The sequence below is a fragment of the Amblyomma americanum genome, chromosome 6 (genome assembly GCF_052857255.1).
Source record: "Amblyomma americanum isolate KBUSLIRL-KWMA chromosome 6, ASM5285725v1, whole genome shotgun sequence".
NCBI classification, from domain to species: Eukaryota; Metazoa; Arthropoda; class Arachnida; order Ixodida; family Ixodidae; genus Amblyomma; species Amblyomma americanum.
The window spans coordinates 41,096,632-41,212,427 of record NC_135502.1 but is presented as its reverse complement, the minus strand read 5'-3'; the positions used below and the strand labels follow the sequence as shown (position 1 = coordinate 41,212,427).

At 45.9% G+C, this 115,796-nt stretch overlaps 5 protein-coding genes and 1 long non-coding RNA gene across 7 annotated transcripts; 4 read left to right on the top strand and 2 right to left on the bottom strand.

Annotated features, from left to right (window-relative positions):
* Window positions 1–3,929: 3,929 nt before the first annotated feature.
* On the bottom strand, window positions 3,930–12,784 carry LOC144095225 (uncharacterized). The gene is made up of 5 exons (XM_077629011.1): window positions 12,629–12,784; window positions 11,178–11,282; window positions 5,376–5,533; window positions 5,115–5,188; window positions 3,930–4,069 (listed from the first exon to the last, which is right to left on the bottom strand). Exons 1-5 carry the CDS (start codon window positions 12,782–12,784, stop codon window positions 3,930–3,932), a joined length of 633 nt encoding a protein of 210 aa, XP_077485137.1.
* An 11,708-nt stretch (window positions 12,785–24,492) lies between these two features.
* LOC144094670 (uncharacterized) lies at window positions 24,493–27,007 on the top strand. Its single transcript, XM_077628593.1, has 4 exons — window positions 24,493–25,794; window positions 26,065–26,219; window positions 26,399–26,524; window positions 26,649–27,007. Coding segments are annotated over exons 1-4 (384 nt in total). The 5' UTR covers window positions 24,493–25,692; the 3' UTR covers window positions 26,650–27,007.
* Window positions 27,008–29,335: 2,328 nt separating this feature from the next.
* Window positions 29,336–32,639, top strand: LOC144094671 (uncharacterized). The gene is made up of 5 exons (XR_013306539.1): window positions 29,336–29,458; window positions 29,690–29,776; window positions 30,281–30,930; window positions 31,169–31,255; window positions 32,089–32,639. It is a non-coding gene; the product is annotated as an uncharacterized LOC144094671 (long non-coding RNA).
* Window positions 32,640–39,471: 6,832 nt separating this feature from the next.
* LOC144136671 (signal peptide peptidase-like 2B) lies at window positions 39,472–57,581 on the top strand. Of its 2 annotated transcripts, none has more exons than XM_077669194.1 (14): window positions 39,472–39,715; window positions 39,816–40,037; window positions 40,226–40,339; window positions 40,468–40,650; window positions 40,738–40,824; window positions 42,111–42,259; window positions 42,744–42,937; window positions 44,548–44,644; window positions 45,892–46,087; window positions 46,386–46,460; window positions 48,645–48,798; window positions 49,202–49,279; window positions 51,251–51,405; window positions 54,130–57,581. In XM_077669194.1, exons 2-14 carry the CDS (start codon window positions 39,948–39,950, stop codon window positions 54,589–54,591), a joined length of 2,034 nt encoding a protein of 677 aa, XP_077525320.1. In that variant the 5' UTR covers window positions 39,472–39,715; window positions 39,816–39,947; the 3' UTR covers window positions 54,592–57,581. The 2 variants fall into 2 exon arrangements, with proteins under 2 accessions (XP_077525320.1, XP_077525321.1); XM_077669195.1 differs by having other exon boundaries at window positions 39,481–39,682.
* A 4,504-nt stretch (window positions 57,582–62,085) lies between these two features.
* On the top strand, window positions 62,086–84,519 carry LOC144136670 (prenylated Rab acceptor protein 1). The gene is made up of 7 exons (XM_077669193.1): window positions 62,086–62,171; window positions 62,554–62,696; window positions 70,792–71,004; window positions 75,582–75,679; window positions 77,477–77,578; window positions 81,514–81,640; window positions 84,153–84,519. Exons 2-6 carry the CDS (start codon window positions 62,602–62,604, stop codon window positions 81,609–81,611), a joined length of 606 nt encoding a protein of 201 aa, XP_077525319.1. The 5' UTR covers window positions 62,086–62,171; window positions 62,554–62,601; the 3' UTR covers window positions 81,612–81,640; window positions 84,153–84,519.
* On the bottom strand, window positions 84,506–107,631 carry LOC144136669 (solute carrier family 22 member 15-like). Its single transcript, XM_077669191.1, has 7 exons — window positions 106,730–107,631; window positions 105,709–106,136; window positions 94,952–95,170; window positions 93,567–93,781; window positions 91,463–91,577; window positions 90,495–90,567; window positions 84,506–88,210 (listed from the first exon to the last, which is right to left on the bottom strand). Exons 1-7 carry the CDS (start codon window positions 106,973–106,975, stop codon window positions 87,932–87,934), a joined length of 1,575 nt encoding a protein of 524 aa, XP_077525317.1. The 5' UTR covers window positions 106,976–107,631; the 3' UTR covers window positions 84,506–87,931.
* Window positions 107,632–115,796: the final 8,165 nt, after the last annotated feature.

The following is a 115,796-nucleotide window of genomic DNA, read 5'->3' as shown; positions in this document are numbered from 1 at the left end:
ACTGTTGAGGGACTTTGCCTTGTCTTTGCTGAATCAGTGTTTGCTTAGTCATTCATAGCCGTTATTAGTTATTATCAGTTGTACAAAGTATTTTTTTGTGTGTGTGTGATTTCTTCTCGTGGTAGCCACCTTCAGGGCTTCTCATCTACAAGTGGAGAGAGAAATTTCCTCTCCTCTCTTTGCCACGTGCTAACCGTGGCAGGTAGCTTTTCCGTGTACCAGCCCTTGCAGGTGGCAGTTGGTGCCAGGTGGCAAGCGCACAGAACACTACGCCGCCGGACGCGGCGTAGTGTTGTGTACACTTTACGGTGGCACTTCTAAGGCTAACGCATAAATAGTAGTAGTAGTAGTTGTTCTAGTGCAAGTAGTAGTAGTGGCGTTAGGATAGGGGTAGTAGTAGATCGTAGCGGAATAGTAAGAGCTGCAACGATGGTAGCATTGGTGGTTCCAGTGGTAGGAGTAGTGGTGCTCGTGGCAGTTGTGTTAGCAGTAGTAATGGTAGAGGTATTATTCGGAGTAGTAGTAGTAGTAGTAGTAGTAGTAGTAGTAGTAGTAGCAGCAGCAGCAGTAGTAGTTGTAGTAGTAGTAGTAATGTTGATGATGATGATGATGATGGTGGTGGAGGTGGTGGAGATAGCGGTGGTTGGACTGCCTGCTATTGCTGCGTCCTTGGCGACCATAGCTCAGCGCAGATATTGGCTGGTGTGGCTCAGCGTCTTTAACAACCGCAGGCGCTCTTCCACTATTAGGAACCGACAGAGAACTACAGAGACTAAATATGTACGCATCGGGGAATTACACACATGTGAAAAATGGGCAGAGATGGCAAGAAAGGAGAACTTTCACAGCACAGGAAGCCCTCTGCGTGAAGGAGGTTCGGCCCGCGGCGGGCATTGTACCCATTCTTAGTCATCTGGACAAGAATGTAACACGAAACAGCAAGGGATATTACAGTTTAACGGTCCTCATTCTCGCTGCTAGAGTAAAAAATTGGCGGTGGTTTAGCTCTGGTTAAACCTGGAGTTACACGATAGCTACAGCTGGCCGAGTGGAACTTGGTCACGTGACCAACCACGTGATCAGCCACGGCGCCACGCCACTGGCAGCTGCTCCGCACCACGTGACAAACCACGTGACAGAGTGGCGGCGCAGCCACAGGGTGGCGCGCCGCCACGCTGAAGACACGAAATGCTACCGTAATATATCTATCGCTACAAAATCAAAGCCCTCTTGTATTTCAGAAAGATCAATCCGGTAGTACCTTGCCATGGCGCGCAAATCAAGGTTTGCGTTTCTTATAGCTTTTAGGGGGTTTTATTCTATGTAATACACTTATACAAGTAAATGGTCAAGTTTGCTTATCCCTTATCGCTTCGTGGCTTACAAGCCACACACGTGAAGATGACGTACACCGGGTGCGACCTCTGGATAATTATCCCTACTGCCTCCAAGCTTTATAACGGTTAATCCTAGAGAAACCGGTCGTGTGTTTGATACGTGGCCGACGTGCTGATGTTCACATTGTGTATAAACTTATTCCCGACCTTTTTCTCGTGATGCCTGCCTCCGCGCCGCCAATACGTGCATTCGTAACCTGTACAGTCGAAACGATCCGTCGACGTAATGGTCGCGCGCGACAGGCCTACACTTTTGCAGAAATTTAGACACAAAAACAGGGGACGTGACAGCAGGCTTTTTAGATTTGTATGGTGTGTGCGCCGTCCTCTATCTCGGGCTCTGTACTTTGTTTATTAGCCCGTTTTTTTTCCATGCAGGAGTTTTGTCCTTGAGAAACTCGGTGGAACCCGTATCTGGTTGAGCAGCCCGTACCTTAAGGTGGTAGTACCTATGCTTTGAAATCGCGTGTTCGCAGCAAGCAGCGAAATCTCGGAGCCCAGGATGTGCTCACATGCAAAAGAGATAAATGTTTTCAATGAAGGTGGAAGCAAAGAACAGAAAAACAACAAATCTCAAAAGTAAAGTTAGATTTAGTGGAACGAAAATTTTGGTAGTGGAATAGCGAAAATAGAATATGATAACAATAGAATATGATAACAATGAAAATAGAATATGATAACAAAATATGCAGGGCCAAAAAGAGTCTATCCGCCTTAGTGGAACTGAACATTGTCATTGTTAAAGGCTCGCAGCATTTCTTAAATGAAGGGATGAAGATGCCGGCAAGTATAATAATAAGAACTGATTTCTGGTTTTAAAAAATTGAGGCATTTACCGGAACGCCACTAACACTGCCCAAAAAAAGCTGGGTTCCTTGACGTGCCTTACGTTTCAATCAATGGTTCGTACTTTTTTATTTTTTTATCTTCAGGACTTCAGCCTCACTGATACACTCTGCAGAGTGACAGTCTATCCTGCAGAGTGTGTCAGGATAAAGTCCCTCGGTGCTATTCTGGCCAAACACGTGGCGCCGGCCCCTCCAACTTTGACCACGCCCTCATCTTACAACACCGAGGCACAAACCAGCATCGCATTCTGTCCGTTTCTTGTATACTGGCACCAGCCAATCTGATGGACAGTCTTCGCCCCTAACGACCCGATTTTTCCTAGTCCGCGCCGCACTCCGAAGCTGCCACGTACAGTCTAGTGCAATTTGAAGGGTATCACGTCTGTGTCGGTTAAAACGCTCACTTATTGCGCAACAAACTTTACAAGGCAGGATGGAGGAATCCTTCAGCTACCTAAGCTCATGCATTCATTGCAGCCTTCGTGCGAAAATAAACCATGTTGAGCAGTTTAATCCGCGTAGTTGAACCCTTCAAATCCCGTTAGACTGTACGCCGTCAGCTCGCTTGCTCGCTCGCTACACAGAAACAGTCGCAGCAAAGACATCATCGCGAAACCTGCGTGGCCTGTTCACCCTATCCTCCATAATCCCTTGTGTGGCTCCGGATGCGTGCCGCGGCTCCCGGCCTTTCACGGGAGCTGCATATGGTTGGTATAATGGTGTCTACCGGTTCCTTCAGCAAACGTCTCCTGTGAATTGTATGGTTGAGCCGTCGCGCCCTGTACGGCTTTACCTCGCCGTGGCCCCGAAACCACCCGCGAGAACAGTTTGAAGCCCTACTGTGATCCCTGAGTTCTTATGTCCCTATAGGTCGCCAGGATGGCTCCTTTTCTGCCGGGGATAACGTCTGTGGGACAACAGTAACCGCTGCCGGCATGCGCCGATCCGACGCTGCTCCCGAAGGAGTTCGTCTCTCTCTTGGTGCTGGTTACGCCTCTCGCTATGCTGCAAGATCCGTCCCGGAGGCTAGGTCTCCATGTGCAAACCGAATGAACGCATCCCTACATAAGCATTGACTTGTGCAACAGCACACAATATAACAAGCGAGAGCACAAAAAAATTAAGTCATAGGATGACTGCTTCACAGCGAGCGCCCAACGCAAAGTATATAGGACTTTGCATTTCATGTTTAATCGTATTCTTTTCGAGCCGATTCAATTCAATATTTTTGTTCGCTGAAAGCCAACCTTTCAATGGATGAGCGTTCTTGAGGATTCAATACAAGTGTGATATTAGGGCTGCTGAAAAGGACACTTTCAAAAGTTTGCACATGCGATAGTTTTACTTATTAAAATTTTGTTTTATTCACTTTGGAGCAAAGCTACTTATGCACTCGCTAATCCCTCAGAGGCGTTACATCTTCGAAGCCGAGGTAAGAAGACAGACACCAGGCGACGTAAAATTGTATGCACCCTAATCGCCATGAGATTGGCTCAGAACATTTCTTATTCAAGCAAGTCACGGAGCCCCAACTGTTGCGGGCACAAATTATTTCAAATGTTTTCAATAAAAATTAGGCTTTATTAACATTTCCTCATCATGCGGTTACAAACTACAATCATGTCGATGGCTTCAAGGTGAGCCCTTGAAGTAGCGACGATAGGTTCTGCGAAAGAAAACAGCTCTACAGTGATTGCTTCTGGCAGGACTGGTCGTATATTTGATACTTTGGTGACGAGCCGCAGTTCTCATCGTAGATGAACTCACAGCCCCGGTGTTCCTGTCCCACTGCACTTGAATGAAGCCAGTACGTGCAGCCGTAACCTGCTCGTTGGGAACAACAAACAGGTGGAACAACCCGGATGAACTCAGTGGTCCCGTGCTGTCACTTTCCGTCATTTTCACTTTCTGTTACTTTCTAAACCTTTTTTTGAAACATCACCAATACGGGGCAAAAAAAAAAACGCTTAAGCTTAAGTTATAAATTTTATAGCTTGGTTTAATCAAAAATTAGTTGAAATAGAGAAAGAAGGGCGTTATTCAGCTTTCTCGCAGTAAAAATCATCATTCAATGCTAGAACAAAATGTGGTGTTCTTACCGTTTGCTGCATAGATATGGCGAATAATGAGACAAGTTCCGCACCTTGCGTATATTATGCGGCCCACAGCTGCAGGCCCTGTGCCTGGAATAAGTTAGGATGCCTGTTAAGCTACTATTGCTAGGTAAGAAGAAAAAATGAAATATTCAGTCACGGCCTACTACAACCCTAGTAAGCAATCGGAAGTTCAGAAAAGTAGGTTAACGGCTCCGTGTTATTCGAAGCTTAATTTATCCTCTCAGTCACCAACGTCATGGTGGCGTGATGGTGGTGGCGTTGGTATAGAGGCAGAATTAGCCTGCCTTAATCGTCATATCAACAATGATATTCCTTTTTTTGCTGTACGTTTAATTGTAGTCTGTAATCTTGCCTCCACCCAGCTCCATAAATACTCATAAGTACTCATAAATTTATTGCTTTATGAGACCATGTTTTTTGCTTCATGTGCCTGCTGATTCTATTAATGTATCGCTGTTTATATTAATTACGACAATGCAGTTACCAGAACCGTGCAAGAAGGAAACCTACAGTGACTGAAACCAAGCAGCATAGGATATTGCTCCCCGGGTCCACTTTACTGGACCTCAGGGCCCTTACCAGCACCACCATACTACTGAACAACCGTCTGATGTGTTTCTCTTCAATGTGCTGCTTCAAGAGATCGTTGTTTCAGCGACTGCTTAAAATCATGAAGTCATCCGCAAGAAGAAAAGGAGCTAGTGCTATTCAACTGGTTGTACCCTCATCTGCAAGCATCTTTGCAAACTTACCGTTGCGAGGAGTGAAGATCAACACGTTTTTAGCCCAGTAGCACTTTGTTGAACTCAGAGATATCCGCCCGCTCCTGAAATGGACAAGCGTAGCGTTTCCGCTACTGCATTTACCTTAAAGTAGGATGAACTATGAACTTTGGACATGAGGTTTGAAATCAGTCAGGGCCACTCATTGTTTTGACCATGTACTGTGGAAAGTCTCTCAATTGACTCTCATTCAAAGCATTTCATGGTAGCAGTTTTTTTACAGTTTCTTACCCAACTCCGTTTGTGCCGAAAGTGGCAATGGCCGCTTTGCTGAAGTTCTGGTAATCTCCGTAAGTTGAGAACTTGACGCACTTCTCCGCTTTTCCAAAATATGGGTCCTCGTAGTAGTTTCTGTACACTACATACCAATCGCCGACGTCCGGATAGCACTGGCCAAACAGAAGAAGGCGTTGTTTTATGCAATACACAACAACAATAAGCCCAACAAAAGCAACAATAAAACAGGGCTGCTTTGGAGTCAGTGGTTTATTTCTGTCGGCGCTTTATTAGTGGAGTTGTTTTCCCTTTTATTTTTTGGTAGATTTTTTATTCGTGTTGTACAAAAAAAAAAGTCTGTACAAGAGAAGAAAAACTTTCGGAGCTGCTCAATCTTATTATAATGACACAATGAATGGAGCTTGAAAAAAATACATAATTTCGAGTATTTTGAAAAGCTAGTTCCTATCATCCGACCAGGTGCTAAAAACCTCGCAATTGATATTTTTTTCTCGTAATTCAGTTCTTGCAGTTCTTTCTGTTCTCGCTTACGAAGCTGAAAAATCTTGAGCGCTGGTGCCCACTAAGCCTTCAAGGTTCTTGAACTACGCATATAGAAAAAAGGTGACGTATAACCAGAAGAGGGCGTGATCTTTTTACGCTCTTTGAGGGACAGTGAGGAGAAATTTAAGTTGGAAAAATAAGCTTTTAGAAGTCAGAGAATGCTAAAAACAAATTAAACACAGATACCGCCATCACGGATCGGTATGGCAGAAAGCTGCGGAGCGTCAGCATAGGTTTTTGCGCGCGGATCCCTTAGGCCAGGCTACGCCGCTATTCACTCCAAAATGGGGATCATTCAGTTTTCGGTTTAGGTGTCACGAGCTTTAATCGAAGGGCGGAAAAATTTTTAATGCAGTTTTCTCAGCAATACATGCGTGTTTTTCTACCGTACTGAAATGAACCCTTACGAAAGTTTTGTTAGACAGTCTATAGACTGTGCATGGTATGTATACTCTCCATCGACTTTTGCGAATGAACTCTACAGACTTTCTATAGAAGAGTCCTATAAACTAGTCTATAAAGAATACGAATCCTACAGACAGTCAATAGACAATCTATAGATTTATTGTCACACACTTTTAGCAGAGTTTTATCTGTAGACAAGATCTATATACTGCGAATAAACACAAGTAAATATCTTAGGAAGGAAATACAGTATATAATAAGTCTATAGAATGTCTATGGGCCATTTTTATAAGGAAACATACTCAGAAAGAGCCACGTAGTTGTATAGTAATGCGAATGAAAATTGGAAGGAGTTAGGTTAGGGGTGAAGCGACAGGAAATTTATGTGAGCTGATATACAGAGACTGGCAAATTGTGAACAAAATAAAATCCTGGTTAACGAGGGCGATAATCGACACCTCCCACATTGCATAGCACCATTTTCCACTCGTCATTGATCCGTTAGTTTCTTTAACAAGAAAATAAATTGAATACTTATCAGATAGATAGTAAATCACTCGCTTTCATGCCACATGGTGACCATATTGTGTGCTTCCGTACCATGATTTGGTTTGATTTGGTCATGCTGTGACCTTTGCACAAATTGACGATTTCTCGAATAAATTCATGAGTTGATAGTCAGCGCCAGAGATGGGCATCCTCACGAGGGCGAGACCTCATGAGGGCGTCCTCACCCTCAGCTCGTGAGGATTTCACTCGGTGAGGGTGAGAGAGGATGGGCGCATAAAAATTCGTGAGGACGAGGGTGAGGGAGGAAAGATATGGTGAGGTGAGGGCGAGGGAGGGAAGACATGAGGTGAGGGTGAGGGAGGGCAAGACGCACTGTCTGAGGGCGAGGGTGGTGGCCCGAACCGTACTCCGTGCTAAAAATTTTGTGTGTGCAGCCCGTTATAAATTGCCATTTTAGAGCGCCAGTTTCTAGGGTGAATTATCCCGGGGAAGACGTAGTTTCTGCAGACTGGAGGTACACGAGGCGAACACGAAAGGCGGGGAGCCGCACGCCTGCTCCGTCACCGCCATGTACTGCACCGTTGACAATGCTATGCCGGAAAAAGTGCTCTTCTAACTCAAAAAGCAGTTTTTTAATAATTGTTAAAAGCATTGGGTTAAATACCCTGTATAGTGCGCTGACAAGGAGGCACTGGTCGGGCGCTGCGGGTGGCTGCCGGTCCAACAGGAACCGTAGTACCGCAGTCAACATTTTCATTATCAACCCCGAGTCTGCCAGATCATCAGAGTGTAGAGTAAACCATGTAGAAATTATACCTGGTGTGCGTATATATATATATATATATATATATATATATATATATATATATATATATATATATATATATATATATATATATATATATATATATATATATATATATATATATATATATATATATATATATATATATATATATATATATATATATATACAACTGGCTGCAGCACGAAAAATACTTGTACGAAATTCCACTGTCAAATCAAAGCCCGTTGGCGGCACTACTGTCGAATTTTTCCATTCATACTTTGAGGAGTTCAGTACAGTCGTATCTTTCTATTGTTGCTGGAACTGCGGTATCAGAAAGCGGTGTCGCAATGTGGTGGCCAAAGACAACAACTGTAGTTTTACTATGGAAATAAAGCACCAGCTTAACCACCTTGGTCTGAATCATCGCTAGCTCCGCCTAACATTTTATAATGTGCTAAAAAAGAAAAACTTGTCCTTCTCTCCAAATAACAGGAACATCTCTAGGTTTATTTCTGTCCCTGGTGAGACGTGTGACCACGTAATCGTACGCCTTATTTTATGAACCAAATTTCTTACAGACATGGTAGAGAATTGACACTCAGCGTTTGGGTAATGCGTAGACATGCAAGAAAAAAATCCCAGGTGGTTTAGCTTGGGGTTAACCACGAATTACCGTGCGCTAGCAGCATTAGCCCTGGTTTTGCATGGTTTATCTTAACTTTCTATGCGTTTGCTTGACCTGAACTGGCTTACTCCGGTTGATATATCATATGATGTAAGTTTGCGTGATATTATTTAGACTCGTACTGCGGTAGAATAGGTCTATTCTCTACATTAATAGATCCATGGGAGTCCTGACTCCACTCCTGGCGCAGAGGTGCAGCAGTTAAGCTGCACGCCACTGCCCTGCGATGGCAGGTGCTGCCATAGGTGGGGCTTTTGAGACCTATGCTGTCCCTGAGGAATATCTCGCGACTAATCATTAATTGAATTGCCACGCTGGTCAGTTTGCTCACAATCCGATGGGCAGCTTGTGGTGACGTCACAATGTCGCGTGACCAAGGTAGCTCACATGCCAGAAGCAGGCTTCGGACAGACAGACAGCCGCTTTTCGGCGGAAAGGAAGCGCTAGGGCACTAAAATAGCAACCACAGGAATCATTCACTCCAGACTGGGGAGATAATGATTACCATTATTCAGCCCAAATGCTGCATTTTAGCTACCCGTTTGATTTTCAAGTGGCCTGAGTAATGTTTTATTTTAAGCGGCAGCATAAGAGCCTCACTGCAGCGCAAAGCCGGCATCGCACTGATGGAAGACACTAAACAAAAAGAAAACATAGCTGGGTGAGGGGGGTCTGGACCCGCGGCGGCGCTAAAAATCAGTTCCGCTAGCCGCTGCTTCAGCCCACTACGCCATCGCCCGTTCTTTTTTGAGCATGATATTTTATTACATTGAAAATATGTTCTATTCACATTAACTAAATCATTTACAAAGCTTTTAGGAAACGCCACGAAACAAATCGCAAAAAGACAAAGCAACGGAGCACTAGACGCGAGGTAATGCTGAGCACTTCACCAAGAGTGAATTCCACTCCGATTTCAAGTCGGTCGGTTCATACACTTTTCGCAGATGAACAATCAGTTGGGAGAAATCTGAACATCCTCACTGTACGAACTGCCAAGCAATTCCTCGTATTCATCACGTACCCGCGTTCACGCGTGTTAAACTGCCAGTCTCTCACGCTGTAGTTTGAAAGTGTGGTCTTCATATTCCATCCGTGGTGCGTGGAAGCGTCATCAGACGAGCATGCAAGAAACCTCAAGAAATGGCGGGAGATTAGAAGCAGTGAAATTCAGAAGACCTAGTGTTATTGCAATGTCACCGGGTAATGATAATTAAGCGACCAACAAACTTTCCTTGTTCTGTGTCTATTCTTTGCTTAGCACTTATTGTAATTGTTGGGGTAAGCACTACTGCATTGTTTTCTAAATAGTCTTGGCATACATTAATTTTTGTTCACAGACACAACAACGTGCTGACTCATTTCAGAAGTGCGTATAGATAACAATGAAATGTTATAAGTGCAGGGACATGTATGCAGGCAGTGCGTGCCGGAAGTAAAGACAGAGTGATACTTAGGGGCTCAACTTGCAGCTGTCTTGGTTTTGTCTCACGTATAAGCTCAAACAAAACACACACACACACACGTACATGCACACGCACAATATAAGCATCCAGCCCCTCGTCGAGTAGTGCCTTCAGGGCTTGTCTTATATGTTTATTACTCAGTAATCTCGCCAGAAGTTGCCGATTACAAAAAGTAACTCCAGTTTTGAAATGACTGTTAGTGAGGGTGAGGAAGGACCGACGATGCGAGGGTGAAGGCGAGGGAGGACCGAATAACTTTTGTTAGTGAGGGCGAGGGTGAGGGAAGGTCATGGATTCAAAAATGAGGGTGAGGGAGGAAAAGTGAAAATGAGGGCATTTGCCCACCTCTGGACTCAGCGCTGTGCGCGCTCGGTTCCCGTGTTCGTCCCGCCCTGTTCACGCCGACACCTACCGTAATATGAACAACCAACTCTCGCGAATACCTACCCTTGTGCGCATGTCAGTGCACGTTCAAAAACTCCTGCGTGGTCGAAATTAATTAGCAGCCCTACTCTACTTCGTCCCTACTGTATTATACCGTACCATACCATAACCATGCCTCACCATATCATGCAATACCACATGATGCCATGCGGTGCCATACCACCCCATCCCATGAATGCCACACCGTGCTATGCCATGCCACACCGCACCACACCGCACCACACCGTACCATACGATGTCATGCCATACATTCACACGGTTCATTTCAATACTGCGTGTGCTGGCGTTGTTATTTTTCGGAGCCGAATCAAAAAGAAGTTTCAACTTCATTTTTGTGAAAGTTTCGATCATTTAGCAGCTGGTGATTACTGTGGTGGTGCTATTGGGATTCAGGCGCAATTATCTTCACAATAATTATGATCTAAATTCCTCCACCTGTGCCTCAGAGTCGAGAAGTACTTGCATCGGTCACCACTGCCCCGGAAGGCCGGCGTTTCCTAAAAACTTCACGAGTAGCTTAGGTGTAGCTACAACGGGCCTATCAGTTCGAGATCTCTAACAAAATAACCTGAGAAACGCTTTCCCATGGCATATACCGCATATTCAGATTTTGCAGCAATTTCTAACGGTAGTCACAAAATTATGGGAACACCAGGAACAAATGCTGGGCACCAGGCCCAGCACCACTATATTAGCAACCGGCACACTACAGATTAGAGCATTCGCAAGATTTCATGGTCTTCGTTCATCTGTTTCACTACAACGGACGAAGCAGGCGCTCGTTATTTAGCTCTAACTCATTGGTTAACTGCAGCCATTGCTTTTTTAGGACCTTGGGATCAGATTTAAAGTGCTAGTGAATTTTTTTTTTCTCCATGACGTCGATGTTCAGTTCTATTCCATTGGCAAAATGCTCTTCATCGAAAAAATCGTTGCAATGCGAATGCACTTACCGAGCCAACGTCTTGGTATTTTTGCAGGTCGCTACGCAATTCTGGGTAAAACAGGTTCCCTTGCACTACATGAAGAACCAGCACCCCCAGGGATGCTACAGTAACCTGCAGCATAACAGCTTTTCCAGTCATCATGAAGTGTAACTCAGTGAGTGGCACGCAGGCATAACAAAGCATTTTGTCGAAGCTTTGGGGCATTCTTATTGGTCGTTCCGAAATAAATAACTTGCACTTGCGTTTCCTGTCCTGTCTCGTATTTCAGCAAGCACGCGATGTCATTCACCTCAGAGTACTGGTATGCCATGCAGCCTTTTATGCCATTTCAGTTAGTCTCAAGTCCATTCTTCATAGGGACGCTATTATCTACCGCTAACTTCCGGCTAACAGAGAGATTTAGCATAGCGTGCCTCGCTTCCGCGAGGAGATGGTTCCAAGTGGCGCATACCTACCACTGCGCAAGTGCAGCTGGTTCCTTGCCTGAGCAGATAACGGTAGCGGAATGCTGATCGCCCTATTCTAAATCTCTCTAATAGGCTTGGCGGAGCTCGGAGCTCTTGTCGGAGTACGAGAACAAGTGGAAAGTATAGGAAAAACTTCGCCAAGTGAACAAATGCACATCGCAAACATAATAAAGGAAGAAAAGGTCTGCTGATACCACGGATACAACGAACTGGGTTGATAGTCAAAGGCAAATCGTCACAGACTGACGAAAGCTTGCACCGCATGCTTCACGTCGCGATAGCTGTTTGTGCACAGATTTCGCCTGTTAGGCTTCTCTTGTGACTTCCCGTGAGTTTGTGACGACCCGAGCACTTAGTTTCGCGGCAATTGCACCACGAACCGCACAGGCTACCATCAGGTGACACAGCAAGAGTGCACTTGTAGAAAGCGATTACATAACAACATTTTAACTGAGGTTTACGATGTGGCGGAGTAAGCCTTATAAGCAAAGCTTCGATCAATAGATTTACCCAGAGCGCAAAAATTATATTCATCCTACTGCGCGAGCAGTATATTCTCTTTAGCGAAAAAGCAGTGCTGCGTGCGTGCGTGCGTGCGTGCGTGCGTTCGTGCGTGCCTGTGCTCATGCGTGTGTGTGCGTGAGGGGGATGGTAATTGTTGTAAAAATCGACAATTTCAACCGTCACTGTTTGCTGGTCCCTTTGAAACTCGCCACTTTTGAAAGGGTTCTTGACTGCTGACACCCGTACGGAAGCAATATATCAACCACGAACGACCTCTCCACGTGTGCCGGAAGGTTCGAGCAGAAAATCTCAGTGATTTATAACATGTGCCCGCCGCGGAGAACAGTTAAGCGATGTGTCTCTGGCCTGCCAAGGCAGGTGCTGCCACCGGTGGGGCCTGCTCGACTCAGGTTGGTGTTTCCGAGCGACCACTCTCGGCCAATCATCAATGTAACTCCCACCCGCCATGGTGGTGCGTTTGCTTACAATCCGGTGGGCAAGTTGTGATGATGCCACAAGGTTGCGTGTCCTAGGTTGATCACCTAGTTTGCCAGCGTGGCCGGTTGCTGCAGCCGCTTTGGCTGCGTGGATTCGAACGGTCGCCAACGCCGCCGGCGACTCCGCACAGTTTTTTTCCGACATGGCGGTACTAACGTGTTAAAATTCATGTAAAATCATTTCTATGACGGTGCGATTTTCAGCAAGCGCTAACTTCATCGCTGCTTCGCGAGCTCATAACTCGGGGTCTTGACTCCGTTGCCCCGCACGCTGAGAATCACAACCTCCCTTGCGTTCGCCTGGATCTTCGACTAGCGTTGTCTCTTTTGCTGCATCGGCTTCGCGAGCCTCCGCCTCGAGTCTGGACGCCTAAAATGGTTTGCATTCATTATCATGTTCAAGGCGACTTTCCCATGCTTCTTACGAGCCCACCAACCTTGGTCGGCCCATCTTTCCAGGTGCCCTTGTCGCACTGAAAAAGTACAAATGTGCTCTGGAAGGACACCTAGTGGAGACAGAGTGTGCCATCGTGTAAACGCTCTAAAAGGACAATGTAAAACATACCTTATGAACCTTAAAAAAGAAACAGTTCATCATTTTTGAACAAGAACCAGGTGATTTCAGCCCTCCTTCCTACATACAGATAACAGCATGAAATCATAATCATTTTCTGCAGCAGCCTGACAGCATCGACTTCATGAGAAACCGCTCTCCGATATCTCTTCAATTAACCCAGTCATTTGCCAGCTGCGGCCACCTTATCCCCGCAAACTTCTTAATCTCATCCGCCCACCTAAGTTTCTGCCGCCCCCTGCTACGCTTCCCTTCCCTTTGAATCCAGTCCGTTATCCTTAACGACCATCGGTTATCTTACCTTCGCGTTATGTACTCGTCCTAAGCTCATTTATTCTGCTTGATTTCGAATAGGATGTCATTAACCAGCGTTCGTTCCCTCGCCGATTCTCCCCTCTTCCTGTCTCTTAACGCTACACCTATCATTTATATTGCCATACCTCGCTGCGTTGTCCTCAACTTAAGATTAACTCTTTTCCTTAGCCTCCACGATACCGAGAACCGGTAAGATACAGATCTCATATGCTTTTCCCCTGAGGGATATTAGTAAATTGCCATTCATGATCTTAAAGAACCTGCCAAGTGCGCTCCGCCCCATGCTTATTCTCCTAGTTATTCCACTTTCGTGATCTGGATAGGCTGTCACTACCTGCCCTAAGTAGACGTATTTCCTTACCACTTACAGCGCCTCGCTACCAATAATAAACAGGTGTTCCCGTCCGAGACTGTCGAAAATTAATTTAGCTCTATGCATATATATTAATTCTTAGACCCAGCCTTCTGCTCTGCCTGTCTAAGTCGTTGATCATGCTTTGTAGCTCATCCCCTGAGCGACTTAGCCAGGGAAGGCAATGCCATAAGTGAATCGCAGATTACTGGGGTATTTTCTATTAACTCTTATGCTCAACTGTTCCCAGTACAGGTCTCTGATTACCTGCTTTAAACAGGCGGTGAATTGCATTGGCGAGATTGTGTCTAACTGCCGGACACCCTTCTTCGTTGGAACTTGATTGCTGACTTCATGGAGGACTACGGTGACTCTGCAGCCGTTATACATATCTTGAAGTATTTTTACATCAGGCTCATTTACACCCTAATTCAATAATGCCTACATGACTCCTGTGGTTTCAACTGAGCGAAATGTTTTGTCGTATATTCTATGAAGGCTACATACAGGGGTTGGATATATTTCGTACATTTCTCTATCACCTGATTGGCAGTGTGAATATGGTGTATTGTGGAGTAGGCTTTACGAAAGCCTTGCCTGATAATTTGGTTTATTGAAGTATAATGTTTTCCTGACTGTATTAGTAATTTCCTTAGCAAATAATTTGTAGGCAACAGAGAGTAAGCCGATCTGTCTACAATTTTTCAAGTCTCTTACAGCACCTTTCTTATGAACTAATATGATGTTAGCGTCCTTCCAAGCTTCCGGTACGCTTGAGGTCATAAGGAATTGCGTGTACAAGATGGCTAGTTTTTCTTGCACAATCTCCCCGCCATCCTTCAGCAGATCTGCTGTAACCTGATCCTCACCAGCCAGCTGTTTTGCCCCTGCGCATTCATCCTAACGCTTTCTTTACTTTCTCTTCCATTAATGGCGTGGTGTCCCATTGCAGTGCACTACGGCCCGTCTCATTAACTTCCTGATTACATTGGATACTGCAAACGTTTCTGTAGAACTCTTCGGCTACTTTAACTATCTTGTCCATATTGCTATACAGACATTCCCTTTTCTTTTTATCTTAATTTCGGCACACATTTGGTTTTTGCTTATGCCTAGTTTCCCCTTCATCGCTTTTAGGCTAACTCTGTTCTTTAGAGCATGCTCGATTATCTCCATATTAAACTTATGCTACCTTGCGCTTATTGATTAGCTTTGATGGCTCTGCCAGTTCTATTCTGTCTGCGGGGTTTAGAGGCTTTCATGCATTGGCATTTCTTAATCATATCTTTCGTCTTCTCAGATAGCATGCCGGTATCCTCTCCAACAATCCTACCGCCTACTTCTACTGCGCACTCCGTAATGATGGCTTTGGGATTATCGCTTGAACATTAATGTCGTCGCCCTCAGTTAAAGCCGAACATCCGTTCTGCGCCGCGATCGTGAATTCCTCTACCGCTCACTCGCTGATGAGCTTCCGTTTCACTAATTTCTTCCGTTCCCTCCTCAAGTCTAGACCAATTCGAGACCTTAGCATCCTGTGGTCGCTGAAACGCGACTTTTCGAGGGCCTCCACATCCTGCATGATGCCATGGTGAGCACACAGTATGAGGTCACGTTTTTAGTCTCACCATTGAGACTCTTGCTTGTCCACTTCCTGTTCACCCGTTTGCGGAGTAAAATATTCGTGGTGTATGGATACCTCCTACAACGTAACATCACCTGCCATGTTGGTGGACCAGGATGGATGCCAGAAGGTGCGCGTTTCTACACCGCGCTTGTCAAAACCTGTTCCGGGCTGCCCTGCCGAAGCTATGTGTGGTTCCTATTATGCAGCTCGATACGTCGAGCGAAAGCTATCTATGTACACAGGTGGCTCACCTGAGCTCGTACCCCGCACTTTATATGAAAATTTGATGCGTGGCCGCAGGACATCGTTGAAAGACAACCCCGATTTTCTATTTAAGGTGCGTTTTCTCGCTTTGAAAGTACGTTTTTGGCAGCTATCAATTTGAATAGTTGCAAGTAAAACTGGGCTTCATTAGCTTCCAAGTTTTATTAGCGGCGTGCATAGAAGCAACGGAATGGAAAAGACGCTGTGCCAGGCGACCCGTCGGTTGAAAGCCCTCGTCAACACAGCACGCATTTCCACAGCTACTGGTTTCCGCACGATTGGTCGTACATGTGCCGTACATGTGATACTTGGGCGACGTTCCACAGTTTTCGGCGTAGATGTATTCACAGGCGTAGCTACGTTGGTGCAGCACGCTAGAGTGAAGCCAGTAAGAGCATCCGTAACCTGTAAAAATGGAAACAATTGACAATTGCAATAACTGGTACAAGGTAGACATCACAAACACTCTAATCACACATAAATAACTTTTAAAAAGTAGGGTGAATGGCATAAAGTTAAAAGCATTTTTTTCTGTTCCTATTTTAAATAAAATTAAGCCGATAGCGACTTAACGACGCATCTTGACGCTTTTTATGCTGGTTACATGCGCCTACACTCGTGACGTCATTGTCAAAATGTTGCGACGGTATTGCAATCTACGCGTATACAAAATGCTCATGTGATGGGATAGGCCTAACTAAGTCGTAGTAAGAACAGTAAGGCGTGACCGATGCGATAAATGTATCTCTGAATACATTTAGTTTCTGTTTGGTAGTTTTTGAGACCAAAAAAAAAGAATCTAGTACACATAGCGATATACTTGTTACACACCTTTATGCGCGATGTTTTCCTTACGTTCGAGACTGCCGCATATAAGAGCATAGAAGAAAGTTGAAGGTAAGTGGGTGAGGGGAGGGATAACGGATGGGTATGTAGAAGCGGGAGAGGAAGAGCACATACCAGAGGCCCTTCTCACGCGGCCGCTCTACGCATGTGCGCATTTCCTCATCGGGTTTCAGTGGTGGAAAACAAACCGCAAGCTTCTACTGCCCATACCACGGCCGCCCCGATCACTCGCGCGCGGCGGGGCTTGCTTGCCGCGCGCGCCGATCCAAGTGGCCGTGCCCATACACAGTTAGAGACAAGCGCAGGCGACAGATGGCAGCAGCTGTCAAGCACACGCATGCCACTTCACAGGCGCAATTGACAAGCGCATGCGACAGATGGCAGCAGCTGTCAAGCAGCATGCCACTTCACAGGCGCAGTTGACAAGCGCATGCGACAGATGGCAGCAGCTGTCAAGCATACGCATGTCACTGCACAGGTGCAGTTGACAAGAGCAGGCGAAAGATAGCAACAGCTGTCAAGCACGCGCATGACACTTCGCAGGCGCAGTTGGTGCCTCGTGTAACCGGATCGTGTCTGTGTCACCCACATGAGCTTTTTTGCAACCAGTTTTTTTTTAGTAGCAGACGAATTATCTCGCACTTCTCACTCTCACTTTGCCTGTATGCCTTTAGCGGAAATCGAAAATTTAAAATGGGTTTTTGGGGGAAAATGAAATTGCGCAGTATCTTCCTCTCATATCGGCCGACACCTGAATCGCGCCGTAAGGGTACGGATAAAGAAGGGGAGTGAAAGAAGAAAGGAAGAAAGAGGTGCCGTAGTGGATGGCTCCGGAATAATTTCAACCACCTGGGGATCTTTAACACGCACTGACATCGCACGTACAGCACACGGGCGGCTTAGCGTTTCGCCTCCATCGAAACGCAGCCGCCGCGGTCGGGTTCGAACCCGGGCGCTTTCGGGGCCGAACGCGAAATTGTGTGTAATCGTCCTGACAACACAGCGGTCAGCATTCGTGCGGAACGACTATCTGGGACGGGCTATTTTTCATTCGTTAAGGAAATTTGTCTCAAAAATATTTAAGCGTTCACATCGGGAAAGGGAGAAGCGGTACTCGGCTGCCTCATTTGACCGTGCACTCTAGAAATAGAGCGAATTTCGGTATAGAGGCTTTGCGAGAGTGCGAAGTTGGCGAAAGTGTACTTCCAGAGTGCGCATGCGTAGAATAGTATTGCGCAGGTTGCGCACTGTTGTATTCAACGCAGAGAATAGAATACCTGCTCTTCCAGCACAAAGTTTGATTAGCCGAAAATTAATCACGCAAGTTTTTTCTCAAGTCAGCACATTTATCAGACAGTAGAAATGTGTCGCATAGGTCGTGTATTTCTCATATTGAGAATCACCGAACGACATATCATCACCCACATCATCATCATGATAATTATGTCACACTTCTATATTTTCCACACCTCTACCACACGCATAGACAAGGCGGATGATGATACGAGCGTAATTAAAACAGAAACGCGTGTAAGATCGGTTTCATGCTTACTGTGGACGTACAGCCTTTGTAGAAAATTTTGCAGCCTTGGCGGTTTTCTTTGAAGCCGTGTAGTGGGGCTCTTGCACCACCCGTGGGAAGCCAACCCACGGAGGGAGAAGGACCAGAGCTCATAGCACCTTTATAAGAGGCTGGGTGCGCTCTTGGAATGCGTAATGAGCCACATGGTTTGGTCCAGACGCAAATTAGCTCTTAAACTTTCGACAAAGGGCTATTTTATTGAAAAAATAAAATAAAGTATTTGTTACCAGTTCAGAAATTTAAATCAGAGTACATCAGTTCCGTTCGGTTGCAGTTCAGCGCCTAGCTACAGCCGAGATAACCCCTGAAGCGAACTTAGAGGATCCCTGAAAATTGTATTTTAGGTTGCCTATAATACGCTTGCATTATGCAGAGTATAGGTCACCGAGGGTTCATTATGTGTACAAGACCTCGAAAGCGAGGCAATTCTTTACAATATATATTTTTTTTTCTAAATTCGCGCGAATCCGCGCGCAAAGCGACATGCAGCCCCCGCTACGTCAGCAGCGGGGGGCTATCCCTGGTTCGCCTCGCCAACTCTCTGACGTCACGCAGCTATCATGGCCGCGGCCGGAAGCTCCGCCCCCCGCATAACTCCCGCGCGCGTCGGCAGCCGGCCGAGGAGGCGAGTAGGTAAGGCCACGTTACAGTGTACTAGATCTAGTACACTATAGCCACGTGAGGCCGGCTGAGGAGCGCCGACATTTCAGCGTGGAAATGTGACGAGAGTAGAAAGAACGGCGCCAAAATTCAAATTTTAACTACAAATAACTCATCTTCCGCGAAAAACATCTAAAAAATATTTGCTAGAGGATATTTGCGAAGCGGCGTGCGTTAACATCCTAGGCATACCACAACATTATTGAGAGCCCCTTTCAGAGCCCCTTTAAAGTCCTGCAGCCATCTAAGGCCTCCAGGCTTCATTACAGAAATCCGAAAAACTTCCCCGCAGCGTCATCTCCACAGGACACGACGTACTTTTTCAATGGCTGCCGGGTCTCTTCGGCGTCGCCGGGAATAACAGCATGAACGAAGCCGCTTGGTCTTCTCCCAACGAAGTTGTTCACGTAAACATTTCTATCTCCAGAGTTGACACAGAGAATAGTCTTCGAATGCTTGCGCAGGAGCTCACACTGCGGCACGGAGCTGAGGCCAGATTTTCAACCACCGCATCAATTCGCTGGACCCGTTACTGCAGATCCGACAAGTGTTGCCGCATTGGCCAGTTGGTTTCTCCCAGTCGTCGGCTAAAATTTTCCCACTTTTTCCCACAAATATATTTTTTTCAAAGGATAGTAATCTTAGAGTGAATACAGCCAAGGTAATATATATAAGAATGAGTGAAATAAAATAAATACAAAGCCCATTAATAATTAACATCAGGACTGGATTGTTCTTGATCACATCATCGTCAATCACCACTTTGTTTTTATGTTTTTATTAGTTTTTGCATTGGGACGGTTACCAGCTCGGCTACTTCCATTTCCTTTGTATAGCCTCTCCTGTATAGACCGTAGAAATTTTCTGGACTTCCTTTACAACAACATGCGTACATGGGGGATTGTGTGACTATAGAGCTGGGAGCAGCTGGAAGCAATTAATGGAAGGGTCACTGCCACTATAGCTGGAAGAAATCTAAGGACGCAGCACTCGGAGCCTGAATGAACCTGAATGGGCCAGGGCTCTGTATCCAAGGCTAGGCAGCAAATTCAAGGGAAACATCAAGCGAAATTTCTTCTCGCGACACTAGTCAGGCCGCCATGATAACAGCATTTTACCGAGAAAGCACATTTAGAACATCGGTTTTAGAGAAACCAAAATTTCCCACGCTTTCAACGGGTTATTAAACAAAATTCCCTTCTTCCCTCAGTGGCTTGATTTTCCCACGATATGGGAAATTTCCCACGCTTCGGCAACACTGGATCCGTCTTCCACCTCGTGTACTGCGACGCGAGGAAACTCGCTTGCCTTTGGCTTGATCGGTGCTGCGTTCACAGACCGCTTCTAGTTCATTCCTCAATGATCTGGCGACAGTCTTGCCCGTGGGCAAGACAGTGACAGGAGGAGGGCTGGGCAGAGCCCCGCACGGGGTGACATCCCGTGACAACCCTGTGTATATAGTGCGATACAATACGGGGTACACAATACGCAGGCCACGCCGAAAATCCGAAGCCCACAAACTGAGCAGTAGGAGGCTGTGGTGTCCAGCTCAAGCCTGGAAGACCAGGCAGCTGGTTCAGCGGACGCAGCAAAGAGCTGAGGCCGTATGAGCCCCGATGTAAGGGCCTCTCATGAGGTTCAGGGGGCGCGGAGCTTTTTACTGAATAAAGCTTACCAGCACCACCTCTGCATGTAGCTCGTGCCTTGGGCATCGCACTATAATTCATCAAAAAAGAAAAGAAGAAAGCAGAGCGAAGGTTCCCGGGTAAGACATGTTTGTGCTTGTAGCCATTTTGTGTCCGAGCAGCCGAGCATGACCGGGAGAAGGGAGGCAGGAACCTTGCAAGGGCCTCCCACACGGGCTGCATCTTTCTCTATACATAATCATTAGCGCATGCCAGCTGGTGCTGGTTTTGCGCATTGCCAGTTGTGCAATCGCCATTCAATTTTTTTAATATCTGCTCATTTATTTCCTCCCCTTAATTAATCCCTTCCTTAATGGTGTGGTCGAACCGCTCACGCTCACCCATGCAGCGTAAGATCGCTACCGCGCATTACTGCTTAACTACAAATAACCCTTACATAGACTCGCACAGAGCATCCGAGAGGCGTTGCGATCTGTTTGACAGCGTCTAGCGACAGCGCGTGCCACCTGATGGCAATGAGGGTCGGCCGACGCGCGAAGCACGGCGCATCCATTGGGTGGTCGTCGATCTGCACATGCGTTATCAGAAGCAGTCAGGCAATAAAATAAGATGAACGCGCGAAGGTCTACCGGCACGGCCAGTCTACAGCCGCTGAAGAAGAAATCGGAAAAAAATCGAACGTAGAGACGTACAGTGTCTCGCCGTTTGAACGCATAATTCACAACTTCCTCATTTTGTCCTTGAAGACGTTTCATTCACTCTGTGGAAGTTAGAAACCATTAAGTTTTTGAAATAACACGTAGGGACGCGCAAATGATCCCCATGCTTTCAGTCGGCTTGTTAGAAGTGCAGGAAATAAGAAAGAAAAACGTCGCCCAAGCTCTAGCACACGCATGCACGGCGAAACCTACGCGTCTAAATCAAGATCTCAGAGGCAGACAACGAAAACATAACAAAAAATGTCTGGCCGCAGGAAACGCCACGACGGCCGTCTGCCCAAGGAAGCAGCGGCGCGGTGAAGTGCTCTGTCACCCAGCGTCAGCTCCCGAGGGAAATTTTCTAACAAGCCCGACATCGCAGAACGCCTTAGAAAAGCCCTGTCGGCGAAAATAACGCGCATGCGCAAGCGGCCGAAAGTGATGACATAGGTGACGATTCCAGTCATGCCCCAGTGTCTATTCATCCTTCAGCGCGTGTGGCCGCACTGTTCTTGCGCTTCGCAAACCGCACGCCTCGCGATACGGTCGTTCTCCTCCGAGCCTTCGTGAGATGAGCACGTGAGTGTGCCTGCTCTCCTGCGCTATTCCCCGTTACAAGGCCGCCGGTCGCGCCCCTGTCCGAGACGCTGGCGGCTCGAGATTTTTCGCCTGGCGGGATTTAACCTCACTGATATCGCCTGTCTGGCTCATTGCCCGCCTCCCCATGGACTGTCCTGTCACTCAGATCTGTTCGTACCACGTCCCTGCAAGTTATTCGCCTCCTATCGGAGCTGCTGCAGCCGCTGTCGTCGTGCCCCTACCAAGAGCCGCCCTGGACGGCATTGACTGCGGAGAGTCTGCTCTTGGATTGCGTGGTTCCTGCGACTACGTTTGTCTCCTCAGGCTGTTCTATCGTGGCGGGCTGTTGGAGGCGGCCAGCTGCGTTCACTTAAACAGTGGAGCTTCGTGACAGCGGGGACCGACGAACTCCCCTCCTGGTGCTTGTGCTCCGTGGTCACAGCCGCATATGGTGGGCGTGGTACTTGGGCTGTTTGCTGCAACCGTCACGTTGGATTACTGTTGGATTACCGTACCAAGCTTCGTCGCCCCTGTGCACGCTGGGGCGTTCTTGCCCGCGGCTTTACTTGGCTCAGTCAACTCCTCGCACCACCCCTCCTCAACAACCAAATCGCCAGTCCAGTCAGGCCCCGCTGCTCCTGGTTGGTTGAGTTGGGCGACAAGTCACGAGAACTTACTTTCGCCGTACTAGCGGCAGTGCTTCTGGACGTGACTTCGTGCCCGTTTCCAGTGGGTTGTGTGACGGTGTCAGTGGGTTGTGTGACAGTGTCAGTGGGTTGTGTGACAGTGTCAGTGGGTTGTGTGACAGTGTCAGTGGGTTGTGTGACGGTGCCAGTGAGTTGTCGTCGCCTTCACCGTTGCACTCCTAGACTGCCAGGGAATAACCTCCGAGCCAGGCCGTCGGCATCGAAGGTGAGTGCGAGGCAAAGCCTCGCGGCGAGGGCGACGTGTCCGTGAAACCTGCTGTATGCTGTTAGAGCAAATTTAAGCTTCACTTGCGCTGTTTCCGCAAGCATTGAATAATGACAAGCAACACGCAGCATTTCAGGGGTTTCATGTTCCGTCGCCATCGGGTTTTTTTGTCTGTGACGGAAGCGTAGTGAGCTAGGACTCGCGGTGCGTACAGCTTTAGGCTTAGCTTTAGGTAAGGGGATTTAGATATGCGAGCCCACTGCCGTTTGCGTCACTGAACAAAAACCCGTTCCGAACGGCGTTGCGACCAAGCCACTATGTCGGGCCACCGAACACTCGGGCGTGGTTGCGCACTTGAGCGACATGTGGTTTGTGGCCGTACACGGCGCTCGGAAATTCTCGCCAGCCTCGTCCAGCAACTCCGAAGAACGGACGCTGCCTGCGGTCTGCGGCACATCGTGTTTCCGCTGCAGCCAAGGTAGATAAGATGGTTCGTTTTCCATATACTTTTTTTTCAGCGCCGCGTCTTCAGGAATCAGTCGCGCTCACTTTACTGTCACGGTGAGTATGCTAGCTATGCGCTATGCTTGCGTGTCTGTCACCTTTTCTTTTTATCGTTGCAGATATGCCCACTTACGGTATTCTTTGCACACGGAAAGCGCGGAGCCGATTCAGCAAGTGCAAACTCGGATCTCTGGTCTTGGTTCGGCATCCATGCACCGCGGAAGATATTCCCTTCTTGCCTTGCACATGCTGCTGCCTCCCGCCAAAAACGCTGTACTGTCGGAAGCTTCTACTATACTGCATCGCAGCGTAAGGTTTTCTGCGTTTTCGATAAGCAGGACAGCGACTTATTGAAACGAGAAAACTAGCATGGCTGCCGATGAAAGCGGTACCCCTGAGGCTGTGTCGACACCAAGTGCCGATGCAAGGGGATGGAGGATGCAGCTTTCGAAGTTAACGTGGTATAAGCCACGCTTGCTCTCGACAGTACAGCCAGTGTGCAGCGTCACCCTCGGACGCCTCCGAATGTTCCCGACATCCACGGTTGCCTTTGGTGAAGCTTCTTTTTATCTTTGCAGATAGGCCCACTTAGGGTCTCCCTTGCACACGGAAAGCGCGGAGCCGACTCAGCAAGTGCAAGCTCGGATCTCTGGTCTTGAGCGGTGCATGGATGCCGAACCAAGATATTCCCTTCTTGCCTTGCACATGCTGCTGCCTCCCGCCAATAACGCTGTACTGTCGGAAGATTCTACTACACTGCATCGCAGCGTAAGGTTTTCTGCGTTTTCGATAAGCAGGACAGCGACTTATTGAAACGAAAAAACTAGCATGGCTGCCGATGAAAGCGGTACCCCCTGAGGCTGCGTCGACACCAAGTGCTGATGTAAGGGGACAGAGGATGCAGCTTTCGAAGTTAACGTGGTATAAGCCACGCTTGCTCTCGACTGTACAGCCAGTGTGCAGCGTCAACCTCGGACGCCTCCGAATGTTCCCGACTTTGGTGAAGCTTCTTTTTATCGTTGCAGATAGACCCACTTAGGGTCTCCCTTGCACACGGAAAGCGCGGAGCCGACTCAGCAAGTGCAAGCTCGGATCTCTGGTCTTGAGCGGTGCATGGATGCCGAACCAAGATATTCCCTTCTTGCCTTGCACATGCTGCTGCCTCCCGCCAAAAACGCTGTACTGTCGGAAGCTTCTACTACACTGCATCGCAGCGTAAGGTTTTCTGCGTTTTTCGATAAGCAGAACAGCGACTTATTGAAACGAGAAAACTAGCATGGCTGCCGATGAAAGCAGTACCCCCTGAGGCTGTGTCGACACCAAGTGCCGATGCAAGAGGACGGAGGATGCAGCATTCGAAGTTAACGTGGTATAAGCCACGCTTGCTCTCGACAGTACAGCCAGTGTGCAGCGTCACCCTCGGACGCCTCCGAATGTTCCCGACATCCACGGTTGCCTTTGGTGAAGATTCTTTTTATCTTTGCAGATAGGCCCACTTAGGGTCCCCCTTGCACACGGAAAGCACGGAGCCGACTCAGCATGTGCAAGCTCGGATCTCTGGTCTTGAGCGGTGCATGGATGCCGAACCAAGATATTCCCTTCTTGCCTTGCACATGCTGCTGCCTCCCGCCAAAAACGCTGTACTGTCGGAAGCTTCTACTACACTGCATCGCAGCGTAAGGTTTTCTGCGTTTTCGATAAGCAGAACAGCGACTTATTGAAACGAGAAAACTAGCATGGCTGCCGATGAAAGCAGTACCCCCTGAGGCTGTGTCGACACCAAGTGCCGATGCAAGAGGACGGAGGATGCAGCATTCGAAGTTAACGTGGTATAAGCCACGCTTGCTCTCGACAGTACAGCCAGTGTGCAGCGTCACCCTCGGACGCCTCCGAATGTTCCCGACATCCACGGTTGCCTTTGGTGAAGATTCTTTTTATCTTTGCAGATAGGCCCACTTAGGGTCCCCCTTGCACACGGAAAGCACGGAGCCGACTCAGCATGTGCAAGCTCGGATCTCTGGTCTTGAGCGGTGCATGGATGCCGAACCAAGATATTCCCTTCTTGCCTTGCACATGCTGCTGCCTCCCGCCAAAAACGCTGTACTGTCGGAAGCTTCTACTACACTGCATCGCAGCGTAAGGTTTTCTGCGTTTTCGATAAGCAGAACAGCGACTTATTGAAACGAGAAAACTAGCATGGCTGCCGATGAAAGCAGTACCCCCTGAGGCTGTGTCGACACCAAGTGCCGATGCAAGAGGACGGAGGATGCAGCATTCGAAGTTAACGTGGTATAAGCCACGCTTGCTCTCGACAGTACAGCCAGTGTGCAGCGTCACCCTCGGACGCCTCCGAATGTTCCCGACATCCACGGTTGCCTTTGGTGAAGATTCTTTTTATCTTTGCAGATAGGCCCACTTAGGGTCCCCCTTGCACACGGAAAGCACGGAGCCGACTCAGCATGTGCAAGCTCGGATCTCTGGTCTTGAGCGGTGCATGGATGCCGAACCAAGATATTCCCTTCTTGCCTTGCACATGCTGCTGCCTCCCGCCAAAAACGCTGAACTGTCGGAAGCTTCTACTACACGGCATCGCAACGTAAGGTTTTCTGCGTTTTCGATAAGCAGGACAGCGACTTATTGAAACGAGAAAACTAGCATGGCTGCCGATGAAAGCGGTACCCCCTGAGGCTGTGTCGACACCAAGTGCTGATGTAAGGGGACAGAGGATGCAGCTTTCGAAGTTAGCGTGGTATAAGCCACGCTTGCTCTCGACAGTACAGCCAGTGTGCAGCGTCACCCTCGCCCGGCTCCGAATGTTCACGACATCCACGGTTGCCTTTGGTGAAGCTTCTTTTTATCTTTGCAGATGTGCACACGGAAACCACGGAGCCGACTCAGCAAGTGCAAGCTGGGATCTCTGGTCTTGAGCGGTGCATGGATGCCGAACCAAGACATTCCCTTCTTGCCTTGCACATGCTGCTGCCTCCCGCCAAAAACGCTGAACTTCCGGGAACTTCTAATGTAAGTTTTATGCGTTCTCTATAAGGAGAACTGTGACGTACAAAAACAGGAAAAATCCGCCGAGGTGGCTCAGTGGTTTTGGCGTTCAGCCGCTGACCCCAAGGTCGCTGGTTCGATCCCGACCGCAGCGCCCGTATTTAGATGGAGATGAAATACAAAACTGCCTATGTTCTGTGCAGTGTCATCACAAGTGTCATCGCTACCCTAGCCCTCCACTACGGCGTCCAATGTGACATGGCTCCAGATGAAAACGCCGCCCTCACCACTTCCCCCCCACAGAGCTGTCTTGACACAGAAATGTGGTGGTGAGTCCAAGCTCGCATGGCATGCGTCACTTTCACTCCCGACAGTACAGGAAGTGTACAGCGTGTCTGTCGAACGCATCTATAGCACGCGCACGACATCCATTCTTTCCACTCGTCTTTGCAGATACGCCGGCTTGGGTTCTCGGAGCTCGGTCATTAAGTACGAGCACGGATCTCGGGCCCTGTCCGGCATCCGTGCACCATGCAAGATATTCCCTACTTGCCTCACGTATTATGCAGTCTCAATCCACAAGAGCTTCATCTAACAATACAAATCTGTGTTATGAGTCTACAACAGGAGGGCCCACATAACGCTTGTACTGTTCACACTTCATTCAGATATAAATTAGTTGTTTCGCACTGGTCTCTGTGTCTTGCTTAGTCATGTTGCTACCAGCTACCTAAGTTTACACTAATTTCGCCCAATTCAGCTGTAGCTAGCGCATTTATTTATGGCCACACACTCAGTTTTACACCTCACCAAATTCGTACACGTCTTGCATATATGGTGCACCAGCATTGCGGTCAGTTATGTTCGCCTAATTTTGACACCAAGCACTATTTTTGTCTGCATAATATTTTTGATGCCCGCAAATACTTTCCTTCCAGTAAACCTGTCGTTAGCACCTTTACAGGTTAAAGGTGGTTCTCTTTTTTTCTAGATTTTGCCTTTCATCGTAATTTGTGCACATATAATGAAATGCGCAGACGTTTGTCGTTACTTTAAAAACTGCTCATGGATTTTATCCAAATTGCCCATTATCAGTCATTTATTGCAAATTGTTTTACCGGTGCCTGCAATTCAAAAACAAACGAGCGTTGGCACTGGTGGAGTCATTCATAAACACCTGTGTTTGCTAATTAGCTACCTTTGCATACCTTCAAGGGGGCCTCTTGGCCAGGCAAGGTGGATGCCAGTCCGGCTCTTTTGCGGTGTGCAAGGTTACTCCTTCTTTAAAATACTTGTCTCTATATGTACACTTCACATCTTCTTTCCCTGCCTTTCTTCTTTCCTTCTGCATTTCACCAGTACATTTACAATTTAACCTTTCAATTTTTATACTGAAGTGTATCGAGATGGTCATTGTGCTTCTTTGTGTCATGAGTTAGTGCACAGTTAAGGTCGGATGAAATAGGAAAGACTAGAAAACGAAACCAAGGATTCTTGTGGTGAGCACAGAAGAGAAAGACGAAATGATTGTAAAAGCAAAAATCCGACATTTTCCACTCCTCTTCACTCCTCCGGTATAATAATTCTTTTCAACCTGCAGTCTTTTTTAACGCTGCCTGGTCTCGTTTGAATACTCCGCAGATGTGCTTCGTGCAGTCTCTCCCTGATCCCTTGAACATTCCTTTCACAGACACCTGCCTAATGTATAACAACTCCTTCTGTCCAGATTACATTTGATGACATTTTCCCATCGAATTCAAAGCTGCAGCACTTTCATCTCCTTCACGGTTTGTTGCAGGACCATCTAAAGTCCTTTCCCTCTCATATTCTTATTGCTACTAAGTCCTCGCAGGATCGGGAATAGGCAGGTGTGGGCATTTTTTCACCTTCGCTGGGTTGGTCTTTTTCTGTCTTCCTGACTTCACACAAATTTATCTGGTCGAACTATTAGCAGTAATCTTAGCCTTACGTAAAATAGAAACTACAGTTCCCCAAGTCATGGTTATGACTGTCTGTCCATCTGCTCCTCATTATCCTCACCCACTGAGTCTCGGACATTAAACCTCTAAGTTCCTGATCCCCTCAATATAAATTCGGTAAGGCTGCTTTGGGTACCGGGGCACATGGGCTTTCACTTAAATGAGGTTGCTGATTCCTTAGCAAGGGCCTGTGTCTGCAGCCCAGTTGCTACTGTTCTGCCAACCTGTGCATACACAGCTGCGGTGAGGTCTCGCAGCTACACAATATTCCAAGAATTTGCTGCCTCGGCTCTCACATCATCTCCCGAAAATCAGCATCTTCTGCATCCTTGGAGTAGAAAAGACTGGTGCTCGCAAAAACTGGAGCTCTCTTTCATGCGTTTGCGTTGCTGGGTTCCTCTGCTAAATTTATACCTTCACGGATCTGGTCTGGCGTTTTCCCCACAGCGCCTTTTTTGTGCCGAACTTGAGACAATACCTCACTTCCTGCTGTTCTGCCGTGGCTTCTCTTCTTTGAGGAGGCGTCATTACAAATTCTGTCACCAGTTGGGCCTGCCTGTGTCCTCTGTGGTTCTTTCCGTTAGTGCTTCGTTGCTTGGACGAAACAGGAGTCTGCACTCTGCTGTGCAAAATTTCCTTCTCTAAAAACGCAGTGACACCCATTCTGAGTTTTTTTTTTTTGCTTCCCGCTCTCAGTCAGTGCAGAATCGAAACTTGACATGAGTTGTATATGAATATGCACGTAAAGCCATTGTCCAGTCTTCGGTCTCCCAGTTAACAGGACCCCTGTCGTTGCGTCATCCAATCTGTCAGCCTATACCCTATTACTACTCATTTCCCCTCTCTAAACGCGGCTGTTTCACTCCCGTTTCCAACATACCACCACCCGTGTCTTGACCACTCCCCCGTGTGGCGGGTATGTGCCATCTTTATTTGAGGCCAACCAACCAACCCGGATTGACACAACTACTTGGCATATGTGCACAACGTTCCAATCGTCGGCATTGCAACGCAGCAAGTGAGATTCGTCGTCTCCTTCCCGAGCCTCACCGGCTGGACGTGGCCACCAACGGCCTGCATGCTGCTCCTTTACGTCTACACGGGGACACCCCACTCAGGGCCTCTGGGACATCAGCTGCTCCCGGACCATAGTCTCCGCCGCGAGGGCTCCAGTGTGCCAGCTCCGAGCTTCTGCTGACGTGGCGTATGGAGCTGCCGCCATCAACTGCTCTCGGCCATCAGCGACGACAGGCTGCGCGTCGAGCACTTGAGTGTCTGCCTCAAGTGAGCAAACAGCTTTCGGTTTTCTGTGTTAGGCCAAACTGATTAGCTATTGATAGCACTCATCCTCTGTTCTATTTGCATGAATGGTTCATGAATTCTGCGTTGTATAAAATGTTTTCAACCGCCTTTGTGGCATTTCTACGCCTTTTATATTTTGATTAGTTTTCATTGTGTTGTTCAATTTTGTTAGTCTTGCTTGTTTTATTGTTTTTGTTCCGTCTATTTTTTCAGACTGCTGCCGTGCTTTCGTCTCCTCGAGGCTGTCTCCACCACGAAGCTGGCTTGTCAGGATCGAGGCCTCAACTTTCCCATTCTTGAGTGCGTTTTTTCACACATTATCTCTCGCTTTTGTTTTGCTCTCCTAAAAATTACTTTTGACCTATTGCTTGATTTCATTACCTGATATTTATTTTATTGCAGAGTAAGCCATACAGCCGTGTAATACGAGCCTTCACAGCCGCCACACTGAACCAAAAGGTCAAGCTGAGACGCAACATGCACTTGTGCTATAAACGCCCATCACCCCCCCCCCCCACATGCACACGCACACACAGGCACGCACACACAAGCCACAAGCACACATATTCCGTCGTGCCCCTATCCTATAGCATCACAGTAAACGTCCGCTCACTTGTCGACCGCGCACGCCAGCTAGATGCAATTCACTTTGCCACAAGGATAAACGTCCGGGGACTTTCTTTGCAATGTTTTGCGGCCAAATAAGTTTTCTGGGACCTAGCAATGTCGGTTGGATGCTGTCAGAGTGGGCGCGCGAGTTTCATGTTTGTTGCATTTTGTGTACATCACCCTTTGTGTCTGCAGGTGTGCTGGCTCTGGCTTTACCGCACTAGACCCACTTGGACGTGTTATTTCATTCACGGTGGCATGGCAGCAGCACACACCACGACACCGGGTGTGGAGAAGCCCCAAGCCGTGGAGCTTGCAAACACCAACAATACTGGAGCTACGAGGGGACCAAAAGAACAGGAAAGGGTTTACCCGATGATGGAGACTCCGTGACAAGTGTTGAAAGTGGAGCGGAGAGTCCACTAGGACAGGAAAGCCACCGGTCAGGCGGACACACCTTGCGAGGCAAACAAATCTCCAGCGAGAACGAGCGAACAGCAACAGCAGACGTTGAACGACTTGGCATATATGCACAACGTTCCAGTCGTCGGCACTGCAACGCAGCAAGCGAGCTTCGTTCTCTCCTTCCCGAGACCCACCGACTGGACGTAGACACCAAGGGTTTCCCCGCTGCTCCTTTGTGTCACCACGAGAGCCCCCAGACAGCGTGTCTGGTATGTCAACTCGGTAACCTGCTGCCCCCCGGGTCGTCGTCGCCGCTGCGAGGACTCCAGTGTGCCAGCTGCAAGATTCTGCCGACGTGGCGTATGGAGCTGCCGCCATCAACTGTTCTCGGCCATCAGCGACGACAGGCTGCGCGTCGAGGACTTGAGTGTCTGCCTCAAGTGAGCAAACAGCTTTAGGACTTCGGTTTTCTATGTTAGGCCAAACTGATTTGCTATTGATAGGACTCATCCTCTGTTCTGTTTGCGTAAATGTTTCATGAATTCTGCATTGCATGAAATGTTTGCAACCGCCTTTGTGGCACTTCTACAGCTTTCATATTTTCATTAGTTTTCATTGTGTTGTTAAATTTTGTCAGTCTTGCTTGTTTTATTGTTTTTGTACCGTCTATTTTTGCAGACTGCTGCTGTGCTTTCGTCTCCTCGAGGCTGTCTCCCCCATGAAGCTGGCTCGTCGGGATCGAGGCCAGGACTTTCCCGCTCTTGAGTGCGTTTTTTCGCACATTATCTCTCCCTTTTGTTTTGCTCTCCTAAAATTTACTTTTGACCTATTCCTTCCCCTCTACACATTTATTATTGTGTAAATAGTTTTTGTGTATATTACCTCTCCCCCATCCTCTCTTCGTGTCTCCCCCAGTCACCATTTCATTTCATTTCTCCATTCTGCCTGCTATTCTTTATTTCCGCTGCCCCAGCTGAGGTGCTTCAGTATCGATGGCAGATGCCGGGGCTAGCAAAAATCTTTTCCTTACTTTTTATTACTATTTTAATAAACCACTTGCTATAGTACTGTTGTTTCATTTGATTATCTCATATTTTATTGCGGAGTAAGCCCACTACAGCCGACTTTTACTTATGCATGTTATCATTCACATTTTACAGAGACAGGGTCTATAGGTGTCGTTCTGTGAGGTCGTGCCATCCTCTGTGCATGCCCCTACAGCCCTGTTATGAGCCTCCACAGCCACCGCACTGAACTGAAAGGTCAAGATGAGGTGCAACATGCACTTATGCACCATAAAACACCCACCCTAGGCTAGACGCCTATCACCACCCCCCACTTACGCACGCGCATGCACACATTCCGTCACACCACTACGTTTAGCATCACGGTAAACGTCCAGTCACTTGTCGACAGCGCACGCCAGCTATAGATGAAATTTGCCTTTCCACTAGGGCAAACGTCCGGGGATTTTCTTTTCAATGTTTTGCTGCCGAATGAATTTTTCGGGCCTAGCAACGTCGGTTGGATGCTGTCAGAGTGGGCGCGCGAATTTCATGTTTGTGCCATTTTGTTTACATTGCCCTTTGTGTCTGCAGGTGCACTGGCTCTGGCTTTACCGCACTGCGCCCATTTGGGCGTGTTATTTCGTGCACGACGGCATGGCAGCAGCACCATAGGCAGTAGACACCACAACCCCGGGCATGGAGAAGTCCCGAGCAGTGGAGCGTGCAAACACCAACAATACTGGAGCTACGAGGGGACCGCAAGAACAGGCAACGGTTTACCTGATGATGGAGACTCCGTGGCAAGTGTTGAAAGTGGAGCACGGAGTCCAGTAGGACAGGAAAGCCACCGGTCAGCTGAACGCACCTTGTGAGGCAAACGAATTTCCAGCGATAACGAGCGAATAGCAGCAGCAGAGAACTGAGACACCGAGACCGAATCCCATGCTTCTGTCGACGACACCGGCTTCCGCTCCAAACAAATAATAATCGAAGAGCCTTGTTAGGAAGAGGCGAGATTTTTTACAGCTATCGAAGGGAGGATACAAAATCATATTCCGACCTATGAGCCACGGCTTCAGCGTGGGATATTTCAAGCCCTGCAACTACATACAAGCACTGGTGAAGGAATACAACGGCGTACATCGGCGACATGCTCATCGAGGTGAATGCTCTAACATAATAGTCCGCACACCAGATGAAGCGAAGGCGGAAGCGCTACAAAAGGAGAGGAAGCTGTTCTTCAGAGACACAGTTCGATTTCAGTGCCTACTGATCGACAGCCCAATGAACTGTCAGGGGAGTGGTGCACGAAGTCGCTGCCAGCACACCGCAAGACACCCTAATGAACCACATCCAAGTGGCAACGCCGGAAATTTGTGCGGGTCTACGCATGAATGCTCGGGAAGTCGGAGTCATCGCAGTTGACAGTACAAGGCAGTGATGGCAGGACTGTATAGAGTATACCTTTACCAGCCAAAGAAACAGGTGTGCTTCTGGTGCCTCTGCAAGGACACCGGTCAGACGTCTGCCTGGAGCTACAACCCATTCTGCAGTACCCGGTGCACAAACGTGCAAATGTCCATGGTCACGAGGGCGGTGAGCCAAGGTGCGAATGGTACGGTGAAGCTCACGCCACGGTCTAAATAGGATCTAACAGATGTCTCAACAAGACGTGTCAGATACATGAAAAGTCAAGAAAAGAAGACACCAAAGCAGCAATAGCAATAACAGACAAGACAGGTATTACCACAGGATGCCGCGGTGGTACAACAGCGAGGAAGCTGAAACAAGAGAATGGATCGGATTTCCGGGACCGCCGCTCTTCAAGGAAGCAGACTTTCCGGCTCTACCAGGTACGAGCTATGCCGGCCACGGTGGGGACAATGCCTGAAACCGAGGGAACACTCCTGATGCCTTCGAGACCAACTATAAGAAAGAGAAGTCTAAGAAGGTGAGTCGGTCTAGGAGCTAGTCTCCCTGCTAACACACTGCTCTAGACTATTCGATACAGGCTAAATTTGAAGCACTAGAAAAAACGAACAGGAAACTTAGAGAGGAGAACGAAGAACTCAAAAGGAGGCTATCGTTTTTTTTAGAAACGAAACAGCAAAGAGAAGCAAACAATAGCCACTGTACAAACACAGGAGAATCACATTGGTTAGAATGATCCACGTGAAGGCCAAACACTGAGATGAAAGTAGCCGGATAACCGCAGGTTATGGAAGCTAGAGGTACACAGCAACCTATAACAAACACAGGAGTAGCAGAACATGGTGATGGCAGCTCTGCAACATCATGAACAGGCTGAACGCGACAGATCTGAGAATAGAAGAACTGTTGAGAAGACAAAACAAAGTAAGACGAACAGGCCACCCTAAATGGGAGTGCGAAGATCTTCACGGCGCAGGACTAGACACAGGAAAACAATACAATTTCAACAAAGATAAAACAGAATAAAAAACTACAGTATAGCAATGCAATTGCAGGGAATTTCGAATAAAGACCGATTTCAATATACGCGTAACGCCGTATAAACACCCATCCACGGCAATAGCGCTGCAAGAAACTAACACTTCACCGAAGACGACACCGTAGCAGGCCATCCTATGTCAGATGGGGGTCACTACGCATAATTGTAAATGCCGGAAGAAGACATAGAACACGTTTTAATGAAGGTCATACCTAAGAAGCACGGATTGAAGAGCATATTCGTAATTAACGTATATTCGTCACTAGGGAAGAAGACAGTTCACCGAATTCATTAGAGCAGTTGTCGGCCTGGAATCGGACAACTACCTCGTGATTGCACGAGATTTCAATGCTCCGCACAAGGAGTGAAGTTACAAGCTCAATACGAAAAAAGGAAAAACAATCTTACACGGTGAAGACACACATGGGCTGGAAATCATCTCCGATATTGTAACGTGACGACAAGCAAGTGAAGACAGGACTACATGACAGATGGCGATGGAATGATTTAATGGCGGTGGGCCTAGCGCGAGCGCTCCGTGCCGCGACACTGCCCACTTTGTCGTCTTCTAGTCCGTTACAATATCAGATGTCCCTCGCCCCCTCATTAAAATAAAAAGGGGGGGGGGGGGGGGGGGGCGTGTCAAGAGACAGCCCTGTTTTGATCTTCATAGGAAACATCACCGATTACTAACGGTCCAACAACGGGGAAAACTTCGGAAGTGACCACTACATGATTCAAACACAAGTAACACTCATAATGTTTAGCCGAATCCAGAGAAAGGCGACAATCACAGATTGGGAAAAATTACGAGAAAAAAGCGTAGGAACCGTGATAGCGGACCTAGAAAGGTGGGTCAAATGCCTAAGACCACAGGGGCAACACAAAAAAACTAGAGGTTAACGGCAAGTTTCCAGTGGTGAATAAGCACTTGTTACACCTATGGGAAGCTCGTAGAGGGCTGACCAAAAGATGGAAGAAGCAAAAACATATCAGGAATTTCACTCAGAATATCTGATAGAAGACCACGCAGCACGCTTACTTAGGGATAACTTGAACCAAATCTGGGATGGACTTGACGGCAAGTTGGGAAGCGCCAAAACATGGTATTGCTCAAGCACCTCATAGGCTCGACAAAATCTGAAAGAATACAGCAATATGCTACATCGTATCATGCACAACTTTCAGGGACCGAACGTCTAGATTACAAATTCAAGTATATGGGGAACGCGCAAGTGGCGCCCTGCACCACGGTACACGCTCAGGGTTAAGGAACTCGAATCTGGATGAACCTATGACAGGAGCTATACATGGCTGCCAGGTCATTCACGAGGAGCTTGGCACGGAGCAAAGATCAAGTACTTGATCTTTGTTCCGTGCCAAGCTCCTCGTGAATGACCTGGCAGCCTGGTATTTCTCACGTGACAAATATCATGATCAGAAACCTCAGTGACAACCGGATAGCGTGACCAGACTAATAAACGAGCACTGGGCAGGGTTACAGCAGAGTGGAAATATGCTGAGATTATCGTGATACGTGAACCAGGGAATACCCCGAGCTTAAAAAATCTCAAGCCCATCTCATAACCTCGTGTCTGGAAAAAAAACTATGGGAAAGTGATGAAGACTCGATTGAGCAACTACACGGAGGAGAACGGTGTTTTTACGGACACAACGTTCCGGTTCAGAACGGGGCTCTCCAAACAAGACATGATGCTTCAGTTGAGATACACTGTTCTAAGGAAAATACCAAGAACTCGAGAAGGCGTAATCTTGGCTGCAGACTTCAAAAGGGCATTTGACAACATTGGCCACAACGCCAATCTCAGCAACGAACCGCAGGGACAGGATCTTTGCGCACGTAAAGTCTTTCCTATCCATCAGAGCTGCCACGATTGGGATCAACAACCTAAGTTTGTAAAAGACTGCATCAAGCAAAAGTACAACGCTAGGATCCATGATCTTACCTTTGCTCTTTAAAAAGGAATAATGATTAGAGTAACTAGGAGACTAAATAAGATCAGATATCGAAAACTCAAATTACGCAGCCGACATTAGTCTGGACGACATGCAAAAGTATCGGCCGGAAACAAGCAAGAAAAACTGCAGAGAGTAGCGGATGAGATCGGCGAATTCGCTTTTTATAACTGGATTCAGGGCTCACCAAAGAAACCGGAATTTGTTAGACTACAAAAACAAACAGGACAAGGGAACGATAGAATTGGAAATCGGACAATCTTTGAAGAGGACAAATAACCCCTCATCTTGGTAATGTGGCTGCAGGAGAAAGGCAAACGGGACCATATACGATCCAACTCCTGGAACACTCAACGAAACATATGCAGGATGCGCAATAGGGTTACGGAAAAGATAAAAGGGGCGAAAGATCTGGAGTCAATGCGGATCACTTCGGCTCGGATCATACCGAGGATGACGTACGCGCTTCGTACTACATCACGCCCAACAAAGGGGAAAAGAACAAGATGGAAACGTGTCAAAAAGGTGCATAAGCAAGTCTTCGGCGTTATGAACTGGGCCTCGACCGAGCAGCTGATGAACATAGAGGCGTATGGCACCTATGAGGAGCACAGCGAGACATGCATGCTCAGATTTCAGTTGCAAAGACTGAAGATAACGCCCGCTGGTGGAGCACCTCTTGTAAAGCTGGGATATCCGGTGGAAGACACAGGTGAAGTCAAGATAGGCATTGACAGCAAGATGAGGTGCACTTTCGTCGTAAGGCCGATGCCCAAGAACATGGACCCGAAGAACAGCGAGGGAAGAAGTGTGGCGAGATCGTCGGAGTTGCAGATTCCTCAAGAAGAAACAGCTAGTTCTGTATATAGACGCGTCCATGTACAGAAAAGAGGAAGACGTGAGGGTCGTAGCGGTAAAGAATGTCACAAGATACAATTATCGGTACATCAGTACGCACAATGACCACACAGGTAGCGAAAGAGGACGCCGTAGCCCTGGCTCTGAAGGAGGCCAACCGGCGGAGACTGAGCTATTCGATAGCGACTCATCCTCAGGTTGCAATGAGGGCATTCAGAGACAAAGACCTGCCGCAAAGCCGCGAGGTTCCTCTCCAAACAAAAACAGACACAGAACTAACATCGCCAACATTCAACACACAATCATATAGGTCCCCGACACTGTGGGGTTGAGAAAAATGTCCCTGTACACACCTTTTGTTCGAGGATTTACAAACCAGAGGGTGAGTTTGCTGTTCGAACCTTTCAGCAAGCCAGAACCTTACCGGAAGGCAATGAAGACGTTATTGAGAGCGCTTAAAAAGAAGGCAACTCTAGCGGAAAACCTCAATAGAGAGCAGGCCACGTACCTCACTTAAATAATAGCAAACACACATATACAAGCACTCATGTATCATAAAATGTGGCCATCTAGAAGCATGAAAGAATGGGTGCGATTACCACGTTACCTGCGGCGGCAAAAAGAGCCCTTTATTATCCAATGTTAACAGCCCTAGTCTAGAGCAGTGGGAGGCCCTCCTGACCGACTCCGAACCTCGTGACGAGGACCAAGGCGTAAAACCGACCACCTCCCCCCCCCAATCTCTCCCCCAAGCCCTATGCCAAAGTTCCTTTTACTGAAACGTTTTACTGCTGCTGCTACTGTACATACCCTTTGCTGTGGAGTTCAGTGTGTTCGTCAAAAAATGTGCTCCACCGTCTCCATCTCCTCATGGTGCCTGACTCTCGAACAAAAGTTTTCATGTGCCTTCTAGCGGGCTCTCTCTCCCAAGAACTGCCAATAAACTATTTGTGCCGCAGCCTCTTCTGCCGCAGCTTCTTGTCGCCATTGTGTGCTCGCCGGCGCCTGCCGGTTCGAGCGCATTGTGGTTGACGTGACTGTTGCGCCTTTCAGTTCTTCCTGGCGCAACAGCCACATTAGTTAAGACGCCCTCTCATCTTCGTAGCAAATCCATTCCACAATTCCGACTTCCAGAAGATATATGCCCAAAAAGAACGTCCTTCGAAACGTCAGTGGATTGATCGGCTTTCGATTTCACTATGTTTTGCCACGAAACTAAGTGTATATTAGTTAGCGTTGTTATATTTTAATTGATCTCTACCTCAACGTTCTCTTTGCCGTACAGTTCACATGCAGACTTTACCAACTTATCTTAAACTATTTTCAAGAGGAAAATCGGTCGAATAATGTGAAACACCCAGTATTGTGCGAGTCAAGTACGCAAAAAGACACTCCTCACGTAGTTTAGCTAGTAACGAATCTTATCATGACATCAAAACCTAGAACAGGCTGGTTGCCGGTGTAAACTGCAGGGTTTGTTGCTGTTCACCAAACAGATGGCACATACCCACATAGGGGATCTGCCAAGAATCTGGAGACATACAAAGCTATTCACGTTGCCCTGCCTACCCCCCCCCCCCCCCCCCCAAAAAAAATATCAGATAATGCAGGTTGAATAGTAATTCAAGTAGGGCATGCACTGAAAGGGGAAAAATAATTATAATAAAAGAAAAGATATAAAGGGTAATAGTGCAAAATTTCGCAAGCAGTAGATCGGATCCTGGCAAGGAATTTTGAACGGCGCAACAGACAAGTGGCTGCACCCAAGTGTGGTGGCGCTAAGTGATAGCGAATAATTTCGACCACCTGGGGATCTTTAACGTGCACTGACATCGCGCAGCACACGGGTGCCTTTGCGTTTCGGAGCTGGGATCGAACCCGGGAACTCCAGCTCAGTAGCCGAGCGCGCGCGCTAACCACTGAGCTACAGCGGCGAGTCAACTTAATCCTCAGCTCTCCAATACGTCCCAACTCCCTTGCACAGTTATAGTTTAAATTCGGACTGTGCGAAGGCCAACAAGCCACATGTGATATTCCGGGAATCGAACAGTAGCCATTATAAATCTCGAGGCTGCTTTAAGGCGTTATCGAATACTCTAAGTAGAAAGCTTCTCACATGTATTAGGCCAACCTTGTGCTGCCAAGATAAGCCCGAGGACAGTGACAAAAATTTACGTAAAAGTCCACGACATAAGTACGTAGTCAAGCGAGGACAAATGGCAGCTCTCTGGTACATCACAACGCGTGACGCAAGGAAAATACTAAACACAAAAGTAGAATGGTGGCGAACGTCCTTTGCTAAGTTTACAGTAAAGTATAACTGTATATAATACCTTTGCCGGTGCGAGAGAAACTAGCGCGTCTATGAAACTAGAATCAGTGGTATGAAATTAAAAAGACCGCTATGCGATGTTATTAAAACGCTGGCTGTTCGACCTTGTTGGTAGTCCGTTTGCGTTTGTTAACGTGCGCCCTCTCAAAAACAAAGCAAGTTCTATGTTATGTTGCGATGTGTTCGCCAAACGCACAAATTCTCTCGCACAATATTCATTTTCACATTAAGAAAGAAAATGCACTCTCATAAGTGGTCTTTTGGCAGAAGCCTTATTAAAGGGTGATTCTAATGAGATAAATGCGGAATTTGGTAACCTGGGGGCGCGACGAGCGCCAGCTGAGCCAAAGCCCCGAAGCTGTAGTGTACCAAGATGGGGACCTGACATTTATTGGCCGCTCAGCGATCTTTTCTTTTCTTTGTCATGTGATGCTTCGGAGCACTGTTTGTAAAATTGCGTTCAAAGTGACGGTGCCAGAGGAGCAGCTAGCTGCTAGCATTCGTGCCAACGGCAGCTTGGTCACAGCGCTCAAGACAGGCCCGATGAGGTGTGGATCCACCTACTCGCCTTGAAGCCTGCGGTGCGCGAACCGTGTTCTTTTGTTTTTCCGTATTCATTTGTGGCTGTGCAAGACGAGTACACCATTCTCATCGGTATATTTCCCATGTGTCTCCTTGCAGAGTTGTCTGAACAGAGGCATCTCTCTCCGGTCCTCTCAGTCGGAAGTGGCGGCAAAATGTTTACTCGGAGCCACCGTCATCGATGTTCCCCCGTCTTTGAGTACTCTTAGCAGTTGACCGTGTAACAGCACCATGACGTTGCTTTGGTTGCGTCGTTTGTGTGGGGTGGACGCCGTCCCCGTGATGAGACTGGTTTTAACTTTGGTACTCATGGCTTCACAGGTGCGGATGCTTTGTATGCAATTACATGTGCTATATTTGACGTGTGTTAGTGCTTTCTCATAGAATTCTTGTGGGTTGTAGTACTAGTGAAGCAGGTATGTGTGATTTTGATAAGGGTAACAAGGTCGTCCTACGGTGCTTAATCAGCAGGCTTTAACTGCGTGGAACTTTCCCCTTTTTATCCGCAGGCCTCAGCCGGAGAGTATTCAGTGATAATGGCCGAAGCGGACAATACGATACATCAGTTCTGTATGGTGTATTTCTCGGAGTTCAAAGAGTTGCCTGAGACCCCAGAACGAATGGTATGTTTCATTAGGTTATGAAATGTACTCCTACTTTTCGCATGCAAGCAGTTAAATTTAATCCCTGTTGGTCTGAGCCAGTTGTCAGGCAGCGCATTTTTCTTATTCACGCTTATTTTACAATGCAGCCTTACGTCCAAATGGTCAACCTGACGTCTCAAGATGGCTGCAAGAAGCTACAGTCGATTAACTTGCATGGTAAAGTAGCCTTGATAAGGGACAGTGGAAACTGCACGCTGGACAAGGTTGTTCTACACTACAAGGCTGCACAAGCGTATGGTGTCGTCATTTCAACACAGAAAAATAGAGTGGTGAGCGCTTGCTTGGTGGCATCTAGCTGTTATAATTTTGTGCAGCCTCTGACATCACATTTACTGATGCTTTTCCTCTTTGCATAGGACAACATCATTATCAACAGAAATGACACACGGCATCTGGATCTTGTCGTGGGCTTCGTCACTGACGTCACTGGCAACAGTTTATTGGTGGGTTTCTAATGTGGGCAAGCCTGTGACGCTCTGCTGAATTTCGATATGTTTGCTCTCAGTAGTGCACTTCCATGAGTATATCAGGCATGATGTCTTGCCTCAGTAAGTAGCTCTTGGTGATGGCTGTTTCTGGGAGTGTGTTCTGTCCAATACATTTTGCCTAGAGTACCCAGCAGTACTGTCTAATCTTGATTAACGGGGACATGAAAGTACATGCCGTCACATGCCATCATCACATTCCAACTGGGTCCCTAGGAATTAGTATATGCATAATATGCACACTGCATCTTTATCATGGAAAGACTTTTCGATTAGAGGACAGAGCCTTCATAAGTTTGTTTGCCCCGTAGCTTGCGAGGTCTTCCCTAATCTCGTATACGAAAACTTATTGCTGCTGCGCCGAAGACAATGCCTTGCTTGTACGGCTTTTCCCAATGTTTCAGGTGTATTTTTTTCTGCACTCATTCTGAATGTCGAATCCTGTGGTGTATATTTGGCGTTAATTTTACACTGAAACCCACCTGTTCCTCCACATCCTGGAGCATAAAGAACTTGGTTGAAGAATTTCTCAGTATTGAATTAGAGCCTGAGTGAATTCGTTGGCAAAATCCAAAAATGCTATACCGTTGCAGTGGCCCCACACACAGTTTCATAGTTGAAGGAATCGACATCAATTTACGTCGCTTTCTTTTCCCTGCTGTTAATTGCCTATGGGACTGATAACTCTGGAACAGGAGGTATTATCCACCAGTACACCTTGAGTATCTGATGTCAAACTTCTATGTTGTAGTTTTTGTTTCGGTTTCTGAGATTTAGGCCTGGGTAACACGTCAAAACTGGAGAAAACAAACAATGGCACCTTTTACAGTGCACACCACCTCATGTGCCACGCATGTGCAGGCCAGGATCGCATGTTTTTGAATCCTGTGTCATGCATCACACTGATGCTACTCACGATAGGCTCTGAGAGTCAGTTAAGATCGGTCAAGCATACAGTAAAATAAAAACAAAGCGTTCCCTGCATCGCCTGCCTTGACGCTTGTACAGCTCCATGTGTGTGCTGAAAGCCTTGGGAAAGCTTTTTATACCCTTAAAATTTGTATATGTCTGCTCCTTTAATCCGCTCTTGGTTAAATGGGGGACTGGTGCCTTTTATTTTATTGCCTCTGCACTGTTGCTCATTTATCCCACAATAAATTCTATGTACCCTTAGCTGTCTTTTGATTCCTAATAATGCATACAGTGCCTGTGCTCTGTGTTGAAGGCTTGGTCTGTGCTTGCAGAGCTTGATGAAGCCCAAGGAGCCCTTGATGACGAAGCTATTTACCAAGAGGAGCCTGGCATTCGACTACAGCCTGATTATCATCTGGCTAGTAGCCGTGTTCACACTCGGTGTGGGCTCCTACTGGTCGGGGTTGGTCAAACATGAGATGTAAGCATCCTGTCGTTTTGCTCTTCTCATCACTGCTAATGACGAATGTGCTTCATTGCTGTAGATATTGAAAGCACAAAGTGCTTTTTGCTCTTTGGAACCAATTTTAACCAACAGAATGTTCAAGTGCTGACAGAACTTCTATCTTGTCGCCAGTTTTGAGTAGAATACGAAAAGATTATACTATAAACTAGCTTGCTACTTTTCTTTTGGGCAAGCCTTCCTGGCTGCTTCACAAAATGTAGTGTTAGATCGCCAAATAAACATGATTACTCACAAATGAATGCAGGCTGCTGCATAGCTTGCATATGAGTGAATGAATTATTGAAATCCTCAAACAAACAACGTTTTTTGAGTGCGGTAGGTGGACGAATCAATGGCTTCATGACCGAGCTCTGTAGGCTATGGAATGCAGATTACAGTTTGCCTGAACTTGAACAATCTTGTTTTAACAACATACTTTCTCACAAAAACTATGCTGCAGCTACCAGCATGAGATTGGCAAGTGCTCCCATGCCAGCCATGTGGCGAGTGATGGTGAGGAGAGCTCGTTCCCGAAGTCTGAAAACGTGCTGGAAGAGGAGAGCTCGCTGGATGTTTCTCCCGTACTGGTCACCCTGTTCGTCATTTGCATGGGAGTCATGCTTTTGCTGCTTTACTTCTTCTTCCAGTACCTTGGTGAGTCTAGGCTGCTTTTAGTGCTGTATTTATGTGTGCATGAATATTTTAGTGCGCTAGCACTACAACCCTCATTCTCAGATTTCGCCTATATTTTTTTGTCCCAAACCTCTGGCAGGCGATGCACCTACCCACCAGGTTGTGGGTAACCTGCCAGGAGGCTTTATAGCAAACTATGCAAAACTTTTCACGGCAGAACACTGTGGCTGCGAATGGGTTTCGAACCTGCGGCAGCGCGAACAGATTAGCTTCGCTGGCCGCTTGCCACTATGTCATGGCCACAGCCAAACATCCCACATGTATAACTGTCAGTCTCCCGTGCTGTGCTTTGCATGTCATTGTCTTCATTACCTTCCATTCATGCAAAATGTATCCAGAGCATACCACTATCACATTGCCCTTTTAAACTCTAGCCGAAACCGAAGTGAAAGCTGAAATGTGAGCACACTTCATTCACATTCGGCCTAACCACACTATATCATCTCTTTTTTTTTTTTCAAGTCTGGGAATTGAAAGTGGGGAGTTGGATTGCAATCGGGCGAATTTTCCGAACTCCAGTCGCCTCATGCTTATAGTGCTCAACTATCACAAGCAGTTCTATGCTTCTTATCTGGACCTGCAGTCACGGAACTTATACTCTAGTAGATAATTAAGACGCAATTTCAAGAAGTAACCAATGAGCCACATCAAAGCTTGTCTCTTTCCAAGAGGCATGATAGGCCATTAGGCATTAAAAGCAGTGCCATGTGGACCTTTGGGATAGTGATTCTGCAAGAATGGGCCTTTTGTGTCTTTCCTTTATGATACAGTCACCGACCGATTTTTCCAACTTGGCAGGATCCTAAATCTCGAGAGCAGTTTTCCATCCATCTTGCTAAACATATAAAGCAATCAAGCATATAAAGGGAATCATTTATTACCTGCAATTTTTCTCCTGTATTTTATGGCTGTACTTTGCTAGCACTGTTTTATTGATTCTACTGTATTGATGGCATCTTGTTCCTGCTGGTCTGCTTATGCCACAAGTTTGATGTTGTGTCCGCTCCTATGTTGGTCCAGGTTGGACTGATAGTATGTACAAATAAAGTAGTCCAAATAATTGAATAAGTCCATAAAATTTGTGAACTTAAAAAAAAAATGAGTTTGTTAGAAAAATGGTAAATTCCTCCTTTTCTCATGTTCCGCTTGTAAGCAATAATACTTATACTTACGTTTGAGCTAGAGTCATGTTTTTATGATGTTTTGCAACAGATTAAATGTCAAGTTCAAACAAGACTCCCGTTGATGCAAGCTGCTCTCAACAATAATTTGCAGCAGAACAATGTCAGTGCAGGTTAAAGATCCCCAGGTGGCCAAAATTATTCTGGAGGCCTTTACTACAGCACCTCTTTCTTCCTTTCTTCTTTCACTCCCTCCTTTATCCCTTGCCTTAGGGTGTGGTTCAGGTGTTGGCCAATATGTGAGACAGATACTGTGCCATTTCCTTTCCCCCAAAAACCAATTTCCACTTTAAAAGCTGTTTTGGAATTTTACAAACTGCTGTGTGATGATTCTAGGTGTGTATGCAGCAAATTTTATTCATATTTAAATTGAACTTTGTTCTCTTGCAGTGTTCTTCATTATTGGCATGTTTGCCTTGGCATCTGTGGTGTCTGTTATTGGTGTGCTGGAGCCTCTGATATACAAGATTCCAATAGGGACAACAAGGTTTGTGCGCAGACCTACTGTGTTTAATATCTGTATTAATGACATAATCAGCCGCCGCAGTGTCTCAGTGGTTATGGCGCTCAGCTGCTGACCAGAAAGACGTGGGTTCGATCCCGGCCGCAGCGGTTGAATTTCGATGGAAACGAAATTCTAGAGGCTTGTGTACTGTGCGGTCAGTGCACGTTAAAGAACCCCAAGTGGTCGAAATTTTTCACAATGGTGTCCCTCATAGCCTGAGTCGCTTTGGGACATTAAACCCCCATAAACCATAAGCCACCGTGTCATATATATTCAGGTGCATGTACTGTTCAGGCTTTTGATGTCGTCAACAATCGAGTTCGTTGCTCTAACAGAAGTCTGTATGACTGGCTGTTGCAAATTAAATTTTGAGTCTAAATGAGTCCAATACATTTTGAGCTATGTGAGCATATGTACAGACCAACACTGATCTATGTCGAAAGCAAGATGTGGTGGCGCTGCGAGAGCTGCTCTCGCCGGCTAGGGATAAAAGCTGGGGTTACTCCCCTATGAATGCACATAAAATGTTTTGAAACCAGTTAGCTGATTGCATAGTGCACCTGTGATGTCGTCCCTTCATGACGAAAAGCCAAGCATACCCTAGAACAGATTTCAAGAGCGTGAAATGTCATTTCAAAGGCAGTGTGCTATTTTTAAAGCACTGTGGTATTATGTGCGCATGGGAGTCTCCTCCGGTTTAGGGTACTGGGTGGGAGCGCGGCTCATAGAAACACAGGTAAAGAAAACTTTTCGAAATATTTTTCTCGTTTCACAGTGTACCTATGCTGGTAGCTGTCTGTTAACAGTTGGTGAGTGCTTTGATTAAGACTGCAGCAAAGCATGCAACGTCATTTTGAAGCTATCTTTTTAAAATGTCACATTAAAGGTGTGCTGTGAAGGTGGACATGACCCTCCAATGGGTGCTCTATAAGCTGGATGTTTCTCTGAATTGCATAAGCTTCTTGTGTAGTCTCACACGTGGCCGTATGCACTGCATTTGCTAACTAATAAATTTTTCAAACTGGACAGCCTAGACAGCTCTACATAAAAAGGAGTTCTCAACTGACACGATAAGGGAATGTAGCAGACAATGGTGCTTATGATCATGGCCACCTCTGGCGTCCTTGAGTGCCCCCATGCTTGTATACGCAGTGTTGGTCTATACAAGTCGTAGCATGAAGTATTGCTGCAGCCTCCTCTTCTCATCATCCTGTCCTGTCGTCATGCAGGATCCCACGCAACCTGTGCCCATGCTTCCACGGCCCGTTGGAGGTGCGGCAGTTGGCACTGATCATATTTGCCATCTCGGTATCGGTCACCTGGGTGGTACTGCGGCACCACCCGCAGTCGTGGATCCTCCAGGACCTGCTGGGAGTCGCCTTTAGCATCAACATGCTCAAGACCTTGCGCCTGCCCAACCTCATGGTACAGTTTTCTGGGTCTGCTGATCTGAACGAATTTTTGGCGCATTTCGTGTTAAAATGATCAAAAGTTGACTGCACATGTATCTTCAGCTGAAAAAAATGATGCCACAGGTGAAGTTTTCCTTCAAAATTGTACCAAATTGACCAGTAGACTTCTCATACTTAGCCTTGTGACTGCAATGTGAATGTGGCTATAAAGTGCTGTTAAAAGAACATCTGTCAATCAGGTGAACTGTGGGTTTAGCTTGATGGGATAGTGCTGCTGCTGTTTTGTAATTCTTCTCTGCTCTCTTTTGCAGATTTGCAGTGTCCTCTTAGTGTTGCTGTTCTTCTATGACATTTTCTTTGTTTTCGTCACTCCATTCTTGACCATGGTAAGTGAGCATTATCCTTCGAAGCTTTTGAAGAAAAAACTAGTTTGTGATAATCTTGAATATTTTCTACCTTATTGCAAATCTTATCATTCCTCTTTGTCATTGTGTTTGATTAGGTGAACGCAGCTAGTGCCATGGGCATAACCTGCATGAACAGTATAAAATTGGCATTCTGAGATTAACTGTTGTTCACATCTTGGCTGTGCTATTCTAAGAGTGGGAAATCGAAGACTAAATCCGAGACAGGAGTTGAGGCATCTGAAATACAGGGAAAAACGAAATAAAGCACCTGTTCTTTAGCTGAATGTAAATTTCACTAGCTTCCCCCTCCCTCTTGCTCCTTGCTTGTTTTGTGCAATTACTGTGAATTGCATTTAGCCTGATCTAGCAAGGCAATGCCAACTGTCATATTGTATACGGAGATTCCAGCCTTTCGGGCATGGCACCTGCCAGTAAAAATGCATCTCTCACCTACGAGCACCTACCCACCCACCTTCACTGTCCAGAAGCTCCACCCACCCTTTCCACCCTCCAGTACTGTCCACCCACTGCAAGCCCACACTACAGTGGAATGAAAAAGCAACAATGAAATCATATTCAAAGGTTCAGTAGGAAGGCAACCAATGTAAAGGTGAAATGCACAACCATTACTGCTGATGCAGATTTGTCGCATCGCGTTGTGCATTTCATGTACTACAGTCAAACCCGGATATATCAAATTCTGATACATATTTTGAATTATTGGCTATATTGAACACACAGATTGCCCCTTGAAAATCCCATGCAAAAGTATAGGAAAGCCACGAACTACTATATTGAACTCTAATTTTGCCGGTCATTTGATATATCCGACGGCATGCCGCTCCGCTGCAAGTAACGTTTCTCCTAATAGTGATTCTCGATCACTTTTCGCTCACGGAGGCGGGTCCGCTGCGCGGCCTTTGGGCACCTGTAGGGAGAGGCTTTTGCCCTGCAGTGGGTGTAGCCAGGCTGGTGGTGGTGATGATGATGATGATGATGGCGCCACTGGTGCTAAAAAAACAGTTTGATGAGGTTAACAAGGGTAGGGCTTGAGGGTGACCTTCGATCTCATATACTCATTTTCCACGCCACATCGCTGTTATGCGGAGCAGCCAACCTAACTAAAGCCTAGCGGCGGCCCTCGCCTGGGATGCTTCTCTCGCTTTGTTGCCAAAAGCTTTGCGGAAACCAATTGAGCTTTGTAATGAGCGATTCCTTTTATAGTGTACTGGTAACAGGATTAGACATCTTATGTTTGGCAGCAGCTAGTTCCAAACAACCATTCGCTGTGGCCTTAATGTGAAGCAGTTTAGCTACGACGACAATTCTAGCGAGTGATGTGCTGCCAGCATGGTGGTAGGTGGCATGTTGCGGCAAGAAGCGCGCCACTAGAGTGAGTGCAACGTATTTTTGCTTCCAGATTACAGATAAGCTTCTTGATTGCAATTTTGTGTATATCAAATTGTGGATATATCGAACTATTCCATTATCCCTTTCAAGTTCGATATATAACCGGGTTCAACTGTATTGTGCTCTGTACAGGAGCGTAATATACACTCAAATCTGGTGCTATTCAAAGCCCACAAAGAAACGCCACCTGTGTAAAAAAACTGGAGGCCAAGCTAGCCAGTTTTTCAAGCCAGAAGAGTGTTTGTGCCTGTCTCCATTAGCCGTGCAACACGCTGTACTTGTTGCTGTAGCTTGTCGAGCTTTTTACTGATTCCCTCTGCCTGTTGGCTCTGTGTGTGTCCTGGCAGAAAGGCGAGAGCATCATGGTGGAGGTGTCCAAAGGCGGCAACACTCAGGAACAACTGCCCATGGTGCTGAGGGTGCCCCACTTCAACAATGAGTGTCTTTCAGTCTGCTTCGGTCAACCGAAATGCACAACCATTAGTCACTGCTAATGCATATGTGTCGCATCATGTCTTATGATCGCCTGTGCATTTCATTTATTGTGCATTGAACTGGAGCGTAACGCAGTCAAATCTGGTTTTATCCAAAGCCCACAAAAAAAACGCCCCCCTGTGTGTAAACCTGTGTAAAGCCGGTTCATGCCGGTGGTGTGTTTGTGCCTTTTATCATTAGCTGTGCAACATGCTGTACTTGTTGCTGTAGCTTGTCTAGCTTTTTACTGATTCCTATTGGCTTTGCGTGTCTTGGCAGAAAGGCGAGAGCATCATGGTGGAAGTGGCCAAAGGCGGCAACACTCAGGAACAGCTGCCCATGGTGCTGAGGGTGCCCCACTTCAACAACGAGTCTCTTTCAGTCTGCTTCGGTCAGTTCTCACTGCTCGGCTTTGGTGACATCCTGGTCCCAGGTACGCCAGCTTTCTTTCGTGAATGCAGTGCCACCCCTAGCTGGTCCAGTCTTGAGTAACCGTTTCCATTTTTTGACATCCAAAAGCAAACACATTGGTTATGTCAGGTATATGTACTATACTCGGGGACAACTTTTTTTGCCGATACTATAGTAGAGGCTAGGCAGGAAAGAAAACGAGGCGGGATTTTTCCCCATGTGGTGTTGTTCATTGTTCGGGACCATAGCTTCCCCCTTTCACCTCTCCTCTCCGCACCTTTAGCACGAACAGTGGACAACCCACTCCCCACAGCATGGGGCTTTTCTGCCTAGCCTCTACCGCATTGCCAAGAAAAGTTGTTCCCGAGTGTAATGCTTCAGGCTTTTTTTCCCAAAAGTAAAGATAAATAATTGTACGGTTGCAGGTCTCCTGGTTGCCTACTGCCATGGTTTTGACCTGCTGACAACTAGGAGTCGCCTTTATTTTTTCACTGGGACACTGTGTATGTATCCTTTGGCTGTTACTCCTCGTGCCTTTTAATATTTAAACTGAAACTGTGTTCTTGTCGCTTGCTTTGTCCTTGTTTTGGTACATGGTGCTACGTCAGTTTATGGTTTTGTTGTAAAGTAAAAGCTCTTTAATTCGAGCCTCAGGGGACTGCAAAAAATGTTCGAATTACATTATGACTTTGAAAAAGCATTCAAGAACTGCTTTCACCAAATTTATTTGATGAAAGACTGCGAAATGGTTGCTTTCTGAGATGAGAACAGTGCAGCAGTGACTATTTTTCACATTTCCATCACTTCTTTATTGCTTGCATACTGTCGTGAGTGTTGGAAGCAGAGGTGCTGTAATATTGTATGGGCCTTCGTAGCATCATTCTTGATGCAATGCAGTGGAGCGCCATCGTCCTGACAAGCAGCTCTGTCGCATGTGTAGAGGCCTTCTCTCTCAAGCGGCGAACAGTACATGACAAGCACGCAGTTTCAGCACAATGGAAAAACGGAAATTCATGAATAGAAATAAAGGAAGCGACGAGAAAAAGAGATTGGGGGAAGTAAATACAAGCCACTCCAATTAGTGTCTGAAGCCACTGTCATTGCTGGCTGATGTGACACTCGGAAAAGTGAAACCGAAACTAAGCGGTTGGACTGTTTTTGGAGATGGGGCCATCCGCTCGTCGTCACACCTGCCGTAGCGTGCGACTCAGAAATGTGGGCGACTAAGCAGCATGAAATTCGGGTTTTGAGTGGGGCTATTTCGACGATCTCATTCTGTGCCGGTCAAACCTGGACGCAGCCTTCCTTCGGTAGCCCGTTCAAACTAACCAGTGCAAGACCCATAGTGTCCAAATTATTAGCAAGTGTGCGACGCCATACACATACATGGCTGCCGACAGAGACCAAGCAGGCAGTTTGAATTATCCAGATTTCTGAATTAATGGGGGTCCAATTAAAGGACACCAGAAAGGGGCTCTCAATAAAGTTGCATTACATCTGGGATGTTAAAAGACGCCGCTTCATAATTATCCGCTCCATAATTATCCTCCAGCAAGAATTATTTTAATGCGGTTTGTGGAAGCTGAGTTATATGCTGACAAAGTTTGAACTTCCACGTCTTCGCGCCTTTCCCTCTCCTCTCGCACGTCAAAATGGCGGCACTCCTCCGCCGGCCCCATTCATTCGGCCGCTCCCCTATTTCCGCCGGCTGGCGCGCACGCAAAGTGGTTGCGGCCGCGGTAGCGCGTGGCGTCTGAAAGAATTTGACACTGTGAACCCCAGGCTGCTGACGTCACTTGCACTACGTGACGTCGTATGCGAGGTTTTGCGCGAAAGCCCGCCACCGTGTGTCGCCGCGAGGTGCGAAAGCGGGAATTTTTAACACTGTATTGTAAATTTTCCACTTGCTTTCGAGGTCTCATACGCGGCATGGACGCTCGGTGGCCTGTACTCTAGATAGTGCAAGCATTTTAGAGCTAAGCTCAAACACTCCTTTCTGTGGCCCTTTAACTAGCTTTTACTGTATTATTTTTCCTTGACTTTGGTGCAGTTTTTTGTTTAATCATGGTTATCTCAAATTTTAAGAATTCGGTCAGTGCTTGATGCCTCTGTCTCAGGACTGTTCCCGTCTCACTCTCTAACCTCTTCCAGTAATATGTATTGATGTGCTTTAATAATTTTTGCTGTTTCTGGTAAATCAGTTTGAAAACAGTTTTCTACTTCTCTGCATGGCTACTTTAAATCAGAAAGAATTCTTAGAGAATGCTATCATCAGGTAACCTTGTCTTCACGGCCAGGAAAAAAAAGAAGCATATTCTGCAATTTCGCTCATGTTAAGCAGTGAAGCTGCAGTTTTAGCTTGCCACTGAAAATGAATTAATGTAGCATTAAATAAATCGGATAGTATGTGTGGTTTTCACTGACATTCCAAACAAGCATGCAAACAGCCTGCCACTACTGTGCCTGTTTTGCAGTCTACGGTGTTGGGCTGGTGCTGACGTTCATAGCACTGTACCTGATGAAGACTCCCCAGCCTGCCCTGCTGTATCTTGTGCCAGCCACCCTCCTGCCTACGATCTGCATAGCATGGTGTAGAGGGCAGCTGGCCGACATCTGGCACGGTGTCAAGGTGGGATTCAACCCTGAAATTTAACTTCTTCATGGTGCACTTTAATGCTTGTGATACCATCATAATTAGGCTGTACAGGGCACAGGCCTCATATGAGGTTGTCCGATTGTTTCTCTCCTGTGCCAGTGGGGGCATGCTATCTCTGTGTATCTCCCGCCTTTCTCATTGCTACTGATTCTCTGCTGCTCCTTGCTATGCTTTCATCAGTGTCCAACTTCTCACTTCATAGCTAAGGAGGGGTAGAGTGCATCGTTTGTGTTCTTTTCTTTGGAAGGATATTGGATTACTACTTGCTCTTCATTTGCTTAAATGTGTTTGCCAGGCATATGGGTGGCACAGCACTTGGGTTAATTGGAATTTGAACGGAGGTCTGTTCTGGAGATATTTGTCCTGCAATAGTGACTGTGGCATGCCTTTTAAAGTGCGTTGGCTTTGCTGCTGTTGTCTCCACACTAAACCATAGCATAATATATAAATGCTACATACCATCCAGTGTTTCTATCAGTTCCACATTTTGTAATGCGCTGATGCCTGTGGGCAAATGTTCACTCCCGAATAGTTGGACTCTAGAACAATGACAATACCAGTTCATTCAGGCCAAGTAAAAGGCAGACTGCAGCGAAAATTTTCTCCCCGTAAAACACCAGCGGCAGGAACGACTGCATGGGTTTGTTGAGACGGAAGGACTGACAGAGGTACATGAAATTTCGACCCTTCCAAAAAAAATCTCTTGAAACTTTTCCCGCGTTATGAACCCTTCCCCCAAACTGATGTTAACTATTCTGGAAAAAAATTGGGTTCATTACACGAGTATATACGGTATTCTCATTAAGTTAGTGAGCTAGTGTTGTCTTATATGAGCAGTTCTTTATTCTTCATGTGTACAGCAGAGTCTCATTGATGCGTTCTCTAGGAAATTTGAGGGAATGACATCTTATGTTTAGCAAATATGTACAGTGTTTTCAGGACTATTAAAGTTTCCCCTGTGTATAAGTTTCACCCCCCCCCCCCCCCCCCCTGCAAATGACAGTTTAAAAAAAAAATCACTAAGTCTCACCAGTGTATAAGACTCACCTGTTCATTCAGCGTGCGCTATAGAAACACAGTGAGGATCTCTTCGGCAGAGCGTGCCTTCTGCCTGTGGCCTGCCTTTTTTTTTTTTTTGCTTCAGCAACTAGAGCACTCTGGGGGTTTGCACCATTCCCGGACAATTTTTGCTTTCACAGTAAACTGTCTCCCTGCAGCCCAGTTCCCATCCTCCACCATATATTCCATGGCACGCTATTTGAATTGTGCATCATGGCTTCTTCGTATCACACACACAAAGCGATATGTATGCAGTGTCGGAATCGAAACTTTCGAGAATATGGCTTGACTCGATGCGCCCTATGCCGCCACCAAACTCAGTCTGGTTTTTGTGAGATTGTAGAATTGTACCCATTGGGTAACAATTGCAATATACAGTTTTAGCATAGCACGATTGGCTACTGTGAGCTGCTTCCTCAAGGTGCTATCTGCGCATACACACAGGACTCGAATGGGCACACATCTGACACTGCACTGGTGCAGATTTGTACCCATGGAAGCAGATCATGATAGCCGATTGCCCTGCACTAACGCAGTCTTATATGTAACTCGTTTTTTATTTTGCCTTGTACACATTAATTTTCTTTTCAGACATAGTTACTGGGAACAGCAAAAGATGGCACTTGGTGGTGTGTCATTTTTCGTGTAAGACATGTAGACCAAAAATCCAAAGAAAAACTGTTACTTACACGCCAAAAAAATGTGGTAATCCAAAACCTCTGAGATTTTAAATGTGCGGCTCTGCAATGAAGTACTAAATCATTTATTGGTATTTTCACTTCCTGAAGAGGTCTGTCAGAGCTTTCTGGTGCAAGGTGTGAGGAAACCTTTTTGTTGTGCTTGCAGATCCTCATTGGCATTGTCTTTCACACAAAAAACTTTTCAGTGCACCCAATCTGACAATGGCAAGACTGGAAGTAGCGAGGGTGCCTTCGTTTTTGTCATCGTTGTTTTTGGATTTTTTGCACTTTGTGCCTATGCACTGTGGAGAAGCCGCCACTGCGGTCCTCCTCTTCATGTCATGTGCCCTCAGGCTCGGCCAGCTTGTTTATAGTGCATCGCCATTGATTTCAAATACTTCCCTTCATTGAACGTATGTTTTGCAAAGAAACCACTGTGTGCCTGCTCTTTATGGCACGTTGCCCCGGGCACAGCTCTCTCATACATTGTCACATTGTCTATTGGTAGTTAAACATGGCATATGGAGAGATTTTAGTGACATTATGGGTGTTCTTACTGGGAAATGGCATTATCCAGGAATGTGTAATAAATACAAGGAATACTCTTACTCTATGTGGGAGGGGGGCATTTTTATTGCTCACAATTTTGACTGTATAAAGCAGGGATGTGTCACCTTCTGCTGTACAATGCACGGTCATCTGTAGGCTTCTGCACTTGATGGTAGTGCAGTAAAATTTAGGTAATTCAGAGTTGAATGGGAGTGAAAATTTGTTCTGCCTAATTGTGCAGAGTTCAAAGTAGGGGAGTCCAATCAGGCTTCTCTTAATCCATGCAGTGTTGACTGGACCAAAGCTTTAGTTTGGATAAAGCATAAGTTTTAACCAAGCAAGTTCGAATTACCAACATTCCACTGTAATAGCACTTGTGTCATATGCTTCGTGCTTGATTTTCATGCAGCCCGTGCCATTGGCACTGGCAGGGGGCCAGCCCGCACTCACTCAAGCCACAGTCGTCCCATCCAGAGGGGCAGTGGGCAGTGCAAGCACCTCCTCTCGGCCACCGTCGCCATCTGCTTTCCAAGGACCGATCAACTCAAGCCCTCCAGGAACGCCACGATCGGCAAGTCCAGCACGTCCTCCAAGCAGCAGTGCCACATCACAGCAGCCGGGGGCTGCCACCTACTACACCCAGCCAAGGACTTCGCCGCCGCCAAGCCCGGGTTTTACAAGCAGGAGTTCCCCCGGAGCCCGGGCTGCGAATGCCCAATCAAATGCCCGTGTTGTCGCCGCCGCCGGTGTGCCTCAGGCCAACACTCCTCTGCTGAGCGCTGCTCAATACCCTCAGCCAGGAAGTCAGGGCCAGTATTGGGCGGGGGCCCAGGACCACTTTGTCAATGCTCCAGCGGAGGTAGACAGGTAGCAGCCAGGAAGTGGTGGCGGTAGTCTGACGTGGTCTCCCCTAGGGTGAGAACTAGGTCTGGGAGAGCCCTGTGGCATGCTTGTTTTTTATTTTATCTCTGTTGTGATTAATTGGCTGCTGTGACTAATTGAGGAAGCTCACAAAGTAAAATTAAAAAAAGCTGGTGCTCCCAATTTTTTTTAATGTGCACGCTTACATTTTGATATGGAGCTACTCAGGCCTAGCAGTGAAATTCTTCATACTTTTCTGATTGACTGCATCATTGTAAAATCATGAAGGGCTGCCTGTTAAGAAACAAAGCAGTCAGTTTATTTCTTGGTTCAAGGTAAACAGCTGGTTGCATTAAGCGAGCGAGCCATCCCTGCTCTCTTCCTAGTTTGGGGGTGAGGGGCAAGACAAGGTTTTGACATTTGTTTTGACCAGGGTCACTGGGTGCCAATGGTGCCTTTGGTGTGCTCCGTCCTTGCAACTCTGTCTTTAGGGGCTGCGTGTTTAACAGCGGAGCTTCACCCAAGTGGGTTGTGCTGCTCGTTTATGCGAATTTCACAGCTGCGATGCTGCGTGATATCCTCATGGCGACAGCCCGATTGTCACTGTAGACGTTCCTAAATAGCTTTTGCTTTATACTTTCTTTTTCCAATGTCTTTTATGGACGAATTCTACTGGCCTGATAAGAGGCAAAGAAGAAAACCTCTCGACTAAGTGCAGAGTCTGCACAAACTTTACAAATCTGGACCCAGTTGCGAAATATGTTTCTGTGCCAATCCAGTTTACAGCAAAAGGCAGATGGTTGTGAGTAGAGAGACACGATTTACTACAGGCATTCACCTCAAATGAAGTGGCAGTGTGCTCCTACGGCCGCTAGACTTTTTCTTTGGCAGGGGGAATGTGTTGAATAATGTAGTGTCACTAGTCAGAACTAGTACTTTTGTTGAGTGGCATCGGAGTTCTGTTGTTTTTTTTTCGCTGTGTTTACCGAGGTCTGCACTGGCGGTTAATGCAATACTTCTCCCGCTCAAGTAGATTTTGTCAATAAAAGTGAGGCAAAATTATGAGCACACATTACTGCCATTCATTATTTGAATGCAACCATTGGAGGAAGCGTGAGCTGAATTAGTTGTTTTGAATTAACAACCAAAACGTGCAACTTTACACCTAATTAGCCAGTAGAATTCTGAATTTTTTTTCTTACCTTGAAGCATTGTTTTCATAAGCTTTGTGGTAGGATGAACACATTTTGCAATGGTGCGCATGTAGTTCTGAGTCATTTGAGTTGTTGTTTGAGTGCACATACTCTATATATATATATATACACCTAAATGTATGATTTGGCTTCACCGTAAATGCCAAGAAAATGCAGTGTTCCTTAACTGCAGGTTAACCACGTGATTTTGTGCTTATTATTGCAATTTTCTGGCAGACTTTACGCAGTGATAAACCAATAAATCTTGTTGCTTAAAACATATTACAAGGCTGTTTAGTATATTTACTTGTGATAGAAGTGTGGCCTGTGTTATTGCTAATTATGTATGCATATATTTAAGCTGCACTGAAGAGGAGTACCTTAAATATTTGCTTGCTTTGAGTTTTCTCACTGAGATGATAGCAGAGCAGTGTTGCATCTTGAAGTGGTGTGACCACAGTGTTCGTGCCAAGTTGTAGTGTTCAAATTTCATGAAGCTAATGTGGTTCAGTAACTATCAGACACATACAGATCAGCTGTATGTAAAATGTGTAAAACTCACACTTTGTATGGAAACATGCCATTGTAGCACAGCACTGGTTAAGAATTTCTAGGTGTGCAGTTGAACCCTGCCTTTAGATATTCATGTTATAGTATGCCACAGTGAATTCACTACTACACTTGCGAGGACGTAATACTGATTGATTTTGTTATCTTGACTGTACTTTGCATTTTTCTACTGGCAGCAAGTCCTTTTCACTAAACTTTGGATGAGTGATTACTAAAGAGAGCATTAGGTGAGCTTGGTTTAACGCCTTGTGTGTGCAGGTGCAGATAAAACCTTTGAAATGTTTGAAATAGCAAAAGAAAGTTGCTTGCCTTTTATTAACTCTCTGACTTTTACAACCCTCACACTCGCAAGACTCGATGAGACGCATTTATAAGGTTTGTAGCGGGAGTTGCTTACTTACACATTGATAGTGTGCACAGTGCTATATAAAGTATGAGCCTACTCAGTTAGCTGTCACCAGAACTGCTACATTGGCTCCTAAAAATGAATTATGTTATATCCTAAACTATGCGGCTGTTGCATAAGTTGTTTTACTGAGCAGCGCAGGCAGTTATAATCATGGCTAAATTTATTTTAACTGCTCAGTTGCGTTCTTTGTCTTGTTCAGTTCGAAAACTGTATAAGTTGTCCACCATCATGTTGTAGCATTTTTATGCTTTGTTTTCTTGTTGAGTTTCATTCCTGTTGATCTAATTACACAGGACCTCTCCGGCTATGGGACATAGGTGTTTTTCTGTTCTACTGTACTGTAACATAGAAATGCTTTATATTGCCTTTAGTTGAACAAACCTACAACACTCACTTAGGGCAATTGTCACCCTTAACGCCAGTGTTTCTGCTTTTGCCTGCTCTTTTATACATGGCCACATGAAGCTAGATCAGGTCGTAGTGACAATGCTTACTGGAGATCATGTAAAACTTCGGTGTTTTTTGACTGAACAAGACTGTCCATTTCAAGGGAGGCTGTGGTTTGGTGTATGGACTGAATGAGTGAAGCAGACATTCAAGTCTGTAGTCACAATAAACCCACAATTCTCAGGACATGAGTAGTCCATGCATACTTTGTTTCCGTTTTGAATGGAGTAACTGTTTTTGCAGCTTGTTCACGGCTACAGCATGAATGATTCTCAATTTTTTTCCTGGTTCCTAAATATGTATTAATTTTCATGCCTTCATCTTATCAAATCAATGCAAAATGCCATTTTCATTGAGAAATAATAAAGTGAGGTGGCTTTACGTTGTTGTGTTTTTGCACGTCTGCTTTTGCTGCACTTGTCATGAAAATAGAGGTGGCATGCCCGTGGTGATGAAATGGCACGTGTAGAGCAGGTCTCGCTTTTGGCAACTGTCGTGCATGATTCGGATAACAAATGGGTTTCTGAAAAGATCATGGCCATGTTGATTATTTAGTCAGTGTCATTGTCGCAGTCTGGGAATATTTCACGGGCACCAAGTTAAGTGGCACAGCCCTTGGGTGGTCCTTTCCTTCCCAAAGGTGTGCAAGCTTTCATATGCTGCGAAGGGTTTTTTTACCAGCCATGGCAGGAATTATGCACTAGATGTTGAGAAAACACACTGATGGCTGTTGCTTTTACAAGGGCAGTGGAATAAAGGTGGACCTGAAAGCATGCATGCCCATTCAAGTGACAGTGTAATATGAGCTTGTAAGGCACAAAGACACTTAAAACAGATGCACTTTTCAGGTGTTGTGCAAAGATCTCTCAAATATACTCGAGTAAGTGTAAATTCTGTATTGGTGTTCATATGCATCAGATACATTGCTGATAGGAATTTGCTGATCTGTGAGGCACATTTTTATGGGGTTATAAACTGATATGGCTAAGCTGAGCTCTTGCACAGCTGTGGCAGTACACAAGAATGCGAATTGAATTTGCGAGTGCATGCTTCAGGCAAAGAAGTGTTTATCAGGTGGGGATTTCTGGATCTCTCCAGAGTGATAATAAAAAAACATGCAATAGCAGGGATGCTTCGAAGCTGGGTAATTCGATATTTAACAGCATTATTTAATAGCCTGGTGGGCTTGATAAACCTGTTTAGTTACAACTGCTTTTATAAACAAAAATATTGCTTTGAACTTTCGTTCCCATTTGAATGACATGACATATCATAGGTATATCTTAACATGCACCTTTATTACACACCGAATCTTAACACGTCTTTACACTTGACTCCTTTGCAACTTTGGTCTTGTAGTCCATGTCTGTCTCCCAGTATTTATGACACTATATTTTGGAGGTGTCTCGCACACAACCGTTTGAACAAAATAATGGCATCTGGCACGCATGCACCGCTCTGCGATCTCCACCCCTCTTGGTGGTGGTGGTAAAACTTTATTTCCCACAGTAGGGGTCCTGAACGATACTCTGCTAGGTGCCACGTGTAGAGGGCAGCTCCCACGTCTGCACAGAGAGCCTCAAGCTCTCCGCCGCTGCACGGGCTTCCTGGACAGCCCGAAGCTGGTCATGTAGGAAAGCACTTTTTAGCACTTTGTCCCAGTGTTCCTTGTTCTTGGCGTAGGCATCACTCGATGCACAACCACACAGCATATGGTTCAAGTCGACATGTTCACTGCACTGTTCACACACATGTTGTCCGTCGTAGTCTGGGTTGATGTGCTTCATGCGCCAGGGGTTGGGGTATGATTTTGTTTGGAGCAAGCGCAACATGACCGACTGGCTGCGGTTTAATTTCTTATCCTGGGGGCGGAAACTCTTGTCTGCGTAGATAAAAGTGCTTAGTGAGCTCGTTGTACGTGAATAATTGATCCCTGTACTCGATATGTGGGGTAGCGGGGGAAACCAGAGGGACGCGGTTGATGAGTCCGCGCGCCGCCTCGTGTACGATCTTGTTGAGATTCCGCAGGCCGCCCCCTACTAAGCTACCCATGTGTGCCTGGAACCATACGATGGAGTGATCAGTGATGTGACTTCCGCTTAAGATTCGTAGCGTCGTCTCGTCTATCCCGCCCTTGGCGAAAGCTCAAGTGGCTGCTCTAGAGTCACTGTATAAAGTTGTGAAGCTCGAGTCTTTGAGAGCTAGTGCTATCGCTGCTTGTTCAGCTACCTCTGGCTTCTTGGTATAAATCGTGAGTGAGGTGCGCGTTTGCCCGTGTTCGTCGATTACTGTTACCGAGTAGGCATGCATTCCTGGTATGTATGCTGCATCCACGAAAGCTGTCTGGTCGGGAAACCTTGCCACGTCTGCAGCGAGGGCTTTGGCGCGGGCAAGTCTTCTTCCTTGATTGTGGATCGGGTGTACGTTTCTTGGGAAGGGGAGCACTGCAGTTGCTTCTCTTATGACTTTAGGTAACTGCAGGACGTTGTCCCTTTCTGCTATGGCGTTCAGGTTGAGCTTGACGAGAATCTCTCTGCCCGCTTTGATGCTTGATAGGCGTGCGATCTGTGCCATGTGCTGAGCCTCGATGATTTCGGCAAGGGTATTATGCACTCCTAGCTGTAAGAGTAGATCAGTGGAGGCATTATTGAGGAGCCCCAACGCTGTCTTGAAAGCTCGGCGTATGTGTACTTCGAGCCTTCTTTGATGTTCTTTTTTCCAGTTGAGCATCGCAGCCACTTATGTGACGTGACAGAGTACAAAAGCGTGGACCATTCTAATGGCGTTGTCCTCGCTCAGTCCCCTGTGCCCTGTGCCTATTCATGATGTGCCGAAACATTCGGATCGTCTTCGCAATCTTGATCGTGATGCTGTCCAGCATCACCCAGTTGGAGCCGTTACTTTGGATGATTAGTCCTAGAATTCATATTTTGTCAAACGTAGGTATGCGATTTCCGTTCCTGTCGTGTAACTCTATGCATGGAGTGTGGTGTTTGCACCAGTCGTTGGACGAGCGCCCTGGTCTTGGGGGATGGTAGATGAGCAGCGAAGTACCATTGGGGTGAGATGGGCCTCGGTAACACAGATGGCTTCTTGCATGCGAGCTTCCAATTCCGCATCGCTGCCACCGGTGCTCCAGATGGTGACATCGTCTGCGTATATGGTGTGCTCCGCATCGGTAATTTCACCCAGTGCGCGAGAGAGCTTTGTCATCACCAAGTTAAATAAGATCAAAGCTCTCCGAGACGTGCTTGCCTATCCAAAGAGTGGCCGTTCGATCCTCCAGAAACGCCTTGACGTAGCGGTAGAAGCGTGTTTCGAGATTGGGGTCAGATATGGCCTTGAGAATGGCTTGATGTTGGATTTTGTCAAAAGCTTGCTCCACGTCGAGTTCCATTAGCGCCTTGGTGTCTCATGTGGGGCGATCCAGCAGACTTTTCTTGATTCGTAGCATAGCGTCTTGCGTTGAGAGACCCAGCCTATAGCCGATCATATTGTAGGGGAAGTACTCCTTTTCTTCTACGTATTCCGACAGTCTATTCAGGATGACGTGTTTGGCTAGCTTTCCTAAGCAAGACGTTAGTGAGATCGGCCCTAAGTTTGGTAGCCTCAGCAGCTTGCCCGATTTTGGGATGAGGACCGTGTTGGCATGTTTCCACTCTGCAGGTAGATGGCCAGTTTTCCAGGCTTCGTTGACTTGTTGCGTTAGAAGCGTGACCGAGTTGTCCTCTAAATTTTGGAGAGCCCGATTTGCGATACCATCGGGGCCTGCTGCAGAGTTACTGTTGAGTTCGTGAATTGCGAAGCGTACTTCGCTTTCTGTGAAGTCCGTATCTAGCTTTGAGTTTGGGGCACTGTCATAGTTCTTCCTTTGTAAGGTACTGGAATTGCCCCGATTTAAGCGGTAAGTACCGTTTGGCAAGGTCATGCACAAGTGCTTCGGCAGTACTGGCTTGCTTCGCGCGGGGTACTAATTTGCTTAGCCTTCCGTTGCATAGTTTTGGACTTTATTCCGTTTTCGTTGAGGAGGTGTTTTATGAGCACCCACCCACTCGCTCTGCTGGCAAAACACGTTTCTGCCTGTCAATGCACTCCTAACCTTGGACGGAGCCAGATTTTGAGGCGGTATAATCATCAGCACAAGCGCGAGCTTTATGAAGCATTCATCATAGACAGGACGCGCGTCATGCGTTAGCACACCATCGATGGCATTGACAAGAAATTGCATATCTTGAATGACCATGACGACATGATGTGACAGAAGGAACTCTTCCTCGCCTTCTTTTGTTTGTTGTTTTCCTTTCCGGTATTGATTGCGAGGAACGCAATAAACCTGCAGTTGCAAGTCAGCGCTGCGTGTGTGCGTGCCTTAATTCTTTCTCTATCCCGTGTAAGCGCGCTGTTTTTCGGTGATATTATGTACCAACTGGCCCGGCAACTATCCTTAATGCTGTTTTCTCGAACCATTGGGTTGAATTAGAATAGGACAATCGAATTTGGATGTCCATTTATTGGGATCCCATGACCGAGTTAGCCATGGACCTTTGGGTGTCGTTGTTAAAGTACCTGCCTAGCCATATTTAGGTCGCGCAAGACCGCGAGAAAGAAAATCATGGAGGAAGGAAAACTCCTCCATGAAGAAAATGAAGCCTGATATAATGCGCAGCATATCTGGCGCACGTCCGTACGACGACGAATCCTCATTTCTTTGCTTTGTTTTGCTTTTCTAAACGAAGTGTACTACATGGCAATAGAGACCCGCACCACAGACGATTATCACTAACGTTTTATATCAACACTTATTTTTACTTCTTTTTTTTCTATCTGCAGTAATCTTCCAAAGCCTCTATCGCCTCTATTTCCGTGTGGCACCTAATAGCAGTAGACATCAGCGAACCTCTCTCCCTCTATCTCTCTTTTTTCCATATATCGTTGCTGCGCGCATCACTGCGTGGGCGTCTGTGCATAAAGGTGCGTGTACAGTCACTGCGCTTTCGTCTAAAATTCCCACTGTTTTGTACTCAACATCTGTTTATATTATTTTTCCTTTTTACTTGACGCAGCTCTAAGCTATGAAACTGCCAATACCAGCTGTATGGGTTTTCTCCTTCCATCGTAGCTGATCTAACGCTCCGATCGAGAAAAAACGTCAACGCGCGAAACCACCGTCGAAACCACACAACTGCGCACCTGCGAGCTTTCTTGAGCTGAAATAAATTTTGTGCGTGTGTGTGTTTTCTTTTTATATCAGCTTTGCATAGGCGTACAGTGGCATGTAACAATTTTCTCTACCATGAAATGAAACCAACGCGACCGACCTTTTTTTTCTTTTGTTCACTTGCCTCGTTTCTAGGCGCAGCCTTCGAAAAACAGGACAGTCCCTTGACAAATCTGCAGAAAAATGAACAGCATGGATGCCAAAGGAGACTCGGTTAACTTGGATTTAGCCCAACTTACTGGAGAAATTGTTGCCGCAGTGGACGAAGAACAGACGAGGTACGTAATATGGGTTCTTAAATCGGCGTTAAATTGCCGCACTTCGGCATTTTTACATTACCTGTTTTCTCCTTAAACTTTTAAAGCAATCCAATGTATTTTAAGAAGTATGACAGTATCTTCAATATAGCCAGCGTTCGACGCTCTATCTTCTCATGCATTCAATCTCTTGAGCACCACTTAAAATGTTTTTGCCACGTCACTATGGCCTTGAATAAAGGCATTTCACAGTGATCGTGGCATACTAATACGGCTCATGCAAGCTCTGACGGCTGCCTGAGGCGCACACCAGCCGCTTAATTTATTATTATTAAGCCGAACTGTTTCCTTTATCTATCGCGACTTTCCTTGTTTTATGCCTATAGTGCCATATATTTGTGCGTGTAGAACATGTACAGCTTAATTGTATCTGAGTATAGGAAAGAACCAAGGTGCAGAGTTATACTGGCGTACTCAAACGCAGAGACCAAAAACTTGTGAGCTTGTATTAGATCTACAGGAACATTGTGCACATTTAAGGCGACATCTGAGGTGTATTTTGGGCTCTACAGTAACTTAATATTTAATAAAGGGAAAAGTTTATTTATACTCTATAGCTGATATATACATGCATCCATTTCAGTGAATGTTTATTTCATTGTTTTATGTGCTTAGGGTTTTGACAGTGCTTACAACAATAAATCAGTCGTTATTAGTACAGTATCATCTTATAAATGCCTAGGAGCACACATTACATCATCACTACCATGGACAACACAGATTTGCACTATCTGCTCCAAGGCGAGGCAGGGATTGTGAATCGTGCTGCCTGTTTCATTACTTCACAATACTAAAAAAATACCACTGTCACTTTACTAAAACGATTCCTCGACCTTCCAACGCTTGCAGCCCATTGCACATTTTCACGCCTATGCATTGTTCACTTTTCTATTATTGTTTTCCAAGACATTCCTTGCTGAAGCCACTCTCGGGAATGTAATCCCACTTACGTTACCCTATTGCGCGCATTGAAGCCCACATCTCTGCCATGAGCAGTTCCTGATGCCATAGTGCTTTGGAGTGGCCATCCTGACAACATAATCACATGCTCTGACCACCGTCTATTCCGCAACAAACTGGCTAGTCAGTTTTCATAACCTCAGCGACCTGTTCTTCCTCGTCACACATTGCCGAACACTGCAGACCTGTTCAAACCATACTGCGATGTTGAAGTGCCAACTGTATCTTGATTTAAATTGTTTGAAAGCCTGTTTTTGCATAGTTCCTTACTTTTTATAGTTTTTATAATTTTAAAGTTAGTCTTTATTTTCGACAGCATTTTGGATGTATGTTACTGTGTTCTTTTCTTTCCCTGTGTCTTTTCCATTTGTTCTGCCACTACTCCCAACCTATATGCGCATCCCCCCTTATGTAATGTCTCTGGGCATTTAAAGGACAAGGAAATGAAATGAAAAGAAGTGAAACTTTATTTAAGTAGTGTGGAAAGCTGGGTGAGTTGGATAGGAGTCATCTTCAAAGAAGTGCGAAAAACAAGTGCACAGGAGGAGGGACAACACTTCACCAGTGCTTTCTAACAACTGAACCTTAATTTCAAGAGCACAGGTATATAAACCCACCACAAGAAACGCATACCAAAAAGCTAAAAAGTAGAGGAAACAGAAATGGGCTCAAGCAAAAGGGGCATCGCGTGGCAGTTTATCTTGGTGTCTTATTTAGATGGCTGTTGTTCAAAAATAGGACTAGTCACATTTGCAATAATGTACTATGATATGTAATGGCCCTTATTCCAATAGCAATGTCTGCTGTTCTTAAAGATGCACATTCACACAATCTCCAGTCTGACCTATGTTGTCCGACAAGACATTGCAAATTCATACACAATGACTTTCTTTTAGGGGTGTGCGAATAGTGAAATTTATGAATACGAATCGAATATCTGTTCAGTGCAAAAAAAATAATATTTCAGAAAATGATAAACAAGCAAATGTTGTTGCCCTTATTTTTTCAAATAGTGTATGGCCTTTGGAACTGAAATAAACAAAACAAGACTGCCTAAGCATGTATGAAAAAATATGTGCACAGAAATGTTTACTACTTGACTAGACAGCATAACAGTATCCAACCTGTAATAAAGCCATGCAAAATGAAATCCATAAAATGACAAGACTGGCAACAAAAAATAATGTGATGCCTAGTAAAATTGCTTTAATTCTTCATTCAAGGGACAGAAAGAAATGCCTGGGTTATCCAACAAAAGTCTATTTGTAAAATGCCCCACGGCCCTCGAAAAAAAAAAAGGACGTGCCGAAAATGTGAAAATGTGGTAAAGCCTTATGTGGCTTGTATTTATTGAACCAACATCCTGTACTTATGTGCTCTTAGTTCTTTTTAGGGGCTTCTAAGATCAAGAATAATATTGTTACGGGGATGTTACGGCGGTAAGTCTATATTGGCGGCTGCTCTGAGATGGCCAGCACTCAGCTCAGAACCGAGCGCCCAGCTACCAACTGTCAACATCGTCGTCGTTCAGCGCACCGCCACTTCTTCGTTCATGATTCGTCCACTTGTAACACTATCCCCCTCGGCTGAAGGCAACGTCCCGGTGCGTGTTAGGCGTGCGATGTCGATGGTGGGTGATAGGGCTTGAGGCGAGCTACATGAACGACTTCGGACTTCAGTGGAGCGAACGTCGACTTTGGGTGCAGCGGCGTGATTTCATACGTTACGTCGGTCACTGCCCGTAATACACGATAAGGACCTGTGTAGCGCGGCAGAAGTTTTTCACATAACCCCACACGACGGGATGGGAGCCACAGCAAGACGAGAGATCCGGCAGGGTATCGCACATCACGGTGCAGGCCATCGTAGCGGTGTTTTTGAGCCTCTTGGGAGGCGGAGAACTTGTGTCGAGCAACCTGGCGGGCAGCGTCTGCTCGGGCGATAGCGTCACGCGCATATGTAGTGACAGGGCCAGCTGTGGGCAGCAGAGGGTCGAAGGGCAGTAAGGGGTCTCGTCCAAAGAGAAGATAGAAGGGCGAGTAACCAGCGGTATCATGGCGCGAAGAGTTGTAGGCGAAGGTGACAAAAGGCAAGCTTATGTCCCAGTCCCGGTGGTCGTCGGATACGTACATGGCGAGCATGTCTGTCAGCGTGCGGTTGAGACGCTCCGTAAGGCCGTTCGTCTGAGGATGATAAGCAGTGGTGAACTTGTGACGAACGGAGCACGAACGAAGGATTTCGTCAACAACTCGGGAAAGGAAGCAGCGGCCACGGTCGGTAAGGAGTTGACGGGGAGCGCCATGGTGTAATATGACGTCGTGCAGAAGGAAGTCAGCGACGTCAGTGGCGCAGCTGGTTGGAATGGCGCGAGTGATCACGTACCGCGTGGCATAATTGGTGGCGACAGCAATCCACTTGTTCCCCGTGGAGGACTCCGGGAAGGGCCCAAGTAAATCTAGCCCAACACGAGAAAACGGGGCGGTCGGGATGGGGATCGGCTGCAGGTGTCCAGACGGCAGGACAGCGGGCTTCTTTCGGCGCTGACAGATGTCGCAAGCGGCGACGTAGCGTTGGACGGAGCGGTACAGACCAGGCCAGAAGAAACGCCGGCGCACGCGGTCGTACGTACGGGAGACACCAAGATGACCAGCCGTAGGTGCGTCATGCAGTTGTTCGAGGATAGTGGACCGTAGGTGGCGGGGAACAACGAGCAAGTGCTCAGCGCCATCAGGTCGCATGTTGCGGCGGTACAGCGTGTTCCCGTCCAGCAAAAACCGGGCCAGAGAAGTGTCGCGGCGGTCGGTGCTGAGGCGGTCGATGAGAGAGGTGAGGGTGGGATCCAAACGCTGTTCGTCGGCAATGTGGGAGAGGTCGGATATGGAGAGGACACAGGCATCTTACTCACAGTCTGTAGAAGGAGGATCGACGGGATAGCGGGACAGGCAGTCTGCATCTTGATGGAGGCGACCGGACTTGTGAACCACGGAAAAGGTGTATTCTTGCAATCGCAATGCCCACCGGCCAAGACGGCCAGTAGGGTCCTTTAGAGATGAGAGCCAACACAGGGCGTGGTGGTCGGTTATAACAGTGAATGGGCGGCCGAACAAGTATGTGCGGAATTTTCCAATGGCCCAAACAAGAGCCAGGCACTCGCGTTCTGTGATGGAGTAATTCTTCTCGGCGGAAGAAAGAAGACGGCTGGCGTACGCAATGACGCAGTGCTGGCCGCGTTGTCGCTGAGCAAGGATGGCGCCAATTCCGTGACCACTGGCATCGGTGCGAAGTTCAGTCGGGGCAGACGGGTTGAAATGGGCCAATACAGGAGGGTTGGTGAGGACGGCGATAAGGCTAGAGAATGCAGTAGCCTGCTCTGGTCCCCAGGAAAAAGGAACGCCTTTCTGCAACAGATTGGTGAGAGGGCGAGCGACGGCTGCGAAGTTCGGGACGAACCGGCGAAAGTAGGAACAGAGACCGATGAAGCTGCGGACATCACTGGGCGAGCGGGGACAGGGAAAAGCACTGACGGCACGAACTTTATCAGGGTCAGGTTGTATGCCACTCGCATTCACCAAATGGCCGAGGATTTTGAGTTCGCAGCGGCCGAAAGTACATTTTTTTTAGTTGAGTTGAAGACCTGCGCGGCGGAAAAGTGCCAAGATGGACGAAAGGCGAAGCAGGTGGGTTTCAAAAGAGGGCGAGAAAACAATTACATCATCTAAGTAACAAAGGCAGGTCGTCCACTTGAAGCCCCGGAGTAACGAGTCCATCATCCGTTCAAATGTGGCAGGGGCGTTACAAAGGCCGAAGGGCATGACCTTATAATGGTAAAGGCCATCAGGGGTGACGAAAGCTGTTTTCTCGCGGTCTCTTGCGTCAACAGAGATTTGCCAATACCCGCTACGAAGGTCGATGGAAGAAAAGTAGCGGGCGCCATGTAAACAGTCCAGGGCATCATCTATGCGCGGAAGGGGATAGACGTCTTTCTTCGTGACCTTGTTGAGATGACGATAGTCGACGCAAAACCGCCAAGTTTGGTCTTTCTTTTTCACGAGCACGACAGGAGATGCCCAAGGGCTGTTTGAAGGCTCGATGATATCGTTGGCCAACATCTTGTCCACCTCCCGCTGGATGATCTGGCGCTCTGGTAGCGACACACGACAAGGCCTCCGGTGTATAGGTCTGGCATCGCCGGTGTCAATGCGGTGAGTCACTACCGATGTTTGACCCAGAGGAGCAGAAGCGAAGTCAAAAATGTCGGAGTAGGACACTAAAAGGTTATGAAGATCCTGTGCATGCTCGGGGCTCAGGTCAGAAGCAATCATCGCAGAAATGGATTGCGGAACGTTGGCCGGATGTCGGCCGCTTGAGAGACAGTAGAAGGCGGTCCAGGTGAGAGAGCAGTGACGGTACAGTCGGTGAGAGAAGACAAAGTAGCAAGCGATATGCCTGCAGGAAGAACTTGTGGTGAGAAGCTGAAGTTGAGGACAGGAAGGGAGGTGCTATTCTTGGTGACGGTCACGATGAGGTGCGGAAGAACAACATTGCGGGAGAGAACGACATCGGCGAGTGGACAGGCAAGATAATCCCCATCAGGAACGGCAGGAAATGGGGACATAGGCAGATAAACGGCAGAGTCGGGGGGGCAGGCGAGCGTATTCGGTGGAGCGAAGGCGGGGCGTGGAGCTTGAGGGTGTGTCGGCTGAGCTGAGAGGTAGGTCCAATCGTAGAAGGCCGCTGGAGCAGTCGATAAGGGCAGAGTGAGCGGTTAGATAGTCTAGACCAAGGATCACATTGTGAGGGCAGTGTTCGAGGACGGTGAACAAAACTGGGATGTGACGATTGGCAAGAGTGACGCGGGCAGTGCACAGGCCAGTGACGGCAGCAGTGCTGCCATCGGCAACGCGAACGGTGGGCGAAGCGGCAGGGGTCTGAACTTTTTTGAGGCGATGGCAAAAGGATGAGCTAAGAACCGAGACTTGGGCACCAGTGTCAATGAGGGCAGAAACAGGAACACTGTCCACAAAAACGTCGAGCAGATTACAGGGCGAAGGCTGGGTCAGTAGAGGATTTTCAGGTCGGGGCACCAATGCAGCATCACCTCCGGAAGCTGCACTGGCTAGTTTCCCACGAAGCGGCCTGCAGAGGACGGTGAGTAACTGCGGTGCGGAAGAGGTGAGCGGGAACGGTGGGCTGTCGGGGAGGGAGAGCGGCTGGTTCTACGAGGAGGCGGTGTGGACTCGGCGCTGGGTGGGTCATTCCGAGGCGTGAAGCGACGGGGTCCATAGTCATAACGGCGGTCGACGTAGGGCAAAGGTCGGGGAGGTGCGGACCAACAGCTGCGGCAGTGGCGGGAGATGTGGCCTACGCGCGAGCACGTAAAGCAGATCGGCCGGTCGTCAGGGGTACGCCACTCATCCGGATTGCGATACCTTGTGTAACTTGGGACGAAGGTGTTGCGGGCCGTAGCAGTAGCGACCACGGGAGAGATGGGGCTCGCACTCCGAGGTTCGACGGGACGATGGCTGGAGGGCATGCCCAAGTTGGCGACCTCCTGGCGGACGACAGCTTGAATAAGGGATATTGTGGCCAGGGTGTTGTCCGACAAGGGCGCGTTGGGCGTAACAGGAACCAGCGCCTCCAGTTCACGGCGCACGATGCGAGTCACGTTGTCGGGGTTGGAAGGCTGCCTTAGTGTCGGCAGATCCTCGCACGTGGAACTGGCAGCTGTGTTAGGCAGGCAGTCGAAGCGGTGTGCAATGCGCCGGTGCTTGGCCTGCTCGAAGCGTCGACACACCTGCAGAACGGAGTCAACCGTAGAGCAGTCCCGGCATAGAAGAAGGTGGAAGGCATCGTCGGCAATGCCTTTAAGAATGTGGCCTACCTTATCGTCTTCGGTCATGTTGGGATCGACCTTTCGGCACAGTGCCAAGACGTCTTGAATGTATGTAATATATGATTCAGTGGCCGTTTGGGCGCGAGCTGCAAGTTCTTTTTTGGCAGCAAGCTGACGGCCAACTGGTTTCCCAAACAGGCCGCGGAGCTTTTGCTTGCAGGCATCCCACGTGGCAATCTCTTCTTCGTGGGTTTCGAACCAGACGCGTGCGGTGCCGGCGAGATAAAATATTACATTGGCCAGCATCAGCGTGGCGTCCCACCTGTTGTGCTGGCTAACACGCTCATAAAGCGAGAGCCAGTCCTCGACGTCCACGCCATCTGTACCGCAGAATGTGCCCGGGTCGCGAGGGTGGGCTACGACGACAGTTGGCGTGGCAGGCGCAGACGGAGGGGCCGGGTCGGTAGTCATCTCGCCGGTTCGTCTCGTCGGCTCGTCGGGTCGTCGGCATGTCGGCTCGAACCCGCGACCTCCACCAAAAGATGTTACGGGGATGTTACAGCGGTAAGTCTATATTGGCGGCTGCTCTGAGATGGCCAGCACTCAGCTCAGAACCGAGCGCCCAGCTACCAACTGTCAACGTCGTCGTCGTTCAGTGCACCGCCACTTCTTCGTTCATGATTCGTCCACTTGTAACAATATCACCAAGCCCACCAACTAATTGAGATGGAAAAGGATTTTTTAAAAACAACTTTATCTTTTCACATTCTGGTATTTCTGCCTGCACAGAAGTGCACACATGCTGCTCATCACTGCCAGTTTTTCAACAAGCACATCTATCGGGAAGTTTCTGCTGCTGGGGCCATTATTGGTTAATTTGGTAGATTGAAGCCAATTAGGACACATCTAAGTGCATAAGCCTCAAGGCTTTGATACAATGCATTATTTAAACTTTTCATAAAGCTCAATTTGTAAATGTAGAAGGCACAGATAAACATATGGAGCGATGGTAACTGTTGAATGAGTCAGCACACACAGGTAGCGTTATGGCATGGCTTTTTTATGCATTTTACCACGAGAGACATTATCTAGTCTGCATTAAAAATGATTTTATGCTCTCAGTAAGTATCTTTTCGTTTCATACAATTAGCCCTACGTCTACTTTTGTTCGAGCCATTGTGTGTTTAGTTTGTTGAACTGTTTTTATGTTACTTGATCTTTAATGCTTGCTACATCGTGCATTTAATTCAATTCTTTCATCAGCAAACCTGGCCTGTTGCCAACAAGTCCTGCAGCTGCAAAGCAATGGTTGTCTCAGAAGAAGCAGACCATTCGGCCATGGAAGCAGTTTGTCAACTTCAACCGATTCAGCGTTCCAAAGAACATTAGCGATGCATCTACCAGGGTCATCCGTAACGTGGAGCACTTTCAGAGCAACTATCTCTTCGTCTTCATTGGTCTGATCGTGTACTGCATGTGAGTAGACTGTGTTGGCACATTATGGATTGTGGGAGAATGCAGCATTCGTCATAATGTTATGCTTCTTTCAGCTCTTTTGCATCATGTCCTTTGTTTAGCCAGAACCATAAAATTCTGATATTTGCACAGTGCAAGAAGCAAAGCAGAATTAAAGGGGCATAAACACAAAGTTTCAGCATGTCACTGTTTCTGCCTGGAAAAATCTTCACTCTCATAGTAATCATGAAATGAACTCGGAAATCCAGAGTGGTGTGTGAGTATTTACAAGCCATATTTTTTTGGTTGGTGCCAGCGCACAGCTCCTGCCTGATTTCACATTTGGCCTACTGCAGCATCGGTGATCACATGGCTTAAAAACGAGGAGAAATTTGTCCTTCACCCCGATCCTCTAACGCTTTCCAGTAAGCAGTCTTCCAGGTTCTGCATTGCTGATTGTTCACATATGGATAAATACTATGGTGGGGCAGGAAAAAGAAAGAATAGTTACTTATGCTCCGCTTTGTGCCTGGTATTGAAACCTGCAGGGGTGGCTGGAAGACACCCCTGTATGTTGAGGAAAGAAATGCCTCTTACTGTTTTGAAATATCTTGTCAGTTCCCCTATAATGCTGTAGGATGGTATCATGGCCCTGCTTTTACAAAAGACTTCTGCCAGCTGATTGTGAAGTTTGGCTGCATTTAAGCTCATGGATTAATCTACAAGCCCTAGCATGGTTAATCTTAGCACGGTCACATTTGCAGCAGATTTCCCGCTATCATGAGCTGTCTTTTTTACTTGAACAGAAACCTGTGCTTGGGATATTTCAGACAAAACAACCTCTCCTATTGGCTGGCAAGCTACTGTAATGCCTTTGGTCTTCTCTTTCCCTTCTGTTAGTTCATCCCTTTCGTGTTTGCAAATCACAATTGCCAGTACGATCTGGCTCTTGTACATGGCTGCACATGATGCCTGCGTGCAAACTGGGCAGTTTTTATATTTTTGTTTGCTTGGATGTTTTACAAAAATACAATAGGACCTTTCGGTTTTGGGTAAAACCCGATTTTACTCTATGTTAGCATCCCGAGCAAATTTCTTAAAAATGGGGTCAAACCCAATTTCTGTCTGAAATTAAGCCTTCCAGGAAACTTAGTTTACATGCAGACAAAGCTGAGGACACCGCAAGAAGAGTAGCGGACATCCTGTGCAAACATCCGGAGGGGTGTTTTCAGTCAAGCGATCATTTTAAATTTCTTTCATTTGTCAAGCGATCATTTTAAATTTCTTTCAAAGTTTTTTATTTATGTCAGCTCTTAATTTTAGGCCATGTTCGAACTGTACGTTTCGTAAACGAGAAGCAAAAGCGTCAGTATTGACCAGATGTCTTATTGACATCACTGTATCAAGTGCTACCCTTGCTAAAGGCATCCTGCTTCAAGGCTCTTCCGCGCTTAAAATGATCGCATTGACATTGAATAAATGTTGTCGCAATGTACAAACACAGGTGGATAGGTGTTTCACGGACATAAAAGCGCTGCACAGGGGATGACAATCTGCACAGTGAAATGATTACAGTGAACAAGAAAAAAAAATCATTTTTTTAGAAGGTTTGCAGTGCAACCTGCTATTTTCATGTTGCTTACAGAACAGTGTACAAACAAAATAGAGCATACTGGAAAAATTGCAGCGCAGCAGTAACAAATACGAGACGAGAAGGACGCAAACACAAGCGCTGACTAACAACTGTGATTTTATTGCTCTGAGCCAGCCTATATAAGAACTAGGTACAAAACAACAAAACAGAAACCAACACATCACCTCACGCATTCGTGGCACGATTATCGGAATTGTCTCCCGTTCCTCCAATCTTTCGTCCTATCATTGGCGTTCAGAAATGACATTTCTTTTTCACTAAGGCACACAGAGGGGTTGCTGACACACTTATCTGCGCATTTTGATATCGCCAGAGCTTCTGCTATCAACCTCGTGGTGGTGTCCCGACACTTACGAAGAATAACTGTGCTTTCAAGGGCAGGGGTGCAGCCTTTGCACTGGCTACAGTGTAAGGCGAGTTCCCCTGAGTTTGGGTCCCTTAGGTTCCTTTTGTGCTCTTGTAGCCTTGTGTTCAGACATCTCCCTGTTTGGCCTATATAGATGCTGCCGCACGACAGGGGAATTGAATATACGACATCTTTTTCGCAATCGACGAGACGCGGACGGTGCCTCGTCATGCAGTCGGGCTCACGTTCGGTGTCAGAATTTACTCCTCTGCACAACTGATGCAGTTTCTTCGGGGCCGAGAAGAAAATATCAATTCCCGCTCTGTTTCCTATCCTTTTCAGTTTGTGTGATACTGCATGTAGGTATGGTATCACAGCTGCCTTTGTTCGACGTTCATTTGTGGTGGGCCCATTTCGCGATTGTTTCAGTATGCCCTCTGCAACAGCAATTAGGAGATGCGCTGGATATCCGGCTTGCTCAAGACGACCCACTTGGCTTCGAAAGGCTTCCTCTTTACGGTGCCCACATGTTTTCTCAAGAGCGCTCACAAAGCACGACTTCACAATGGCCCTCTTCACAAGCTTTGAGTGCGCTGAGGCATACGGGAGGACTGGTTTTTCACCCCTCGGCTCACAGGCCCAGCAAACGTGATCAGAGCCAAAGTACAGTCCTAAATCTAAGAACCTAATGTGGCCGTTGGCTGGCCGCTCATGAGTCACCTCCAACGGTCGAAGACACTCTGAAAACATTGTCAAAACTTCGGGCACTCGCGTATTCGCACAACCGTTTTCGTCGTTCAAGATTACGAGAAAATCGTCTACAAACCTAAACACTTCGTCTATGCCAAACTCAGCGCATCGTTCCCGTATCTTGCGGTCTCGGACACCAAGGCATATATCGCTTAGTACGGGAGCGACACAAGAACCAATGCAAATCCCGTTTCTTTGAGAGACAATGTGGTCTTCGAACTGTGCAAAGGTGGAATTCAGGTAAGTGTCCAGCAGCTCCAAGAAGCTACTGACAGCCACGCCTGAAGCATTTTTGAAATTTGACGGCACCATGGGCCTCGATACAATCTCTGACATCGCTTAACAGGTCGTCATGCGGGAGGGAATAGTACAAGTCTTTTATGTCCACAGATATGGCAGTAAAACTACCTCCACGCCTATCTTTTAAGTAGTCAATCACCTGCTCGGAGCCTTTCACCTGAAAAGGGTCGTCAATATCGAGCACGTTTAGATGAGTCTGGAGAAACTTTCCTAGATTTTTCTGCCATGCCCCGTTCTCCGAAACACTCAAAGCTTGTGAAGAGGGCCATTGTGAAGTCTTGCTTTGTGAGCGCTCTTGAGAAAACATGTGGGCACCGTAAAGAGGAAGCCTTTCGAAGCCAAGTGGGTCGTCTTGAGCAAGCCGGATATCCAGCGCATCTCCTAATTGCTGTTGCAGAGGGCATACTGAAACAATCGCGAAATGGGCCCACCACAAATGAACGTCGAACAAAGGCAGCTGTGATACCATACCTACATGCAGTATCACACAAACTGAAAAGGATAGGAAACAGAGCGGGAATTGATATTTTCTTCTCGGCCCCGAAGAAACTGCATCAGTTGTGCAGAGGAGTAAATTCTGACACCGAACGTGAGCCCGACTGCATGACGAGGCACCGTCCGCGTCTCGTCGATTGCGAAAAAGATGTCGTATATTCAATTCCCCTGTCGTGCGGCAGCATCTATATAGGCCAAACAGGGAGATGTCTGAACACAAGGCTACAAGAGCACAAAAGGAACCTAAGGGACCCAAACTCAGGGGAACTCGCCTTACACTGTAGCCAGTGCAAAGGCTGCACCCCTGCCCTTGAAAGCACAGTTATTCTTCGTAAGTGTCGGGACACCACCACGAGGTTGATAGCAGAAGCTCTGGCGATATCAAAATGCGCAGATAAGTGTGTCAGCAACCCCTCTGTGTGCCTTAGTGAAAAAGAAATGTCATTTCTGAACGCCAATGATAGGACGAAAGATTGGAGGAACGGGAGACAATTCCGATAATCGTGCCACGAATGCGTGAGGTGATGTGTTGGTTTCTGTTTTGTTGTTTTGTACCTAGTTCTTATATAGGCTGGCTCAGAGCAATAAAATCACAGTTGTTAGTCAGCGCTTGTGTTTGCGTCCTTCTCGTCTCGTATTTGTTACTGCTGCGCTGCAATTTTTCCAGTATGCAGAACCAACTAGCCAGTCACTATGTTTTAAGCAAAATAGAGCATTTTGTGTTCTGCACAAAAACGAGCCATTATAGTAAAATTTATTGTCTTCTGCTACAAACTATGACCCAATAAAACCCAAATTATGGGACCTGTTGCTGAATAACCCAATTTATATCCGAATATAACATAGCAAAATATCACCTGATTTTTACCCCCAAATTGCGAAAATAAAATAAAATAAAACCCGAAAACGAAGGACACTAAATACAAAGTGCTGAGGTGGGGGCTGGTTATGTTGATCACCCACATATTAGCAGTGTGTTGCTTTTAAATATCTCCAAATACTAGTGAAGGTAAAGAAACGTCTTTAAAACTCAGCTGTCCTCTCTGATTTCAGACTGACCTCACCTCTTTTGCTTATTGCCATCGTTGCTGGGATGGGAGGTGCATACATTATTCGTCTGAAAAGTTCTGAAGGCAAACTCAAGCTGTTCAGTGAGTGATTCATTATTGCACCTTGGTTTCATTATCCTATGAAGCATCATTTTTGTCTGTGCAATATCATTTTTGGGATGATCTCTGGATAAGTCAGCCATGGTGGTTTTACAATCTAGTTAGATTCATTGGCTCTAGCATTTGGCTGCTGAGCAAAGTTTCTGTATTCAGGACCTGCTGCAGTGGGTGCATTTTGTTAGTGGCAGAATGCAAAAACCCTGTTGTACTTAGATATCAGTGAATGCTAGACAGTTCCAGGTGGTCAAAATTAATACAGAGCCCTTAAAGCGACACTGAGGAGAGCTCTATCGATTTTTTTTTTGTTAGCAAAATCTGATGGTTCGGCATTTCATGGCTTCGTTGCCGCTTGTCCGGCCGCGAAAGATGCATTTATTTCAAAGAAATTTGGATTCGAAGATGAAGAAGTTTTTCCCGCCGCTCTGATCCAAACTCCGGGAACTCTTATGACGCCACGGCAACTCTTATGACGTCTCAGAACGGAGTGACGTGACACGTGACGTAAACGCAGACTCCGTGATTTCTGACGGCTAGCGGTGCGGTGCGCAACCTTCCTTTGCTAGCCTCAGAGATTCACGACGTCCATGAAGTAAGGAAAATTCCTCCAAGGTGGCGCCTCTTGTCCTAAGCGGTGCGATGCGCAACCTTCCTTTGCTAGCCTCAGAGATTCACGACGTCCATGAAGTAAGGAAAATTCCTCCAAGGTGGCGCTTCTTGTCCTAGGAAGTCATCACGCTTGTACTTGCGAGATTGGCCTGTGGCGGCGATACCTGTATTTTGGTTCTTGCTATTTTCTACATTACAAGAGCTTTGTTTTCAGTAACAGTGGCGTTTTTGTGATCAGGAGCTGCTATTCTATCGATACAAGCCAACTTCAATTTCTCCTCAGTGTCCCTTTAACTATGGCCTGGCTCATAGTCCATCGTATTCCTTTTGCTTTTGAAAATCTATCGATTTCCAACGATAATCACGAGAAAGCATTATTGGAAAACAGTGCTACATGGACGTTAAAAAAAGTTGGGCAGGGACACTGAAGACTGCTTAAGTGTGAGAATGCGAAAGCATCAAAATGCTGAGTCATGCTACGTTGCAATGACTGTGAGTCATGACTGTGACTACGGGGCACGACTATGCACACTTTTTACAAATTCTATACACCTTAGATTATGTTACTTGAAAAGTGTCAAGTCATGCTGTGTTGCAGAAGTGCAAGTCTTGCTATGTTGCAGAATGATTATGAGTCATGACTATGACTAAGCATCATGACTATGTATACTTTTTAGAAACTCTATACACCTTGCATTATGTTACTTGTAAAGTGCTGTGTCATAATGTGTTGCAGAATGACTACAAGTAATGACTTTCACAAGGTCATATGTTATTTTTCATTATTCATGACTAAACATGTTTGCTTATGTTTTGTGACATTGTATGTACACTGCCCTTCTGACATCCTCCGAATTTTGTGCCATAGTCTGCGGATGCTGGCTTTGTGCTAATGGGACATATAATTCTTCTGCATTAATAAGGCAAATGGCGTCTCAGTTGGTCCTGTTTGCCTTTCATGCAAATGTCCCCGTGGTGTCTTGTTGTCAAATAATAGATGTGTAACAACTAGGTCAACTTTCAGCCATGTTACATATGAAAGCACTCTGGCTATCCTTTGTTTCTTGTAATTCTGTGCCAAGTATGAATGGGGATGTGTCTACTGCTTAACTTCACTTCATGCCATGATTTGCATAATTCATATGTCTGGCTTTCTTTTTTTTATTTTTGCAGATAAGGAACTCACGCTGGTGCAGCAGTACTGTATACTGGGCATGCTTTGTTTTCCAATATTTTATGTAGCTGGGGCTGGATCTGCCGTCTTCTGGGTTCTTGGTGAGAAACTAAAGAAAAACATTGCTGAGCATGTGTGGCTGTTTGCCTGTTCCTTGGCTCTTTCTTTTTTGCTTGAAGGTCCATATGTAGTGCTGTGTCAAAAATTTGCCACAATTGTTTTTTGAGTAGGTTGCCAAGAAGGAGATTTAGCGCTGGTCAAACTTTTTTTGCCAATTGTACACAGAGTATATAGAACGGTTTTTATTGCACGACTAGTACACTGATATGGATGACACTTCTTGTGTTCAAAATGCATGACTGATGGAAGCGCAATTTTAAGCATAATTCCCAATGGCTGCAAAATTTTTTAATTTTCAAACTTTATACTTTTCTATTTCATAAGTGCTTGCAAACACATCAAAATTTTATGAAGACGCATTACAGAGCTGAAAGCAGGCTCACCCCCCCACACACACACACATACACGCACACTGAAATTGCAGCACATGGGAAACTGTTGCATTAATTACGGTAGGTTTGTGGCTGCCCTTATTATGAAAGATAGATTTAATGGTGTGCATAAAAAATTTATTCAGGTATAAATTAAAAAATTTTCTTCATTGCAGATCATCACAGTATCGCTAATAGGCCTGTTTTTAATGACATAAAGAAAAAAAAATGTGTTGCTTTTTAAGGAAAAAAATCTGATTGGCAACGTTTTAGTGACTTGTAAAGAAATTGGCAAAAAAATTAAATATATTCAGTCAGAAAAGAGAATAAAAAATGTAGACTATATGTTTTATGCATTACTATGTCAGAAACTAGGCCTGTACAAATACTCGATGATTTCCAGTATTCAGTTGAATAGTAAAATGAGCTATATTAAGGACAACACGGCAGAATAAAAAATGTAGACTATATGTTTTATGCATTACTATGTCAGAAACTAGGCCTGTACAAATACTCGATGATTTCCAGTATTCAGTTGAATAGTAAAATGAGCTATATTAAGGACAACACGGCAAGCTATGGAAAGGAAAGTGATAAGTGTACCCGAAGAGGGCAGAGTGGGTGAGGGAACAAATGCAGGTTAATGACATCTTTGTCAAAATCAAGAGCAAGAAATGGGCTTGAGCAGGGCATGTAATGCGAAGGCAAGATAGCCGCTGGTCCTTAAGGGTACCGGAGTGAATTCCAAGAGAAGCCACGAATAAGAGCGGGCGGAAGAAGGTTAGGTGGGTGGATGAGATTAAGAAGATTTGGGGGATGGGTGGCCACAGCTGGCACAGTACAGGGTTAACTGGATATATATAGGAGAGGCCTCTGCCCTGCAGTGGGCACAGGCAGGCTGCTGCTGCTGCTGCTGATGCATTGGGCTTAGTCGGGCTGATGATGATGATGAATATCATAATCATCATTATCATCACCAGCAGCAGCAGCCTGACTACGCCCACTGCAGGGCAGAGGCCTCTCCCATGTCTTTCTGATTATCCCTGTCCTTTGCCAGCTGAGGCCGCCGCATTGGCACTTGAAATCGTGAACTATTAATATCAAGCGATTATCGTTTCTGGAACGTTTGCTTGTGTGGTTTTGGTTCGGCGTACCTCCGCTGGGACAGCACTGCGGCGCGCGTGCAGCAGAAGCCATGGACAGTTTCTAAGCGTATACGCCGCGTGCCTGCGCAAGCATGCCGGAGCCGGCCTGCACATGCGTGCGGCAGCAGCAGGAGCACCAAGGTCTGCACCAAGCCACTCTTCTCCGTGTAAACGCGCCACTGCCGTGCGATGGCAGGTGCTGCCACTGGTGGGGCTCATGTGACACAGGTTGCTCCAATTCCTGAGCAAACTCTTGCAACTAATCATTAATTTAACTGCCGCCTGCCATGGTGGTCAGTTTGCTCACAATCAAATGGGCAAGTTATGGTGATGCCTCAAGGTCACGTGACCTAGGTGGCCACATCTAGGTTCATGATGATAAATCCAGGCGCTCACAAACGACGACACAGAGGGGACACAGCGCTTACTCGCAACTACACAAATTTTTATTCAGAGGCCTCTATATATACTACAAAAACCAAAACAAACCCAGAGTAATCGCACGCCACATGCCGAGCAGGAAAAGATTAACACGCGGTTTTCAGTCGCTCTTTCATAAAACTTATCTCTCCACCAGACAAGCCAACTGAAGGGTCACTAACACATGTATGCCCCGTTTCCGTGATATGATAGGCTTCAACTATCTCCCGCGTTACACGATCTCGGTGACGAAAAAGAACACGTTTTGGAAAAAAGGAGAGAACATTTCTTCTTGTGCTTGCTGCAGTCACGACAATGAAGTACCATATTATTTGAAGTGTTACCTTTTTCCAAATCTCCGGCATACTCCATAAGCTGCACATTCAAACAGCAAACACTCTGGCCTATGTACACTTTTCCGCGCGACATGGGGATCTTGTACAATGTGCCCACTTTGCACGCGACATACGGTGACACATGCCTGACACCACATCCTCCTTTTCTTTTCTTCGCGCCCAGCTCCGCCTTAGCTTGAATCGCAGGGCATAAAGTTGGTAGTTTTTTGGGAGCCGAAAACATGACACGAATGCCATACCTGCCAGCAACTTTCTTAATCCCGTGTGGAAGTCGGTGCACATACGGTACTACCACGGGTTTGTTGTATTCTTCTTTTTTCTTGTTTTTTTCCACGCCCTTAACCCAGCGAATAACCTTTTCGCTGGCTCTGGCGATCACGTGATTTGGATATCCGCTGTTAATCAGTCTTTCCACCTGATAATCGACACTTTCCTTGATGCGATGGTGGCAAGACTTTGATGCAGCTGACTTTAAACACGAGACCGCGATTCCATCCATCATGAGCTTCGAGTGTGCTGACGTAAAATTTAACAGGCGTTTCGTGGAACGTGGACGGTAACTCCAACAAAGATGGTCTGGTTTCTTAATCATTCGAAGATCCAGAAACTGCAACTCCCCTTCATATGGAACCTCGTGCGTGAACTTGAGGCCCATACCACTATCCTAAACAATTTCACTACGTCTATTACCCTGCGTACGAAGCTGTCACAGTTGTCGATGATGATTAAGTAGTCACCAACGTAACGAAATGCCTTCCGAAACAGGCCAGCTGAATTCAGACCTACCTTCTTGTCAACAAAGCCTAAGAACATGCTGCTAAGAGCAGGAGCTACCCTAGACCCAATGCGCACTCCAGCACGTTGCACGAAGAAGCGGTCACCGTAACCAATCACCGTGGACTTCAAATGGAATGACATAATTTCTACGAAGGATTCAAGGGACACACCGCGCCTTTCAATAAACACCTTTTCATCATTGTCACCAGTGATGCATGAATGGACGCAGCTCACTAACATGTTGTATGGCATCGAGTAGTACAGGTCCTCCACATCTATGCTGAGGCTTGTCTGGTGGAGGGATAAGTTTTATGAAAGAGCGACTGAAAACCACGTGTTAATCTTTTCCTGCTCGGCATGTGGCGTGCGATTACTCTGGGTTTGTTTTGGTTTTTGTAGTATATATAGAGGCCTCTGAATAAAAATTTGTGTAGTTGCGAGTAAGTGCTGTGTCCCCTCTGTGTCGTTGTTTGTGAGCGTATACCAACTAGCTCAGTTTTCTGCCCTGTTGCACATCTAGGTTGCATGTCTGGGGTTTTTGCTCTCACGACGCCAGCGGCGACGACTCTGGATTTTCTGCAGAATGAGTGTCTTAACGCTATCGCATTAAAGATGGCTGTAGTTGGCAAAGGACAAGGCTAGTTGGAGGGATATGGGAGAAGCTTTTGCCTTGCAGTGAATGTGATAGACTGGTAATGACAATGATGAATGACATCAGCTATAGCACAGCTCAGTCTTTGCATACCACCACATGGCACTAGGCTGCCCACTGCAGAAAATCTCATGCTTGCACTAACACTTGGAGACTGTATAGTCTGCCAGATGTTTTCTTTTCATTGCTACGCAGGTGCTTCCTTCTTCACGATTATGCTTCATGCAACAACGTATGCCATTGAGATGTCACCTCACGAGGAAAGCTACGAACTGCAACTGCAAACAGTCTAAGAGATAAACCTCGTAGCAAGCTAATGCAGGTCAGTGAGAAATGCCTTTTTTTTTTTGTCTTCACCTGTGCATGGAATCAGAAACAGCTTTCTACAGTTGTCTGGGATAACCCCTTCAGGCACTAATTGCATGTTTGAAGCTTGGAATGAGTGCGAAGATTGAAGACACAAAAGAAGCACAGAAGACAACCTCCGAGTCTTGTGTTCTTGTCTTGACCAGCCAGTGTCCTGTGTGCTTCTCTTACGTTTTCTTCCTTTAGTGCTGGTGCCAAATTTCAAAGGTGAACCACCAACTCGCCGAACTTTCTGCATTATTTGAAATTGCTAATTACAATAAAATCAGGTTAATTCGCACTCCAAGGGACTGGGAAAAGTGTCTGAATTATCTGACGATTGAATTAACGAATAGCCTTTAAGATACTGCCAAACACCATTTGCATCACTGTAAATTTATTCGGTGTGGGACTGGGTAACGCTTGTCTGCCTTCAAGATAAAACAACGCTGCAAAAATGGCTTTTTGCAGTTCATTCAAATGCTTAACTACACACACACTGTCGGGAATGTTGAAGCAGAACTGCTGTTACTTGTGTCACGTCGTGCGAGGAGACTGCACCGCTTCAGTTTCGAACAGTGCGTGAGAGTGCACAGACAGAAGTGAGGGAAACGTGTCCGCACCGGACGGCTTTCCGAGAAGGAAATGAAAAAGAAAGAAAAGGAAATGAAAAAGAAAGAATGATTCGCCTATGTTCATTTGAAACCGCACGTAAGTGTGCTCAGCTGTCAGAAAAGCGAAACCGAGACCTTGTGGCTGCTTTAATTTTCAGCGGAGGGGCCCTTTGAATGTTGTCATGCCTGCCACTGTGTCAGAGGTGCGCGGGCAGCACTGCACCATGCAAGTGAGGTTTGAGGAGTGCTGTTTGAACGATCCTGTGCTGTGATGGTCGTACCTCGACATGCCCCGTCAGGAGCAGATTCGAGTTAACTGGTGTGACCACAGCTGCATCCAAATGAATGAGTGTCCTATGCCATAGACTTGTAGGAGCATTGGCTGGGGCCACACCGGCAGTCCGAATTATCCCGATTTCAGAATAAAACTATGTTGAATTAACAAGATTTTATTATATTATCCAGTCAGCGGAAATTTTATAATTTTTATATTACTGTGAGGAGCATGTCAAGAAAAAGAGATTTCTACTTCTTAATTACGAAATTTTTGCCAGGTCCTGATATATCCACTTTATCTACATTGAGACTTAAAACTGCTTTCAAGATGACAATTATTTTATAGTCTCATGTAAGGGCTGCCCCTCTATTTTGGACTAGATACATAATTGAGAAAAAATTTGGTTATGCTTTTTTTTTTATTTGTGTAAAAGCCGCACCTTCAAAAATTCACACAAATTTTTTAAAAAAGTGCGGTCCTTACACGTGTTTATATGGTATATTTCACTTGACTGATTCCTGTCATATGAAGTAGTTGTGTAAACAAATCGGCACATTAAAGCACTCATGCTTGCCAAACAAACGTATGAAAACACAGAGTGGTGCCATATCGGAGCTGCTGTAGAGCATGAAGGAATCCATTTTAAAAACTGTTTTCTACGTTCATTTTGCATGCTTGGCTTGATGATTTTCTACACGATTCTTCGTCTTTGTGCATTTCATTGCATCCAAGTTAGAAGACATTGTGCCTTGTACGTGAGAAACTTGATAATGTTCAGGTCACATCCACATTCGCGGAGGCACAGCACCTTTAAGGGATAAAGAGGAGCAGGCTTCACGAGTGATACAGCGAACCATTTTTCAAGAAGAAAAATCTGCTGCTGCGAATGGCTGTATAATTGTCATAGCATACAAGGTGTTTCAGGGAATACTTTGAAAAATTTTCAAAAATAGGCTTTTTGGGATAAAAATATGGCTTTTGCAGCATATTATTACCAATGTTGGTGGACAGCGGAAAGCTAGTGGATTGTCGTAAGCAGTAAGCTAGTTAAATAATTTCTGATAATTAGATTATTAACTATCTCAGATAGGCAACTGGTTGCAATGAGAGATTTGTAGTCAGTCATTAGTAGTAGCGATGTCAGTTTTTAGAATTTCGAGAACACAATTACCCTCGCCGCTGTAACTCGACAAAATTTGGCTGCATCGTGTGAAAATACATGCGCTTTCGAAAGCATGCAGGCAAAGCAACCGCTCCAGTGCATGTAACTAGTCGAAAAAGCCAGATTTTTGTCAAGCCACAGTGCAAAGGGTAATCGCATTTTCGAAATTCTAAAAACTGATATGGCTATTACTAACGGCCGGCTACAAATCTGATTGCAACTAGGTGCCTAACTCTATTAGTTAACCAGCTTACTACTTTAGACTATTCACTGGTTTTCTAGTGTCTGCCAACACTAGTAATACAGTGCCGCAAAAGCCATATTTTTACCCCAAAAAGCCATTTTTGAAAACTTTTGAAAGAGCTCACTGAAACACCCGGTATAGCTTGCCCCAATTTGGTTTTGAGGTGTTAATCTTTGTCATCACAAATTGCAGGTCTATGGACAAGAGTAGTTGGCTCAGCTGCATCCACCTAGTCAGCTGGCAGTGTCAACCTTCCCAAGCATATGGCAATCACTCTAACAGAAGCACGTTCTCATTCCTGGTCTGAAATTTCAAAGAAAGCACTCTTTTGCCATATCTATTATGCTATGCTTCCAGAAAGTTTTTAGAACCTTTGATGGTAGAGGCAAACCTTTGAAAGGCTTCAGCTCTGCATTTTTGCACTTTATTCAGGATTATATCCATTCTGCGACATTTTGAACTTTTTTTTATTGCACTTGTTTTTACCAGTTCCTCTTTGGTTGGAAAGCTTGTATTCAAGTCTTTATTTGTTGAATAAAGTGAACTTGTTTCAGAAAGACATCGTAAACTTTATTCCAAACACAAGGATGCTCCCTCAGAAACGGAAAACTTGTGACTATAAACAATATGTGATAAGAAAATACGTATAGACTCTGAAGGCTATATACAATCATCCTATTGCACATATGTGCAGGATGTATCTTGGGCAATAGTTCTCAAGCCTTTCCAGCTGTGGTTTGAGAGACTGCACTGCACTATCACATCACAGCCATTGCTGCCACACATCCATGCTTGCTGGTGAAGAAAGTTCAATTTGTCATTTGACTATTGTATAGGACTATAGGTGGTACATTACCAAAAGGCCCACGAGGGAACATTCAACTCACCACTATAATGGCATTTGCTTAAACCTCACATTGCTATTACTGAAGCAAAGAATAAATGAGCAGTAGAAAGGAATGCCCATGTGGGAAAGGGCACAATACAGTAGAATGCCCCTCATTTCAGTGTAAATGTTAACTACCCTTTTACGTATTCTGGCTCTCTTACCAGGTAGGCCTTGTAACAGACATGGGAAAACTACCCAGAATCAGAAAAGAAAAAGGCTGCATGCATAGATCTTTTATACAAGACAAGACAACACAGGTGCATTCATGATTTCCCCAACATGCTACTTTGTTGAGCAGTCTTCAAAGATCTAAATTAAACACCTGTTATTACTGCTACATTGCTGAGTGGCCTCATGTGATGTTTATAGAACAAAGAAATCAGGTGCAGTCAAACTGCACACCAATGGCTGCTTGACATTACTGTGAAGCAGTGAAGTGCTCAAGAGCAAATGTGGACATCCTCATTTCTGCAACCAGCGTGTGGCAGCAATGACGCTACCGTGATGGCCGAGTGCTATGTCTTCAGCCACAACTACGGTGAGTGGCCTAGAGACCCAAGCCACAGGTCCACTGTGCACCACAAAATGTGAAGACGTTCAGTTATAAAACACACACAGACTGCCGAAGGCTAATATACTCCTGCAGCATATATTTGCATGTATACAGAACTGAAAGCACATCACAAAAACTGAAGATGCTTTGTCAAAATTGCACTTCAAGCTAGCAACATAACTGCATAAACAAAAAGCTGTCACCCTGCAGTTTAAATTAAAGTAAGGTTGCAAAAACATGTTACAACAGTTGGATGCGACTAGTGATAAACCTGCACAAGGCAGAGTTAATGGTCCACAAATATATCCGCTGCACCTGTGTTTAAGGCCAGATGTATATTCCCTCAATTGTTAAAAAGTAACTTCCTCGACTTGCAGGCATGCCAAAAAAGCTCTACTACCACCAAACACCTGTTCAGCTGCAATGTGTGGTAACACAATACACAGCAGCAATTGCAAATCGAAGATGCACAAGAGGAAGGCAACTAGGCTAGCTTTTTTTGCAGCCTGTAAACGGAAGCACGCTGTTCAGTTTTCATTCAAAACTACAACAGAATGCATCTGTAAGTAAACAAGGCTGTTAGAAGCATGCAGTCATACGGTTTCCTTTTGGAGAAGTGACAGCAAATAGACCCAGACATTAGAAGGGGTCACAGGTACACCCAAGTTTTCCCAATACTTCATTTCAGTTCTGTAACATGAGTCTCCACGAGAATTATTTGCCCGTAAACTATAGCAACATTAGCTCCATTTTTGGGGTGGTGCACGAGTACTTGGTGCACATCAGTACAAAAAAATATTGTAGCAAATTGGACAAAATGCCCATATGGGATAACCAACACCTTTTGTGAAACAGCACTTCCACAGAAACGGCAAATACTGAGCCACTTGAAAAGCATAAAAAAAGTGCACAACCTCAATCCAGTCTCAAGTGCAGCAAAAATATTAAATGTCGTAACCACCAAAGGCACTGTTCTGTGAACGACAGCCTAACGTATACAAATATGTGAATGACAGCATGGGCTAGAAACAGTGAAACTTAAAGCATAAGTTATCAAATGTTATAAAATCATGTTATTTCCACTTGGTCATGCAACAAATATTGTCAACCTGGTCCTTCCAGACGACAGAAAAATAAGCAAGCACTAGAGCAGGCCGTAACTAGTAACTGCAGGCTACTACTAAAACAACAGGGCTTGTCCTCAAGATATGTGTACAGATTGTTGACGCAGTCAGAAGATTACAGCAAATGTTCACTCCTTGGAAATTTGTGATTGTCTTTCAATGACAAGGAAGACTGCACTATAACCAGTATTCCACTCCAATGGTGTATCACTCAAATGAACAGCTCCTTGGACTGCACAAGTCTTTGGCCCACAGTTGACTGGTTCAGGCTACGTAAAACACACACAGCCAGCACTTGATTCAAAGTACGCAGAGCAAGAAGCACCAACAACTTAGAGGATGTGAGTAGAGTGCACTCACTTTCATACACCACGACTATAGTGAGAATATGATCAGTTCACATAGATGCACTAGCATCACAAAGTATAATTGCAAAAAAAAAAATGAGGGAACGAAGGGGGAGGGGAAGTGGAAAACGACCTTTTCCGTAAGCTTGGAAAATTGGACCAAACGTTTTACCTGCCCACAATAACATAAGTTTTCAATTACAAAATTAAAAAACGTCCTCTCGGCTAGTTACACTAGCTTTCTCTTTCAGCACTTCTGCAAAAGCAATGCCACCAGTTTAACATCAATGGTGGTTGTGTCCGCAAGTACAACCTCAGAATCTGCAACACCTTTCCAGTGTAATCAGGAGGAACACTTATAGGCATGCTGTGCGCACTTTTCTAGTTGCTGCTCAGAGATTTTCACCACACCAACCGCCAATATGGTTCTGAGAACACCACATTTCTCTGCAGTATTCCAGTCAAAACTTCATTTGTAGACCGGACACAAGTGCCATAGAGGGCACTACGGACGATGGCGACTGTAGCAGTACTTTGGAGGGCCACGACAAGCATGCATCCACCCCAACTGCCTACAGCACTGTCTTTGAAAATGTTCGCAAATAAAACAACTCTTCATTGGCACAGAATTTTTTGAGGAAGTCTGTACTGATGCCTTCTGTAGAAGCTCGGCAAATAGTTCACACATATTCATACACTAAAGTCTGCACTCAACTGTGGGAACTGCAGGAAAGTCATTCTTGAGACCAGCGTTCAGACATCAGCAAGCACATCTCTGTACATGCAATGTCTTCAGAGCACTTTCTTAGTCCACAGTAGGTTACGCATGGTATGTGGCTTATCACATGCAACACTGCTCGGGCAATGAACAATGTGATGATGCCCAGCCGATGGCTTCTGGGTGGGGAACCATAATGAAGCCGAAGAGGAATTTTCAACCGTGGCATGAAAACTGGAAGCACGGCCCTTTATGACATCTTCGCTCACGACTACTTGCACTCGGGGCACCACAGTCGAAGCGAAGGACACAACACACCTGGTGCAGTTCCAACTCTCCACTACGAACCATAACTGACGGCCGGTCGCTGATGCACAGAGTACAGTTCGTCTTCAGAACTGCTGGTGGCGACCTCCGCGATTCCCTCGTCTGCAGAAACGCGTGTGAAAATACCAGACGTCGTTGGCGACAAAAGCGGCCGTTTGTCTTCATCCTCAATTTCCTCTATGGTCTCGGGCAAATGGTGCCCCAGTGTTTCCGGGAGTGCAAGAGCAGACAGGCCCGTGACCAGCATTAGGGCGCCAAGAACAGTGAACTGCAGCCCCGGAATCAAGTTGTCCTGCACAATGGCAAGGCGTAAAGGCACACATTACGTTAATTCGTAAGAGTAAAAAGCCGGCACCATCTTGCATGTGGCTTGCCATGAAAATTCAGGTGACATTTCAGCTGAGTTTGATGCAAACCATGTCAGAAATGCGACATCATGTCTGGTATGTAATCAAAGCATTCGCAGCCACTTATTTGTAGTAACCTCAGTTACTTCCTTTGGCTGAGGACTACGTTAATTGCCAGGCAAAGCTCTGCCAACTTGCACTTATAATTTACGAGTTGCACTTCTGCAGAATGCGTGAAATGTGCTGTGCAAAGTCATCATAAAACACATGCTATGCCAGCCCGCATTCATCCAACCACACCAAGGTAAGCACCGGTGCGCCCTGATGAGCATGCCACAGTTCACCCTCAGTGGGAGGAGAATGAAGAAATGGCATGAACAGGTGCAGCACTACCCGTTCCACTTGTTCATGCTATTCCTATGTTCCCCTGTTGCTGCCCATCTGCATCCAGAGTAGCACATTGCTAAACTAAATTGTTCAAAGCTACCTAGTTCCTTTCACAGCTTTACAAATCTGATTTTTTTGTTCTTACTTATAAATGCTAGATCAGGTTGTACAGGTAAAATAAATCCAGAGAATTCCAGGAAACTTTGCACAAAGACTTGCATCTAGTCATCAAGGATGAGCAGCTTATGCTAACTCGGAATAGTGAGCGAGACAAATGGAACTACTGATCCTTAGCATGAGCCAAAGAATTGACTCGTGGTTGACTAGTAAAGAACTTTTCCTAGACGCGGTGTCTTTCATCATCACCGTCATCATCAGCCTGACTACGCCCACAGCAGGGCAAAGGCCTCTCTCATGTCTCTCCAAATAACTTGTCCTGTGCCCGCTGCGGCTACCTTATCCCCGCAAACTTCTTTATCTCATCCACCCACCTAAACTTGCTGCCAACCCCTACTAAGCTTGCCTTCTCTTGGTATCTAGACCGTTACTTTTAACGACCATTGGTTATTTTGCCTTCACATTACACACCCTGCCCAACCCCCTTTCTTCCTCTTGATTTCGACTAGGATGTCATTAACCCATGTTTGTTCTCTCATCCACTCTGCCCGCTTCTGGTCTCTTAATGTTACACCTATCATTTATCTTTCCATAGCTCACTCGTTGTCCTTAACTTAAACTGAACGAACCCTTTTCATTAGTCTTCAAGTTTCTGCCCCATGGGCGAGTAACGGTAAGCTGTACTTTGCTCTTGAGGAATACTGGTAAACTGCCATTCATGGTGGCAGTTACCATGCTTTACTGAAATTAAAACATGTAAGGAAGTAAAAAAAAGAAATACACAAAGAGGATTTCAATTACTCACCAAGCAAGCCATAAAAATTATTCAAGTCACTGTGACCACCTCAAGGCGCGATTATGACCTGAGTGCATGTGCGTAATTACACTCGTGAAAAATGCTGAAATGTCAATAGTATGCTAGTCTTGAAGGCAAAGTCAGACAACCTCGGTATTCTTGCAGCTGTCAGCAGACTTCACAAGAAGGGTGAACAATGAACGAGTACCGGTTTGTAATCCACAAATGTGCAAATGTGATGCTGTACGAATATGTAAGGCATTGATCCCTTTAACATGTACCATGTTAAAAAATATCTCTGAACATTTTTGTTTTAAGGTGGAAGGTGAGCACAAACACAAGACAGCCCCCAAAGAAGAGACAAGGATAAGCGCTGCACTAAGAACTGCTTTATTCTTTTTGCAACAACGCATATATATACCCATTGGTCATGCATGTGCAGGCAAGATCAGAAAAAAATACATGCCATTCCAGAGGCATGCCATTAACACAGAATGCCATGCACCAAGTACCCCAAACCAAAGTCTTATTTTGTTCCTTGGGTGCAAGGAGCTTTCATTAAGGTTAGTTGCAAGTTTGCAAGCACTTTGTCTTCACTCTCTTCCTCCGTCTATTTGGCACAAAATTTTTTCTCAATAATGTTAAATAGTACTACCACAAATTGCAGCACGTGCAAGCTGGAAACGATCACGCTCCCAATGTTGTTACTTTCTTACAGAACACCAAGGCCGCTAAGTGCTACCACTGAGCTGAACAGTAGAAACAGACCACAATATTATGTAGTTTCTCTACATGTAAGTGTTCTGCAACATCAAGTGAAATTCCTGTACCAGAAAGCTTCCACAATAACTTCCACAAACACACTCAGAGGCAAAAAGTGTGGTGCAGATGGCGCTTGCAAGGTGGAAAAACCATGAAAAATTGCTTACCAGCAAGCTCACAAATGGAGAGAGTATGCCGCCAATCCTCGCAGCCACGGAAACGATGCCCATGCCACCATTTCTGCTCAGACAGAATGATAGCATGAATGTATAGAAAAATGCAGAAACTTGCAACTAAAGATATTCGCACTAAACAGCACTCAGAGAACTGCTTTTGCAGGCTACCTGGCAATGCCAAGTTTGCTACCAAAACTAAGCGCAGAGTATACGGTCATGATCAAAATTTGCAGATGACAGTGCACAACAAAAAAAGAAATTATTCCTGAATTTCTTCGCTACCCAGTCTGCTGGTATAATTCTAGCAAATGCAGTATGCACATTTCTTCAGACCTTTCAATGAACTGGTGTGCCCAACTGCACAGAAATAAATTTTGTTTTGTGAACCTGCATCTTGTGAATTTTGTCCATGACTGTACACACACAAGAACACTATTTACAGCTGCATGTATGCACCTTTGTTGTGCCCCAGCAAGCACCTGATGTTATCCCACCCTTCTGTGGTTTCTGTCAGTGAGTTTTGCTTGCAAGGTGCCTTGCATTGTGTGAATGGGTTCGCAGTAGTCCCCAAGCCAATAGTACTATCCATGAATCATCCAGGTAGCAGTGAGACTACAGCTATCTCAAGCTACACAGCTTTCAACAATATAATATATCTTGCAAGGACTTCTCACTTTTAAAACCAGCCTTTTATGGGGGTCCCAAACAGACTTTAATGTGTCATGGGAACAAATGGTGCCTTTACATCATGCAGTCATGAGCATGAGAGCATTTGAGTGCAACTCAAGTAAGGAGAATTTTACAAGAAAGCTTTTGCTTTTAAAAACCAGCACCTTATGCATATGGAAGTCCCTCACCCACATACCAACTATCTCTCCTTAAACATGCCCACAAGTCAGCCTTTAGCGGTGTAATCAGAAGGGGAACAAGAAATGATAGACTGGTTACTGTGTCCTCACCTGACTATGGTTGGTAGCAACTCCGCTGAGTAGACGTAGATGATGGCAAATGACATGGAGATGCACATCTTGGCCCCCAGAGAGAAGATATTCCATAGTACAGTGCCGTAGTGGACTGCAAAACACAGATACGCAATAACCGTGCTTGGGTAGATACAAATGACATCTGGGTCCTAACAGCAGTTCCTTGCAGGCATTAAACACCATATCGGAATGCATGAATGAGGGTTCAGTGAATTTACTACAACAATGAACAGGTGACACATTTTAAAGACAAAGCATAAATGGCCCATTGAAGGTACATTGCTTCTTTTACAGCATAAAGATGACATTCACCTATAAATTTCCACTCAGTTCAGCACAAAACTGCAGTAGTGTAAACATGTGTCCCTGTAATAGATTCTTTCAACGTCAAGCATGAATTGATGCAATAAAAAAAAGGTATATGAAGAACACAGCTGCAGTGTTGGCCTGTCAGTGTGAATATCATAAAACTTCCAACAGGCTTTGTGACCTGTGCATCCATTGCCTCCCATTTTTACTATACAAAAATCCAAATTAGCACAACCAACCAATATCTGTTTCTTGTCCTAAGTAGAGAGTGAAGATTGGTCAGACAAATGATGTAACATTTTCAGACCCCCCCATCTTATGGGAATAATATTTGAATAACAAGGCTTCAGTAAAAACTGCTCCACAGCAGAAGAAAAAACAAAACAGTTAGCTTGAAGGAGTATGCCTAAGGTTGCTGTGAATTAAGCAAGCAATTTTACAACACCCACCGATGACGCTCTGAAGTTGTTGCTATGTTTCTCTACAGTGGCCTCTCGATGTCAAAAAAAACTGAATAATAAAAAGCAAACATGCCGATTGCTCAGATAGCGTAAAGCGGGAGCGCTTCCTATGTGTTTCATGAGCCATTCAAAGTTTTGCCACTCAGATGGGATCAGCTCAACAGACAGATGGAGAAGGACACAGAAAAGGCATGACACAAAACTGAACAAACTGAAGGTTTTTTGCTCTGAAGCAAACCTTCACCTGTTAGTTCAGCTCTGAGTTCTGCCTTTTCCGTGCACCTGTCTGTCTGCCCACCTGATTCAGGTAGAATTACATGCCGACCATCTGTTACAACTAGGGGTATGTGAATGTTCAAAAATTTTGAATAGTGAATCGAATATCTTTCTATTCGATTGCCTGAACAAATCAAATAGTGAATTTTAAGAATTACTCGAAACGAATATGTTTTAAACTTTTCGAATAATGGCAGGTGGTTCGAATTAGGTCCGCTGTATTCTTTGGCGAATGTTTCAAAAACGGCCCACACAGACACCACGCACCATCCTCCCGTGAAAGGTATGGTGGAGATGAAAAGTGCTGCACCACGACGCAGCCAATTTGTGTGGTGGCATTCATGATGCTTGTACATGGCCTCTAAGTCTGGACAACGTGGCAGGACTCGGGCAAATTCAGGTAAACCGTGCCTTGGTGCTTGATCTCGGAGGCCATGGCTCATAAGTAGGTGCCACTAATCTCATTTCCTGTGGTGTGTGGTTCAAGTGCCGCCGGATATGAACTGGTTTTCTAATGGGTACAAGGCTTCTTCCGGTCTGGTGCTTGGCTTTTCTGGGGTGAAGTGACTGGGAAAAGAGTCTTTGAACAAACCGAGCAAATGGTAATTTTTCTATGCCTAACTTGATGGTCCTGGATTTAATATAGTGACTTTCTGTTGTGACCCATTAGTGGAGATTAGTGTTGAGACTTTTAGCAGCTACAGCTCTAACTTTACAGCAAAAGGTTAAAACTTATAGCACTGTACAGCAGTGCCACCACTAGCGCTTCAATGCTTCAATGTGACTGCTCGTTTTGTCTGAATATTTGCACAAGTAGTCAATATTAGTACTGATATCCGATTCGTATTTGATTCAGTTTTTAGCTGTACTGTTCGTATTTGATTTGGAAGCAAAGCTACACTATATGTATTTGATTCGGTTTGGAAAAGGTATTATTCACACACCCCTAGTAACAACCTACGTGGAAGTTCTGTTAGAGCCCTGAACTCTGCACATGGTTTCTGCTCTGGAATGGGGGGTCAACAGACACTCACAATGTTCATTGAACTGGAGTGCAATGCTTGCACCGCTGCCGATCAGCATGATAGCACACACGGATTGCCGCCTGCCTACGAAGCTGAGCAGGAAGGCCGACAGCAGGTAGCCCGGCAGTTCAATCAATCCTGAAAGCGCTGTGCTGACATAGAGGTTGCCACCCATATCGCCGGCAGCCATTGTCAGTGCATAGTAAGTGATCCCATTTACCAGCCTGAAAATAAGGAACCAAACAAGAAGAAAAAAGATTACAGCAGCAGAAAAATGGGCATTTTTACTTATTCACTGGTACTACATTCTCAGAGTTGAGATTTTAGTAGGGTGGGGAAATTAAACAAGTACATAAAACAGGCGAAAGTACAAAATGAAATGGCAGTAAATGTCACAGAAGTGCTCTAACATCACACAATAAAATAGAATAATTTGAAAATGACACCAAAGCAATGCAGCAATAATGCGGCAACCTAGGCAGTGCAATAGCACATGCTAGATAATATGTTGAGCAAACATCAGTGATTGCTGTAGCACTTCATTGTTAGTGAAGTCATTATAATCGGAAGTGGTTCTTAGAAAAAAAAAGGGGGGGGGGGGGGGGGTACTTAAAGCAGTTATTATGCAAAAGGAGTCAAAGCTAGTTACGCAGAAGATGGCTATGAATAAGACTCATGATCAACTCAGATCATAAACAAAGGAAGACGTACAACCCAGCAGCCATCTCTTGCAAAGAAAGCAGTTGCCATCCCTGCTAAATGAGGTTGCCACAGTCGTTGTCTTTAGGCATGAGTTATCACTTTCAGAGTGGTGCCTAGAGAGGTGTGCATGGTATAGTCTGTCAAAAATACACAGCCCAAGGGACTGGCTTCAAAGATATGTAGTGGGTCTTCTGTAGCAGCCGTGAAGTCCTGAACTATGGAGGGCTGCTGACAACAGTTCCTCACACGTTTAAAGTTTGGAACCTCGGCAATGCAAAAAGGGGCAATGCTACGCAGCCCAGAGGCAAATCCAGTGGGCTGTATACTTCTGAAAAAAGGCTACACCTTGGGCACATTTGTGCTGCATGCTACTCAACCAGTTTCACAAATTGGCAGTAAGAAAAGTACAAATAAAATTGTGTTTTAATGTTGTGTTTTAAAACATTAGTATCTTGATATTACACTATGCAAAGTCCAGACGCTGCATATGGGCTGTGACAGATGCTGCACTGTAGCTTCTAAATTAATTCTGACTGCTTGGGGTTCTTTAGCACACATTTACATCGCTCTGTGCACAGGCGCCTTTTGCATTTCGCCTAAAAATGCGGCTGCTGTAGCTGGGGTGCGATCCTGTGGCAATGCAATACTATAAGCACTTTAAGGATGACAAAAACAAAATTACTGAGGCATACCAAAGGAAGATTTGGATGAGGGTGCGGATGCGCAAGGTGTGACTTGTGAAAAGCGTCACCGGGTTGGAGCCCTTGTGGTGAACCTTGGGCTCCTGCAAGTCCCAGGTGCGTGGGAGGCACTGCGCCCGGCCATTGCGCACTGCTATATCCACCAGGACCTGTCGTGCCTGTGCCCGCTGACCATGCAGAAGCAACCAGCGTGGACTCTCAGGCAGAAGCCTGCATGTAAAAGCAAAGCCAGTGGCAACTCCTTCTTGAAAGATGATGATGATTATGGATTTTTATGGCGCAAGGGCATCTATGGCAATGGCCAAAGAGCGCCATGACACAAGGTATTTTCTTTTTCTCAAGGTGGGGTCAAAGACCCATTTCCCAAGCATTTCACCCTATATAAAGCCGAGCACCAGGCCACAGGAAAGCTTGTACCCATTGTATCACCGGTGGGTACCCGGCAGCACTTGGGGTCGAACCCCGCACCTCCTGCATGCGAGGCGGATGCTCAACCACTTGGCCACAGCTGCGGTCTTCTTCTTGAAAGACTGCCAACACAAAAGGCCAAAGTCAAGGTGGCTGTTTATCCGTTTTCTCAATTTCTGTACATCAGCAGATACCTTCTGCAAGGTATTATTCAGATATCTCAGGGGTTCTCAAACAGGGTTTTAAGGAACCTTTGACCTCTTTGGGAGTGCTTTTCGAGTTCTCCAAGCAACTAAAGCATGCATGCCTTAACCTCCACCTTTTCTTTACTTGCTTTATTTTGGGACTAATTACCTAGTAATTGCTTCCAACAGACCATTTCATATATACAGCTAGTCATTATTGTGTTGAATTTGGGCATCTTTTTGAGAAACTGCGCATCGGCGCGTTTTTTTTTTTTCCATGCATGTTAAGCAGGAAGGGAATGGAAGCCAAGACATGCGAGGCTTCTCAGCCCATTTTCAGAGACACGAATGTTTCCTGAGGCTTCAAAGATTGATAATCCATCGAGATGCCTGATCAAGAAAGTGGTGATGATTTGGTCTCTTATCCCTTAATAATGTGCAAGCTGTATGCATGTCCCATATACATACAAATGGTAAAATTGCACTCAGAATGACTCTAGAGATTGAATAACATCACTTGCAAGCTGTTTCAATCATTGATTTTGTAAGAAAAAAGGAGGACATATTTCTACCAACGACTTCTTATTAAAAATCCCAAATGTGGTATGTATGCATACCTCACTCTTTTCTACACATAAGATAACTTGCATTAGAACTGAAAATTGCTTCAATAAGTATTATGTAGCAGCTGACTGAAGGAAAAGGCTCAAAACTTCAACAATTTTTCAACATTTATTTTTGCCACCAAACTGGGCCGCGTCGAACCATACATGCGTGATAGTAAAACCACACAGAATATCAAGGAGGCCTGTTAGTAAAAGGTAAAAACACTGAATAATTTGTCTGATAGTTTGGTAGGATTCAGCATACAAATGCAGTACGTAGGTGCACTGTTGTCTGTTTGTTGGCACTAGAAGCAGGTGGGAATACATGTGTATTGCTGTCTTAAAAAGGGTCAACCCTTTCTAGGACAGTGCGACACGTCATCCCACCTGCTTTCCCCAACATTTCGCCCCAGAGACCCGAGCACCAGGCCAAGGGAAAGTTTGTACTCATTGGAAAACCGGTGGGTACCCAGTGGAACTGGAACCCGTCATTTCAAACCACTAGGCCATTGCTGTGGCACTCTGATCAACAAGAGAGTCTGGCAGGGAGGGTGAACCTCTTCCTTGGTATTCACTACATGCTTATCTATGAGTTAAAAATTACGGGCAGTAAGTAAATTCCAATCTGTTGACGACACTGTCCTTTAATCTAGTGCTAAAGATGAATTACAGTGAATGACTGAGGGATTGAAAAGGCAAAGTTGGCTTCAATATCAGTACACAGAGAACTACGGTATCGACTAACAGCCAGGAAACAAGGCTATGCTTAAAGGAGGATGCCGCTTTCAAAACATGAAAATCTCGAGAAAAAAAAAATGGAATCCTAGTGCACACCAGATTTCGTACCTATAAGGTCTCTTGAATAATATCCTGAAAAATTTTCCCCCAAAACAGCCCAGAAGTGAGTTTAAAAAATGTTTTTGTGACCGTGGATAGCACAAAACTGGCTGAAATCTCCGTAAAAATGCCAGTTTTTTTTTAAGTGTTTTTTGACCTGGCTGCTTTCCTTGCAGCAAGTGTAGCACAACAATGGCCTCATGAATTTTCAAGCAGTTTGTGGCATTGTGTCCCTCGATAACTTTTTTAAGCTGTGACATTCCTATTTTTTAATCACTTGCTCATATTTTTATTCCGGGTGTAATCCGACTTGACGATAATAAAAGCACTATGCAAGCGTGGATATAACTTTCAGATAAGAAAAAAATCAGGCTGCTAAAAATATTTGGAAAATGTCACTGCATCAACCATTCCTTTAGGTAAAATTAAGAGTGACTGAAGACTCTTATCTTGTTTTGTTGTCACACCAGGCTTTCTGCAAGTTTGGTATACCAGTGAAGCATACAAAAATTTATAATGTCAAAACTACTTTAAATATTTCAGTGAAATTTTGTATTTAAGCATTCCGCAGTTTTTTTCCAACAAGCATGCCAAACTTCATCGCTCTACGCAAAAAAAAAGTAAAGATTTCAGCTCCGAAACCCGCGTCCAACCCTTAAACACAGGTAATGAAGTACTGGAAATAGTAAACAAGCTAGAAATAGTGAACTAACATCGGGTCGAAGTGCATTTGGCGGACACTCCCAAGGATAATCTACATTGGCTTTACCTATTTCTCAAAAAAAAAAAACTGCAGAACAAATGTGCTAGGCTTGAAATGAGAATGAGGACAGCACAACGAGCAATAGAAAATAAAATGGCAGGTGCAATGTCAAGAGTCTGGAAAAGACCAGCATGCATCAAAAAGAGCAAATGTGAGTTGGTGATATATAGAAGGTGGAGCTTATGAGGAAAAAAAAAAGTGTGGTAACTGTCTCACTCTACATGGACACCTGAAGCATGCTGCAAGGAAAGAGGTAAAGGGTGTCGAGAAGGGAGAGAAAGTACTAGAGGTATACATCTGTGACATACGTGGATATCCAAGATGACAGAGGAAGAAGTGGATGCGCACAATATATGTTTAATGGTCTACCAGATCAAGATTGATCACCAAGAGAAGGGCAATATAGTTGGAGTAGCAGAGAATAAAGTGGAAAAATTAGGGCAAACTCTCGCACTTCTCCCTATTTCAAAGATGATGAACAAGGATTATTTTCCTTGCCTGTTGCCTAAAGCAGCTACCGTGTCAGCGCTCATGCACCGTTAAAAATCCTCTTAGTATCACAACACGCTACTTAAAGAAACCTCTGAATTCTTACCTTTCCAGTGAAATCCCACAAGGAATACCACTAACACAATCCTCAGTGCTGCATTTTCGAGCTTCCTGCTATGAAAAGGGAGCAAATGCCATTACAGTGCCCACAGATTTCCACAAAATGGGTCATATGGAATTCACTGCCTAACGACATCGCTGCATGCACTGATCACAAAACATTCCGCGAGAAAATAAAAATTCACCTCACATAAATCTTGATCACTTCTGCGCTCTTTTGTAGCGAGTATTGCTTGACATATCTTTGTTAAATGATGTATCACTTGCTGGAAAACCCTGATATGACTACAACCCCTTTTATGTTTGTTTGTATGTTTGTTCTTTTTATTGTTATGCATGTTCCCATCATCGCCGTTAGAAACCAATATGCCCCCCCTTATGTAATGCCTTCGGGCCTTTAAGGGATCAATAAATGAAATGAAATGAAATGAAATATCGCAAGCATCTACCAGGTGCACGATATATTTAATAACACTATTCTCTGCCACCATAGACAGTGGCAGTCTCACCACATCTATCTAGGCATGCAGCTTTTCGTATATTGACACCTTAGCATTCATACTGCGCAGTTTGTTTAAAGATGGAAGCATACAGGTTGACGCAGGAAATGAAACACTGCACAGTCCTCATTGCCCCGGCAGCACTCCACAGCGACATTGAAATTTACACCTTCCAGAATGTAGCGAATTCTTCCTTTACAAGGTGCGGAAAGAACTGATGTGCTCTGACGGTGATGTGGCATTTGTGGCAAAAAGGAAAAAGCACAGATTGGTCAGATGTCGGCACAACATGCGATTTTCTTCGGCGGCTGCAAGCCATCATCAGTGATGACCCGGGAAAGTCGACAAGGGCCATTGCAAAGGAGCTCCAAGTCGCAGGCTTGATTGTTAGGTTCACTGTGCACGACGACTTCAGGTACCATTCCTACGTCACGAAAAGGGGCCATTTAAGGTCCGATAAAACTCTGGAGAATCGTCTGCTCTGTTCCAAGTGCTTGCTAAGCACGCTGAAGAAGCCTGCAGAGTGTGGAATGGGTTTTTTTCAGATGAGAACAATTTTGACCAAGACAAGAAAGCTATCGGCTGTAATAACAGGCGGTTTTCCACAGCCATTAATGAGGTGTCTACATATCATCGTTAGAGCACATAGTTCTTTCATCACCACGTAAACGAAAGAATTCACTATGTTCACAATGGTGGCAATTTCCAAGTTGCTGTGGAGTACAACCATGGCGGCGAGGGCTGCATGGCATTTCATTTTCTGCATCAACCTGTACACTTCCATTCTGGAACAAACAGTGCAGTAAGAACGATAAGGTGTCACTATACAAGAAGCTGCAAGCCTAGATAGATGTCGTGAGACTGCTGGCGTCTATGGCGTGTTCACAAATACCTCACGCACCCGTTATAGAGCTGGATACATTTTTATACACTTCCCCTTCCATAGTTGCATTGTATTAACGTGATAGCGTTAAGAAGCTTGTGTCGCAGAATATCCCACGTCATCAGCGTCGTTGACCGTGAGCGAAAATCCGCAAAAAATCCTCAGAGAAGCAACGTAGGAGGCAGGTGAGCTGCCTAGGTCATGTAACCTTGTAGAATCATCACAATCTGCCCACCGGATTGTGAGCAAACTGCACACCATAGCAGGTGGCAGTTAAACTAATGACTGGTAGCGACAGGTTGCTCGGGAAGAGTAGTCTGGGTCGCACAAAAATGGTGGAAGCACCTGCCATCAAGTGGTATGAGGACTCTCAGGGATTTATGAATGTTAAGTACCGAATGAACAATTCTGCATATATGGGCGTTCACTCTTTAAAGCGGTTCTGAAAGGGGCTCTCAATAAAGTTAAGGTATGCCTAGGATGTTAAATGTCGCTGCTTCACAAATATTCTCTGGAAAGAATTTTTTAAAATGCGCTTTGTAGAAGCCGAGTTATCTGTATTCAAAATTTAAATTTCCATATCTTTGCACCTTTCTCTCTCATCCTGCCACTTTTTGCTGCCCTTCTGCTGGCTGCAGACGCGTGCAGGAATCAATTCCACTGGGGGAGGAAAAGCATCCTGATCCACCACAGTGGGTGCAGCCATGGCAGCTGTGTGACGTCTGAAAGAGCTGGCACAGCAAACCAATGACAGCCCTCCACTGCTTGCATCACATGCAAGACATGACGTTGTGTGCCAGGTTTTGCACAAAAGCCCGGCACTGCTGGTCAGCGTGAGGTACGAAAGCGGATATTTTAAAAATGTATTGTAAATTATTCGCTCCCTTTTGAGGTTTCGGACGTGGCATGAACGCTCGGTGGCCTGTACTCTACTTAATGAAATCATTTTATAGCCAACCTCAAACACCACTTTTCAGAAGCCCTTTAATGCTATCGCATCATACCCTTAATGCGGACCTAAGTATCCTCTCAACTTTTGTAGCGACAGCTACATTACGGTAGCATTTCGAGCCTTCAGCATGGCGGCGCCGTGGCGGTGCCGCCACGTGGTTGGTCGCGTGGTGCAGAGCAGCTGCCGCCGGCGCGGCGCCTTGGCTGATCATGTGGTTCGTCACGTGGTTGGTCACGTGACTAGCCACGTGGTGCGGAGCAGCTGCTGCTGCCGGCAGCACGGCGCGCCAGCGAAACCGAGCTGCCACAGCTGTGCGCATGCGCCGTGTCAAGTGGGACGAAGATGAAGAAGGAACGCTTAGCGAAACGGAGCAGCGAAAGACTGACTTTGCAATTCAACTGAGCAAGTTCCACTCTGCCAGCTGTAGCTATCGCGTCACTCCAGGTTTAGCCAGAGCTAAACCACTGCCAATTTTTTTTTGTTCATTTCCAAGAAAAATAATTCTCTGCACTCTGCTGCTCAAGTCATAGCAGAAAATTTGCATATCTTCATATTCCCAGACTACTTCGAACAAGTATCGGTAACTAAACCCATACTCAGGAGAGCTTGTGGGTGCACAAACTGATGCACTTATTGTCTGCTGCAATATCAAGCTGAAACGTGGCGATGGCAGTGGCTTTAAGATAAGTAATTCTCAAATAAAAATGAAGGTCATTTCTACAATAAGTACATGCACATAACAGAGAAATGAATGCACTGAATAGGCTATGTATCAGTGACAGAGAAAGATATGCTGCCAACAGTTCCATTGTTCCATATAGCTTGAAGCTCACTGCTGACAATGCCTGGAAAATGTACTTATCAGCAGATAACCTTATCACCACTCCAACCTGGGCTTCAAAAGCTCCAGGCGCACTATACATGGCCAATATTCCGTTTATCTCCTGGCCTGATGGCTCAGTGAACACCAAGGTAGAGCCTAACTTGATAACCATCTGCTTAATGTGGGTGTTGTTTATCAGGCAACTGAAAAATGACTGTAAGGCATAGGAGTTTTCTGACAAGCAGAAGGGTTATTATTTTATTACTGCTGAAGTGATAAAATGAAGCGAACTAACAACTACATAACCACAAGACAAGTAAGTTAGACCTTTTTGGGTATCAAAACTAGCACACAGACTACGAATGGAAAGACACTTCTTATAATTAACTGCAGTCAGGACTACTGTATATGTACTATCAGCAAGAAATGAAATGCGAACAAGACAAGTGGAACAACAAACAGCAAAATACGAAGCTCTGAGCCAAGGGAAGCGCAATACTAGCTCCAGTTATTCTAAATTTGAAGGTGCAAACTCTTCTTCAGAAGTGTTATTCAACCTCACTTGTATTTCTTCTTCAGGAGTTAATATGTTGGTGTTTTTGCATTGCCACCTCAGTTTTCTTGTTAGCGTTTCATTCCTTGCTGATGGTACAGCAGCTGTTTAACACAGACTGATCAATGTTACAACTACACTCTTCTCAGAGAAGAACTTGGAGCAAAAGGCTTGCAACATTCACAAAGGAACAACAAGCATCCTAGCAGGCCTGTAAAACATAATAAATAATAAATAACAATAAATAAATACAAGAGACAGGATGAGCACTGAAAGGCATGTATAACCCTAAAGTGCTGCAGTTCTTTAATGTTTTTGCAATAGACGTGCCAGACATTAGAAGGAGAAGACAATGGTGTAGGACGTGGGTGTAACTTATTTGCCCAAAAAGGCAAAGCTCCGCCAGACAGCTGGCTCAGGAACCTGTACCTGTCCACTGCCTAGTGCGCCACTGCCGTTGGCCATGACTGCAATGGCACAGTTGAATAGTGTCTTGAAAGAAAAAAGCAGTAAATTGGCAACTAGAGGTCATGGAATAACATTAAAGGTCATTTTGCAGTTCCTTTTCATTCCCTGTCTCTCTCTAACAAAGTCCTCACGATGTGAAAAACCCAGACTCTGCGACACTGGAAGGCCACAAGATTAAAAGAAAGCACAGCAACGACAATTTTAACAATAATGAAGATGGATATGTAGCCTGTGATCTACTGGGAGCAACTCCAAAAAGCTTTTTAAGAGGCCAGGAATGGGAGAAATGGCTAGAGCTGCTGACAAGATGGAACGGTAATGAGCTGACAAAATCAGCATAAAGAAGTCCAGTATCCATCACATTTGCTGTTTATAAGTCATCCAGGTAAAAATTTACACGTGGAAATAGAACTTTTCTCAGTTCAAGAGGGTTGTGGAACAATACCCAGTAAAAATGGCCCAGTTGGTCTGCATTCAAAATGGTTACAGCAGCTAGTTGAATGAACTTTGCAGAGCAAGGAAGGCACATAACTTCTTGTGCGCTCACTTTTTCAAAGTTAGGAAGATATTAGAACTGTTAATCATTTAAACACGCTCGTCTGAATGGCCATTTTAGTCTCTGCATTTAAGGACCCCTGACCACCACTGGTTGAAAATTTGTAAGTCTCCAGTGGTTGTCAGGCATTGTCTCTGAAATGCACAGCCACAAAAAATCTTTTAACTCATTAACAGCAGAGTTAAGCCGTTCGAATCAAACGGTTTCCCTAGCCTTCTCTCTGCTGTGCCTGCTTTGAGTTAGTTTCTCTCTGCGGTCTGGTTGACAAGTCTTCGCAAGCGAAATTTGCCTTTCTGTGCGTTTTTAGGAGGTGAAGAGTATGTCAGATGTCTACATCATGGCCACACCCAGACAAGTATTTTTTCTTACTTTTTGCTTTATGGCGCATATGTATGCGTGAAACATGATGAGTTTTTGAGGGTGTTTGCATGGAAATGCGTAAGCAGCTTTCTGCTGAGATGATAAACCAGCGTTTATGATAAAAGAGAAAATATTGAATGAAGTGAATGACAAATTAAGGCAGAGTAGTACCCATGCCACATAGAGACATAACTGGACCAGGGCAAAGACCTGGTTATTTTTTTTTTAGTCAAAACAAATGACAAAGAAAAAGCTACAGTGACTAACAGAGGACAAAGCATTGTCCGTCATTAATCCATAAACCAAAATGATGGACTAATGAAATGCAATTCACTGAAGTGTCACTGCAAAGTCTTAGTACCAGCGTATAGGATGAGGAAGTTGGCTCTGTTGAAAAAGAGTGCGAACAGGCTTTGATTTGATTTTTTTTATGCCTTACAGAACACACATGGCTCTAATATTTTGTAGTGGACATCCTAACGACCCAACCTATGCATAAGGCTTCTTAATTTGAAATGTGCAAACCTGGTCAGTACCGCTTTAAGTAGTATTGCCTAGTGTAACTATTTAAGCTTGCCGCTGCACTCTGTGCACTGCAGCAAAATACGGTGAATGAGATTCAATGACATGCAACCAGTGCTCGAATGAACCTGTGTTCTGGCAGCCACGCAAACCTAGTAGGTTAGCCAGTGCAGCATTCAGTTTATTCCCATCATACTAGATGAACAGTTGCTACGACAGTTTCAGGAGCCCGACAGCAACTACAGCTCATGCCTTCTTCTTCCTATCTGACAGAATGGCGGGTGGAAACAGGCTTTACAGGGGTCTGATAAGTCGGCCCACAAGGGCTGATCTCCTAATCCCCTGCTGATACAGCTTATGTCCTTACACCCCCAACACCAGAAGAGCAACAGCCTAGACCACGTGCATTCTTCTGTTAGATGCCATTTGGTGCACCAGCAAGCTATGACATCGCCACTGCTGCTTGACCATTGTTCGAATATAAAGTGCGTGAAATGGTCAGAATTGCACGGCGCACCTTTGTTAGTTGCTGCTGCTGCTGAGCACATTTTAAAGTCTTGAGGTTTCATACCATAGAGATTATGAAATGCCCTGTCTAACAGTTACAACTGGCCTAAACCAAATAAAAAAGCTGCATTGAGGTGGGGGCAACTAGTGGCTGTAGCAAAACGTCCAAGCAACAAAAATGAAGATTGCTGAGGAATGCCAATATAGAGAAGATAAACCTTGGACCACCTGAAGGGTTTGAATCTTGTTGATTTCAAATCCAGGGAGGTCAGCCCACCATCTCCTTAATTTCAGAAAGCTTTCAAGAGGCATCTGCCTCTACTGCCGGTGGTCATGCAAATGACCCATCACGAAAAGAGTTTGTCGCAGCAATCACAGGTGGAATATAAAACTCAAGGCCCTGAATTTCGGCTACAGCCACAAGGCACATTTTCAACTTCTGACCTAACTTCGAAGGGATGTTCCTTTGCCAGCTAATGTCACAAATATAGGCAACGCAAATTAGAATGCAGAGTTCAGAGGCTGCAAACTCGCATTTAACGAAGGTGAGCACCAATTAACTTCTACCCTTTTTATCCACATTTCAGCTGTTTTGGATGAAATCACGGTCAGAGGGCAATGAACGTCTTTGAGATTTGAAGCTCGAACAATACACAGAAGAACACATAGATGTGCAGTGCTTTCTAACCAATAAGTCTAGAAAGAACAGTGAGGACACCATCAACAGCCCTTTGTTTTGAGTAAAATCACACAACTGTGCCTTTCAGGACTCCACTGACATTTGTTCAACAGCAAAAGATGATTTGCAGGTAAATGGAGTTAAACTTCTAACACTTTCTCCTACCACTCCAATTCAATTACGCGAGATTTTTGATGATTGCCAGTGTCATGAGTATGCATCATTTAATTTTCTTCATTTAGTTTCTGTTTTCAGCTTAACTTTGTTTTCTGTTTTGTTGAACAAGAAATCTTATCTCATCACCAGCGTGTACTTGTGGAAGTAGTATCATGGTGGCGACACCTGCGTGTCACTTTTTGCTCTTTTCTAGCTTATTAGGCTTCTATTTCCTGCAAAAGCAACCTCTCTGTCATTATAAATTGCTAATCCATAAATTTAGGCCAGCTCTAGTTTATCACCAGTGTCCCTTTAACAAACAAGAGTACAGTATACAGCATTGAAATGATGGCACAGAAGAAATAAAAGATGTCCGACTCACAGAGCAAGTGGGATGAAGAGGGCGCTCAGGAGTGCTGTGGCGATGGAATAGTGGCGCCAGTCTGGAATAGCATAGGCCAACACAGCGTGCAGTCCAATGCCCAAAGAAAAGACGCCTGGGAATAGCGTGCCTAACAGCGCTCGCTTGGACGCCCCTACCAGCTCTGTCATGAGCACGAATGAGACAAGGGCCACAGCTGCCGTTGTCATGCCAGCGAAGAAGCGGCAGGCCACGTGCAACACCAGGCTTGGCGCAAATGCTCCAAAGAAAGTCAGGGCCGACATGGCAATAGCGGTAAATGGCAACGTGCGGCGCCGTCCAAATCGATCAGAGATGTAGCCAAAGGCAAATGCGCCCAACATGACACCTGCCATGAAGACTGCTTGCACCATCTTCACCAAGTATTCCTTGTGGCAAATGAGATCCCACTGAAAGAAATTTATACATATTGTTAGGGCTGTATTCAGGATGTGGCGAAGTTTCAAAAGCTCTCTCTGGAGCAGTAAAACTCTGGTGCCCCTAATGAAGAACCTGTATCTCAGCAAAAAACTTTCATTAACAACCATGTGTACCATATATAATGTTGTAGCTGTAAGCAATAATCCAAAACGACCTTCCTCCTGTACACAGGTGCAGAAATGGCGCCGACAAGCAGTGTGTAAGACAGCAGCAGGCCAGGAAAGCAAGTTGTAATGTTTCATACAACAAGCGAAAATGGAAAGTCTGGATTTAAAGAATGAAACTGAAGCTATGTGAATTCTCTCTCTATACCACAGCCTATAAAAGGTTAATTATTTTTCGTGACTGCGTTCTGACCCCGTACTTTGCGCACCGTAGGCGGACAAAAAAGATAGCAAAATGTAAGAAGAAACCTAGCATCTTTGGCGACCTACGAATGCACTTGTGGGCTTTACAAAAAACATTCATTTACACAATAACCACGATATGAAATAGTTTATGCAGCATGCGCGAAACATTACTGAAATTACCAAGAAGAGCTACAACGAAGAGGTAAGCATACCTCGGTGGCTAGAGACGTAAACCTGGACGTATAATGCGGATGGTCACATCGGTCGTTCGCATCACACCCTGATGTCGAAGGTATCGACCCATTCCAGCACTGGAAGTCCGGCTTCGCGCCAGTGAATACGATTTGCAGCATCTCTCCACTGACGAACAAGCCGCCGATTATGGCCGTGTAGGTAAAGTACAGAATCTGCTGCGGTCCGATCTCGCCGACAAGATGAAACACCTGGTCGACATCCATGCTGCGAAATGTAGGGTGCACCGGTGGTAGATGAAGGATACGCCGCGACAAGACACCAGCACAACCCGTCAGAGCAGTCTCTCAGGCTCTTGGCTGGTCCTAAACGCTGTCGTCGGCCACGCCAGTGGTCACGCATCCACGTCGCGTCGGCGCACAACGACGAAGGTAAGAGCGCGAGAGCAGCGAGTGTCTGTGAACAGATGTAAACACGCGAAAGTGTCGCGCCGGCTCGTATTCACAACGCAGTTTAGCAGGCTTACGCAGCCGCACGGAAGCGGTAAATGCAGTTGGAGTGGCACGCAGTGGAGACGCACTTGCTGTAGTCAGTTCTGAGCGGATGAGACGCTAGCAGCACAGCTGATGAGCACAGGCGTTGCCAGCCGCACACTCCACAAGCCCGAAGCTCCGGCGCTCCGGAGCGCACACAACCGCACAACGTCCAAACCGTTGCGACCGGCCAATGTTGGCCTTGTACTGGCTGCGAACTGCCACCTTGCCTTTGGCCGCGGCTGCCGCGCCGCTCCCCGGCGCCGGCCGTCGTTGAAGTGATTTTAGTTGCTTTCATTCATTATTGCTTTCCTTTAGCTTTTAGTCGTTACCGCCACTCACCACCGCAGCCGCCACTGCGTCGTGGAGAGCGCGCGCGTGCATTTACTGATAAGATAGCGCCAGCGCCAGCACCCAAGGTGGCCCGCTTGTAAAATTGCCAGAACCGCAAGTTTGGAAATGATATGGGATCTCGTGAACCCGCCGGCCCTCGTTTAGGGGATATCGTTTTGTTTCCTGTTGCACTGATATCTGGCTTATCGCGAGAAAGGCGAAGGCGGGCGTGCGTTTGAAATACCCACAAGGAACTCCCTTTACTTGCGCGGAACATTCAAAAGCTCGGGAGCTGATTTAACTTATTGGTGTCATGTCGGGGTTATTGGAGATCGTTCCAAAAACCACGTACAACCGCGAATGCAAAATGCAAGATGTGTAACGATTGTTAATGTTTCTGTTTAGTGTTTCAGTTATTTTGCGCTCCAACCTCGCACCGTCGGGTGACGTGCATCATAACAGTAAGCGCGTCACAAAACCAGAAAAGTCGGATAGGCAGATCGCACGAGGGGAGGGAGATTCGGAGCTCTGTGGTGTTGGTAAAACTGTACGTATCCACTTGATTCTTGCCAGAAGCCCGGGCACCTTTCAAATTCTCAATAATAAAAAAAAAATTCTTGTGCTTTTATGGCTAGAGGTCAGAGAAACCGAGATGTGAGCCCCGCTAACTCAACAAGCCTTTTCATTTTACGAACACGTGCTGATGCTCGCAGCATAGAGTTTCTTAAGTGCCAACTCCAAGGGCACTTCATGGGCGTGCGCGTCCAGCGTCGGCGCTCTTGGCGTACTACGCCGGAACGGGCGTCGCAGAGGGGCATGCATCTCCATGCTCGTGGCGCTGGCTCGCTTCCCCTCTCGAGCCGAGGGAGAGAATTTTAAGCCGTGAACAGAAGGGGTTGGGGGGCGATGAAAGGACAACTTAAACCGCGAAGAAAAGTTCGGGGAACCTGAAAGAGCTTCAAGCCACGAAGAAAAGTCACCGAGAGCCCCGCGATCCTCCCATTGTTATAAACCGCACCCCTCTACAGACGCGTACGCGAGCGCCCGTGCGCTGACGCCGATATCTAGCACGGACAGATATCGGCGCCTCGCCGAGGCTCGCTGGCGTCTTCTGCAGTCGCATGCGCAGGCCGGTTTTGGTGTACTCCAAGAGCGCCGACGCTGAGCGTGTACGCCCAGGAAGGGCCATTGGAGTTGGCGCTTCGTCTTCCATTTTTTTTTTTTTTTGCAATACGCAGATTTGGCGTCTTCAGACTATTGCAACTGAAGACCTGTTTTGAGCATACAAGAAAGATGTACGAAATTTTTTGCAATATTGTAAAACTGGTTGAGAATAACGAGGAAATACGCCTTTTACAAGATTGTCTTCTGAATGCGGGATCTTCACAAAGAGCTGGGAGATTCAGACTGCAATGCTGTAGGCGGGTACTAGTGCCTTACGTACGCGCATGCTCGCGTACACAATTATCGTGGGTTTCAAGCAGGAATGCGGAAACGACGTTACATTCTGACTGCAGAAGTATGACAGACAGCTGTTTTACAACACACCTGTACCAGGGGTGGTATGCGAGATTAATAGTGATGGCGTTGTGTAACCGAGATTGTAGTCGCTTAACGCCACTACACGATGGACTGAAGTCGCTTGACCAATACCCCCCCCCCCCCCCCTTTTTTTTTTTAAAGAAATGCTCGTCGAGGGACGTCAGGCTCGACAGGTTGCGGCTGCCGCGGTTATCGGCCTGTGCGGACTCGAGGAGAAGGGCGAGGTTAGAGAATGGCCCTTGTTTCAGTTACAATTGAAACCGCGAAATGTCGTCTGCACAGCACTTCCGCCAAATGAGCTGGCTGTAATTTCCTTCAGTGAAGCAGCTAATTTATATGCGGCTAATTATTCTTCCGCTCTGTGTTTGCTTGTATGGTTGACACGAATTGTGGTTCTCAAACATGTTCGACAAGATATATAACGCAAAGAAGTTATGAATGGAAGTGTGATTTTTGTCACTTCTGCGTTAAAACTTGCTCCCGGGTCCTTCTGAAGGCATTGTTAAGATCGAAAAGCCACCTTTCAATGCAATACAGACATCCAAGCACCATCGGTTGCTGACCTGAAAGACGCTGGTTCGATTCCGGCCGCGGCTATCTAATTTCGAAATCCTAGAGACCCGTGTACTGTGCGATCTCAGAGCACGTTAAAGAACCCCAGGTGGTCGAAATTTCCGGAGCCCTTCACTACTGCGAGCTTCACAGAACCCCCCGTAAGCCATAAAACTTGAGAACGGATTCAATTCGTTTTAAATAATTTTAAACGTGCAGGGAATCTATTGGGAAGATATTCGGTTTGCATTTAGAAAATGCCGAATATTCGCACACCCCTAGTAAAGAGATGTCTAGGTCCCGAAGTCATGGCTATGAATATTATTTCCGGTGTATCGTGAGGTTGGACAGCGCGGCTGATATCTTGAAAACTGAACGGCTGCGCAGGGCTTCGAAAGTGTTTAAATTTTAATTCTTAAAGACCTAAAGGTGGTTTTGCAGCCTATACCAAAGTTGTTTTCTCAGAAAGAACCATTAGGCCCCTCAGTGTCAAAGGTGTACTTAAAGGAGCCCCTCCCCCCCCCCCCCCCCCTCCCCTCCCCGCGAGCAATACTTGCATAGGAAAACCATGCTGAAGCCCATTTTTGAGAAAGCAAATTCAATAAATACATGATTCTAATGGCACCCCCCCTCCCCCTCCAAGCGACCCATAAATCCGTCCCTGCTCAGCGTACTGCTAAAATAATCGGCTGCAGTCATCTCTTCAACAGGAGAGAGGGAGAGAGAGAGGCTGAGGTTGGCCATCGCACTGTACGAAATTATTTGCCCGAGCCGGGCAGCCCTTTCTGTTACCCACCCGAGCAGGGGCCGACATCTCCAATATACGCCCTCCCTACCCGAGCCTGAGCAAGCTTTGACCTATCCGGCCGGCCCGGCCCGGTCTGCCAAATACGCGGGCCGAACTCAGGCCCGGAAACAACACGTGAGCTAAGCGCGCTTCACTGACGCAAATGTCCTCGTTACTGCGAATTCCATTATATATATATATATATATATATATATATATATATATATATATATATATATATATATATATATATATATATATATATATATATATATATATATATATATATATATATATATATATATATATATATATATATATATATATATGCCTCGTTTTCGGGATGGAGACGTGAAAGTGTTTTTGGTCTCGTTGTTTCTTTTTTTGCCCATAAGAAAACACAGTGCCTTGGATACTACAGATACTAACTTGCTGAAAATAATATATGCACTGCAACGTGTTTCTTATCTTATATTTTCTTTAATTTTTTGCAAGGCTATGTCGATCAGTCTCGCCACTACTCGGGTTCGGTTCGCCACTGACACACAAGATGTCGCGCGATCCCTGAAAGCAACGAGGCGTGCTCTAGTGTCTGCTCAAAAAGCACCGTCGCTTAATGACGTCACGGCTATACCCAGCAACAGCAAAACGCAGGAACATCATTTGGCCTCGGTTATATCATGTCATGGAGATGTGAAATTCTGCAGACCTCATGCCTTGTTTAAACTACCTTGTATGCAGAACCAAATAAATATCAGTCACCCAGAATATTGCTAGCATATTGCTAAAGCAAAGAAAGCAAATCTTCTCCGGACCTATATCTACTACTAAATGACTCCAGATGTCAAACATTCTGCGATTGCCATTTATCGTACTAAACGTTGCCATCTGTGCCGTTTTCTTTAACCCGGCGACCAAAGGATAATGGTGTCCGGGGTGTGCGGACGGGATAAAGCCTTTTTACAGTGGCGCCGCGGAGGCTCTTGCCTCAAGATAGGAGCCCAAGCGAAACGCTCGGGTGGTACACAACACATAAACCGAGAATACCGCCCATCTTTGGCCTCGAAACTGAGTTGAGCTGAGTTGAGGTGTTGAATGCTACAGATGGGGTTAGCCTTGCTTATTCTGTCGGCAGTCGCTCCACCGTAGCGTCCCTTCTATGTTAATAATGTCCGAAGACCTGTCGCATCTACCCCGCTAGGCGCACCGTCTCTTATAATAGCACACATTCCTTTCCCGCAGTCACCATCTATGCACACAATCAATACACACAGTCCCCATCACAGTCCACTCCAGAAGTCACCATCTATGCACATATTCAGTCACAGTAGAACATAGGCCATTACAGTGCCACAATCCATACACACATTCACTCACGGTATAACGTAGTCCACTCCAGGGGACACCATATACGCACACATTCAATTGCAGTAGACCATAGTCCGTTCCTGCTGTAACCATTTAGAAACAAGATCAGTGTCCTGCAGAAAGGTTAAAAGAAGGCGTGCAGCCTCCCTTCTGCATGTCTCGTTTCCACTCGGATAGGCAATGTCCTGAACTGTACTGTGACGGGTTCCTGTCTTCTTGAAGGAAGCGAACATCACATGTCTTTCCGGGTTGTACTCTGGGCAGTACATAATATAATGTTCGATATCCCCGCACACACCACATAAAGAACATAGCGGAGACGATTCTATGCCCGTCTTATGCATCCAGGCAGGAGTGCGAGCAGAGGCCGTGCGAATTCAATGTAGTAGAGTCGCCTGGGATCTTCTCAGTCCCTTGGTCACACATGGCTTGTGGGGCGCACTCAACAGGGTACTGAAATGATCGAGCACCGTTTTCCTGTAGAGACTTTTTCCATATTGAGGTACTTTTTTTGATGGATTCCTTGAGAGAGCTTTATGGGCGAGATTGTCTGCCACCTCATTGCCGTTGACTCCTATGTGAGAGGGCACCCATTGGAAATACAGAGTAAAGCCTCTGCTGTGCAGATTCTGCACCAAGCTTCGAAACGGAAGTCAGTCCTCGGCGTGCCTTTGTTGGCGCCTGGGCACCACTTCAGGGGGAACCGCTTTCCATCCCTTTTGACCATTAGTCCTCACAGCCTGCCTGATGCTGTCCGGGTGGCGTTGCTGAAGAGTCTCGTTTTCGGCAATTAACGTGCCGTGAAACGCAGCCAGTTCAAGCGCCAAGAACGTATATATATGCTGGAAGCAAAAACACCCAAAGTACTTCACACGACCGTGCGCTGGGCCGTACCAAAAATTTCATTACAGTTATGTGTTTTGCCTAATAAATTCCTGTATTTGCTGTAAGGTTCCCTACAAGTCTGATAAGGTCTGAATTAATCTGAGAGGAAGCAACTTGTATAAGAAAGGACTAACTTGTTTGATGTGGAGCATTTTTTGCGCTCTTCAATTAACAGAACATCACAGGTAAACCTGTTCAGTTTTACACGGCACATGGCGAATACATAGCGGTAATATTTATCACTACCATTACATATGGCTGCTCTGTTTAGATGGGTAGACTAATTAAATACGGTAAGCGTGAAGGTTTTAGGAATTGTTAGCCTTTACGATGTCGGTGTATTCCCAAAGGGCGTTAGTGTACGCGTTGTCCAGTTATTAAAAATGGAAACTTCCCTCAAGGTACTGCCCCCCCCCCCCCCCCCCCCTGCCCAGATGCTTATTCCCATTGTTAGGGAATTTGATAGTCTATAAAATTTTAAATGTAGCTGATACATTTCATATGCTAGTTTCCTGTTAGTTCTTTATAAGGCGCCCGCCGCGGTGGCTCAGTGGTTAGGGCGCTCGGCTATACTGATCCGGAGCTCCCGGGCTCGAACCCGACCGCGGCGGCTGCGTTTTTATGGAGGAAAAACGCTAAGGCGCCCGTGTGCTGTGCGATGTCAGTGCACGTTAAAGCTCCCCAGGTGGTGGAAATTATTCCGGAGCCCTCCACTACGGCACCTCTTTCTTCCTTTCTTCTTTCACTCCCTACTTTATCCCTTACCTTACGGCGGGGCTCAGGTGTCCGCCGATGTATATGAGACATACTGCGCCATCTCATTTCCCCGAAAACCAATTATTATTATTATTGTTCATAAGGCAAGGGACTATTATTTCTGTTATTAGAATATTCGCTAAAAGGGGAGGGGAGATGTAGAAGAATGGATTTTTGTGCCACACCACCGAACGTTACTGAACTTCCTTCGAGAGTCCAGTGTGTGTCTGTATTTGTAAATAATACTTTTTTCCAGCAGGCACACTGTCGAAATAATAATAATAATAATAATAATAATAATAATAATAATAATAATAATAATAATAATAATAATAATAATAATAATAATAATAATAATAATAATAATAATAATAATAATAATAATAATAAAACGTGCGGACCGTGCGAAAGCATCTCATCCGCGGCAACGTAGTTTCCAGGAATAAAGCAAGTTCAGAAGCAGCTGTGGCAACTGGTAATGTACTGCAAATTTTGCGTGAAATTGTGCTTCGTAGATGCTTCAAAGTCGACAACCTAAGTTGAGCAACAAAACAAAAAAAAACTGGCCTCGTTGTCGTGCACTCATGTCGAACTGAACAACAGCTGTATTCCAGTTCGCGCGGCTAAAGGCTGAAGGCAGAGTGCAAAACGCGAAATTTCAGCACATTTTTAAGCGTTAAAACTCGTTTGAGAGCTTTTATGTTACAGGGTGCGCTAAACTGGAGAAGCTAAAGAATAAAAAGCAGGCCCACTCCTTTGTATAGAAACCCAGATAGAAGGAACAGATGAAGGGAATGAATAAATATGGAGGGGGGGGGGGGGATACAATACCCTTACTTATTGTCCAGCATGTCTACCTATCACGGCGAAAAGTTCAGCGCTTCGCTTCAGCCAATCTATCTGGGAGCGCCAGAGATGAGGCGCTTAAAGATGTTGCAACTATTCAAGAATATCCAGTAACCATTCATGATGTCTCTTTATAAAGTCGCTCTTGAGGATATATTGTACTCTCTCTTCAAGGACTGAGCGTGGGTTCAGGTGTTATGAAGTAGGGCAAGGCGTCCTGGGTCAGTAAACTGATGGCACGCGCCCCTAGTACTTTCAATCTCTCCATTAGACGACTTCCAATTCGTCCTGCAACCATGCAGTATGAACTTCAGGAAAGCAGGTGTGCTGCTTGGCTGCGTTTGCTTGCATTCACTGCATTGATTTAATTTCCTTTTTTGCATGCCTAATACCTCACATGGCATTATGCCGCACGTTAAGAAGTTCGCACTCTGGAAATAGTTGAAAACTGGCCCTAATTTTCTTGCTCTGTAATTGTCTTCAGCTTTTTGTTTACATCACCTGTTAAACCCTTAAGAACATAGGAAGCGGGCATTCAGTAAAAGAACGCGTTTATGTACACAAGCCCGAGCCCGTTCCAGGCCCGTCGGTGCACTAATCCGAACCAGGCCCAGGCCCGCAGCCAAAAGCCCGGGCCCGACCTAGGCCCGGCAGAAAACTGCTGTGCAGTGCTCTATAGCTGAGGTAGGCGGTGGAGATTGTACGAAGAAAACGTGCACCAGATAAACGTTCCCTTTAGTAAACGGCGTCGACTTGCAGACTGAACTTCTGCTCTCCTTTACTTATTCATCTGTAAAACTGCAAATAAACCTGTAAAGCAGCAACTCCTCGCACCGGGACCTTTGGATTTCGGCATAGCAGCGGGAAGAGCCAAGCGACCCGAGGCTCCACTTCTAACATTATATGGAAAAGTTGTAATGGATCGAGTTACACGTGGTACTGCAACAGCGCGTGAACGTTTGGTCTTTGGGTCGAGATTTGCACCACGCTTCAAATGATGGGTTGTTTGGATTGCAAGGAATGAGGTGTCTTTAGCACAATGATAATCACGGTGCCTGGTGATAGTTTGCATAAAACCCTCAGTGAGCGCACAAAAGTATAGCTTAAGGCGGCGATCATGAAGCTGCGTAAGGCAAGGCTACTGGTGCTGTATAGTTAAGTGTGGAGAGAAACGAAAGGTCGAAGAAAACCGGAGATTAATAAAGCAGCTAAAGATAGTTTATACGGACGAAGATCGAACGATTTTGCTTGGGATGTACTTCGGCAAGTGACAAAAGAGCGAGAATTGCTAAGGACAGAGGAAAGAGGAAGACAGGAGAAATTCACGGAAGAGAAAATGATGTAAAATGAATATAATTCCAAATACAAAGCCAGCGTTTTGTCTTCTGGAACGCATGATGAGTTTACTCATGATTCCAGTGTACAGCCCTATCGAGTCGACAAAAAAAATTTTTGTTTACAGAGCGGGAATGAACATCAGTCTGT

Bases quoted from the DNA above. Each gene is read 5' to 3' on its own strand.
- LOC144095225 (XM_077629011.1), bottom strand. From the start codon at position 12,784: ATGTCGGAAAAAAACTGTGCGGAGTCGCCGGCGGCGTTGGCGACCGTT. The intron at 11,283-12,628 runs GTAAGCAAACGC...GTTATGCTGCAG, and splicing joins CACAACTTGCCCACCGGATT to GTTACTGTAGCATCCCTGGG. The intron at 5,189-5,375 runs GTAAGAAACTGT...TGTCCATTTCAG, and splicing joins TTCGGCACAAACGGAGTTGG to GAGCGGGCGGATATCTCTGA.
- LOC144094670 (XM_077628593.1), top strand. From the start codon at position 25,693: ATGGATGCCGAACCAAGATATTCCCTTCTTGCCTTGCACATGCTGCTG. The intron at 25,795-26,064 runs GTAAGGTTTTCT...TTATCTTTGCAG, and splicing joins CTACTACACGGCATCGCAAC to ATGTGCACACGGAAACCACG. The intron at 26,220-26,398 runs GTAAGTTTTATG...TGTTCTGTGCAG, and splicing joins AACTTCCGGGAACTTCTAAT to TGTCATCACAAGTGTCATCG.
- LOC144136671 (XM_077669194.1), top strand. From the start codon at position 39,948: ATGACGTTGCTTTGGTTGCGTCGTTTGTGTGGGGTGGACGCCGTCCCC. The intron at 40,825-42,110 runs GTGGGTTTCTAA...CTGTGCTTGCAG, and splicing joins TCACTGGCAACAGTTTATTG to AGCTTGATGAAGCCCAAGGA. The intron at 42,938-44,547 runs GTGAGTCTAGGC...GTTCTCTTGCAG, and splicing joins CTTCTTCTTCCAGTACCTTG to TGTTCTTCATTATTGGCATG.
- LOC144136670 (XM_077669193.1), top strand. From the start codon at position 62,602: ATGAACAGCATGGATGCCAAAGGAGACTCGGTTAACTTGGATTTAGCC. The intron at 62,697-70,791 runs GTACGTAATATG...TTCTTTCATCAG, and splicing joins GTGGACGAAGAACAGACGAG to CAAACCTGGCCTGTTGCCAA. The intron at 77,579-81,513 runs GTGAGAAACTAA...ATTGCTACGCAG, and splicing joins TGCCGTCTTCTGGGTTCTTG to GTGCTTCCTTCTTCACGATT.
- LOC144136669 (XM_077669191.1), bottom strand. From the start codon at position 106,975: ATGGATGTCGACCAGGTGTTTCATCTTGTCGGCGAGATCGGACCGCAG. The intron at 106,137-106,729 runs GTATGCTTACCT...AATTTCTTTCAG, and splicing joins TTACGTCTCTAGCCACCGAG to TGGGATCTCATTTGCCACAA. The intron at 93,782-94,951 runs GTATGCCTCAGT...CCTTATTTTCAG, and splicing joins CTCATCCAAATCTTCCTTTG to GCTGGTAAATGGGATCACTT.